The 141,281-nt window shown below is 41.5% G+C and overlaps 4 protein-coding genes, 2 long non-coding RNA genes, 1 other non-coding gene and 1 pseudogene across 17 annotated transcripts; 4 read left to right on the forward strand and 4 right to left on the reverse strand.

Annotated features, from left to right (window-relative positions):
- Nucleotides 1–10,417: 10,417 nt before the first annotated feature.
- LOC114502051 lies at nt 10,418–11,680 on the forward strand (annotated as a pseudogene).
- Nucleotides 11,681–19,791: 8,111 nt separating this feature from the next.
- Nucleotides 19,792–19,898, reverse strand: LOC114513877. The gene has a single exon (XR_003685884.1). It is a non-coding gene; the product is annotated as a U6 spliceosomal RNA (small nuclear RNA).
- Nucleotides 19,899–29,352: 9,454 nt separating this feature from the next.
- LOC118499244 lies at nt 29,353–36,346 on the reverse strand. The gene is made up of 2 exons (XR_004901770.1): nt 36,130–36,346; nt 29,353–30,302 (listed from the first exon to the last, which is right to left on the reverse strand). It is a non-coding gene; the product is annotated as an uncharacterized LOC118499244 (long non-coding RNA).
- A 25-nt stretch (nt 36,347–36,371) lies between these two features.
- ZNF655 (zinc finger protein 655) lies at nt 36,372–50,502 on the forward strand. 7 transcript variants are annotated; one of them, XM_036019873.1, is made up of 7 exons: nt 36,372–36,513; nt 37,430–37,592; nt 38,635–38,720; nt 39,116–39,242; nt 45,159–45,263; nt 45,769–47,164; nt 47,232–50,502. In XM_036019873.1, exons 2-6 carry the CDS (start codon nt 37,457–37,459, stop codon nt 47,157–47,159), a joined length of 1,845 nt encoding a protein of 614 aa, XP_035875766.1. In that variant the 5' UTR covers nt 36,372–36,513; nt 37,430–37,456; the 3' UTR covers nt 47,160–47,164; nt 47,232–50,502. The 7 variants fall into 7 exon arrangements, with proteins under 7 accessions (XP_035875766.1, XP_028362298.1, XP_028362281.1 ...); XM_036019872.1 differs by lacking the exon at nt 36,372–36,513 and adding an exon at nt 36,590–36,736 and having other exon boundaries at nt 45,769–50,502; XM_036019871.1 differs by lacking the exon at nt 36,372–36,513 and adding an exon at nt 36,590–36,727 and having other exon boundaries at nt 45,769–50,502.
- A 1,682-nt stretch (nt 50,503–52,184) lies between these two features.
- On the forward strand, nt 52,185–90,781 carry TMEM225B (transmembrane protein 225B). 2 transcript variants are annotated; one of them, XM_028506678.2, is made up of 9 exons: nt 52,185–52,434; nt 52,769–52,930; nt 70,810–71,004; nt 72,629–72,710; nt 75,026–75,236; nt 76,698–76,844; nt 77,667–77,804; nt 90,156–90,365; nt 90,576–90,781. In XM_028506678.2, exons 4-8 carry the CDS (start codon nt 72,699–72,701, stop codon nt 90,326–90,328), a joined length of 681 nt encoding a protein of 226 aa, XP_028362479.1. In that variant the 5' UTR covers nt 52,185–52,434; nt 52,769–52,930; nt 70,810–71,004; nt 72,629–72,698; the 3' UTR covers nt 90,329–90,365; nt 90,576–90,781. The 2 variants fall into 2 exon arrangements, with proteins under 2 accessions (XP_028362479.1, XP_028362471.1); XM_028506670.2 differs by lacking the exons at nt 52,185–52,434; nt 52,769–52,930; nt 70,810–71,004 and having other exon boundaries at nt 77,598–77,804.
- Nucleotides 63,430–76,257, reverse strand: LOC118499245. Its single transcript, XR_004901771.1, has 3 exons — nt 76,246–76,257; nt 75,980–75,982; nt 63,430–63,792 (listed from the first exon to the last, which is right to left on the reverse strand). It is a non-coding gene; the product is annotated as an uncharacterized LOC118499245 (long non-coding RNA).
- An 8,694-nt stretch (nt 90,782–99,475) lies between the features above and the next one.
- On the forward strand, nt 99,476–116,710 carry ZSCAN25 (zinc finger and SCAN domain containing 25). Of its 4 annotated transcripts, XM_036019876.1 has the most exons (7): nt 100,351–101,252; nt 101,348–101,469; nt 102,371–102,793; nt 103,685–103,886; nt 105,082–105,173; nt 108,529–108,655; nt 112,980–116,710. In XM_036019876.1, the coding sequence occupies exons 3-7, from the start codon at nt 102,401–102,403 to the stop codon at nt 113,810–113,812; spliced, it is 1,647 nt and encodes a 548-aa protein (XP_035875769.1). In that variant the 5' UTR covers nt 100,351–101,252; nt 101,348–101,469; nt 102,371–102,400; the 3' UTR covers nt 113,813–116,710. The 4 variants fall into 4 exon arrangements, with proteins under 4 accessions (XP_035875771.1, XP_035875768.1, XP_035875769.1 ...); XM_036019875.1 differs by lacking the exons at nt 100,351–101,252; nt 101,348–101,469 and adding an exon at nt 99,480–100,344; XM_036019877.1 differs by lacking the exon at nt 101,348–101,469.
- Nucleotides 116,711–134,494: 17,784 nt separating this feature from the next.
- On the reverse strand, nt 134,495–135,625 carry LOC118499240 (olfactory receptor 1F12-like). Its single transcript, XM_036019896.1, is given in 4 exon segments — nt 134,495–135,027; nt 135,029–135,276; nt 135,279–135,419; nt 135,422–135,625. Coding segments are annotated over 4 exon segments (930 nt in total). The 5' UTR covers nt 135,558–135,625; the 3' UTR covers nt 134,495–134,622.
- Nucleotides 135,626–141,281: the final 5,656 nt, after the last annotated feature.

Raw genomic sequence — 141,281 nt, forward strand, 5'->3', positions numbered from 1 at the left:
CTCTTCCCAGCCCAGCTTTGTGTCTGTTTATTTATTTTCAGTGAAAAGCAAAGGGAAGGAGAAAGTGAGATAGAAAAACATCAGTGTGAGAGAGAAACATCCATTGGTTGCCTCTCCTGAGTGATCAAAGATGGAACCTGCAGCCCAGGCATGCGCTCTGACTGGGAATTTAACCAGCAACCTCCAGCAACCTTCAGCAACCTTTTGCCCTAACAACTGAGTCATGTGGGTCAAGCTGTGCTTTGACTTTACCTAAATGATGGCCTCCATGAGGAAAGGCATTGAAGACAAAACATGACACTAGCATTTTCTCCCCTGTGCAATATCATAGGATGACTTCACCATAAATTGCAGCTCTGGTTGTTTGTACCTAAGGAGAAAGAACAAAACTTAGCTGAATTCCAGAAAAAGGAAACTACATAATTTAGGGTGATCACAGAGTTGAACCTGCTAAGTCACAGGTAGTGGAACTAAGAGACACTCCTTGAAATCAGATAAGAAAAATTGACAGTATGCTTGCTGCATGGGTAGTAAACTAATGGTGAGCCTACAGAAATACAGAAAATACAGCAGGTGAAAAAATTAGGGAAATTCTAGGGTGAATACCAAAATAGAGGAACTGGTGTGTTTTGGAATTGATGTCAATGACAATTTTACCTTTTCATAACATATATGTCACTTGGCACCTCTCACAGAGGCCAAATGATGAGCATGACAAATCATGCACTATGGCAACTGCTTTGTTTTAACCTTGGCTGGGGATATTACAAATATCACTAATCATGAGAACAACCTGGAGAGAATATGACTGGATTAGCACCAACCCATCACTAGGTCTAGATAAATAACCTTAACCAACCATTGGGACAATAGTAAAATCTTGTTTCTGAGAGAAAAAAAAAGTTATATATGTTGTATACATGACAATGTGGTTATTTTTGTGCTAAGTACCTTACATGATGTGTTAGTCTATTCTGGCCACCATAATGAAATGCCACAGACTAAGTGGCTTGAACAATATTATTTTCTTACCATTCTGGAGGCTGAAAATCAGAAATCAAGGTATCCACAGGTTTGGTTTCTATTGAGCTTCTCTCCTTGGCTTGCCAGTCAGCTGCCTTCTCTCTGTATCCCCACATGGCCTCTCTTCTGTGTGTGTGCATTCCTGATGTGTCTCTTGCTCTTCTTCTAAGGTTACTAGTCCCATCAATGAGGGCCCTACTGTTATGGCCTCATTTATCTTTAATTACCTCCTTAAAGGCCCTACCTCCAAATACAGTCACACAGGGTATTAGGACTTCCATGTATGAATTAGGGTGGGGGGCACAATTTAGTCCATAACACATGGCTTACAAGATATTTACAATAACTACTTGGGACTGCACCACAGTTTTACAGTTGAGCAATCTGAGCCTTGGAAAGATAGTAAATTGTCTATAGTCAGAAGGATAGTGAGAATTGGAGTCAGGACTGAAACCCTGATATGCCCAGCTGTGATGCCTGAGTTCTTTCACACTAGCATGTGGAGTATCTTTTTTTGTTATGCATTTCTATTCTGTGTTTCTATAGTGCTTTAAATTTCCAAAGCATTGTCACATGATCTTCAAAAGCTCTGCAGGGAAAGCAAAAAGTGTAGTCCCATTTTAGAGGAAAAATTAAACCACCACAATGATACCATTGACTTGGTATAATGGTATCAAGTTATACCATTATAACTTGCCTGTAACTCTGAAGTGAATCCCGGAGCCTCAGGTCTCCAAAATCCTAACCTAATAGTGCTTTACATTACTGTGAGAGAAAAGAAGAAGAGTGAGTAGAGGCTACAGTAACCTCTTCCTAGGATCAATCTGGAATTATAACTAAACTGTGGAGAAATCACCCTGAATAAACAACTAAACAATAGAAGGAGAGAAGCCTTATAACCACAGGCAGACAGAAGAAATAGCTTGCCTCAATGTGACAGGTACGGAGTATGGAGGAGATGTGAGAGGGCTTCTCAGCTCCCACAAGCAGCAGCTGAAATGCCAGAGAAATATTTTAGTGACTGAGGGGGATCCTACTGGGAAGTGTGGGGTCTAAACCCCAAGCTTGGATGCCCAGCTTACAGCACCAGAGTCTGAAAAGTGTCCAGAAAATATCCAGCTGCAAAAAGTGGTAGGGTTTTTCTCTGCCAGGAACAAACAGCTGGAGACACAGAGAGTCTTTTAAAGGGCTAACACATAAATTTTCATTTGTAGCCACTTACCCTGGGTTCCAGCAAAGGGAGAGCAGAGAGGACTAGACACATTTGAGGAGAGACTGGGGCTGGTGACTTTGGGGAGAGAACTGAGAGAGAAGCCACCAGGATCCTGGTGCTGAGCCATCCCCCATACTGCAGGAGCTGTCTTACTTAATCAGACCATCCTCCTCCCAGTGATATCAGACTGAGAGGAAGCAATAGCCCTGCCCACAGGAATTACTCTGCCCCATCCTGTGGTGCTTAAGCCTGACTGCTGATTACAGACAGACTAGATTAACAACCAAAGGAATCAGTCACAGATGGTGGAACCCTCGTAGTCTTGAACAGACTGCTTAAGGCCAGACAGGGAATCTGCCTGACATCACCAGAGGCAGATCTAGAAAAAAAAAAAAACAGTGCACCTGCACAACAGTAAAGAAGACATGGTGGATGGAGTGACCCTCAGTCAGTGAGCTGGAGGGAAGGAACCACCAAAGATAAAACCAACAACAATCAAAACCCAGTTACAACCAGAGAGCCACCATAAATGGCATAAAGGGCATCCCAAGAGCATCAAGTTAAGGAGATCAAGGAGACTTCACCACTGAATCCCACAGATGTCCTACCATAGAAGTTCATACCATGAAGACAGGGAGTCAAAGCAGATCAATGTAACACAGAGAAACAAACAAAAAAGAGTCTCTCCCAAAACAGGTAGATAAAGAACACCCAATCAAAAGGAAGTGAGGAACCCCAGAAAGAGTGCTAAATGAAATAGACACAAGTCAACCATCAGATATTGAGTTGAAAACAATGGTTATAAGGAAGCTCAATGAGCTCAGTGAAAATTACCAAAAATTACAGGGAAGCTACAAGAAATACACTATGAATTATACTAGTATGTAAAAGGACACAGAGACTATCAACAAGAGCCAAGAGGAAATGAAGAATACAATTTCTGAATTGGAGAACACAGTAGAAGGAATTAAAAGCAGGCTAGATGAAGCAGAAGATTGAAACAGTGAGCTGGAGGATAAGGTAGAAAAAAATTCCAAGACAGAGAAATTATATGGAAAAAAAAAAAACCCAGAAAGAATGAAGAGGGCTTAAGGGAGCTGCAGGAAAAGATGAAATGTAATAATATCCATATCATAGGAATACCAGAAGGAGAAGAGGAACAAAGGATAGAAAACCTGTTTGAAAAAGTAATGATGGAAAATTTCCCTAACTTGATGAGAGAAAAAGTCACACAAGTTCGGGAAACACAGAGGGTCCCAATCAAGATGAACTCAAAGAGGCCCGCTCCAAGACACATCATAATTAAAATGGCAAAATTCAAAGACAAAGAGAATCTTAAAGGCAGTAAGGGAGAAAGAGGAAACAAATAATTCCCCAAAGCCATAAGTACCCCCAGTTAGAGAGGATCGTCTCTCCTAAGAAGAGAATTAATGTTGAAGATGAGAGACAAGATTAGGAAAGAAGAAGCTGTTCCATGACCCCAGAGGATAGGAAACATGCACTTTCCACAGCTGCTCATGCTCTGGTTTGCTCAGAGGGCCTCAGAGATAATTCTGGGAAGCCACACAAATAGTTTAAGGGCATGGCCCAGGCTTCTCATCCTGGATGAGGAATGAGAAGCCTGGACCCTGGGTAGGGTCCCAGAATGGAAAGCAATCTCTCAACATCTTGCTCTCTTAAGGGAGAGATATGGCTCCCATTTGTGATAAACACCTATGCCAACTAAAAGCCCACTGAAAGGCTGGGAGGCTGCAAGAAAACAGCCCATCTTCACACCCTTCTCCATATCACAGTCACCATTCCTTCTCTGAAAAGATGGTTTAGGGAGGGGAGCTTGAGCAATTTGCTCTCAGAATGAGAGAATTAGAAAGCTGTGAAAACATCAGATACAGATCTTCTTTTCTTTATTTTTTTTAAAAATGTTAAATTGTTCTATCACAGTTGTCTCAATTTTTGCCCCATTGCTCTCCCCTGTCCAGCCGCCCCCCACTCCCACATTCAGTCTCCACCCTGATGTCTATGTACACGGGTCATTTATAGTTGTTGTTTAACTAGGGTCTTCCCCTTCTTTCCTACTTTATTCCCTTTCCCTCTTTGCTCTGGTGTCATAAATGTGTTCCTTGTTTCCATACCTCTGGTTCTATTTTGCTCATTTGTTTGTTTTGTTCTTTAGGTTCCTCTTATAGGTGAGATCATATGGTATTTGTCTTTCATCATCTGGCTTATTTCACTTAGTATAATACTCTCTATTTCCATCATGCTATCGTGAAAGGTAGGAGTTCCTTCTTTCTTTTTGCTGCATAGTATTCCATTGTGTAAATGTACCACAGTTTTTTGATCCACTCATTTAGTGATGGTCACTTAGTCTGTTTCTAGCACTTGACCATTGTAAATAATGCTGTTATGGACATAGGGGTGCAAAGGTCTTTTGAATTGGTGTTTCAGGATTTTTAGGGTATAATCCCAGCAGGGAATTGCTCAGTCAAAAGAAAGTTCCACCTTTAGTTTTTTGATGAAATTCCATACTGTTTCCCACAGTGGCTGCACCAGTCTGCATTCCCACTAACTGTACTAGGGTTCCCTTTCTCCACATCCTTACCAGCACTTTTTGTTTCTTAATTTGTTAATGATCGGCATTCTGACTGGTATGAGATGGTATCACATTGTGGTTTTAATATGCATCTCTCTGATGGCTAGTGATATCGAGCATCATTTCATATGCCTATAGGCCCTCTGTATGTCCTCCTTGGAAAAGTGTTCAGATCCATTGACCATTTTTTTTCAATTGGGTTTGTCTTCCTGACATTGAGTTGTATTAATTCTTTATATATTGTGGAGATCAAACACTTGGCTGAGGTATCGTTGGCAAATATGTTATCCTATATGGCTGGTTGCATTTCCATTTTGATGATGTTTTCTTTAACCAGGCAGAAGGTTTTTAATTTGATGTACTCTCATTTGTTTATCCTTTCCTCTATTTCCCTTGCCTGAGAAGATATATCAGTAAAAATATTGCTATGTGGGATATTTGAAATTTTACTGCTTTCCTCTAGGACTTTTATGGTGTCATGGCTTATGTTTAACTCTTTTACCCATTTTAACTTTATTCTGGTGTATGGTGTAAGCTGGTAGTCTAGTTTAATTTTTTTGCATGTACTATTCCAGATCTCCCAGCACCATTTGTTGAAGAGGCTATTTTTACTCCATTTTATGATTCTACCCTTTGTCAAATATTAATTGATCATTGAGACATGGGTTTATTTCTGGGCTCTCTATTCTATTCCAATGATCTATGTGTCTGTTCTTATGCCAGTACCAGACTATTTTGATTACAGTAGCCTTGTAGTATAGTTTGATATCAGGTATTGTGATCCCTCCTACTTTGATCTTTCTCAAGAATGCTATAGCTAATTGGGGTAATTTTTAGTTCTATATAACTTTTTTTAAAGATTTTATTTATTGAGGGAAGGAAGGGAGATAGAGAGAGAGAAACATCAATGTGCGGTTGCTGGGGGTCATGGCCTGCAACCCAGGCATGTACCCTGACTGGGAATCGAACCTGGGACACTTTGGTTCGCAGCCTGCCCTCAATCCACTGAGCTATGCCAGCCAGGGCTCTATATAACTTTTTAATATGTTTTATTGATTATGCTATTACAGTTGTCCCACTTTTTTCTCCCCTTTACTCCCCTCTGCCCTGTATCCCCATTCCACCAGCATTCCCCCACCTTAGTTCATGTCCATGGGTCATACATATAAGTTCTTTGGCTTCTCCATTCCCATACTATTCTTAGCCACCCTGTCTATTTTGTACCTACCATTTATGCTTCTTATTCCCTGTACATTTTCTCCCAGTCTGTCCCCTTTCCATCTCTGCTGATAACCCTCCATGTGATCTCCATGTGATCTCCATTTAATCTCCATGGGATTTCCATTTTTGTGATTCTGCTTCTGTTCTAGTTGTTTGCTTAGTTTGTTTTTGTTTTTTATTTTGTTTAGGTGTAGTTATTGATAGTTGTGATTTTTTTTGTGAGTTTACTCTTTATAGTTTTGATCATCTTCTTTTTCTTAGATAAGTCCCTGTAACATTTCATATAATAAAGCCTTGGTGATGATGAACTCCTTTAACATGACCTTATCTGGGAAACACTTTATCTGCCCTTCCATTCTAAATGATAGCTTTGCTGGATAGAGTAATCTTGGATGTAGGTCCTTGCCTTTTATGACTTTGAATACTTCTTTATAGCTCCTTCTTGCCTGTATGGTTGCTTTTGAGAAATCAACTGGTAGTCTTGTGGGAATTCCTTTGTAGGTAACTGTGTCCTTTTCTCTGGCTGCTTTTAACATTCTCTCCTTATTTTTAATCTTAGGTAATATAATTATGATTCACCTTGGTGCATACTTCCTTGGGTCCAACCTCTTTGGGACTCTGAGCTTCCTGGACTTCCTTGGAAGTCTATTTCCTTTCCAGGTTAGGGAAGTTCTCCTTCATTATTTTTTCCAAATAAGTCTCCCAATTCTTGCTCTTCCTCTTCTCCTCCTGGCACCTCTATGATTCAGTTGTTGGAACGTTTAAAGTTGTCCTAGAGGTTCCTAAGCCTCTCCTCATTTGTTTTTGAATTCCATTGTTCTGAATTCTTGTTTCTTCATTCTGTTCTGGTTGAATGTTTATTTTTTCCTCCTGGTCCAAATCGTTGATTTGAGTCCTGGTTTTCTTCCTTTCACTGTTGGTTGTCTGTATATTTTTCTTTATTTCACTTTGCACAGACTTCACTTTTTCCTCTATTTTTGCGACCATACTCAACCATTTCTATGACTACCAGTGTTTTGAACTCTGCATCTGATAGATCCAAGATTACTCTATCCAGCAAAGCTATCATTTAGAATGGAAGGGCAGTTGGATATCTCTTCATCACTTAGTTCTATTTTTGGAGCTTTGATATGTTCTTTCATTTGGGCCATTTTTTTTTTGTCTTGGGGCAGCTGTTACATTGTAAGTGGCACAGCCTTAGGTATTCTCCAGGATGGGGCAACCCATGTGGCTGTGTTGTGGCCCTGTCTGTGGGGGAGGGGTTAGAGAGGGAATAATGCCACTTCCTTGGCTCTCAGCTGGATTTCAGTCACTTTCCTTCCCAACCCGCAAGCAAATTGGGTCTCTCTGGTGCTGATTCCCAGGTGGGTGAGTTTGTGTACATTCTAGCACTCTGTTGGTCTCTCCAATGAACTCTCCTGTGAGGTGGGGAGTTGCTCCCACTGCTGCAACCCTCACAGGTTTTTACTAGAGGTTTTGAAGCTTTCTTTTCCCATGCTGGAATCCTGGGTTGCACAGTCTGCCTTGCTCCCCAGTTGTTCTTCCTAGTTTATCTACAAGCAAATGTGAGAATGCCTGATCCACCAGTCACCATTTTGCTTGCCCTGGTTTGCCAGCTGCTGCCTTGCTACAGGTCCTTTCTGTCCTGGGTGCCCTTCTCCGCCCCTCCTACTAGTCTGAATGAATGTTTCTTCTTTAACTCCTCGGTTATTAGACTTTCATATAGTTTTCTGAAAGTTCTGATTATTTTTTGTTTTTAAATTTGTTGTCCTGTTTTTGGATGTGTTTGGAGGCAAAGTGTATCTTACCTATGCCTCCATCTATGCCTCCATTGTGGTTGGAAGTCCCTTTGGTTATGTTTTTAAAGATTTTTTTACTTACTTTTAGAGAGAGGGGAAGGGAAGAGAAAGAGAGAGAGAGAGAGAAACATCAGTATGTGGTTGCCCCTTGTACGCCCCCTTCTGGGGACCTGGCCAGCAACCCAGGCATGTGCCCTGACTGGGAATCGAACCAGTGACTCTTTGGTTCACAGGTCAGTGCTCAATCCACTGAGCCACACCAGCCAGGGCTATGTTTTAAGAATATTGGTGGTTTAAATGGTTCTAATAATTCTAAACTGCTTTACAATCCACTATCTCACTTTCAAAATGCAGTGTCCTGTAAGCAAGATTAAACAGGTATTATAAAATAGACCTAGAAAAGTTCAGTAATTTATCCCAGATTACACAAATTGTTAGCAGAGCTGGAACTAAAAAACTAATCCTAACACCACAGTGTTGATCTGAAACAGAAAAAGTAGACACCCCTAAGTAGGAAGAGTAAAGAAACTCAGCCTGCCCCAGTATCTGTATTATTAGGCTTTGTGATAAGGAGGACTGTGAACTAGGGGTTGGTTTCTAGCTCTGGTTCTCCTATTATTAACTGTGACCCTGAGCCAGTCACTACTTTCTCTTGGGCTTTATTTTTCTCATGTAAAAGGTGAGGCCGTTAGATTAAATAGCCTCTAAGGGCCCTTCCACCTCTGACACTACAATTCTGTGACCTTTCAAAGTCAGATAGGAATGGGAAAAAGAGACCATGATCTATATTCATTCATTTATCACTTCATTCAACAAATATCTGTTGAGGACCTTCTATGTGTGATATTATTTAAGAGCATAGATTACAAATAATAATCGGCAACATCCGATCCTTGACACAGTCAGGACAGACGAGACACATCTGCACAGCAGAGGTGACTGTGGCCAAATCTCCTGTCTATCTCTTCCTGTATGCCTGTCCTTGCTAGCAGTAGCTGGTGGGATTTTTGGACACCTGTGCTTTATAACAAAAAATCTGCATGATGCCTCTGATTCTCCGTGAAATGACTTGCTGACTACAGAACAGAAATCCCTAACAACCCTAATGCTGCCTACTTTCCCCACCTGGGAAGTTAAGGACAAAATGAAACTATGGGCAGACCAGCTGCCAGAACACTGGAGGAAGCTGCTGCTAGGAATGCTCCCTAAGAGTCACCACTTAAAAGCTCAAGATTTATTAGAGCCACTACCCCTCCCATACCCTGGACAGGAATGTTTATTAATGGGACCAGGTGGGTAAAGAAGCAAGGAGTTCTAGTTGAATATAATAATCTCAACACACAGAAATGAATACAAAATATGTCCCTCCCCAAGATGTATAAATTAAAAGACCTAGGCAGAAAACCAGTTACTTAACCTAGACAAATCTAACCTCAATGGACAATAGCTAATTTCTATATAACCTATAAATCACCCCTTGCACCCTTTTAATTTAGACCAATCCCTAGAATCTTAATAGACACTTAGTTACTAACTGGCACCTGAAAGTTTGTGCCCATATAGCTTCATTGGCTAGCTAATTGATAACTCTCTTGGTCGAAATAAACTTTGTTTAACGTGGTTGATCTGTGGGACCTCCTGTACTTTGCAGTTATTTCTTTGTTTAACATGATTGATCTGTAAAACCTTCTGTACTTTTCAAAGTTATTTCTATGGTAACTGTTTCTGTTTTAATAATCACACTATGCACCTGCTCCATTGAATGTTGTATAACCTCCCCTATAAAAATAAAGATTAATTCTTCTCAGTGAGTCAGTCAGGCCTAGAGAGCCTGGCTGTCCTCCAGCACCCCACCTGGTGTCTCGCTCCATTCACTTCACCTGAGCCATTCCTCCTTCGGGGACCCTGAGACCGGCCAAGGCTGGACCCCGGCAATAATTAATTTGGGGAAATATTACAAAGGGAAAGGACAGGGAATAATGAAATTAAAAGCAAAAGCACCTACTTTAAATTGATGGGCAAGGAAGGCCTCTAAAGAAGTAAAATTGAAACTGATACCAGAGCCCTGGCTGGGTGGCTCATTTGGTTGGAGTGGCATCACATGCACCAAAAGGTTGCAGCTTCAATTCCTGTTTGGAGCACATACATAGGTTGTGGGTTTGGTCCCTAGTCAGGGTGCATATGGGAGACAACCAGTTAATGTTTCTCTCTCACATTAATGTTTCTCTCTTTCTCCCTTCCCCCCTCTCTGAAGTCAATAAACATATTAATAAAAAAATTTTTAAGCAAGTAAATAAATAAATAAACAAACAAACTGATACCAGATAGAAGGTGTGGGGTAACTCAGGACACGGCTCCTCGATGACTTCAGAGAACAGGTGGCTGCCTGGCCAGCAGCCATAAGGAACGAGGAAAACAGCCCTTTCAAGGCCCCTGTTTCTCAAGGCTTCTCTGTCCTCTGTTTATTACAGAAGTATAGAATTTTCACACACTACTCCTTCCCCAACCCTATAGGCTGGAGGTGGGGTACACTCCCCTGTAATGTGAGTAATAAACAGCATGACCATAGCACGTCCACATCTGCTGGTCCTCTGGGTGGTTTTTTCAGAATATCATGAACACAAGTACAGCTCCCTGGTTTGGACCTCCTGCGTGTCACAGAAGGTATAGAGCTGAGAGACAATATAAAGACAGTAGCCAGACATACATAAAAGTAGAACCTGACCAATGGCTGTGCAGAGCTGCCATGGAGTGTCAGCACTGGCTGCCACTGGAGGCCTATCCTGAGGTCAACAACCAGTTTCTCAAACAATCAGGTCTACATCCAAACTGGCATTTTTTATGTATATGAAATCCTGAACTCCTTAGCATGATACCAAGACCAGTGTGCGTAATGTTACTTCTCCTCATCACAGAAAAGTATGAAGTATGCAGAACAGAAGAGGAGGAAAAACATAAAATCTCAGGGACATGATGTTACATCACCAGTATGTTTCATGAAGCAAATAGTCAGAAATGCCTGTGGAACAATTGGACTGATCCATGCTCATGCCAACAACAAACACAAGATGCACTTTGAATCTGGATCGACCTTGAACAAACTCCTGGAGGAGTCTGTGTCAGTGAGCCCTGAAGAAAGAGCCTGATGTGATATCTGGAGAAGTATGGTGCTATTCGAGTAACTCATAAGACCAGTGCCCCCAAAGGTCAGACTGAGGCACCAAGTAGAGGTGAAAAAGTGGGTCTTCATTTTATTGCATTAGTTCATGTAAATGGGCATCTCTATGAATTAGATGCACGGAAACCATTTCCAATGAACCATGCTGAAAGTAGTGATGAAATGTTAGAGGGTGCCATAGAAGTTTGCAAGAACTTTATGGAATATGAGCTTGATAAATTGAGATTTGATGCAATTACTCTTTCTGCAGCATCGTTTGTCAATAACGAAAACACCAAATACCATATTATTTGCAACAAAAATTCAATTTCTACTGTCATACACTAACCCCCAAATTTTGGTATTTTCACTTACTTGACTGATTTAACTTCATGTGAATTGAAATTTGACTTAAAAAAAAAATAGAACCTGACCTACAACCTGCAACACCAGCCCAGGAAACCAAGCCATTATCTACAGTAACTGGCACAGGACGCCAACCTACTATCCTCAGGTCAAACTTGTCGGAAGTTAGACTGTTGTAGCAACAAGTCCAGGAAGCCAAACAATGACCCCTTTAACAAAATTTCCCAAAATAACCAGGACTGGATTAGTAACTGACAGCTTCCCTAATATTTGCCCTCTCTCCCAACTGGAGAAATACAAATATATACTCTTTTTTTCAAATATGTACTCTTTTTAAAAAAGATTTTATTTATAGGAGAAGGGAAGGAGAAAGAGAAGGAGAGAAACATCAATGTGTGGTTGCCTCTCATGTGTCTCTCACTGGGGACCTGGCCTGCAACCCAGGCATGCGCCCTGACTGGGAATCGAACCAGCAATCCCTTAGTTTGCAGCCCATGCTCAATCCACTGAGCTACACCAGCCAGGCTCAAATATGTACTCTTAATCAGTCATATAGGATGCCTCACTTCTAGTGAGTTTGTCTAAAATTCCCCCAGGCCAACAGCCTCCAATCAGGTCATATCCCAAACCTTCTTCCTTCCCTACTCTTTTGCCTGCATTTGAGTCTCTGCCAAAACACAAGTGATTGTGGCTGACTACCTTGCTATAGGAGGTTCTGAATAAATAACCTTCTCATTTGGGTGATTTCTGTTTGATTCCACAGAGCCAGTCTGGTGAATAAAGGGAAACTGTTCTAGGCTGAGGGAACTGAAAGGAGTTTGGAGTGGCTGCAGCATGTTGAACTACACAGGGAGAGTGGTGCATGGTGGAGTGGAAGAGGTAGATGAGGGCTGATTATTCAGGGTCTTGTAGCAAAGAATTAGACTTTATTCCAAATGCAATGGGGAATTATTAAAAGTTTTAACAGAGGAGAGACACAAACCTATTTATATTTTTAAAAATCACCGCTGATTGAAAAAGGGGAGAACTGAGAGCAGAAAAAAAGCAGGATCACTTAGGTTTCACTCCTCAGTGAGGTTAGCTATGGAGAAAATAAAATGATAAAGGAGGACCTTGGACTGAGTCTATAGAGTCCGATGTTCAGCAGCTAAGTAGAGAAGGAGGAGCCAGTAAAGGGAATAAAAACAATAGATTACAGCTAAGAGATGAAAGTGTTTTGAAGAGGAAAGAACAGCCAACTTCTGAAAGGCTACTAAGAGCTCAGGTAAAATGAAGATAGAAAAAAAATCATCATTGTATTTGGTTGCATAAAGCCCATGGTAATTCTGGCAATAGCAGTTTTGGTGGTGTGGTGGGAGGAGAATCTAGACTGGAGTGGACTGAAGAGTGGCAAGGAAACAAAGAATGGTCCATGTCACTTGTACTGACAGCACTGAGAAACATGAGGTAAGGCAGGTGAAAGGATACTAAGGGACAATGAGGAGGTTTCTTAAGATGGGAGGTGTAAGGACAGGTTTGTATGCTCATAGGAATAAACCAGGAGAGAGTGAGAGGTGAGAAGCCAGGAAAGAGAACAATAGAAGTGAAGTCCTTGAGAAGAAAGGAGGGTATGGGACGAGGAGCACAAGTGGAGGTGCTTACCTTTTATAAAAGGACCACCATCTCCATTATATAGGAGGGGAAGTGGAACCCATGGATGGAGACACAAAGACTGTAGATTTGGTGGTAGGAAGATCAAGTTAACAATTACTATACTTCTCAATTAAGAAATGAAACACAAGGTGAGATACATCATCTATGGAAAGGTGACAGAGGGTGGAAGAAGGGGAGTCTTGGGGTGTTAAGAACTAGTCTAGATACAATGACTGTTATTACTGTACTGGTCTTACACATTTGCCAAAACAGCAAGTGAAACACCCCATTGAAGAATCCTCTGCCCAGCCAACACCCTCAAGTAAAGTTTACTACCTACATTTTTTGTTTCATTTCTGTAGTAGATACTCAGTGGAAGAATTATTCTGTTTTTCTTAACTTAGTAGAAATATTTTTACTTATCTAATAGCATATTCTTCTGTATTTTTCTATTACATTTGACATTTAATATTTTATATTAGTTTCAAGTGTACAGCATAGTGGTTAGATAATTATATAGTTTAAAAAGGGATCCTCCCTCTTAAGAAGAGTATCCACCAGGCACCATACATAGTTATTACAATACTATTAACTGTATCCCCTATGCTGTACTTTACATCCCCATGACTATTTTGTAACTACCAATTTGTACTTCTTAATACCTTCATCTTTTTCACTCAGCCCCCCAACCCCCTCCCATCTGGCAACCCCAGTCTGTTTTCTGTATCTGTAAGTTGTTTTCTGTTTTCTTTGTTCATTTATTTTGTTCTTTAGATTCCACATATAAGTAAAATAATAAGGTATTTGCTTTCCCTGCCTGACTTATTTCACTTACCATAATACCCTCTAGGTCTATCCATGTTGTTGCAAATGGTTAGATTTCATCCCTTTTTTATGGTGGCATAATATTCCATTGTATATATGTACCACTTCTTTATCTGTCCAGAAGTTATTCTTAAAACTTGATAAGGAAGTTGCCTTTAAAAATGTGATACTAACTGTAAGTTAGAACGTTCAGAGAAGTCCATGTGTGTAGGTGAAGAGGTCAGAGTACTGAGCTACCTGACCCTGAATTGGCAGGCTGATGACCATCTGTCAAGGATCTTGCAAGAATGGCCTTGTATTGGATGAAGAATGGACCAAATGACCTTTCATGTCATGTGCCTGTATCCCAGCGAGCCTGTAAGTCTGAGCTAGTTATAGAAGACATTATGAAGGAGGCAGCCTTGAAGGGCAGACATGACTTGGGATGCCATGGAATGTTAATGTGCACTTCTGCTTTCCATATAAAACCTCCTGAAGATCCCTTTTCCCCTTCTTCTCTGGCCATTCCCTGAGTAAGGTAACAACTTCCTAATCATAATCTGATATGGACTCTGGCCTGTGAGGTACATGTGTTATGGCTGTGATGAACAAATTCTCATGGACTACAGAAGTCCTATGGAGAAAAAGGGACAGCATGGCTACTCTCTGAGAGAGAGAGAGGGCCCCGACCCCTGCCTGGACAGGCTTTTATTGCTTCTCTGAGCACATTACATTGAGGATGGTCCTCATTTACTATGCACAGGTTCACCGTAGATGATTACCTTTTACAGATAACAAAGGAAAGGATGTTGCTAATTACTTCAGAGAGAAGGATGTTGCAGATCAAGGGGAAAAGTGGTTGAACTGGTTATACTCCATACTTGGGAGGTTTAGCACAGACTTTAGGAAGTTACTTTTGTCAGGATGGGCGGGGTAGGACAATTGGGAACCTAGTTACAATTAGCATTTTGGACTACAAATATGGCCACCGTTTGGACTACAAGTAATATGGCAACTGAACTCTGACCCAGAAGAGATGACTGATGTCAGACCAGGAACCACCAATGATATGGTGCTTCTTTGTTAACCAAGAACCAATCCTTGGCTCCTGCGCGAAGTCAAGCCATATAAAACTCCCACCCTTTCCCTTCTCCCGTAGTGGTCTTTTCTTAGCCCTTTCTCCATGCAGAGAAAATGTCGCCCAGTAGCACAAACTTCCAAAATAAAACTTATCTGCCTGTTTCCATGCTAATTGGCTGTTTATTTCCTTGGCAGGGTCTAGGAAAACCTTACAACTTTAAAGATATACAGTAAACATTTGCTGCCTCAATCCAGGGTGAGGGAGTTTTAGCAAAAACAAGCCTCATAGCAGCCTAGGTACAATGTAGGCCTGATTCTCACGGAAAAGCTGATCCATGGATTTGGCTTCCTGTGTGCCGACTCTCACCTGTCAGTTTTCCAATAGGGCTGGGCTACATTTGCCATGCCAAGCGGATCCCTATAACAATTCGTCAAAGTAGGGTCCAAATTTGACTCTCCACCTTTATTTCCTGAATGACTTTACTGCTAGAAACTCAACAGAGCTAAGGAGGGAATTGGGCCAGATTCCCTCTGCTTAAGCTGCTTAGACTGCTTAAGCTTTTTGCAGAGGAGATTCCTCTCACCGTGGTGTGGGGGCAAATTATGGTAGCTGGAAACCAAGTAACAGTGGCAATGTGATGCGGGCCCCGGCTCATGGGGTCTGCATCATTATGGATGAAATTAGACATTCACATGGATTACTGTATCTGGTGGAGAAAAAGGGACGGCATGGCTTTTCTCTCAAGGGGAGCAAAATCCTTGGCCCTCACTCCAATGAGCTTTTATTGTATTACTGGACACATTACAAGAAAGTCCTCATTAACTATGCACAGGCTCGCTTTAGGTGGTTACCTATTACAGAAAACAAAGGAGCCAATGCTGCTAATCACATCACAGAAGAGGGATATTTGCAAATGAAAAGGCAAAAGTAGTTGGACAGGTTACATTCATCCTTGGAAAGTTTAGCATGGATTTTAAGAAGTTACTTTGTAGTAAATGTCCTCAATTCAGGGTGAGGGAGTTTTAGCAAAAAGCAAGACTCATTGTGGCCTAGGTACATTGCAGGCCTGATTCCCCATGGGAAAACCTATCTGTGGGTGTGGGTCCTGTGCATCTCCCAGTGGGAGTTGGGCACACGCCACGCAGAGCGACCTCCCACACAGTGGGTTTTGTTTCTGTGTGTGTACTTGAGAAATGTAATTGGAGGTGCCAGACTCTCTTCCATGGAGAGAGATATGACCAAAGGGAGAGAGCCACTCTGAAGTCACAGGAGGCTCTATTCTACCCCTGCCCATCTCCACCCTACTCCACCAATTTAACTTTCCAGTTTTTGCTTCAGTTCTGCTTTCACAAGTTGCAGAGTTTGTTGCAAGCCACCTCGTCTGACCAATGTCTCCATCAACACCGATGCAGAAGGCTCTGCAAAAGGATCAGGGCATAAATGGGGGCTGATAATGAAATGTTAATAAAGTACCTCTTTTTAAATATATTTTATTGATTATGCTATTACAGTTGTCCCATTTCCCCCCTTCACTCCCCTCCACCCTGTACACCCTCTCCCCCCTCTTCCCCCCCTTTAGTTCATGTCCGTGTGTCATAAGTTCTTTAGCTTCTACATTTCTCATACTATTCTTACCCTCCCCCTATCTATTTTCAACCTACAATCTATGCTACTTATTCTCTGTACCTTTTCCCCCCTCTCTCCTCCTCCCACTCCCCTGTTGCTAACCCTCCATGTGATCTCCATTTCTGTGGTTCTGTTCCTGTTCTAGTTGTTTACTTAGTTTCTTTTGGTTTTGCTTTAGGTGTGGTTGTTAATAATTGTGAGTTTGCTGTCCTTTTACTATACATGTTTTTTTTTATCTTCTTTTCTTAGATAAGTCCCTTTAACATTTCATAAAATAAGGGCTTGGTGATGATGAACTCCTTTAACTTGACCTTATCTGAGAAGCACTTTATCTGCCCTTCCATTCTAATGAAAGCTTTGCTGGATAGAGCAATCTGGGATATAGGCCCTTGTCTTTCATGACTTGGAATACTTCTTCCCAGCCCTTTGTTGCCTGCAAGGTCTCTTTTGAGAAATCAGCTGACAGTCTGATGGGAACTCCTTTGTAGGTGACTGTCCCCTTATCTCTTGCTGCTTCTAGGATTCTCTCCTTCATTTTTACCTTGGCTAATGTAATTACGATGTGCCTTGGTGTGTTTCTTCTTGGGTCCAACTTCTTTGGGACTCTGAGCTTCCTGGATTTCCTGGAAGTCTATTTCCTTTGCCAGAATGGGTAAGTTCTTCTTTATTATTTGTTCAAATACATTTTCAATCTGTTGCTCTACCTCTTCCCCTTCTGGTACCCCTATAATTCAGATTTTGGAACACTGAAAGATGTCCTGGAGGTTCCTAAGCTTCTCTTCATTTTTTTTGAATTCTTATTTCTCCATTCTTTCCTGTTTGGTTGTTTTTTCCTTCCTTCTGGTCCACTCTATTTTTTTTGAGTCCCAGTTTCCTTACCATCACTATTGGGTCCCTGTGCATTTTCCTTCATTTCTTTTATCGTAACCTGCATTTGTTCATCTAATTTGCGACCAGATAATCAACCAGTTCTGTGAGCTTCCTGATCACCAGTGTTTTGAATTGTGCATCTGATAGGTTGGCTATCTCTTGGTCGCTTGAAAGGATGAGTTCTGGGGCATTGATTTGTTCCTCTGTTTGAGCCACCTCTCTCTCTCTCTCTCTCTCTCTCTTTTTTTGGTCTAGTCGCTCCTGTTATGGTGAGGGATGGAGCCTTAGGTGTTCACCAGGGCTGGGCACCCCAGTCGCTAGATTGTGACATTGTATGAGGGGGCAGGGTCAAGAGGGAACAATGGTGGTTGCTCTGTTCTCCGTGGGACCTCAGTCCCTTCTCTGGTATCCTAGGTTGCATGCTCTGCCTTGCTCCACAATCGCTGACTCACTGGGTCTGCCAGCTGCCACTTGCACACTCAGGGTCCACCTGCTGCGATCTTGCACACCCCAGATGCCTTATGCGCCCAACTCTCTCTGCTGTTTGCGCAGTGACCCGCACCTGGCTGCTCGTCTCTGCCCCTCCTACCGGTCTGGATGAACGGGTCTACTTCAACTTCTTGGCTGTCCAACTTCCATTCAGATAAATTCTTTGTCAGTTCTGGATGTTATTCTGCCTCTAAGTTGTTGTTGTTTCAATCTTGGTTGTGCATGGAGGTATGGTTTCTCTACCTATGCCTCCATCTTGGCCAGAAGTTCCTAAAGTACCTCTTATAAGATAGTATTCTTCCATTACCCTGAATTGTTTCCACACATCTCCATAATTTGTGTTATAGCATAGCACTTATTGTACGTATATTGTCTCTTGTGAATCTCTTTTGCCCTGTGAGATGTGAATACATGTATGGTGTTCTTCCCTGAGGTTGAAAGCTAACTGACAGTGTTTTTTGCCTCTTTTCCCTCTCTTCAGAGCCTAAAACAGGTATGTCATGGGGGTAGCTGATGACTGATAGTGAAATGACACTGCTATTTCTGTTCTCCATTCTACCCTCTTCTTTCCCCTAGAAATATACTGTGTGATCCTTTTCTTTGGGTGTCTGATCTCAAGTGTTTGTTTTAGTGAGTAGAGACAGCAGCTAGCCCTCCAGTAGGGGAATGGGGTATGGGGGGGCACAAATGGCCCATATATGACCTGGTGGCTGTAGGCTGTATGCAGCCTTACATCTTCAGCCAGAGTCACCTCACCCTCCTAAACGTGAGTATAGACATTTCCTTTCTTGGCCTTACACTTCACCCCCAGTTGTGCCTCCCCTCACAGCCCATGGAAGCTGCTAACAGAATGTTAGTGTCCCCAGAGAAGATCTGGAGAAGGCATACTTGAAATACAACACGTTTTCAAGATAGCCAGTGGAACTGTGTGACTCTCTAAGACGATCAGTTGGAATATGAAAGTTATTTTTTAAATTGAGTTTTCCTACTTGTTAAAAGGCAGAAAGAATAAACTGCACTCTCTTTAAAAAGAAAAACTCATTTGAACATTAAAGAGTTCCTGAAGCAATGCTTATTAGCATTTGGGGGTCAAGTAACCCTCTTAGAATCTGTTGAAATCTGCCAATCTCTCCCCAGAAAAGTGTTCATTTACATGGAGTTTTACGAACAATGTTAGAGTGTCTGTGGACCTGCTGAAATCCTGAAAGAAAAGACTGAGAGGGATCACAGCAAGGGCGGGCTGGGATGGAAGCCCAATAATACCTAAAGTAAGAAAACACTGAGGTCCCTGGCATGAGATGGTTTGCTCTTTGGATGCTCCTCAGATGGCAGCTGGAGACTGGAGGAAAGGCCAGTTTATGGATACCGCATTGTGAGTGAGAAAGCAGCCAAAACTTTACAGCCCTGGCTGATGCGGCTCAGGTCGGGGCACATGTCTGGGTTGTGGGCCTGGTTCCTCTGTTGGGAGTATGTGAGAGGCAACCAGTGAATGTTTTTCTCTCTCCCCTCCCCTCCCCTGTCTCTCTAACATAAATAAATAAAATCTTTTAAAAATGTACCTTAGCAGCCCAGAGAGTAAAGAAAAACAGGAGAAAATTAGAGTTTATCTATTTTTGCTTTGTGGCTATACACTCTATACATACTAATCTTTTAATAGTATTGCACAACATATTTGTATTTCTTTTTTTTTTTTACCTTTTTATTGAATTTAGCGGGGTGACATTTGTTAATAAAAGTACATAAATTTCAGGTGTACAATTCTATAATACATCATCTGTATACTGTATTGTGTGTTTACTAATCCTTAGTAAAGTCTCCTTCCATTACCATTTATCCCCCCATAACTTCTTTTACCTACTCCTACCCTCCTTTCCCTCTGGTAATAAGTATACTGTTGTCTGTGTCAGTGAGTTGTTTTTTAAAAACATGGAATGCTTCATGAATCTGTGTGTCAGCCTTGAGCAGGGGTCATGCTGATAATGTCTGTATCATTTCAATTTTAGTATTTGTGCTGCCAAAGCAAGTACAAAATATTTGTATTTCTTAAAAGCTTTTGAGTGGTTGTTAACCTGAATAATATTTACCTGAAGGATCCAACATGCTTTAACCAAATGCAGCAAATTAAGCCAAAAATGGATGGGTGGAGAAGAAAAAAATTTTCACAATTCACCCTAAAAATCAGAGTTCATGACCAAGAGAACCCTATTACAAATTCCAAGGATTGTGTCCCTCCATACCAAAGAAATCTTGTCTTGGTCTCAACATCCCTGATCTCTGCTCAGTATTCTTTTCATTGGCTGAGTGAAGATAGGAAATGGAAATAGAGAAGACACAGTCTCATATGAGAATACCTGGGCTGTCTCTTCAATACCATGCAGTTAATCCTGGGAGTGTAGGGAAAAATAGATAGTTTTGTCCCTGTGGTATTTTATTCACGCGACAAATCACCTTTGGAGTAGTGGATTCTCTTCTTTGCCTCATGTAGTTGCTTATGACCAAGGAACTATAATGTTACAGAACTTTTCTCTGTCAAGCCGTTCCTGAACTGTGGGTTGTCTGGTATCTTAAAAGGTGAAAGCTGCCACCAAATCTCTTCTGTGCATGACACTGCTAAATATTCTTACCCAGGTAGGTTCTATAATGTAAAATTAAGCTGGTACCATGACCTGAACTTTCCCACATACAGGACTTGTAAGGCTTCTCTCCTGTGTATCACAAAATTTCTGCTGAGGCAGGAAACCGTCTCACATCCATTGCTCTGTAGGGTCTCTCTACAGCTAGATTCTCTGGGGTACAATGAGGCTTGAGCTTTATCTGAAACTTTTCCCACACTCACCACAAAGACAGGGGGTTTTCCCTTAGTCTGGCCACCCAGTGATGGGGCTGCTGAGCTGTGTCTCAAGCTTTTACCACTGACTACATTTTTCAGTTTTGTTTCAATTTGGATTCTGTGATGCACCCTCTGAAGGGTACACGTAAAGTTTTCTCACAGTCGAGGCAATGATATGGCTGGGTGTGGGGCACAGTGAGGCATGAGGCAGAGCTACAGCTATTTTTGCACTCACTGCACATTCAGGGCCACTCCTGAGTGTGGACTCCCAGCTCTGCTCTGGCTGAAACTTTCCCCACATTCCTCCTCACATGGTAGGCTTCACTGTGGTGTGTCTTCCGACGGCACACCATGTCAGAGTTCTGCCAAAGCTTTACGCATCCTCCCCTGTGTGGTTTATGAAGACAGAAAGATTGTGCTTTCACCAAAAAACTTGACTCTGGGGTTATTTTTCCAGGTGTCTCTGTGAGCATCTCCACATTGCTTGCTCTCTTGCCCAAGATTTCACAGCCTTGCCCATCATCATGGTCAGCTTATTATTTGGTTTTCCTCATAATGTCCTGGAAGTTTCACTTTTATCACCATTTTCTGCCTTCTTCTTATTTTTCTTCACTTTGCAATCAAAAGGAAAACATAAGAAGAAAAGGTGTTAGTCTTGGAATAGGCTTTGGAAGGGGGGGAGTAGCCAGAACAATTACATTAGACTAAGTTAAAGTATAAGTTCCTCTAAATAAGGGAATTTACGGAGTTCGAATTCAAAGAGAGTGGGAGGGAGGCTTAGGGGACTCTATACAAACAACCCCTGAGCAAGGTCTTTTCATAGGCCACATTCATATTGATGGTCCTGAATGTTCATTTTACAGTTTGTTTTGTATATACATCTTCTATGAAGACTTATTTGGTTAATTCCACCTCACTCTGCTCTATAGTCCCTCATTTAATTGAAATTACTCATTTGTAACTCTTTTTCCTTCCTTCCTTCCTTCCTTCCTTCCTTCCTTCCTTCCTTCCTTCCTTCCTTCCTTCCTTCCTCTCTTTCTTTCTCTCCCTTTCTTTCTCAGACATGTATAGTACTTACTATATAGCATGCATTCTTCCGGGTGCATTATATACACATTCCCATTTTATAGAGGAGAAAACTGGGCCACAAAGAGGGTATCTTGCTCACGAACAGGTTAATTGTGTTAGAGCCAGGATTCCATCCCAGGTAGCATGGCTTCAGTGTCTATGTTCTTCAAGCTTCCTGTGTGTACTTAATTTCTCAAGCTTAGAGAGCAACATTTGAAGACTAAGCATGCTGCCTCTGATTCTTTTGAGTGCATCACAGAATCCCAATGTATATTAGACGAAATCCCAGGAAAAAAAGCTGTATTTATGTGCTTAACAGGAAGGGTGCAGAATCTGCCAAATTGGTTGAAGAATATACATATGTTCTCCTGTTGGCTGAAATTGAAAACTCAGAAGTAAAGGAACAAAATTGGCTTTGGCAACCCAGCCTGGGACTCCTGCTTACTCTCCATTCCCCTCTCAGGAGAGAGGGAGAGAGAGACTGGTAGGCTCTCTCTTTATTATACTGAGAATGATCATAAAGCTATCCATTGGAAGACCTGGCACTGTGTATTGGCTATAGTGTCCTTTGTTCTGCTACACATCTGGGATCTTCAAACCTTCCCTCCCTTTTCTAACTACTCTCCACCTACTCTTCCACTGCTTTTCTCACTCCTTAAAGACCCATACCTTATCTTTTACCTTCCCACTAACTTTTATGTGTTTACTTATTTATGCCAATTTCTCTGTACATCTTTATAATGTACATCTGTGTGTGGGAGATACTTGCATACCTGGGGGGTATGGACATAAAACATGACTATAAGTTTGTTTATTTATTTATTTATCAAGTTATTTATAACTGTACTTTATTTTTTTCCATGCAGAAAAGAATGTCTAGGAAAAAACTGGACTTATGAATAAGTATAGTTGTATATGTCAGATATTCAGCTATTTATTTTTATTTTAATGATAAAACTAAACATAGCAATAAACCCAATTGCTTTTTCACTTATATACTAAGCAATATTTTCTTCAATAAAACTGCAACATGAGGAGAAAACTAGAGAAACTCCATGGTGTAGAAGATTGTTGTGATGTGATTCGACATGTACCATGCCGTATTCCCTGGGCTTTATTATGTTGTAATTTCCAGGTGCTTTCTTGCCATGCAACATAAACTTTTGTATCAGGTAGACTGTGGTCTGAATCCTATCTCTGCCATTTGGTAAATGTGACAATTATTCAGTTATTTCATTTTCTGAGCATTTTCCCATCTGTAAAGGTAGAAAAATAACACCATCCTGCAGTATCATGGTGCTAACAAACAAACGAGCACTCAGTGTAGAGCCAGACACATAGACACATAGCAGGCCCTAGATAAATGTAACTTTAGGATGGAGTGAAATGTAACTATTCATTCCACCTACCTCTTTCCCAGCCATTGCCTTCTTCAGCTTCTGATTTTGTTCCCAGATGGAAACAGTGGTACCAGTTATTCCTTTGTATCTGCCATCATCCTCCGCTGATTACGGAGTGAATCCTGTGCAGTGGGGAATCAATACTGAGATTGTTAGCCTGGAGACAGAGCTATGTGTCCCAGAAGGAAACATGTTAGAGAAATATCCTCTAGTTGATCCTCTCTTCAACCTCCCTTGGTGACCCAGTTTTCCCTCTCAGACCCAGAGGGTCATGACAAACCAGGGGGTACAGAAACCCCTGGGCTATGGCCTAGGCAAGCCGGAAGACTTACCTAGTGAGAACAATTGTTTTGGTGTTCATTGGCAATGGTGATATGATAAAATCCCTGTAAGGGATAAAGCTGAAGGTCCTGCCATGAAAACCTAGAAAAACTGACGATGAATCACTTAGCAAATGGCCTATTGAATTATAAGACTCTCATTTTCCAAAAGTAACAAGAAAGCGAACAGGAACTGGGAGCCAGAGCGGGATAGGGAAAAGGCTGTCAACATTGTCATCAGATTTCATCACTCTCACTTTCCCTCATTGTTAGAGTCTACTGGCCCCTACATCATTTTCTTTTATTTCTCCTTGATTTTAGTTCCTGGATCACCAGTGCTCTTTAAAACTACCTCTGCCTTAATTCTTGGTAATTTCTGTATAGACATAAATGGTTCTTCTAACACCCTGGTGTCTCAGTTCTCTTAATCCTCTCCCCCAGTGATCTTGTCCTCCACCCTACCGCAGTTACATGCTCCTGTAGTCATGCTTCAGAGCTTCTTATGACCTGAAACTCAACTTCATGCATCCCGCCCTGTGACCACTATCTTTCCAGCTTCCTTTCTCTAGTGTATAGACTCCAACAACCTTTCAATATTGTTAGTACCTCCAACCCATTGATGTTGTCATGTTTGCTGTCCTTCACTCATCGGTGTCCTTTCCCTCTTCCTTCCCCAACATGAAGTCCATGGTCAATCATTATGATCATTCAACTCTCCTGTCCCTCTTTGCTTTGCCATACTCACTTGACAAAAATTACAGTCGTGATTAAATTCAACCTCTGTCTTCCTGGTATTTGCACTCTAGTCATTGCAAGTGACTGAAAAAACATATCTGTTCTTGCCAGCTCATCTTTTTCTAAACTCCTGGCCATAAAACTCAAGTGAGATTATGGGTACTTCCACTTATGGGAAGTAGAGTACTTTCCCTTATTCCTCCCATTAAGCACAACTAATCCCCCGGGACACTGTGTGTAAAACAGATATAAGAAGGCTGAAGGTGGAAAGAAAACTGTCTTTAGGCCTTGGAATCCAAGGGGTGACATAGCAGTGAGTTCCCTGGTTTTTTTCCACCTCATACATACCAGACTGGGTGCTGGAGAACCAGGCAATCTAGAAAAACCAAAGCCACAAAAAAAAAATCTTTCAGAAAAGAGCAACCTAGCAAGACAGAAAGCTTTTATTTTTAAAATTTTTATTGATTGATTTGAGAGAGATTGACTTGTTTTTCCACTTATTTATGCATTAATTGGTTGCTTCTTATATGTGCCTGGACCAGGATTGAACCCACAACCTTGGCATATTGGGATGATGCTCCAACCAATTGAGCTGCCTGCTCAGGGAAAGACAGAAAACTTTTAGACAACAACCACTCTACTCCAGTTTGATACCACAGAAAAAACTATGGCCCCATTTTTATTCCTATCAGCAAAGGCTAAGTGGGCTCACTAGGCTGGTATCAGTGGAAACCATGTGGGTAACCTGCACTTCCACCCTCACCCAGTGGTAACAAGGCTCCCTGTCTTCTTCTCTACATACATGAGCACATTTATAAAGAGAGAGAATCAGTGGAAAGGAGAATATTTAAACGAGGAGATAATTTGGTCAAATCAGATCCCAGGGACAGAAGGGAATGGTATGGAGAACGTAGGCCGTGAAGTTCATCTCTGATGACAGTAGGGACACTAGTTTTTTAGACACAGAAGGGAAGGATATAACAAGAAGTCAAACCGTTGAAGTGAAGGGGATATACATTAAGGATGGTCTCCCCTGATGTCCTCCTGCTCTTTGAAGAAGGAAGAATGAGAGAGGCAGCAATGGACATGGATGCTCCTTTCCATTGAGTCCTTCTCTTTATAAACATACTCAGATTTTCCTTATACTTAAAAACAAAAAGAATTACTTTCCTGTAGACTTTTCTCCCTCAAACTCACATCTCCTTTCTCTTCTTGTTTCCAGGCAAACTTCTAAATCTTTGCAGTAGTCTTCTCATCCCTGGCCCCTATTTAAGTGTTCTTGCTAGTTACCAGTGACCTGAAGAGCACGCACCCTTGACTCCTAGCAGTCAAAGCCTTTCCCCATCAGTTCCCCACCATCTCCTTTTGAGAACTCCACGTCATTCCCACAGCACATTCCACCTTTGCCCATGTTGTTCTCTTTGGCTGGAAATGCCCTTCCACCTACACCCCTTCTTGGCCCAGTTGTTAAATAGGACTTCTTCTATAAAATCTTTTTCATCATTCAAGTCCTCTCTTATGAGGGCCCATAGAAACTTTTTCTCACCTGTACTTTAGCATTTCATTTGAAATTTCTCTTTACATTTTAGTTGGTTGTCATCTCCAAGTTTGTTTTCCTCAAAGAGTTTCCCTCTGGTAGGGGGCAAAGACCATGGTTTGGTCCCCTTTGATTGGCCCCTCAGCATCTAACACAGCTTGTCATTACCAGCTTCTAGGCATCTCAAATTGATGCTGGGAGTATTTGGGACTTTGGAGGTTCTCTGCTCTTCATCAACTGTCCCATGCCATCTCTACCTGCCCACCCAGTCCATGTCTAGGTTAGAAGGCAAGAGACAGGAAGGAACAGGAAGAATGGCAATAGGTGGCAGGTGAGAGAGGCCAGTGGAAGGTCAGAGGTGCCATGGCCTCCTAGGATGTGGAAATTATGCCTTTTCAAGTTAATTAGTGCTGTAGTTGACTTACAAAGAGCTATTGTCTCTACTCCCTGTCCTCTATTAGACAAAAGCCAGGCACCCCAAGGGCTATGCTTGGATGTGTGCCTTGAGAATAAAATGTACATCGAGCCAATTGATAGATGCAGCTGAAAAAAGCTATTGCTTCAATTATCCTAACAAAATGGATAAGCCAAAATCCATTTTCCTCTACTTTTTGGAATATACTTTTAACCATAGATTTTTTTCTTAATTATATTGCATTGAGTTTAATATTGAAATGGCACTACTGTAACATAGAGGAAAAAACATGGGAAGTATTCAAGACCAGGATTTCTAATCCTGGCTGGTGAGTCAGTTTTCTCACCTGTAAAATGGAGAAATTCAACATGGTCGTTTTAACACTCCATAAGGTCTTCTGGTTCCCTGGGCCCACAGTGAATGGAGTGGGGACAGCCAAGGAAGGGCACATGGGGCTAGAAACCTGTCTCCTAACTCTGGGATCTGGTGTTTGGGCTGTGCCCATCTCTGCATCACCCCTTTGCCACCAACCATAATGGCAAGAACTGTAAGCATTTGCACGTGTTAGTAGACCTACGCCCAGGATGGAGTGTCTGGTGTTAACAATAATCATTATACCTAATAACATGCAGGACCATTTGCAGAACATCCTTATATAAAAAAGGATAGCCTTCTAACAAACGCAAGCCAGTTTGCTTAGGGAGTGACAGGTCCACGACTGGTCTTGGTCTTGACTCCTGGCTGTGGGACCTTCTGCCATCATTTACCTTCCATCTCTCATGTCAAAAATCCTCAATTTCAGCATTTCCAGGCCAGGACCCATGTGCCTCACTGTCACTTTTGCATGAACCTAGTGTTGCTGACTTAATGCTGGCCCAGATGGCGTATAGGCAAGACAGCTTTGGCTGCACTGCAGGCTCCTTCTCTTCTGAAAGCCATCAGGCAGCACTCTCTGGCTCTTCGGCCTTGGGGGGTAAATGGGAGGGGTGGGGCACACTGGACTCACTGCCCCCATTTGCTTGGTTCAGACTTGTCTCAGAACTGAGGGGTCATGACATAAAATCTACAGACTGCTCCAGTGAGGTCCCCAGCATCAGGGTGGAGGGCCTGGCTGTTTTCTGGATTCTGGCTTGTCCTCAAAGACACAAAGTTAAGACTTGGTCTATCTTGTCTCTGTCTTGTTCAATTTAGATTCTATTCCTCAGGGCCCAAACTGTTCCCATACTTTACTACAAACCCCTAAAACTTCCCCTACAGTGAAGTGTGCAAACTCCTTTTAGTTTCAGTTGCTTTTCTCAGTACGGCTCACCAAAATTTTGCATGAGTTCCTGTTGATTATTTTGCAGTTCTCAGATCTTTCACATGCTTGTTGCTTCTCTTCTTCCTTTTACACAATGACCTGAGACTTACATTAGTTTTGTAACTGTAGGTGGTAAGTTGTCACCTGGTTTTGTTGTAGACACTGTCCACAGGTTTCAGTTTTGCTATCCTAGCTGCTGTGTTTTTAAGAAGGGATCTGGGGAGATTCATAAACTATGCCACAATCATCACTATCTTTTCTCTTGTGTCTCTTTCTGAGAGCAAGGGAAACCTTCCCAGAAATATGCTGATAGACAGCCCTACACACCTCACTAGCTAGAATGACAACATGTGCCCCTGCTCACAGAAACCCAGTCACAAGGACGATGGTGTTAAACTGTAACAGGCATCAAGATTCACTATCTGGAATTAGCACAGAAAGGAGCGATCACACAGGCACATGTGTGGTGAATAACAGAACCTGCATGAGGCTCTGACTCAAAGGGAGGACCAAGGCAGCAACAGTGGGCAGGTGAACCAGACCTGAGAACAAAATTGTCAAGAGCACTAATTTTCAAAACTGACTATATATATATAGGGTTTGGCACAAATAACACCCCTTTTAATTACTAAATCACAAGCATGTAATTCTGTAACATAACAATATCACACTTAAGTACACCATATGACATTTTAGGTGAAATGTTCAAATTAAAACTACAAATTATTACACCCATATTATTACCCTACCAACCACACTCAAGCAGGCATTTCTTCTGCTGGACCCTGTATTTTACAGTATTATTCTATATACTGACACAGGTTTCATGAAACAGTACTTACTGTTACTATTCATGAAAAGAAACCTAGTACACTCCAAGTATAATTTTTATTAATATTTGAGTTCCATATATAAAAATGCCAAAAAAATGTACAAAACCAAAGTTCTGTAAAGACCATTTTTTAACGTGATGGGTGTGTTGCCTGTCCATGAGTTCATCCCAGTCAGGGTCACAGGAAGATGAGGTTGCCTGTCCATGAGTTCATCCCAGTCAGGGTCACAGGAAGATGAGGTGTCAGGGGCACTACTGAGCCTATTTCTTTGTTTTTCATTGTGTCAAGATTGAAAATCCTAAGTTCACACAAATGGGTAGTTGTAAATGGCAGTAATAGCAATATACCCTTTCTACTTAGCAATGGAAGTTCACCTTTAAGCTTCATCCAAAATGCTGATAAACTTAATATTTTATAATAATTCCTCGGTGTGAATGATGAACTGAGCTGCAACAGTTCATTCTCTTCTTCAGGCACCAAGTTTAATGCAACGATTGATTCTGGGGTTTGAAAAGCAAATGGATCTTTCATCCAAATATCTTCCTTTAACAATTTAAATTTCTTTTCTGGAAAGTAGTGATTACAGATTTGAGACAAAGAAGTGAGATGCACCAATATCTCTAATTCTGTTTCTTTGAAGCAGTCTTCACTAAGAATGTTCTCTTCAGGGTATTGTAACAGTGTCGGGAACATGTAGAAGCCAGGGTGATTGTGTCTTGCTTGCCACAACAATAATGTCTTTTTGAATCACAGGATATGTTCAAGATATTGGAATATATCATTGTTTTTCCCCTGTAGTTTCAAATTTAATTCAGTAAGAATGCCAAAATATCATTTAAATATGCCAATTTTGTTACCCAAATGTCATCTTCAAAAACAGTTGCCAAATGAGTTTGCTTTTTGATAAGAAAAATGTAAATCTCATTTCTGAGTTCACATACTCAGCTCAATACTTTTCCTTGAGACAACCAACAAACCTCTGTTTGAAACAATGAGTGCGTATGGTTAACTCCAATCTCTGAACAAAATATTTCAAGGAGTTGGCTGTTCAATGAGCTTCCTTTAATGAAATTAACAATTTTCACTGCATTTCTCAATACATCCATTAGATTTGGTGGGATTTCTCTGTATACCAAAGCTTCTAGATGAATAAAACAGTAATTCCAAAGAGCATTGTTATGAATTGCTTCTAATATTTTTTCAACAACTCTGCTTTGTTTCCCAGTCACACATGCTGCTCCATCACTGGAAATTTCCCTACAATTTTTCCAGTTTAATTTGTACTGACGATCAATACACTTTTCTAATTCAGTAAATAAATCTAACCCAGCTATATGTGAATTTAAATTTAAACAACACAACAGATCCTCTATAAAATCATCATGCCACACATATTGGACATAAACCAAGAGTGTTTGTTGGACAACTTGCAGTGTCAGTGCTTTCATCAAGTTGGATAGCAAAATCTGCACCACACTGTAGCTGTGTGATAAGCATTGCTTCTCAATGTTTTTCCAATAGTACAGATTCGACGAGATACTGTATTATCACTAAGAGGAATAGTTCTTAATTTATCAGCTGGCTTATCATCAAAAATTGTACTTGCCACGTCCATACATGCCAGGAGAATAACTTTTTCAACAGCCATATGAGCCATATTCTCTTTTGCCACTCGATACACAATTAACTGTGATGATAATAAGGTTCTCTCATTCATAGTTGTGGAACGACTCAGAAATTGTGGTGATAACGCTATCTTATTTCATTCTTTTTGAAATGGTCTTCCCTATCCTCTTCATCTTCCTCCTCCACTTTCATAATTGCTGTGTCTTTATCTCCTGGGCAGCCTGGGGAGGCAGATCTGCAGTACCTACCCCCTCATTCAGCAGTCAGTACTCAGGTTCAAGAGACTGGCTCACTTGATCCAAATAGGGTACGTCTGCAGAACTGTCCTTTCTGTCCTAGATGTTTTATGAGATTGGGTTTTATAATCCTGCAAGGAAGAAAAATTTAATAAGAAGTATTTAAAAAGTCACATTGGATTTCTATCCTGCTAACAACTCATATAAGTACTCGTGAAGATAATTTACTAAATCCAACAGTGTGACATGGTTAACAACTGCCACTTATGCTAGCTGTGTGCCAGCTGTATTTGGTGCCTTACACTCTCAGCTCATTTAATACCTGCGGAAACCTAATAAAGTACACATGATTGTTATTCCTATTTTATAGATGAAAAAGAGAAGAGGAGAAAGACTAAATAACACACAGGCACTGCAGTACTCAAATCCAAGTCTGAAGTCCAAGGCCCTAACAATGCTGTTATGCTGCCATCCAGTCACTCCAAAAGCAGTGGGCTGGTCACTCCAAGGTGACCACCAAAGCAGGGTCTACAGGATGATCCACTGGGGCACAGGGCAAAAAGTTAGAGCGTGTATTTATATATATTTTTAAAGATTTTATTTTTATTTATTTTTAGAGAGGGAGGGGAGGGAAATAGAGAGAGAGAGAGAAACATCAATGTGCGGTTGCTGGGGTTCATGGCCTGCAACCCAGGCATGTGCCCTGACTGGGAATCGAACCTGTGACACTTTGGTTCGCAGCCTGCACTCAATCCACTGAGCTACGCCAGCCAAGTCATGTATTTATATTTTAAAAGTATTGAAACCCATTTAACCTTTCCCGATGAGCCCTTTTTTTGTCCCCATCTTACAGCATTAACATTCTCTGTCATCATTTGTTACCCATCTTATGTCCATCTGCCAACAATTGTATGTTCTGTGCTAATTTCCCTTAATTTTTAGTGATATATCTTCTGAAAATTCCATTTTGTATTAGGTATTTTAAGGAGATTGAGGAAAAGAAATCTTGGTTTTTGACATCTGGGTCTAAGTTTTAAAGGTGGGAAGCGGGGATGACACTTTCCCAGGGGCTTTCCCCCACAGTGGCAGTATGAATCAGAATGAAAGGACTCCAAGGACATGAAACTCAAAGACACAGGGCTGAGGTCAGGAGCCGTCACTCCTCTCTGACCTGGAAAGGCCCTCCTAGATGTTTTTCTGCTCATATTCTGAGCAAGTAGCAGTAGAAAGGTTGGGCTTTATTTTACATTTCTTGAGTGGTCCTAGCACCCAGTCATCTCTTGACTCTAGACTTAAGTTTGGTATGTAACATTTGTATAGCTTTTACCCTGAAACTTAATTTTTAATGCTTTCATGCCTTATCTCAATTAGATTACTCCACAAGAATAAAAACTGTCTTTTGCTTTCATTGTTGCCCTTAAGTCACTTACCATTGTTCCTTGCAACCCCACAGACATTTAAAAAACATTTGTTTGAATGAATATAATGCCAACGTTTTCTGCCCATTTGTGGAAAGTTCAGCAAATTCATTATAGTCCTGAAAGGCATGCCATTTATAAATTAACAGATTTTTTGCTACATTGCAACTATCTGGTTATTTACGAAACAGCTGAACAAGAATGGAAGAAATATTATAGTAGCAGGTTTAAAATATATAAATAATATGTCAATGGGTAAGTTACTTGTACATCTCCTATTATACTGTGTAACCAACCTATTTCTCCAGCAAATAGTAAGGTTTCAATGATCTGCTTTCAGTGTGTTCTCCACAATTCATTTATTGATTGCATATTATCTCTTTAGCATTGACTTGCCCCTTAACGTTCTCTCTCTGGACTATGAAAGTTTCTTTACCCTGGTGACACTGCAGGAAACAGAGATGGGGCCTTAGGTTTGGCCTAGTTGGATTTTTCACAGTGAAATCACTCTCAATTAATTTCCAAGTTGGAAAGTTCCTTTGAGATAATCCAGTTTATTTTACTTAGTACCAAACTGAGACTTGCTGGTATTCTGTCCAAGACCATCCTGTAAACCAGCGGCAGAGAGAGCACAGGTAATTAGTCTCATAACAGCCCAACGCACTTTCGCCACGCTGCCGCCAGCTCCCTTCACTACTCATCGCACCAAGTGAAGCTCAGTCACCACAACTGAAAAATCGAACTAATGTCCGAAATCATACACATAAAAAACATTCAGAAAGTCCGGAAATTAAAGGGTGAAATGTATGTCATTTTTCCCTACTGTATCCAGATCACGTTTTTCGCTAGACTTCAAACACTCTTTAATCATCATCATTAATGGTAATGGGTTTGGGGGTGAGCAAACACTTAAGAGGCTTGTTTGTCCTCTATTAAAAAAGAAAAGTCCGTGGTGGAGCTTGGTAGCCTCAAGGGTCTTCCTCGTTATACAACTTGGGGTCCCTAGAAACCTAGGGGTGGGGTGGGGGCGGGGAAGCTCTCACCCGAAGGACAGAATATGGAATGCTTCCGTGGGGAGCACAAGAATTAAACTGGAGTTATTTTTGTCTCCGACCCCTTGGGGTGAACACCCAGGACTAGGCTGCCTCTTCCCAGACCGGAACGGAAACATCGTCGTTCCCTCCCCGCTTGGATCCGGGGCTGTCCCTGCAGAGCGACGGCGCTTCCTACGGCCGAGGCTGGGGTGCAGGTTAGGGACGTGGAGCCACCTCTTTCCCTGCCCCCCGCCGCCCGGCCGCACCCACGATCTCACCGTGAACCCGGGAGAAGTCTGGGGTTCGCGGGGATATAAAAGGGCGGTGGCTCTGGGGAATCGAAGGACGGTCTGCTCGCCCAAACCCGGAGAGAAGGTGTGGGCGTGTGTCCGCCCCAGCGGGCGAAGCGCGTCAACCTCCGCTGGGCTTCGCCTCGGGGTCCTCTTAGGAACCGCAGAGGGTTTGCGTCCCTCCTCGCCCACCACTGGGTTTCGGCTTTGGGATGGGAATCACTCTCCTCAGAGCAGCTTTAACCCTCGGGAAAAACGGGGCTTAAGTTTCCCTGGATACGGTCCAGTTCACATAGGTACACGTTTCTTCTGCTTTTCTCATTGAGCCCTCAATACACTGTAGTGGTAAACACGCTGACTGGTGCAGCCGCTTTGGAAAACATTCTGGCATCTCCTCACCTTGTTAGAGTTAACTTGTGTCAACTCTAATGATTCCATTCTTAGATATATACCCAAGAGAAATGAAAACTTATATATGATTGTTTATAGCTGTATGATTCATAATAGTGACAAAGTAGAAACAACTCAAATATCCATCAAGTGATAGAGAAGCAAAATGCGGTGTGTCCGCAGGATGAAGTACTACTGGGCCGTACAAAGGAATGAAGCACAGATGCTGTAGCACCATGAGTGAACCTTGAAAATATGCTAGGTGAAAGAAACCAGTCACAAAAGATCATGTACTGTGTGATGACATTTATACGAAATGTCGAGAATAGGCAAATCCATAGACAGGTAGTAAATTAGTGGTTGCTTAGGGCTGGGGGAGGAATAGGAAGAGACTGCTCTCAGGTGTGGCTATTTTTGAGGGTGATGAAAATGTTCTGCAACTGGTTGTGAGGATGGTTGCACTGTTTGTAAGCATACTAAATAAATATCATTGACTTGTATAGTTTGCATGAATGGTATGGTATTTGAATGATATCTCAAAATGTTTTAAATAAAAATAATTGCTAAAAAAAAGGAATGAGTGGTTTCACAAAACCAAAGTGGTTGCTGTTCTGGGAACCCTAGTTACACATTGCCACTTGAATGGGCAGTATTTTCAAATACTTGCTTTATGGGCAACAGGTGTTCTTCCCAATACTAGAAGTTACAAGATTTTGAGCTTATCTAAGGCTTCCAGGAAGTTTTCAGAATAACAATAATGAAATTACTTTAGTAAGTCAAATTTGAGGCATTTTGCTATCAGAATGTTATCACAATAATTATGACTTTTTACCATTACTTCATAAGTAGATCAAGAAACTTCATCTTTATCAAAACAGTAACTGGGACCTCAAATGACTGTGACACCACTTTAAGTTCCAAGACAACTTGGAGTATGACAGTGGAAGCCCACAAAAGGAACAGCCACCTGCTACAGAGGCTGCCAGTGACTATGCAATATTGTGACTAACCTTCCAAGCCCTGAAAAACACTCCATTCCTTATGAGGTTTGACCTTGCTGTGATTGTCATCGTTTTCTCTACTTCCCCAGGACTCTTCAATTACCCACTTGAGTATGTCTTTGATCCTTAGCACTGGCTGGCTGGCTAACCTATGGTCTTCCTTGAAGACATCATGTTCCCAGAACTTTTTCCTCATATTTCCATCCAGTGTTCCAAGTCATCCCTAAGTGCCATTACACTATTATACATTGTACTTTTTTTCTTCGTATAAACCTGCCCTCTTCCCCCTACCTCCACCCCTATTTTTACATTAAAGTGGTTGAAGGTAGATTATTGAATGCAGCTGGCTGGGTATGTTTTTCCATTTACACAATGTATGTGGCAGGGACTGTGGGGGCATTTATAATAACTGTTTTTTGCCTACTTATCTATTGGCACAAGGGACCCAAAGTGGCCTGGTGCTATTCTCAGTTTCCAGTTAAGTAGAACACAAGGTATCTCCTAAATGCTCACTAGAAAATCTGGACCCGTAACCCAGCAGACTCTAGGTCTAGAAGTAGGAAGCACAAATTCCACAAACGGATTACTGGATGACAGTAATAGGGGCCACCACTATTCTGATACATTAGTTCCTGTAGTATTTATGTTGGAGACACAATACCATGTTTTTATGTTTATATTATTGGTTCAGTGTACATCAATGCATATACTGAATCCCCCGCCATACAAGGTGCTGTATTTTATATCAGCAATTTAGCTGAGTCTTCAATACATGCCTTTTCATAGTTCTGCCAGGCTAGCTGCTTCTGGATGATGAGTAAGCACATGAATTCGTTTACAACTCATTGTCATACCTTCTTGACTATAAAATGGGTTGCTTAGTTTAAGGTATGTCCAATGGATGAGGCATCCTGTAAGTTCTCAGATGATGGTGCTAGTGGAAGCAAAGCAGTTGGGAAGACAAACCCACATTTAGAGCATGTGTCAATTCTGGTGTGAAGGTTTTACTTCTTTTGTATTTATCCATGCCTAGTGCAATGGTGGGCATAAGGGAAAAATTAATGAAATGCTCAGTTGTTCATACATTTTCTTTAAAGCTATATAAACTAAAAATCACAAATTTTGAGTTGGTTAATTGTTCCCACCTGTGTCCTCTGAAAAACCATTGAAAGAAAATTTTGCTCAGGAGCCAAGTAGTAGCTACTATTTCTTACCACTCTTTGTTAGGAGTTGATGCCAGTGATACTCAAGAAGGAAATAAAGGGAATGCATATTAGTCTCTAAGACTGTAGCTTGAAAAAATGTACAGAATGCCACACTTCTGGTTTTTTAATATTTAATTTTATCTCAAATAGCATTAAAGGATAACATTTGATTTGAGCTTAAATAAAGAAGTAATACCTAAATCCCTTTCAAATCACTGTTTTTATTCTTTAAGAGACTTGCTAGTCCCTAGCAGATCTAGTTTCACAAAACCACATTCTTTAAGCATCCATGACATCATAATGCTCTAGGGGGGTCTGTTCTGGCACTCCGGGCTGACTGTCCAAGTTCTCCGTGCTTTACCTATCCAGGTTTCGGCATAGTCGTCTGTCCAGGAACGTGGCTCTCTTCTATTCTGTTTCTCTTCCACTGCAGTTTGCCTAATGCCCCTTCCTTCCCCCAAGAACCTTATTAGATTCCGATCCCCGACTTTTAGTGCGTACCTTCTATAACCAAAGAGCCTTCAATCTTCTCTTTAATCAGTGTACTCTGTACCCTTGTGCTAGTTTCCGACCGGCTGACTCGGGGAAATCTGACCTTTAGGCCTGTCATTCTTCCTCACCTCCCGATATAAATGTGTGCTGCCCACCACCCCGCAGGGAGTCTCAAGGGCTGGCTGAAGCAAGGAAGGGCCAGCAGGGCCGCCTTCCCAATTCCGAGGCTGTCAGTCATTTACAGGTATACTGGTTACAAAGGCAGCCCAGCAGGCTTGGCACGGTAGGAGGAGAAAAGCAGTGCCAGGAACACCGGTGCTTCCCAAACCTCATCCGGGGCCCTCATCCAGGACCCGCATCCGGGGGCCGGCCCTCCGGGCTCCGCCTCCGGAAGTGCCACTGAGAAGCGCCGCCTTCCCAGTGGTGTAGAGTGACCCCCCGAAAGGCCGGGGTGGCTCCGAGAGCAAGGGTGTCTGCGACAGGACGGCAGCCTGGGCCGCCGCTTCGCTTGGGTGAGTCTCTGGAAGCCATTCTGGGGTCGCGGTGGGGACGGCCCCTTGTTTTGGTTCACAGGGAGGAAGAGGAGGTGGAGGCGCCCGGTCCCGCCTACGGCGGTTTCCGTACTCTGGAGCGCGCGGGGCGGTGGAGCGAGGGCCTGTTTCTCGGTCCGGGTTTGCTCCACGGACTGAGGATCCCGCTGTCACGATCCAGTGACAGTGCCTTGGTGTGAACTGGGTATCTGTGGCCTTCCTCGCCCTTTTGGGACCGTGTTTTCACCTAAGGAAAGTGGGGGGAGGGCAGCGCTGGGAGAGGCCTTCGGAGAACCCGGCGCGAGGGTCCTTTTTGAGGGTTGGGGAAGAAGGGCAGACCCTGTCGCGTAAGAGGGTTGCGGAAGGGGGACAGAACCCTGTCGCGTCCTTGGGTTTGAAGGACACCAGTCAAACCTGTTTGAATCACAGCTCTTCTCTGGGTTACTGTCAGGATTGTGGTAAAAGGCCTGCCTACCTCGCCTAAGTTGGTGAAGGGTCTGATCCCAAAAGTGGAATTTTGTTCTTAGTCAAAACCATTTAGTAATTGAAAGTGGGCTGACAGAGTGTTACCAAGTAATTTCTAAGACGTCTGCGCTTAAAAAAAAAAATAACGAGTAATCATAACTAGCATATTTCTCTGCATACGAGCTTGAGCCCTGATAGAAGTTTGTAAATGTTAAATATTTTAAACTTCCCACAGAAACCTTTACTATATTAAATTGTACTTTCTTGACTGTTTAAAACAGTTCCACCAAATCCATTTAATTTGGATGGGTAATCATTATTGACTTTTTATTTAGTATTTACAGTGTCTAAGATACTTTGCTAAGTCCTGAGGATATGAAATTTTGGGTCATTTTAACTTATTACAATAATTTCTCCTAATCTCACCCCACAGTGATGGTCATTGGCCTCCAAAACAGGGATGGAGGAAATATCGGTCCAGGAGGCGGCAGGATCACCAAGGGTCCAATTTCAGTCCTTGGAGACCCAGTCTGAGGGTCTGTCCCCAGAGCCTCAGTTCGTGCAGGACACCGACATGGAACAGGGATTCACTGGGGGTAAGGCAGGGAGAGCACTTACATCCAGGAGAATGGGAGTGGAGAGGGACTTCTGGGCCTGGTATGAGAGAGGCCAGGAACTTCAATAAGAAGGTGGCCCCTAGAGGGAGGTCTGGAAGGGAGGGACAGATGTGACTCAGTTCAGTCGTAATCACTCACTCTGCTCCAGCTGTTTTTCGTTTATACTACCTTTGCTTCATCCCAATTACCATATCCACAATAATTTCTAAAATATGCTGTTTTTGCTGCATCTCACAATCCTTGCCTGGCTTTCATTTCTTATTAGGTTTAGGGTCTGTCCCTTCCCTTCACTTAATGTCTTCCCTCCTTGATGACCTTTTGTGCTTTGCCACCTGCCATTCTGTTGCAGCTGCAATATTTGTGACTAATTTAATTTTGGTTAAGGAAGTACCCATTTAATTGCTTGGTTGAGCACAATGCCTGTGTGAATGTATATATGTCACATATTGACTATACAATAACACTTTTATTGTATTGTACTTCCATTGTTTTGTAAGAATCTTATCTTAGAAAACTCATGGCCAACTGCAGCGAAATAACTTGTGTGTCAGCAACACTGGGTGCCACAGTACACGGAGTGCTGTGGGGCATTGTGGGAATGCGGAAAAGATTGTGAGGAAACAGATGGCCATTCCTTATTCTTAGGGCCTTACACACTGGTTGCAGAGACGGTGCTCAGTTACAAGAGAAAGGCTTAGTGATGTTTATATAACAGTGTTTAGGAAAGGGTCAGAAATCTAGTAAATAACCATGGCCCTGGACAAGTCACTGCAAATCCTTATGCTTTGCTTTGCCCATCTGCAAAACAGGTACAGTGCTTAAAGTCCTGAATCATGGGTCTAAACGTGTAAGCAGGGCTGGCAAGTGCTGAGAAGGAGCAGAGTAGACACATTCAGTACCTGATAAGCATTCATTGGTTTTACTAGAATGTTGATGTGAAGAAGGGTCCTACTGACTCTTTTCTGTAAGGGAGCCCTGGGGAAGGGCTACTCTTACTCTTGGCTCCTTTCTCCTCCCTTAGCTCCACCTGTTCCCCAGGTGCCTGCTCTTCCCCACGAGGGAAGCCCAGGAGACCAGGCAGCTGCACTCCTGACAGCCAGGTACCAGGTGAGCTGAGGAACCTTCTTTTCCTCAGGGACTGTTGCTGCTGATTGAGTGTGGCCCTTCCCTCACCCCATCTGTAAACCTTGCCTGGATTTTTTTTTTTCAGTAGCAGACCCCAGTTTTGGAACTGATCTCTTCAGAGACCTGGACTTGACACAAACCACCTTTCCATCTTTCCAAACACTGCCAGCAAACATTGTTTATTCTTTAGCCCTAGTGATGTGATGGGTGCTTATTAGATGTTGAAGGGTTATGGACCTTATTCCCTAGATTCTAATCTGTTCTCACTCCTCCCTGATATAAATACACACTGGAGACTCTATATCATCTCCATCATTCTCTGGCCATGATGCTGTAGTGGCCTCATTCCCGAGAGCAGCCAGGCTGTGTTATTTCAGGAGTTTGTGACATTCGAGGATGTGGCTGTGCACCTTACTCGAGAGGAATGGGGATGCCTGGACCCTGTTCAGAGGGATCTCTACAGAGAAGTGATGTTAGAGAATTATGGGAACGTGGTCTCACTGGGTAAGGACTGCCTTTTTATTCAGTTGATCTATTGGGGTTTCTTGACTGAGTAGCTGTGAGGTCTCCGAGAAAGTAGAGTTTGGCTTAGATTCCAGGTCTTAGAACCTCTGAATCCTCTGTCTTTAAGGTCATCTCTGGGAGTGGTTTTCCTTTGGGGGTTTCAAGACCAGACATTCTACTCCTTATCCTGAGTTAATGGTTCCTGCTTTTGTGGGGTATCTCTTCCCTTTTAGAAACAGGAGAGTTGCTTGTGCTTTGCCTAAGTTTTCACCTTTCCTATCATTTTTTTTTTCTTTTTCTTTTCTTCTTTTTTTAATGAGAGACTCTAGGGCCTCCCAACCCACAACCAGATACTTTCCTTGCTGATACTCCAGTGCCCCTGTATCTGACTTTCCCATTTTCTTTGGAAGAAGAAATGCCTTTTAAAAAGATAGGGTTAAATGTTTCTTGTTGAGTAATCCCTCACCTTTTACGATCCCTAAATTCATCTCCAAACTGGTAGAATTTGAGAGACTTCATTTAAAGGCATGAGTCACTGTGAGTACATTTCAGTGAGTCACCCAGATGATAATCCTAAGTAACCTCATTCCAAGCAGCAGAAGTCGCAGACTTAAACCAAGTCTCTCCTCTGTCATTTGGATGGTACAGTAGGCAGCCAAGATTAGGCAACCTGTGGTGGTGTGGAGAAGCATCAGTGGGCTTTGTTGGTAGCTCCCTTGATGTGAGCATTGCTCCTTTTCCTCTTTTTTTTTTTTTTTTTTTTTGCCTGTCTCTGCTTTTGTTCTTTTTATTTACGTATGTATTTAATCACAGTTTTCCTTTTCTTTCTGTCTCTCTTTTTTTGTTTTTTGCTTTGCCTATGCTAGTGGCACCCAGGGTGTTGCTTTGTCTTCCTTGATTACACTGAGGATTAAAAAGGTCTTCTTGTCTGTGGGGAGGCAGCCTGCCCACGGGGAAGGTTTTAGCCTGTTTTCCATTCCTGGCTCTTTGATCTTTGTAGGCATACTTCTCCGTCTTCCCACCACCCGGATTCATAGTGTGAATTCCTGCCCGGCCCTGAGTCATACCCAGGCAAGTGCTTTCTCTGGAGAAACACTTGCAGTCCTTTCAGCAGGAATCTCCAAGAGATGGCCCAAGTATCGGCTTCCCATCGATATTGCTCGTCCCCGCTCGGAAACTCCTTTTCCACGATTATAAGATATTACACTTGATTGATGGAATAGATGCTCCCAGGATGCCACCACAATGTAAAATTGCAGCTCCTCAAATGACCTTTGTTAAATTTGTAAAGGGCCAAGGAAGTCCTCCGTTGCAACCAGATGCATTTTGTATCCTGAATTTTGAGTTCATGCAGAAGCCATGTTTGGTGGTCATCTACTTGTGTTCTGAGGAACCACAAAGTTCAACTCCAGCTCTTCAGTTACGATCTTTTCATGTTATTTTAGAATGTGGAACGTATTCTGTACTCCCCTCCTTCTGTAGTGAACAGGACCTGCCCCTTCTGATGCCTAACTGTCCTGTGACCCCTGGGCTTTCCTCATATTTAACATTCTAGTCTTCTTCCTTTAAGTCCCTGTGGTCACCTCCAAGGTCCTGCCTTTGTCCCCTTTCTGCATTAATCTGTTCTGCATTTATATGACCTTTCCTGATCAAGTGTTCGTGACCTCTGTCCTTGATGGAGGGGAAATGGGAGGGCAAAAGTATTTCAGGGTATCAAATTGAATGTACATTTAATAAGCTTGTATACTGTAAAGTGATATGTAATTGTAAGATACTGTAAATTTTATCTAATAATTATATAATTTCCAACAGTTAACCTGTCTACTTTTTGGAGTAAAGAGACTTCTTAGCTTAATCAACCTAATAGCACAGTATGCTATTAAACTGAATTTCATCCCATTTCCTCTCATCTCTTCACACACAGAGGACACGCATGCACACTTACCGGATACAAATGCATTCAAGAAATTCTACTCAATTTGCTTTTGTGACCAAGTCAGCGGCATCTTCTTAGTAATTATTTTTTTATAGTCTTTGGGAAGACCTTTCATATTTGTGGGTTCAGCAAACTCCATGTGAAATGTGAAGTTCTACACTTAATTAATTTAGTTTAATGTTGGTGTTATAAAATAAAGACTTATATAACTTAGTCCCTGACTTAGCAGCCCTACCTTCCCAGTTCACATCTTTTTCCCATGGCAGTAGCTCTGAGTTACTCATGTCTCAGACATTAGAACTCATGTAACCTTTGGTTACATGCTTTGCCTATATTGTAGTAAATATACAGAATATGAACAGCTGAATAAAAGAGTGAAAAAGTAGGTAGAAAGTCATAATTTTCATCACCAAGTCTAAAAAGTATGTTCTGTTAATAGTGTATGCATTACTGACTTGAGGATCATACCCAAAGGGAAGTTATCTGTGACTTCATGCTTAAAATTAAGAATAAGTGCTGGAGATTAAGAATGGGAAAGAGGCCTAGATTGCATTTCACATGGGGCAGTATGGCAGGTATCTAATTAGATGACAGCATTAGAAACACGTTTATCACAATTCTATTTGATAATAAGTGAGTTGATAAATTAGGGATGTTAGGCACCTACCCCCTAACTTTTTGAAGTTGATGTCCTGAGGACAAAAGTGATTTATAGAGAATGTCTTTTACTGCCACAGCTATTTACTCTTTCTTTAGTAACCAATATGTTACTAGGTACTATATATATCTTGTTTAATCCTTACTGTTGCCTGAGCAGGTATTCTATTTTATACCTGAGGAAACTGAGGCTCAGAGAAAGTTAAGTGATTCATGCAGGGTCAGAGCTAGGCTTGGGACTCAAATCTGACTCTGAAACCAATGCTCTTTTCACTATTTTGTGCCTTAGAACAATTAGTCAAACCACATATGGTGGTTTTATATTTTCATGGCTCCGTACTTTGGTGACATTTAGAAATGACTATGATAAATTGAACAGGAAGGCATAGGGTTGTACAGTTTGGGAGCAGAGAAGGCATACATTCAAGAAGAAGTAAAATTGTCTAGGATATATTTCATTAGGATAGGTATGTACACAAGAACAATATTGCTGAGGAGAGATTTTATTTTTGTATTTGTTAAGGACCAGGAAGAAAGGCATGAATTGTAACACAGCTCTAGAACTAGTATATTTTAAATGTTACTTTTAAAGACCAGCTTAAATAAAAATAAATTTAATTAGAAAATGGTCAAGGTTTAAATTTAAAAATTAAAAGGTTTTAATAAAAATTTAAGTAATTTTAGATGAGAGGCTTGAATGAGGAAAAACTTTAAAGAACATGCTTATTTTGAAAGCAGAGTTTTTATTTAAATTTAGAAAAAGACATTTAGACTACTGGCAGAAAAATCTGTCTTAATGCTTTTGTGACCCTTAGTGTGGTAGCTTAGAAAGACTATAGACAGGGACTACATTGAGTTCCAGTTACCAGCTGTGATATGTTGAGCAAATATTTAAACTGACACTCATTTTTTCATTTATAAAACATGAAACATAATGTCTACCTTTCTGTGCCAAGTAAATTAGATTATATTTGTAAGTATCTGGCTGATAGTAGTTACTCAAACATTTGTTTGGAAAGGACAACAGCAAGTGGTAGGAGCTACAGACCAGATTTTTTAATACGAACAAAAATTTTAGGAGAGTGTTCAAATTATTTCTTTATAGTGGAATCTCTCCAAATAGAATATTGCTCTGACTATGCCTAGGAGTTTGGATTTTTATTACAAAGAGATTTTCATCTCTTAAACACCAATGGTCTCTTAGATCCCTTTTCAGTAAAACATCTGTGACTCCAAATCTGTTGGGTACTGGCTCTCCAATCATGATTTTTCCATTCTTTTTATTATGTTTACCTTTTATTCTATTATCAATATATTGGTGTTCTGTTTTCTTTCTATACATATTTTGGAAGAAAGGATGGATTTCACTCACAATCATTATCTTTTTTACCTGTAGATTATTTAAAAGTAAGGTTCTACAATAAGACTGTCTGGGTTTGTGCCCTAGCTTGACCACTTACAATCTTGGGGAAGTTAATTACAGGTAACCCCTTTGAATGTTAGTTTTCTCATTTGTAAAAGGGTGTGGTATAGTAACTACCTCATAAAGGTATGGTGAATATTAAGTGAGTGAAAACTTGTACAGCTCTTGGCATGGTACTTTGTACCTACCAACTGCTTAGTAAACCAGGGCTTAAAATTTTGATGATATAGGTGGCTTTAAGTCTATATCTCAAACTCTACTGTCTTCTGAACTGCAGTCCCATATTCCTGTCTGCTAAGCATTTTCTCTTATACCTTTCTACATTATAGTAAACACTAAAATCAGACCCTTCATTCCACATCAAGATGATCTTTTCTGTTGTACATATGTGACTTAAGTGTCAATATAGAGTAAATAAACTTAGTTTTAGTTATCAAATACTTAGAAACACCTTAATAAATATCTCAAAATTAAAAGTTTCAAAAAATAAAAATAAAAGTTGCAAATTATTGCAACTGCTTCAAGCCACACTTTTTTTTAAATATACAAAACTACTTTATTTGTTACGGAGGACCTTAACTAAATACATGTCCAAAAGGATTCTATTAATGCCGAGCAGGAATTCAGAAACATAGTAAATAAATGTCTTTCTTACATCTGTTCTGATCTCTCTGCTCATAGGCCCTCACATTGAATCCCAAGAGGGCAGCTGTTGGTTTATCATATTTTCCAGGCCCAATACCCTTTTAAAAACACTAGTTATTTCTTGTATATTGACCCTTGGGCACAAAATTGGCACTCAATGAGTAGCTCTTAAGTAAATGAATTAAAAGAAGTGCACGATACAAGACATATGGTCCCTGCCATCCAAGAGTTTATAAATCAGGTAGAGATGATATCTGAAACTAATTTAAAAAATCTATAAATTCCATTATATAGTGACATGTCAGGATAAGAGAAACAAGTAATAATTTTTGTAGACATTCAATGAGGGAAGAGAAAGGCTTTTGGAGATGAGAGGCTTGAGCTAGACCTTGTATATGTGCTACTGGAAGCTTTCTGGGCTGAACATTTATTAAAAAAAGCCCTTTTCATACTATAGTTCTGCCCTTCAGAAGCAGACTGCCTTTTTCCCTTTAAAAGAGATTGGATCTTTGCAGTCCATTATGCAAGCCAGAAAGAGACAATTTTATGTGAACATGAACTTTTATTGCACTTTCCTCACTATCATGTTATAGTTAGTTGTTTATATCTGTCTCTGCAGTTAAGAGTGTGTAAGGTCCTTGAGGGAACTGACCTTACCTGCTTGGGCCCTCCATCCCCATACATACTTTGCATACTCCATAAATGTGTTTAAGCTCCTAATGGATGAGATGGGTCATGTTATTCTTTGTTTAGTTGTGTGAATTGAAATGAATTGTTTCTTAGATTGATACTAGGAATATTTATTGTCATCAACGATTCTCTTGCTACCATTCATCTCACCATACAACAGGTACTTGAATATTCACCTTTCTCCAGGCCAGCAAAGTTATATTTTGATGACCTCAATTTTGACAGCTCTAATATTGTAGACTAGGTCTAATACAAGATTGCTATATAGGCAACAGGTGAAGAATGATAAGTTTTGTGAAATTACCCCATGCACATATTCTTTTCCTGAGTAATATTTAAATGAATGTGCTCCCAAAAGTCATATACTTGCCCCTAAACACACCTCATTATAGAGCACAAATAGGAGCTCCTTGTAGAGCATATTTGCCACTCTCACTCTCCAGACCTTCCTAATATCTTCTAAGAATTTACTTTCTCTCTCCATTAACCACTAGTTAAGAGAAAAAGTGGCTGGTATGGTGTCTGGGGATAAATTGCCACATCCCATTTCCTTCTCTATGAGCAGGATTTCCAATTTTCAAGCCTGATGGGATCTCTCAACTGGAACAAGATCTACAGGTCTTTGATCTGGATGCAAAGAATAGAGAAGCCCTAAGGGATGACTGCTCAGGTGAGTAAGGCAGAATCAATCCGATGGAATTAGTCCAGTTGTTGAGCCAAGCTGTAGCTCTTTTGGAAATCAGAATGAAGAGCTCTAGCTGTATCCCAAAATGGAGAACTCTTTCTTTTTGCCTTCAGTTTTGATGAACTCTTTGCATTTATTTTGTCCCTTATCATCCACAGGTTGAACTAGGTCTCTGTTCAAGTTGCTTATTTATAATTCTTTTGAACTATTTTCCTATTTTCTCCTTTGAAACACCTTAATTGGTTATCTTCTTACTCTGATGAAAGTACCCTCTGTTTCTACCACACCCTGAACCATTTGGATCCTACCTCACTGTTTCTATTCATGCTCTTATATCTGCTATTGAGGTTTTGTGCCCGTATTTTAGAGCAAATAAACTTCTCTTATCCTGATAGTAACTAGATTATTTCGTTTTCTCCTCTCTGACTTTGTTTTTTCTAAGCACAGTGTACAGATTACATTTGCATTTTCTATTTATATATTGAATCAGATGCAGAAACCAGAGAAGAGAACAAGCTGTTGATTCCTAAGCAGAAAATTGCAGAAGTACATTCATGCAAAGCAAGAGTAGGAAGACTCAAAAAGGATATCACCCAAGTTCCTGAGACTAGAGAAGTGTATAAATCTGAGGACAGATTAGAAAGGCTTCAGGAAATCCTAAGGAAATTTCTATTCCTGGAGAGAGAGTTTAGGCAAATAACCATCAGCAAGAAAACTTTCACCAGTGAGAACAATGAATGTAATGAACCTGATAAAAGCTTCAGTCTGGAATCTACCCTTAATACAGACCAGAGAGATCTTAGAATACAGAACATTGATGACATTGATAAGTATGACATGAGTCTCAGCCAGAATTCAGCTGCTGAGAACCACAAACAAGTAAATCTAACACAGGATTTTCAGAGTAGTGAATATAAGGAAAGCTTAATGGAGCTCTCCCACCTTACTAAATGTGAGAGTATGCCCACCACTGAGAAATCCTATAAATGTGATGCATGTGAGAAAATCTTCCATCAGAGTTCAGCCCTTTCTAGACATCAGAGAATTCATACTAGAGAGAAACCCTACAAATGTAAAGAATGTGAAAAATCCTTCAGTCAGAGCTCAAGTCTTAGTCGACATAAAAGAATACATACTAGAGAAAAACCCTATAAATATGATGCGTCTGATAAGTCCTGTGAGTCATCTGATAAATCTTCTAGTCAGAGCTCAGGCATAATTCAGCATAAGAGGATTCACACTAGAGCGAAATCTTACAAATGTGGCAATTGTGAAAGAGTCTTCAGTCGTAGTGTTCACCTTATTCAACATCAGAGAATTCACAGAGAGATGCCCTGTAAGTGTACTGTATGCGGCAGTGACTTCTACCATACCTCATACCTAGTTGAACATCAGAAGCTTCACTGTGAAGAGAAAGCCTATGAATACAATGAATGTGGGATGACCTTTATTAAACCCCAAGGAATTCGTCTCAGAGAAAAACCTTATACATGTAATGAATGTGGAAAAGACTTCAGATTGAATTCCCATCTTATTCAGCATCAAAGAATTCACACAAGAGAGAAAACACATGAATGTAATGAATGTGGAAAAGCTTTCAGTCAACCCTTATGCCTTACTCAGCATCACAAAATTCACAGGAAAGAGAAATCCTCTGAGTGTAGTGATTATGAGGAAAGTTTTAATCATAGCTCAGATCTTGTCCTGCAACAAGAAGTCCTTACTGGAGAAAAAGCCTTTGATTGTGATGCATGGGAAAAGAACCTTAGTCAGAGAGCACAACTTGTTCAACATCAAAGAATTAATACCAAAGAGAAACCTTATGAATGTATTGAACATGGGGAGACGTTTAGTCAAGTTCAGGCCTCATTCCACATCTGAGAGTTCACAACAGAGAAAGAATGTGGTAATACCTTCAGTCAGAGCTCAGCCTTTATTCAGCATCAGAGAATGCACACCAGAGAGAAACCTTGTGAATGTGATGGATGTAGGAGAGCTATTAGTGTTAAACTCTGCAAACCCATACCAATGAGAAAACCTATGAATATATTGAAGGTAAATGCTTCATGCTATGTTTATACCTTAGTTATCATTGGAGGATTCATACAGGAGTAAAATTCCATCACTAATAAATGTGAAAAAGCCTTCTTCAGTCAAAGAAACTACCTTGTTCAGCATCAAATTCATTCCATGCAGAAAGCCTATGAATGTAATAAATGTGTGTGTGAAGATCAGTCATATTTCAATCTGCATTCAACATCAAAGAATCCATACCCAAGAGAAGCCATTGAGTATAGGAGTTCCAAGTCTTTTTCATCATCAGAATATCTATAACAGACCAGAATCTGATATAATTCAAATGGAAAAATTTACTGCCATTTTTCTGGCTTTACTCAACATCAAAATACTGGAGAGAAAATTGTTGATTATTTGTATATGAAATCGTTAATATATACTCCCAATCTTTCATTGCAGAAGAATCTAGTCTAAGGAGTGACATGGTGAATGCAGTGCTGTTTTCTCATGGCATTCTTTAATATAATAAGTGTTGTAAGTAACTATGTATACTTTATTTATGAAATTCATTTAAGCTATTTTTATTTTAATATGGCCTATAAACACTTTTATTTTTCCTGAAATTGGTATGTATTATTCACAGCCTCCTGAAGATACTGTATTACACCAATGTTAAAACATGTCAGTGTCTGGAAAGTGGCTCATGTAGCTTTTTTTGCTGTTCTCAGCCCAAGTTCTCTCAAAAACAGATTGTCAGGCCTGCTCTTTACTGGGGACCATACGTCCTATTTGTTTCCAGCTGCAACACTTGGATTTCTGTTGATTTCTCCATTTTCTTAAGCGCCTTCAAATGACAGTTTCCTGGTTTTAAGCTTTTCACCAGCAAGTATGCCACCCCTACTAGATGCTGCTGTTCTGGTGTCTTTCCCAAAGGAAAGCATCTTCTTTTAAAAGAATTGGATTTCCACATCCTGTTCACTCATGTATGAAGGAGTCTGGTTCCCCTGAGTTTATGGTAGGCAGCTAAACATTTTCAAGCAATGCTCAAGTTCTTAGCTGACCTGTTTGCATCCACAGCCCACTAAAAGAGGAGGAGGACATCAGGGAGCCAGCAAGACTCCTGGTGATATAGCTACATTCATTCATTCAGCATCCACTCTGCATGTCTGAGTTTAGAATTACTTTATATACTTCCACTGAAGGCCAGCAAAATGCTTGGGTCTGCTTTTGATATGGCAAAACATAAAGAACATATACTCAAAGGTCAGAGAGCTTCATAAAGCAGAGAGCTCAGCCTTCCAACAAAGATACTGCTGTTTTTATATAGTATTTCAAGACAGTGGCAGTTATATTCCTGGTATTATAAAATTTTAACTGTTAAGATTGCTTCTTTGTCTATTTGGATTTTCATGCCCAGTCAACCCTCATCAGTCCAGGACAGTATTTGAAGTGTGGGGGCTTTGTGTATAATTACTTACTAATTATCACATTGTTTTTTTGTATTTTACTAGAGTCTACAGGCCATATAAAAGAACATGATTTTCTTGACCGATAAAAGTGATCACAGATGATTGGCTTCAGATTTCAAGGTTACCATTATAATACCTAGCAACAGTTCATAATTCTTAGATGATGTCAAAGCATTTTACTATATTTTTCCATCTTAAGCTTCTTAATATTTTGTGAATAAGTGTTATTTAAAATTCTAGTTGTCATCCCAGCAATTGAGGCCTTCATAGTTCAGGTCTTGTAATATTCTGAGGGATTCTTAACAAATATATACAAATTTATTGCTTGCTTTATAAGCATTTTATGGCTAAACTATAGGATAGTTCTACCACTATATTTTACCTCTTAGCCATCAGCAAGCATAGGATCTAATCAGGGCAAGGTAGAGATTTAAATCAATTGATCTAAATGTAAAAGCAAATGAAAATGCATGTTTTTTTCCTGTCAATGACTGTATAATCTTATGTTTAGAGAATAATAGTCAACTCCAATGATTATGAAACAGGACTAAGTAATCTCTAAATAGCAGAATATATAAAAATCACATGTATGCATTTGGTTTAGCAATGTGCTTTTGTACCTCCACTTGAATAAAGGTGTGTTTGATACTCTGAGAATCTGTTTCAAATAAAACCTGAAGGCCTTAGCCAAAGCATGTGGAATTCTTGAAATCACCATCCTGGCTGCGACTCAGTTCCTTCCAGAAATCTGCTTCACAAGAGTAGATCACTCTCCTGTGTACTGATACTTGCTCTTCCACAGAACTCTTGAGGAATAAAGTCTGAATGTTTAGGATTTAAAGGGTTATTCAGTTGGATGCTGTCAGTACATAAAATAAGAGTAAGTCATTTGAGGTTTCTGTAGAACTAAGCAGAGTGTGTTTTTTAAAAAATAAACACATTTTACAAAATTAGAAACCAAATATCTTCAAGGCTACTTTAAGCTTGATGGTAATTATTGGTACAGTATGATATTAGTTTGTGTTCTTAGTCATTTTAGTCTTGATGTTTGGTGAGGGAAGAGAAGAAATCTAATAGTTGAGAGACACCTAATTTTATCTACTATCTCTCTGTCCATGTACACGTACATGTATGTATGTACACATTCAAATTTAATCCTCACAACTCTGCAAGGGAACTAGCTTCATTTCACAGAGGAACTGAGGTATAGAGAGATTAAAGAACTTGTTAGGGTCACATAGCAAGTTCAAAATCAGGTCTGTTTGGCTCCAAAACTTTCCATCATTTTGAAGTTGGTATTAGACACCAACCAGAGAAGTTTTCTTTGATGGCTCTTCATTTTGTCACACCCCAATGGTTCACTGTTACCAGTCTGCAACTGGTCCTAAAAGCTCTCTGAGAAAATACTAGGAGAAAATATCCCAGTATCTTTTGGGAGCTAGTCAGAGACTCCCCTATTTGAAACAGGCTTAGACAATTTTGACAATGTCAGGCACAGATCAAAGCTCCCAAATTCCTATCTCCTGCCAAGCCACCCCACTCCCATGACTAGATTTACATATCCATTTTTCAATGCCCAAATGTGCTCTTAATTTTAGCTGCTAACTAGAACTTGCTGATGGACATGTATTTTTACGAAGATTTACTGTCACCTCTGGTTATAGCAGTGGAACAAAGCAGGTATTGGGGAAATCAAGTTTGATTCCTAGGTTCTGGCTTGAGCAAGAGTATCTAGAGACTGGAGAAATATGGGGTATGTTGGAAGAGGAGCAAGGAGAGTATTTCAGGCAAGAGCATGTCGGCAGGCCTACAGATGAAAGTATGGCATTCTCAGGGTAATAAATGAACCCTCTGGAGAAATGCCTCGCCCTAGGAATAGTATGGGGAAAACTGATGAAGTTTAAGAGCAAAGTTCAAAAGAGACTCCTGTAGTGTCATCTCAGTAAAGTGTGGTATTCTCACATCTAGAAATGTAACCTCATCCATCCCTTCATTCATTCAGTAATACAATTGCCAAGTTCTATGATACTCAGTGGTAGCCAAAAGGTATAGTTAACCTAATCGAATGAATGAAGCCATCCACTGAGTAAGACTAACAGATTAGTTGTCAAAGCAATAGCTTTGAACTTGGCTGTTTACTAGCTGTGTGACTTTGGAAATTTTACTTAAACTTTTCTAAGCCTTTTTGTCTATACAATATGTTTAATAACAGCATGGAAATTAATGTAAAAAGTGCTGGTCATATAGTAAGTGCCAAAAAGTTATTACTATAAATACTAATATAAAACCAATAAAAATAGAAGACAGATGTTTAGATAGAAGTAAAATCTAAAGAGGGAATTAAGCAAACATTTAACAGTGCAGAACTAGCATTGTCCAGGGTGGGATGCCCTGGGTTTGGAGCATTTGCCAGTGAATATGATTAGAGAAATCATCAGGCATCCTGGGCTGTGGTAGAAACTGCCTCCTGACGGGCACTCCCTGTTGGAGTCAGCAACTGATAGCTGTCTCTTCTAAAATTTCTATCATATGACATCACATTTTCAAAATAGTGCAAGAAGAAACCATTGTTTAAACCAAGACTGTAAGAGTGATTTCAATAAGAAATCAGATGGTGCCCTGTACAAATTAACAAGAAGATAATGCTGGAGTTTTTTATTTTGCTGATGCATCTTATTCACTCTTCACTTTTAGAAAATGGTTAATCTCTTGTATTTCATTCATGTTTATAAATATATAACTTGGGCAAAATTATAAGTGTCTGTCTTTTTTCCTTTTCTGTGGTTGCACATAACTACAAATTTCTACCCAGTCTTTCTCATTGTTCCTCCTGGGTGCAATAGACACCGGGCTCTGATTTGTATACAGCAGGATTCAAATGCCGCCACTAGTTGCTTACTAACCAGCTTCTGGCGTGTGAGATAGTAAAGTACCACATTCACGGGATAGTTGTAAGGATTAATGAGATAGTGGCAGTTCAAATGCTCTACAAATGGTAGCTGCTATTTAAACAACTCATTTGCTTAACCCCTTTTCAAGCTTCAACATATCAAATTTGCCTCTGGCAAATCTGTACTGCAGGTGTGCCTACAGCACAGGGTCTTTGGATCTTGACCTCTAAGGTTTTTTCTCTTCATATCGGTGTAGGTACCAGTGTGTTCCTCCTGCTTATTTATATACTCCAGGCAAAACTGGGAGGGGCAGCGTTGAAGAGACAAAGTGAGAGAAGGACAGGGTGGACCGAGGACCTAGATAACGTGAATTTGGACCCCACGGGTCAAACCGACCTGTGATTTTGAAGAACGGAGCGGGGAGGTGGGTGGTAACACAGGGCTGGAGTCAGGCGGAGGAGGCAAATGGGGTGCACATGGATAGAGAGGATGAGAAAAGGAAACAACCGATTTAGATCCTCCATCCACTTAGGCGATAATGGGTATGTAGAGAAATCTGCCCCATCCTGCTACAATCCTTCCGGGGGTAAGTACAGTGAAGTAGGTCCCCACCCCCACGCCGTTCTGGAGTCAGCAGCCCCTGGAGCACCAGTGATCGAGATTAGACCTCCAACCGCCTAGATGGGACCCGGAAGTGCACACCAAGGAACCGACTTTCCAGACTTCCCACAGGAGGGCGAAGTCGCCAGCACTGTGGAGCGCATGGATCGGGCTGAGCTAGTGAGTATAGGGGTTCAGCGACCCCAGCCTCTGGGAGGAGAGTGGGGTGGCCAACGTCACTGCAGGTGGCAAGCTCCTACTATGGCAGTGGGCTCAGACTGGGAGGTGGGGGACTCCCGTGGAGGTGGGGTGGGGCTGCAGGAACCTGCTGGGTCCTGCCTGCCTGGGCGCAGCCTCCCAATGCTGTGGGCCTGGTGACCTCACGGCAGGACCCAGCTGACCTGAAGAGAGAAGGAAGCTTCTCAGACCTTCACCTGGCCTGGGAGTCTCTCCTGGGAAGGCTTCACCTACTGTTTTCCCTGTATCTGACCCGTTCTCCCACCCTTTCCTGAAGTGACTGCCCATCCTTTGTGTCGTGTTCTGAAGAATTTTTAGAGAAGATTTTAGCCTTGGAGCAGCACCGGGGATTGGATTCAGCCCATGGAGAAGCTTCCTGAGCAGATGTCTCTGGAGTCCCCGTTTCCATCCCCTGAGCAGAAGCCTCGAAAGAGCAAGGGTGAGAAGCTGACTTAACTAGCTTTCTTTGTCCAAACTGTCCTCTTAACCGCGGCCTTTGATTAGATAGACACAATTAATGTTACACTTAGGCTAGCCCTGGTGCAAGACAACCAATTTTTTTTTTTATTACCTAAAACTCTACTGCATGTAAGTGAAGCCTATAACTAATGTTTCCTCTCTGACTGTGTTGAGCAAACCTGCAGGAGCACTATCGTAGTACTAAGTCTTGAGGAGCTGTCATTCCAGCACCTGCTAACTTGCTTGGTCTTTGGAGAAGCTCAGATCCAATGCCGTGTGGATAAATAAGTGAATGAACCCAGCAAAGTTTATCCCATACCCCAAGCACCAGGAAAAGAGTGGAATCTTCCCAAGCTCTCTTTCACCATTAGGGAAGATACATTTTCCACTCAAGGTATAAACTGCAAGAAGGTGCTTGCCTATGGAATACAGCAGACAAGCCAGCCACCTGCTGATGGAAAATGAGATTAAACTATAAATATTCACAGTTTAATATCAGTCTTTCATCTCACCTTTTTTTCTGGTGTATATGTCTGGCCATTAAAAAAAAAGTGGACTTGATGATTTAATTGAGACACAAAGGTTTACATAAAGTACATCATAGACTTGGAGATGGCTTATGTTTGGAGAGGTTTTCTTTCACATATGTAGTCTTCTAATGATATTTTCAGGCTAATATTTCATTTAACAAGTATTTATTCAGTTACTATTATGAGGTGTTGAGACTAACTTGGAAGAAAATGTAACTCCTAACGACCCATGAGCTCAGAGTTGAGTTGGAATAGTTAACTACTGAGAGGCCGTAGGACAATAAACAGTGTAGAAGTCCACAAGAAGAGATCCCTGTGAACTGGGTAGTAGCCCCAGAACCCTTAGAAAGCTATGAGTTTGGCCTTTGGAAGGGTTTAGAGTAAGAAAGGAATCAGTTTTTGATGAGAGAGGATAGAACAGATTCTTACCATGGATTCCTTGCTATTAGTCTTTATAAGAAACCAAGTGCCCATATTCACCTTCTTAAATACTCATTATTCATATTTTGAGTTCTCTACAGTAGTCTCAACCCAGCTTTAAAGTCTTACCTCAGCATCCCCCAAGACAAACTCAGCAAGAGTGGTGTGTCTGCACAGGGTAATGCAGAAGGCACTTTGCACTACCCACTGTTGTGCATTTGTGTCCTCTTAGTCACATGCATTGCTGTTTCCTACATTCTCTGCCTGCCCAAACCCCATGCATCTCAAGATCCCATGCGTGAAGACTCAGTGCAGGATAGCCTCTTTCATGAAGCTTCTGAAACAGGCTGGAGCTGTGAAGAAGGGAACAATCAGATGCAAGAGACATTTACACCTGAACTTGTGAGACTTGGTGGCTGACTGAACAGCAGAGGGCAATTGGCTACAGTCACCTTTGTTCCTTTCACTGTTTCACCTCTTTAAAAAAACTTTTGCCAGTTGCTAATATCTTTGTAATTGCCATTCACTTTTCAACATAGTGCTTTGCTTCTGTTTCATCAAAATTGGTTATATCCAGGCTGCCAGTGGCTTACCTAATGAACCCACTGAACACATTTTTTTCAGCCCTAATTTTTTGACCCCTTACTATTTTTTTGTTGTGATCTCTCTTCCTTGTAACTAGCATCATTTTCTCCTGGTCTGCCTCTTCTCAGGGCCTTTATCATTCCTATTTCTCCTGTTCCTTAAACATTGATTTTCCCCAACACTGTTCTCAGCCCTCTCCTCTTTTCACTCTTATAGGTGATCCTATCTCCTTCCATGGCTTCAGTTACCTCTGTGAGCTGCTCTTGCTTCCAGCTGATGCCTGAGTACTACATGTTCATAGGTTCCCTTCTGAGCTTCTGAGCTCCTGAGCTCATCCTTTTCTGCCGTAGCCTATATCACCCTACCTTCCTCTGACTACCTTGGTTAATTTTAGTAACTAGTTTTCCCAAGCCAGAAAACCTGTAGTCATCCACTACTGTTCTCCTTCCCTTCATATTCGGTTACTAAATCCTACCAATTTTTCTTCAGAAAGACCTAATTCTGTTGCCTGTCACTGCTACTTCCTCATTTAGACCCAGTGTATTTTTTCTAGGTTGTTGAAACATTCCTATGCTATTGGTCATTTCCCCCACTCCAGACTCCCTCTACAGTTGCCAGAATAAACTTCCCTGGAAACAAGTCTGATCATATTCTCTGCCTATAGGATAAAGTCCAAAATCCTGAGTGTGGCTTATATGTCTCTTCATTATCTGGCTCTTATTCTATTTTTCTGCTATGTCTTCTGCTTACATTTCAGTCACATGGAAATTTTTTTCACTACACCTTAAATTTAGTATTCCCTTTTAGGTTTCTGAGCCTTAACATATACTGTTATGTTTGCCTGGAATGCACTTTACCTTGTTGATCCTGGTCATACTTCAAAACCTAGCTCAATGTCATTCTTTGAGGGTGCTATGCCCAACTTACCTAGGTAGAGGTTGTCACTCCTAATTTTGTGCTTTGAAGCGCTTTGGTCATATATATCTTTTTTAATACCTATATTGGTATCTTGTACATAGGTGCTTCATATGTTTGTTGATTGGTGAAAATCAAACAGGAAGCACTTTAGTTTGCTAGCACTGCTGTAACAAATTATTACAACTTATGACTTAAAACAACCAAACTGTATTCTGTCACAGTCATGGAGGCTAGAAGTCCATGAGGGCCAAGATCCCTCTGAAGGCTCTCGGGAAGAATCTTTCCATGACTGTTAGCTTCTGGTGGCTCCTAGCAATCCTTGGTGTTCCTTCACTTGTAGTCACATCATTCTAATCCCTATCTCCCAGCCTTCTCCCCTGTGCATTTCTGTGTCTCAATCTGCCTCTCCTTTATCTTGTACAGATACCTATCATAGAATTTAGGACCCACCCACATCCATTATGACCTCATCTTAACTAATTACTTCTGCAAAGACCCTGTTTCCAAATAAAGTCATATTTTGAGGTTCCAGGTGGACATGGGTTTTGGGGGGGCATTTAAAAAGCATTGCTCATTTCTTCTGCTGTTAGAAGTAAATGTATCTGGGATCATACATGTTATTAAAAGGAATTTTATTTATTTATTTTTAGAGAGAAGGAGAGAGCGAAACCTGAAAAGACACCGGCGTTCGGGCTGCCTGTCACTACCAAATCCAATTAAGCAATGACAGTGATTGAATCTTTTATAGGTGCTTTATTCAGATGGCCGGCGATCTGAGAAGATGGAGGGTTCATACCTTAACAAACCATCTTACTCTTTCTTTCCCAGCCAGATCTTTTATAAGGGGGTTGGGGGAGGGCAAACAAGGTGTCAGCAAAAGCCTTTGAAATTCAACAGTTGCCTCCAAGGGGTGAAGGGTAGTCACTTGCTTCTTCCTGTTACAGATGTCTCCAAGATGTCAGCTGCTTATTCTCAGGCGCTGGGAGGGGCCTTATCTGTAGTTACTGAAACAAAAATTTAACATACACATTACTTGCTAGATTTATGACTATTTACCTTAAGCTAAATTTTCCAAAGTCTTAAGCCCCTATGAAGAGGGAGAGAAACATCATTGTGAGAGAAAAATATTGATCAGTTGCCTCGCTCATGCACCCCAACTGGGGTACGAACCCGCAACCCAGGCATGTGCCCTGAACTGGAATTGAACTGGTAACCTTTTGCTTTGTGAGATGATGCACAACCAGCTGAACCACACCAGTCAGGGCTGGGATCATACAGTTCTGTGGCTCACCTACTTGAGAATGCCATAGATTTGCTTCTCCCTTTATTTGCCTGTTATTCCAGGGAGCAGCTGCTCTTGGGTTTCTCTATCTCTTGTCTCAGACTCGTCCCTGTCTGCTGAGGGGGCCATGCCATGAGGGGACATGCCTGTCTGAATTCTACTTGTGTCTCAGTCCTGAAGAGTTTTTTTATAAATAATGTATTTGGGACCCTCAGTGATTTATAGATTCTTCTGTAGATGGAGTAGAACATCCTTTTAATGGATTGCTGGGAAATAATCAGAAGCACTTTTAAGCACCTAATACATGAAGAGGTCTTTACCTAGTCCTGAGGTTGGAGAAAAAGAAGTGGAAGACATCTTTTACTGTGATCCTTTCATTATAAATTTAGGGGAACACACAAAACTAAAGCTATTTCTAAGGTCCAAAGACAATGAGGTTAATTAAATGCTCTGAGGGATATAGGAACTATATTCCTTAGAAATTCCAAGGAAAGAAACCACTTCCAGCTAGGGGCTGGAGTAGGATAAATTTCACAAAGGAGCTGCATTTGAGCTGGGCCTTGAAGGATGAATAGGATTTTGATGGGTCGGAAGAGAAGAGAAGGAAATGCCTGGGGATAAATGTTGGGGAGGCGTTAGTTCAGATTAACTGCTGCAAAGAGAAGACGTGATGGGGATGAGGTTGTAAAGGTAGAGTGGAGTGAGATGGTGTAAAATGAATTCCAGGCCAGAGTTTAGGTTTTGTAGGCAGAGATACTGAGGTATGCTAGCTTTGAACAACTGAGTGTTGTCTATCAAGATAGAGAATCTGATTTGTTTAGGGAGATGGGGAGTGGTTAGGATCTGACTTTAGGACATTAACAGTGATAACAGGAAGAAGCAATAGTGTAACCGGAAAAGACCGGCATTTGGGCTGCCTGTCACTACCAAATCCAATAAGCAATAACAATGATTGAACCTTTATGGGCACTTTATTCAGATGGTCAGCGATCTGAGAAGATGGTGGGTTCATACCCTAACAAGCCATCTTGTCTTTTCTTTCCAGGCCAGACCTTTTATAAGGTGGGGGAGGGTGGATAAACAAGATGCAGTGAGGGCTTTGAAATTCAGGGGGGATTAGGTGAGCAAGACTGAAGCATTCCTGTTCTGGGTGGTTAGCTGTTCTCAGGAATGGTGGTCATCTGTATCTTCCTGGAGCACAAAAAGGTCCAGATTGCCCCAGAAGGCTGGCTGTTTTCCCAGGAGCCAGGATGGGCCTTATCTGTAGTTTCTGAAACAAAAGCTTTAACACACACATTGCTTGCTAGACTTACAACTTTTTACCTTAATCTAAAATTTTCCAAGTCTTGAGTTCCCTATCAATAGTACTGTTTACCGAATGGATGTGGAGCAGCGAAAGGAGTCTTTGTTGCCCTTTCCTTTTTTAAATATATATATTTTAATTTTTCTTGATATTAGAGAAAAACAATTTATTGTTCCACTTATTTATGCAGTTGTTGCTTCTTGTATGTGCCCTGACCAGAGATTGAACCTGCAACCTTGGTGTATCAGGACGATGCTCTAACCAACTGAGCAACCCAGTTAGGGTTCCCCCTCCCCTTTTTTATTTTGAAAGGTGTTAAAGCCATGAAACTTACAAGAGACTCGCAAGAATATTATACCAAATACTCATACACCAGAGGGAGTGGTGGATTTGGGACTGGTATGAGAATCACATGGAAATGTCTTTTTAGAGTATTGGAGATGTGCTATAGCTGGCTTAGAAATACTCCCATCTCGGTAGATGGGAAGGTCACCCCTCTAGCACCTCAACCCAGAGGGAAACCTTTGTTTCTTTCATATCCATATCCATTAATCAGTAATCCTGTTGATGAGACCATCAACATTTTTTCATAATCCAAGTACTTCTCTGCCACCATATCCAGCTAAATTACCATCATCTCTCTCACATGGATAATTGAAATAACCTCCTGGCTCGTTGTCCTGCCTCTGCTGTTACCTCCCTGTAGCCTGTGTTCAACACAGCTGCCAGCATAATCCTGCTGAAATGCCAGATCTTGTCTTCCTTTGGTCAGAACCCTCCAGTGTCCTCTAGTTTCACTCAGTGAATGCAGATCTCTTACTCTGACCTGCAGGGTCCTGTGCTCGCGGATCCCCTTTTTATGTGTCTGACCTCATTTCTCACTACTGTCCCCTTGCTCAGTCCACTCCAGTCACACTTGGCCTCCTTGAACATCAAGGGCCTTTGCCTTGCTATTCTGTGTATAATACTTCTTCCTAGATACCCTTATCTACTTCAAATCTTTGCTTAAATGTCATTTTCTTAGTTCTTCTTTGGCAATGTTATGTAAAATTGCAATTCTTCCACCCACTCACTCCACCTGGCACTCTAATCCTTGTTCCTTGCTTTTTTCCTCTATAGCACTTCTATCACCTTCTAATAGTATATAATTGATATTATTATCCACCTCCTTCACTAAAATGAAAGATCTTAGAGGGCAGGATTTTTGTCTGTTTTGCTCATTGATATATCTGAGAGCCCAGAATGGTATGTGGCATGTTGTGGCACATACACTGAATGAATGTGAATGAGTGAAGTGTCATATGACTTGAAAAGATGAGAAGTATTTCAGGAGTGATAGGAGGAGGATCACCTTCAGCTTCTTGGAGAAGATGATATTGAACAGGGCCCAAAAGCAGTAAGAGTTACATATTTGAATATGTCCAGCAGGCTGTCAAATTTCTAACAGTAGGCACATCCTCTAGAATGTCTAAGCCTTCACGTGTTGTGATAGAGAATGAATAGAGGGGTTCAGCAGACAGTAGAAGAGTGTGTAGGTGAGACGGTCAGGATGAGACTGGAAGGACAGGTAGGGGCCAGGCCAGGAAGACATAGCAGAAGCTTTCATTTTCATATTTGCCTAAGCCAAGTACAGAAGGCAATTATGAAGTATTCCAAGTCCGAGTGGTGGAATGTCCAAGTTATTACCCTTTCACTTGTCAGTGAACTGATGGAGGCTCCATTCATTCTCTTTTCTTATGTTTCATACTAATTAATGAATCCAGTTTTGAAGGGCTTCTAAGTTTAGGTGCCCCAAGCCCTGCGGGACAGATTTGGCAGATTTAGAAAGTTCTAGAATTATGCTGTCCAGTAGGGTAGCCACTAACCATAAATGGCTAACTAAACTTAATTACAATTAAATACAATGAAAAATTCGGCTCCTTGGTTGCACTAGCCACCTTCTGAGTGCTCATTAGGCACTATTGGGTACAGTATTGGACAGCACAAAAGTGGGAAGTTTCCATAACCACAGAAAGTTCTGTTGGATTGTGCTACTCTAGGCATTAGTGAGTGACTTGCGTTCATTATGGTACTTTGCTAACAAGAATTGTCCTGCTAGTATTTAGACCTGATTGATGTCGTTATCAGTCTTTAGACACCTAACTTGTCAGATGTAGTCCTTGCTCCCCGGGAGCTTGCAGTCTGTCTGACACATAAGGCAAACATCTGTGCAAGGGATGTAAAAATATTAAACCACTATCACCTATTAGAATGGCTGTCATCCAAAAGACAAAAGATAACAATTATTGAGGATATGGAGAAAAAGGGACCCTGTGCACTCCTGGTAAATTGGTATAGTCATTATAGAAAATAGAATGAAAGTTCCTCAGAAAATTAGAAATGCAACTACCATATGATCCATTTTTGGGTATTTATCTGAAGGAAAGAAAATCATTGTCTTAAAAAGCTCTCTGCATCACCATGTTTGTTGCAGCATTATTTTCAGTAGCCAGACATAAAAACAACCTAAGTAGGTTAAAGAAACTGGTGTAAGTATACAATGGAATGTCCCTCAGCCATTAAAAAAGAAAATCCTTCCATTTGTGACAGCATGGATGGACCTTGAGGGCATTATGCTAATTGAGAAAGACAAAGAAAGACAAATACTGTGTGATCTCACTTGTGGAATCTAAAAAATCTAAAGTCAAAGATACGTGAACAATGAATAGAACAGATTAGATTGGTCATTGCTGGAGGTGAGGTGTGGTAGTTGGGGGAATTGGATGAGGATGGTCAGAAGGTACAGACTTCAGTTATAAGGTAAATAAATAAGTCCTGGTGGTGCGATGTGCAACATGGTGATCATAGCTAACAATGCCATTGAATATTTGAAAGTTGCTAAGAGAGTAGATCTTACAAGTTCTCATCACAGGAAGGAAATTGTAACGGCCCCCACACCCCCCCGGGATCCAAATTGAACACGCAGAAGATGAGGGCAGATCTGGAGGTGGAATAAATGTAAATATGGTTCTGTGATGATATCACAAATAACTATTATGTTCCTTAAAGGCAGTGACCGTTATCTAATAAAATCAGGGCTGCATGCGTTTTAGGCTTTCACTGCTAATGGAAATGCTGCATTGGAATTCCTCAGCACCGCCTTCCAGAAAGATCCCTCTAAGCAGAGGACCTGCTTTTTCCAGTATCACTGCAAAACAACTTCACTTGCTTCAGTAAGCCCCCCATTTAATAAGTAAAACTTACTGTATTAAAGTAAACGCGAGATGTTTTCTATCACGTCTCCCTTAGATACAACTAGGGTAGTACAGAATTTATTTTTATATATTCTCTTAGAGTTGAAGTAGATTTGGAAATGTTTCTCTGTACTATGCTTCATATTTTAAACAACTTTTTCTTCTATTCTTCCCCCTACCTACCTTCATCAAATCCTCCCAATTCACACTATTTCTAAAAGGTGCATATACGATCTGAGTGTGTCTATGTTTGTGAGTGAGCATGTGAGCATCTGTGTCTAGAGAGAGACTCTCAACAGGAGTGAAGAAGGTGTTGGGGTATGATTAGGTGAGGGGAATCTTCTCTGTTCCAGCACAGACAATCCCTGTGGCTGGGGCACCATGTGGACAGAACCTCTGAGATGAGGCTCTCCTGCTCTATTTATCTGTGCAGTCAGCCCTTGCCCCTCCTCACACATATTCCCAACATCACCTGTCCTAATGATCTGACACATCACACTTCCCTCAAACTCTGCCTTTCTCTTGTTAATCCCACTGTTTCTGTCTGGTTGGCTACCTCATAGATAAATTCTAATTTTCTCCAAATCTGCTCAACTTGTATCAGTCTTTCTCCTACATTGCAAGGTCATTTTTTTTTTTTAACTTTTTTTGGAATCAGATACTTCTGGTATACTTTGATTATCCTGTTTCCCACCAGAAGTTTTTCTTGTTACATTTACCTTTTTTATATTTTCTGTCAGATGGTGAGACCTGGACTGAGGATCATTAATTATAAAGCAGAAAATACTTGCAGTAGGGATACGACTACATGAAGGAGATGAATGTGAACAAAACAAACACAAGGGAACCTTTGAATATGGACAGAACTTCGGAAATATTACAGACTTTATCCAACAGCCACAAATTCTTACTGAAGAGAAATCTCTGTAATATATGTGGAAAAATTTTCAGGCAGAGCTCATACCTTATTCAGCATGAAAAAAATCCACATTCAAGAGAAATCTTATGAGGGTCACGAATGTGAAAAAGCCTTTGGCCATAGTTCAAACCTTATGCACCATCACAGAATACATACTGAAGAGAAACTCTATGAATGTAGTGAGTGTGGGAAAACCTTCCGGCGCAGCTCACACCTTATCCAGCATCAGATAACCCACACAGGAGGGGTGTCTTACATGGGCATGTGGGAAAGCTTTTGGTTGGAGTTCAAGTCTTACTCGACATCAGAGAATCCACACGAGGGAGAAACCCAATGAATGTACTGTATATGGAAAGGCCTTTAGTCAGAGCTCAAATCTAATAGAACATCAGTGAGTTCACACCGAAGAGAGACCATAGGAATTCAATAACTGTGGGAAAACTTAGAGTCATAATTCGCACCTTATTGAACATCAGAGAGTCCATACAGGGGAGGCTCCTTATGATTGTAATGAGGGTGGGAAATCTTTTAGTAGGAGTTCACTCCTTATTAAGCATCACAGAATTCACACTGGAGAGAGACCCTGTGAATGTAGTGAATGCGGGAAGACCTATAGTCAGAACTCCCACCTTGTTCAGCACCAGAAAACTCACAATGGAGTCAGATTCTCTGAATCTAAAGAACGTGGGAAAACCTTCAAGTGTAATTCATACTTTATTGATCATCTGGGAATTCATGCAAGGGAGAAACTGGATGAAAAGAAGGTGGTATTACCTTTGGTTGGAGTTCAGCTCCAGTTGAACCTCAGAGAAATCACACTGGGGTGTAGTGAGTGTGCATGGCCTTTACACCTACTTCAGCTCTTATTTGTATTAAGACCAAAAAATCCACATAGTAGACAGATCTCATAGGTGTGTTCAGTGTATGAAAACCTTTAGATTGAGTTCCTGCCTTATTCAGTTCAGCAGGTTCACTTTGGAGGAATGATGGATGTGGGAAAAACCCAGCGGTGTATAGAGAAGGGCACAGAAGCGGCATAATGCAGCACTACAAAGCTGATGAGTAAAGTGGAACCTTAGTACTAGTTTCCTTTGTTATTGAGGATCTCCATCAGATGGAGATTCTGTGGTTTGCTTTTCAAATCACCATAGTCGTCTTCTGAAAATGGAATGAGTTAGTCTATTTCAGGGAAGAAAGAATTGAGTTTCGGATTCAGATGCACAGGTCAGGAAAACAGTAGGTGACCTTTGAACCCAATCACTTTTCTTCTCGCTCATCTGCCCTGTTTGTTTTAACTGTAGATAGAAACGGCTCTTGGGTCTTCTTGGGACTATATTTTACTCCCCAGTGTCCTGCAGACTGCTGAGTCCCTTCGTTTAATGAGACATAAATGCACAGATTTTTTAAGCCAAATACTTTCTCAGTATGACATGTCATGGCTTTGTTAGGTATCCTTGGGTAGCCTGACCTGTGTTGCCAGAATTCCTTTCCTTGTATGTTTCAGTTCATGCGGCTATAGGAGATTGTTGGGAGGTTGGGAGGGCAGAAGAAAAGCAGCAGTTATTTCGTAGTTCACATTCTTTGTTGTTGACCTGTTGACTGACCTCTGCAGCTGGGCTAGGTGTGCGTGTGCGTCTCCCGGCTCTGCTTCTCTGACTGAGACCTAGTGACACATGCTTACTGCCCTTATGAGAAAAACATATTTGGTTCATACCTGGATGGAAAAAATAATGAACTTCTGGCTGCTTTTTAAAAAGACAGTAATTTTCAAGATTTCCTATCAGAAAAAGCTGCTGTTCAAACTCCTTTATAACAAAAATTCCATTATATCTGGAGGCAGAGTTTCACCATCACATAATTGTTGAGGAAAATTTGCAAAGCAGTTGAGTAGTGTGATACCTAATTGATAAAACTAAAAAAATTAAAAAAAAGTGAGCACCCATTTACCATGAATAATTTAATCATTAAAAGAAGTTCCAAATGTACCTCTACTTAGGTAGTACATTATTAAATTTATTCTAGGTAACTGAGAGAAATAAGTGCTTCGTTGTAAATGCTTATTTTTCATCTAAAATAACCAGATTATTTTTCCTCCAGTTAGTCTGGATTAGTGATTATCTAAAAACAAAACCAGTGAAAATTAAAGTTACGTTGTGGACTCTTGAAATTGAAGGTTGCCTTTCTCCTAGAGCTTCCCTGCCTGGTCTGGTGTTGTGCACCCAGTAGGTGCTCAGTGGATGGCTGGGGAATGAATCTGTTTACTGGAAATCAAGGTTTTCTTGTTTGTCTTAAGTCTCTTCATTGCGCTCCTCCACCTTCTGTCCTTTGCCATACTTACAGGTGATTACTGACATTAAATAAGGGTCTCCTGGCTCTAAGGACCCTCTTGCTATCTGGATGTCCCGAGTATGAACTTACACCCTAATAGGCCAGATCTCAGCTCTGAGCTACTGTATCCACATATTTAACTTGGCATGAGTCCCTCCCCACCCCCTTATGCCATAGAAAGGGCTCTTTCCTCCTGTGGAGTCTGAGAAGCTTCAGGATGAGACAGGGCTTAAAGAGCTGGGTGTGAAGCCTGGGCAGGATTCTGATGGGCAGGGAAGCACAGGAGGGAATGACACTAGGACAAGGTGAATGTGCAGGGTCATGTACCAGGCTTCAAGGGCAGAGATGCCTGTGGAGGCCAGGAAAGGAAAGAAAAGACTGTCTAGCAGAGGGGCTATGGTTCTTTGGGTACAAGTATCACTAGTGAATGGACTAGTTCACTAAGATTTTATTGCTCAGTCAGGTGAATGTGAGGGCAACCAACCCATTCTAGTTTGCCAGAACTTTCTCAATCTTAGAACTGAATGTCTGACCTGAAAGTGCTCAGTCCTGCGCAAACCAGGACATTTGGTCACGTGAATGCATAGTGATACCATCTCCTGCCCCTCAGGGCTCCGAGCTGCAACAAGACAATACAAGACATAACAGACCAGTACTAGTTGACTTAGGTTGCATACTGGAATCACTCGGTCCCAATTGCAGAGATTCTATGTATTTGCTGTGGGGTATAGCCTGGATATTGGGATTTTGTAAGTTCCCAGGTAATTTTAATGTACAACCAAGGTTGAGGATCTATACAATAGAGGATATCAGTGCTTCACAGGTGGTGAGAAAGACACAGAGACCACATAGGGTCTGGTGGCTTAGTCACTGAGGGCTTCAAGAGGGCTGGGACAGGAGTATAGAGAGCATCAGGGGCCTATATGAAAGGAGAGAGGGTGTTCTAGGCTAGAAGGAAGGAGCAGTGGGAGGGGCCCTTTGTGTTGGGGGTGAAGCCAGCTATTGGGTTGTTTCCCTCACAAGGGCAGGGACCTGCTCATTTTCCACTAAAACTCCAGTTTGGGCAGCTCTGGGCTCTAGAACCAATGGCAAATTTGGAGCTCTGGACCAGGAAAGCACTGAGCCTGGGGGAAGTCAGAACCCTAGAGACTCCAGCCCCAACTCATGGGTACTCCAACCACTTTTCCAGCAGGCAATTCCTTCTTCCCTTGCCTGGAAAAATATGAAAATGCTTCCAGAGGAGGCTATAACCTAAACTTATGCACGCATTCTAAAGTTTCCAGTCCTAGGCGGTGCTGGCTTGGCAATCCCTAGCCATACCTTGCATCCACATGGGTGAGAGGTGTCTCCTTTGCTCTGGCTAAAGAGGTGTAGGAGTCTTTGGGCAAAGGGGAATAGGAGACGTGACGGGATTTGAGCACTAGCACCCAAATGTGATTGCCCAAATCCCATCAAAGGCCTCTTATGGTCCTCAGGATGAAATCCTACAAGACTTTTCACATCCTAGTTCTGTCCATCGACTTCTCCAGCCCTTTTGTGGCCACTCCTCCCAGTCATTTTGAAATTCCTTGGGTCCTTAAACACAATATTTTTCAACTGTAGGTCAAAAGCCAATAGTGGGTTATAAAATTAATTTATTGCAATGAGTTGCAACCAGCACTAAGGGTAAAAGGAAAAAGAAGGAGGGCTAGAATGGAATAAAAAACATCCACGTGCATTGCGTGTAACAGAGGTAAGTGAGACTTTTGTCCGGAGTGCGAGCTTGCAATGTACAGTTCTTGCAGTAGAGTAGGTGAAAGCCTCTGCACAATGCAGGCCCTTTTAGGAATAAGATTCTGTCTAAATCTCACCTTCTTGACAGTCCTTGGACTGAATTTTTGTTGTTCTGCAATTCCTATAGCATGCTATAGTTCCTTTATGCACTGATCACACTTAAAAAAAAAATGATGTATTCATTTGCTGTCTTCTGTGCTAGATTGCAGGCTCCGGAAAGGCAGGGACTGTATCCACCTAACACTGTATCTGTTATTAAAGAAAGCACTCATATCAAGCTGCTGAATGATAAACCTGAGTTTAGGTTCTAGCTGTGTGTGGGTATGTTCTCAGATAAGTTCTTTTTGTTTTTTTTCCAAAGTTTTATGTGAAGGATTTCAATATACAGAAAAGTTGAAAGAATAGTATAGTGAACATCCTATATATCCTCTACTTAAATGAACAACTATTAATTCTTCTATAGTTGATTTTTATCTATATACTTGTTTTTCTGAATCTTGAGAAAGTAAGCTTGGATATAACCTTTACCTCTAGATATTGTGTCATGGTTCTCCTAAGATTATGGTCATTCTCTTACATATCATGATACTATCAGCATACCTAAGAAAATGATTGTAATTCCATGATACCATCTAAAGTGTAGTCCATCTTCAGATTTTTCCCAGCAGCCCCAAGAATGTGTTTTATGCCTCTTTCATTTCAAATCAAAATAAAATCAAAGGTCACATATTGCATTTGGTATTGTCTTTTTAGTTTCTTTTTAATCTAGAACAGTTCCTCCACACTTTTTTTTTTAATGACAATGACTTTTGGAGGAGTCAAGAACAGTTATCCTTCAGAATTTTTCAGAAAACTGACTTCTGTTTTCCTCTGGTGCTTAACTCCCTCCTTAACACTCTATAGCTCCTCTAAACTGGAGCAGGTTTTAGAGCAGGGGTGTCAAACTCATTTTCACCAGGAGCCACGTTGGCCTTGCTGTTGCCTTCAAAGGGCCAAATGTAATTTCAACTCCTTAACAGTTAAGGAGTAGTTACATTTATACATTTCTAAAATTATTTCAGCCCTTTGAAGGCAACCACGAGACTGATGAGGCCCCCCATGAAAATGAGTTTGACACCCCTGGTTTAGACGATTGATTAAAGATTTTTGGCAAGAATATGTCTTCATTCTCTTTCTCTTTTGGAGGCACATGATGTCAGATTATTCCACCCTAAGTAGTGCTGTTTGTTCACTTGTTTAAGATCTATCCTATGTAAAGATATGTTTTCTTTTCGCCATAGGTAAGTAATTTGCGAAGATGATAAGCTCCAGCACAGATTTCCAGTGTGAAAATCTATTCCTCTGCAGCCTAATGTTTTTAGCAATCATCCATGACCTTTTAGTGACCTCCATGATGATTTGGGCAAGATCTTAACCTGAGCCTCAGTTTCTTGATCTGTGGTACAGGAATAATAATGCCTGTCATTTTTTTACCCCTCCCTCTCTCCTGCTGATAACCCTCCATGTGATCTCCATTTCTGTGATTCTGTTCCTGTTCTAGTTGTTTGCTTAGTTTGGTTTTTTTTTTTGTTTTTGTTTTAGGTGTGGTTGTTAATAATTGAGTTTGCTGTCATTTTACTATACATGTTTTTTATCTTCTTTTTCTTAAATAAGTCCCTTTAACATTTCATACAACAAGGACTTGGTGATGATGAACTCCTTTAACTTGACCTTATCTGAGAAGCACTTTATCTGCCCTTCCATTCTAAATGAGAGCTTTGCTGGATAGAGTAATCTTGGGTGTAGGTCTTTGCCTGTCATGAGTTGGAATACTTCTTTCCAGCCCCTTCTTGCCTGCAAGGTTTCTGTTGAGAAATCAGCTGACAGACTTCTGGGCACTCCTTTGTAGGTAACTCTCCTTTTCTCTTGCTGCTTTTAAGATTCTCTTCTTATCTTTAATCTTGGGTAATGTAATTATGATGTGCCTTGGTGTGTTCCTCCTTGGGTCCAACTTCTTTGGGACTCTCTGAGCTTCCTGGACTTCCTGGAAGTCTATTTCCTTTGCCATATTGGGGAAGTTCTCCCTCATTATTTTTTCAAGTAAGTTTTCAATTTCTTGCTCTTCCTCTTTTCCTTCTGGCACCCCTATGATTTGGATGTTGGAACATTTAATGTCCCGGAGGTTCCTAAGCTTCACCTCATTTTTTTGAATTCTCATTTCTTCATTCTGTTCTTGTTGAATGTTTCTTTCTTCCTTCTGCTCCAAACCACTGATTTGAGTCCTAGTTTCCTTCCTTCACTGTTGGTTCCCTATACATTTTCCTTTATTTCACTTTTTATAGCCTTCATTTTTTCATCTAATTTGTGACCAAATTCAACCAGTTCTGTGAGAATCCTGATAACCAGTGTTTTGAACTGTACATCTGATAGGTTGGCTATCTCTCTGTTGCTTAGTTGTATTTTTTCTGGAGCTTTGATCTGCTCCTTCATTTGGGATATATATATATATATATATATATATATATATATATATTTTTTTTTTTTTTTTTTTTTTTTTTTTTTTTTTGTCTCGGCATGCTTGTTACATAGTAAGGGGCAGATCCTTAGGTGTTCACCAGGGCAGGGTAACACATGTCACTGGGTTGTGACACTGAATGTGGGGGAGAGTTCCAAGAGGGAACACTGTTGCCTGCTCCGCTCTCTGCCAGTTTTCAGTCACTTCCCCCACTACACAAAAGCAAATTGGCCCCTTCTGGTGCTGATTCCCATGTGGGTGGGTTTGTGCACATTCTAGCACCCTGTGGGTCTGTCCAGTGAACTCTTCTGTGGGGCTGGGAGTTTCTCCCACTGCCGCCTCGACCCCCACAGGTGTTTTCAGTCTGAGGTTTGAGACTTTATTTCCCTGCACTGGAACCCTGGGTTGTGCGGTCTATCTTACCCCCCAGTTATTCCTCCCTGTGTCTCTGCAAATGGATGTGGGACCACCCACTCTGTAAGCTGATGCCTTGCCTGGTCACCAGCCACCTTGCCTGTCCTGGGACTCCAGTCAGCTGCCTTGCCGCCAGTCCTCTCAGCCCTCTCTGCCCGACTGCCCATTTCTGCCCCTCCTACCAGTCTGGATGAATGTTTCTTCTTTAACTCTTTGGTTGTCAGGCTTCCATACAGTTAGATTTTCTGTCAGTTATGATTGTTTTTGTTTTTAAATTTGTTGTCCTTCTTTTGGTTGTGTGAGGAGGCACATTGAATCTACCTGTGCCTCCATCTTGGCTGGAAGTCTAGTGCCTGCCATTTTGTATTTGATGTGTGATGGCATTGAAAAGTAATGTATAAAAGTGCGTATGAAAATGCTGTCATGGTCTGCCACCATTTCTCCCTCTTTCTGAGAACGCTATCCTCTTTCCTTTAACAATGATCTACCTAGTCTGCTCCAAGTATGTGGTCCAAATTGCTGGCTTCCTAGATGACCCTACTACCTGGCCACTGTGGGGCACAGCTGATTCATCTTACGTCAGAATACGTAATCCAAGATAATATGAATGATTCCCTAGGAAATTTTGAACCAAGGAGGGGTGGGAATAGGGTGAGGAAAACATTCTTTTTCCCTAGGGTGGCTAAACATGAGGGTGTGGCTCTGGAAGTTGACTATTTTCCCTTATACCTAGAGAAACCCTATCAGATGAGGAGATCAAAGCTACCTTTCTGAGATCAGGGCAGAAAGTTGTCCAGGAGTGTTCCTGGCCTGGCTCCAGTCCTCGCCAGCTGTTCTCCTCTGACCCAGCTAAGCCAATGAAGGCCCTCTCTTGCCTGAACATATACAAATTGGGTTCTAAACCTTGTGACAGGTAGAATCTGAATAGCATAAAGCCTGCATGTGCCTATCACATAATAGACGACTCATATTAGTGTGGTCCATGCCCCTTGTCCCTTCCTGTTGTCTTTCAATATGTACTATATACCTAGTGGAGAGCTGTGAAGGGGCGCTAGACATGGTCCAGGTCCTGGAGTCCAAAAATCTTACGAGTTGTAAATGCATTTTCTTGGTGAGCACAGACTCAGAGCAAGGGGAGCTAGTGGCTTATACAGCTCCTAGTATAGCTGTTTTGGTTACTAGAACCAACCCCTGCCCCCCCTCCCACCCCCTCCCCAGGCTGGAAGCCAGTCCTACCTCCATTGAGTGCCCTCTCCTTGAAAAGTTTAAAACCAGCTCGGGTGTTGAGAAGTTCAAACACGGTATTCTAAGAGGGCAACAAAGGGAAATGAACATCAGGGCTAGGAAGGCCTGAGGGAGATCAGAGCGCATGCGCAGTGTGAAGGCTGGGGCGGTTTGGGAGCCAGGGTCTTGGGGAAGAGGAGTGAATTGGCAGGGCCCTGGGGGTTCTGGAAACCCAGGGCTTCTTCCAGGTTCCCAGTCGAGGCTGCTGTTTGTGCAGCACTATCCCTGTGTGCGCAGGGGTGGGGCAGAGTGTGTGGGGGGGGGGGGGGGACGGGGAGGGGTGGTCAATCGTGAGGACGTGTTTTCCAGCCACTTCTCATTGGATGCTTTCTGCGGTCCGACGGTCGGAGTTACTATTATTAACCCCCTTTCACAGATGAGAAAACTGACAACCAGAAGAGAGAAGTAACTTACCCAAGGTCACTCTGCTGGTAATGGCCGAGTTGGAATTCAAATTGAGAGCCGGCGGACTTCAGCTTGCTGCTCTAACCCCCACCCTCTTCTGCAGGCTGGCGAGCGAGGCCTGACTGAGAACAACCCCTGAAGCCAGATTCCCCTATTGGAGGGCCAGGTGAGTGGCGACTGGACAACCTTCCCAAGGGGTGAGAGCCTGTCTTCCTCCCTAGGGCCCCAGGGCTTGGGGGACTCTGCTTGAAGACCAAGCATACCAGTGCCTGGCCTCTGGGGCCAACGGCAGCCTAGACCGCGAGCTGAAGGGGCAGACGAGGGGTGGCGCTGGCGGCTCGCGCCACTGCAGTGGGGTCACCTGGATGGGAGCCTTGCCGGGAGACCCGGAGATACCGACGGTGCCCCTGAAGAGGGAGGGGCGACCAGTGGAGGGTGAGTGGAGGTAGCTTCATAGGTCCAGACGGGGAGGGCATGGAGCAGACAACCCCCCTCCCCAGGGCTAAACATAACCCATTGAGCTGTTGGGACCCACAGGGTAGTGTCTGGGGGCGGATGGCCAGATTGGGGCCCATCTTTGGATCTGGAAAATGTCACTGTGACTTTGGAGCCATGGAAGTTCTGGGCAGAGGAAGGTTGCACGGGAACAATGGCCTTCCTTCCCGAGGCCAAGACAGTTCCCTTCTGGTCTCTTCCTGTTCCAACCCAGGTGTACTTTATGTCACCCACCTCTTTACCCCCTGTAGTTTCCAGGTTTCCCCCGGGGGTGCACAGGGCCTAGGGAGGTGACAGGGCTGCACTCAGGCTGTTGCGGGGTGGTTCAGGGAGACTGTCCCAGAGCCAACCCTAGGTGAGGACCCTCCACTCAAGTGGGTAGTTCTCAGATGCGCCTCCTGGCCCCAGGGAGGAGACGCAGGTCTTCTGCTTTCCAGTGTCTGAGGTCCTTTTTAAATAATAATTAAAACAGTCCATGATAATAGATGACAAGATTTTTTTTTAAAGATTTTATTTATTTATTTTTAGAGAGGGAAGGGAGGGAGATGAGAGAGAGAGAGGGAGAGAGAGAAAGAGAGAGAGAGAGGAACATTAATGTGCGGTTGCTGGGGGCCATGGCCTGCAACCCAGGAATGTACCCTGGCTGGGAATTGAACCTGCGACACTTTGGTTCGCAAGCCCTCGCTCAATCCACTGAGGTACGCCAGCCAGGGCTTTTTGTTTTGTTTGAATGCCCTTGGCAAATTAAAAAGTTGGCAATCCTACCTTCCTCCATTTTCTCTTCCATTCTCGCACATGAATATTAACGTACCTGTTGGGAAAAAGTTGCAGGTTCCAATAAATTTCACATTTGGAAATCACTGAACTGAACTGCTGGCCAGTAGCAACTGGTGAGGTGGGAGGGGCAGCCGTGTGGCTTTCTGGTCCATGGCCACCTCTGACTGACTGGGATCCTGGAGCCTTCTCTCCTGCTCCGTTTCTTCAGAACAAAGGGATCTACAAATCCCCTTTTATATTAAAATGTTGGTGGTCCTTTGAGTCTGGCCTATATCCGTTCATTCCTCAAATTGCATATTCGCGCAGTCCCAGCAGTAACAGCTGTTCCACACAGGATCCTGGCCTATTTTCAGAGAAAGGCCGACAAAGTCCTCCTCACTGGGATGGGGGTGGAAGGTGGGTACAGGTGGGGTGGGGGATGCAGACGGGGTGGTACACTGGGTGGCCCCATGGTAACCCCAGGCTGGGGAGAGGAAAGCACTGTATCATGGAATTTGTTTGTCTGTCTCTCTCTACAGCAGTTACCAAGAGCCTGCAAATTCCTGTCTCTTTTTGTCCCTGAATTGTTTGCATTGGCCTAACCTGGGCATGGGGCGTCCAGTAAGTCCACAGTTAACTTTTGTAGGGGGGATGTATAATGGTTGGTGGCTGGGAGGTCTATGTGGAGTGTACAGGTCCAAGCTGAGCTTTGCAGAAGTGGAATTTAAAAGGTCTGGAGGAGCAGAGAAGGTACCCCCAGGGAAGGACCCCAGACATGGAAGCTACAGATGCTTTGGGTGGACTGTGTTCCAGGACTTGAGGGAGACATGCTGGTTGGGGGGCAGGAAGGGTGGGTACTTGGAAAATTTTGTGAAAACTGGGAGGCTAATGATTCGGAAGCATGGGAGACGGGGAGAAGCTAGCATGAGCTCCTGGCTAGCGTGTGGGTGACGGAGAGAATGACTGAAACGGTCAGCTTTAAACAAGTTTAGTTTGCAGGGAGTACATAAGAAGGGGTATAGACCATCGATGAAATTGTCCAGGGTACCCCAATCCCATCCAGAGCATGGGGATCAATATGTAGCCATGACTTCTACCTGGAGAGTTTTAGAGCTGGGACTCACACTCTGGTCCCACCAACTTCATCATTTTAGAGCAAAGGAAACAGAGGCTCTGGAGTTCAGGTGACTTATCAGTCTGCCGAGAGGGTGGAGGGGAGATTGAAAGGGGAGCCTTGCAGAGACAGAAGGATCCATTTTTTCGGGTGAGGAGAAGAGAAAACTGGTGAGTGACAGAAAGGAAGAGCACATTAGATCGTTTCCAAAGCACTCTGGCAGCATTCAAAGAGGAGCAATAAACAGTATAGCTGGGAGGGTGCCCGCACCGTTGCCCTCTGCCTTTATGCTTGTTCTGCTTTAGTCCTCAAAGCTTCAGAGACACTCCTTGTCCCCAGCTGGAGTGAGGGGCGTCTGCATCGGGGACCGTGGAGGGGCCTTAATGCCTGGGTGTGAGCAAGGGTATTTGCACAGAGTGCAGAGAGCTAAGAGCAGTGCCTCTATTCTGAGTCCCTGAGGACTCTGTCTCCTGCAGTCTCCATGCACAGCTTGAGTCCCTGGTGCTGCCAAGCACAGCTCTTGGAAAGAAGGAATATTGTCTTAAAGTGCTTCTCACCTCCCTTGTCATGTGTGTCCCTCACCTCCTGATGCCTCCCTTCGGCACCACCAGGTGGCCAGGTCATCACTGTGCCATTTGGATGCATTACAACCAGGCCTGCCCTCCCTGCAGTGCCCAGGCTCCCACTCAGTTCCTCTCCTTCCTCTACTTGTTCCTCTCCACCTTGGGGAAAACTCATTCCTCAGGGCTGCCATGCTTGGCAGGGGCCAGAGAGGAAAGCAGACTAGTTGAACAAATTTGCCCTTAGATTATGAATGGCCACTAGTCCCTTTTCCGACAGAAATATTTGAATTTTAGGAGAAGTCCATCCTTTCACCCTCTCAGCTTTAACCAAGCTCTTGAGTCCCAGCACTGTGCTTGACCCTTCGGTGTACAGTTTTTCATCTGGTCCTCCCAGTGACCCTCTGGGCAAGGGTCGTATCTTCCCTTTCCAAGTGGGGACCCAAACTCCTGAGCGTTTTAACTAGTCTCCCATGATTATACAACTGGCAAGTGATGAAGCTGGGATGATAATTGAGAGCTTCTCAGGCCAAGTCCGGCCAGCTCTTATCTTCTACATCTCAGGTACTCCTTCAAAAGAAGGCATCTGTAATGACAGTGGTGAAGGAGAAGATATGAGGGATCCTTAACCGAGGGCCTTGACCTCCAGGCCTGGAGGGTACCTACGGCTCTATGAAGGACTATGGAACTAGTTGTGAAACTTCTTTTGTGCATATGATCTGCTCACTTTTCAGCAGAGGGCTTCTCCTGGCCAGTTGGACCCCTTCCCATCTAAACTGGGGTCCTGAGGCAAGAAGGCCAGGTACTGAGTAAGGGCACTTCAGACCCTGGTCTTATTATCTCCCCCTGGTCCCCATTCTGAAATCTCAGGAGGCAAAGAGCTGACTGAAAGAGAGCAGTGGAGAGGCTCTTCTGTGGCCAGGGGTTGGATGTTAACAGAATTGAATGGTTAGAACTTCAGAGCTGGAAGATGTTGGGGAGAGCCTAGTCCAACCTCTTCATTTTGCAGAGGTGGAAATTGGGGCTTATGGAGGGGACCCCGCATTCCCAAGATCACCCAGTGAGTTAGTTGCAGAAAATGTCTTGTGTTTTTTAGGTCTGCTGAAGAGGTGTATAAGGCTGTCAAGGTCATCAAGGCAAAGAAGTGAGCACTTGCTGGGCCTCACATACGTGCTAACGTTTCCACAGGCATTATCTCCTTGTGCCACATGAGAATTGGGACTAGGTGCCCCATCTCTCACCCTCACTTTTCTCTTACACAGGTGATGCTGACTTTAGAGGACAAGGACATAAAGGGCTTCACATGGGCCATAGCCCCGGCCTTGACCTCACTGGGTTACCTGCTCATACTGTTGGTTGCCATCTTCCCCTTCTGGGTTCGCCTTGTGAATGAAGAGTCCCGTGAAGTGTTTTTCAGTGGCCTGTTTGAGAACTGCTTTCATATCAAGTGCTGGAGGCCTCGACCCTTATCCAGTAAGGAGGGACGGAAGCAGGGATTGGGAAGAGATGGGGTTGGTGCAGGGGCTGGGGGGTGGCAGAGGACAGGATTTAATAAACCCATGAGGGCTTTTTCTCTAAGTCTCCACTCTGAGGGGTAGAACAAAGTAGGTGATTGGGAGGGGTTAATGATGAGAGGCTGACACTGGAGTCAGGAGCCAGTGTGTCAGCAACAAAGTCTATTTCTGGGGAAAGAGTGGCTCTACCTGAGATGGGGTAGGGGACCCTGCCCTGCTCTGGGAGGCTCCCCCACCTTTCAGAGCTGCAGTTAGCCCATCCAGACAGCACCCTTTAGGAGCTTCTAGCCGGGGAAGCAGCCTGGTTAGCAAAGTGCAGGCTCGATTTTAGCCTCCATTTGTCCCTTTGGCCACACACCTGTCCAACTCTGGGTGGCAGCTCTGCAGGTAGTGTGCTCAGACCTGTGTACCACATTGCCAATGAGACACTCGAAACCATGTTTTACAAGGAACTTGGAAAGGCCATGATAGTGTCTACTTGGAAAAGAGGTGACCTTGGGAGACCTAGGGGTTACCTCCTGATAGTAGAAGAGACACTTTGGGGGAAGATGGGTCAGACTGTGTGAGATCTCTGGTCCAGGGTTCCTCAGCCCTGGCACTACTGACATTCTGGGTTGGACAATCTTTGTTGGGAGCTCCCTTGTTTCCTACAGGTTCGTAGCACCCCAGCCTTCCTCTACCCTCTAGGTACCAGTAGAACACCCTCTCCCTTAGTTGTGACAAACAAGATTACTTCTTGGCATTGCCAGCTATCCCCCATGGGAGTCAACCTTGTCTCTGGTTGAGACTGAGAAGCATTGTTTTAACTCAAGGGTAGATTCTAGAACTCTGGGTCCTCAACAATACCTTTGTCACTTTGTCTGATCCCCAGGTGTCCATTTCTGCCATTCCAGAGGGCATACAAACTCATTTTAACACGGGTCTGAATCATGTAAGGGCAGGAGAATGTATCGCCCTGTCCTTAAGACCCTGGCTGTGCTACTTTGGGTCTGTTTCACGACTCCTGTTAACCAGGATGATTACAGCGGTTCCCCACAGAGGTCAGAACATCTTGATCTCACAAAGTTCTGATTTTCCACCAGTGACTTCTTTCAGTGTGACCAATATAGATGCAATTCCTGATGTTTCCTCGTGTAATAAATTTTCACATGAGGGTTTTTTATTTTATGTTATTTTTAAAACCACTATTCATCCATCTGATTTTTTTGGTTTGTTCACTTCGATGTGATGGGAAACGAAATGGAGCCAGAGCATTCTTGGGGCCAAAGTGGCAGGGTCAGAACCTTGGTGCCAGGCCACACGTTGGGACCCGAAGTGGTGGAGCCCCAGGGGTCATCCCCACCCAGAATCCGTGGGCTCTGTGGGCTCTGCCCTTTGGGGTCAGGGTGCCCAGCGCCAGCCTGCTCTCCCTCCCCTGCAGTTTACATCATCCTTGGCCGAGTTTTCCTGCTGTCTGCCGTCGTCTTGTCTTTCCTCACCACCCTCATCATGGTGTCCTTTGCATCTCAGCTCTTTCCAAGGACCCGGAAGCACAATTTGGTGTCAGCCTTCTTCAGCTTCCTCACAGGTGTGGAGCAGGCAGAAAGACCATGGGGAGGGCCTAGGGAGGGGTCCAAAGGTGGGTAGCGGGGGGTGAGGAGAAGGGGGGTGGTCTCTGATGTCAGGAGAGAGAATTTTAAGACCTCTTCTCTTGGCTTCTCTATGAAGTAGCCCACCACCACATCCACCCCCTCAGTATTTATGACCCCTCTTCTTAGGGGCTTTTCCGCACTCCACACTTCCAGTTAGCACAGTCCTTCCCACACTGGCTGGGGTCATTTGTCTGGCGATCATCTTATCATAATCTCTATTCCAGCGACTACCATAGAGTCTGGAATAGAATTCTAATACAATTGAATTCAATATACAGTTGAATTAAATATTCTAATACAATATAAATGTTTCTTAGATGGATGAATGGAAAGACTCTCTTAGTCTTTGGAACCTTTGCTTTTAAAGGTTGACCAAGGCCCTCCCCTGCCATGAAATGGAGGAGCTGGAAGTTTCACATGGGAAAATCAGGTTAAGTTCAGTCCAAAGCATCACACCCGAAGGGCCCAGGCTGGAGTCAGCTTGTCATGAGCACAAAGGGTACTCAGGAAAGGGATTTCTGATTAGGGGTCCCCTGGGGGATAAGGCACATGGGCTTTGAGATGAGTGGAAAGAGGGTAAGGCAGGCATGTGGGGTGGAAGTTACTGACCAAGAGGACAAGGTGTGCCAGCAGAAGAAAGGGGCCTCCAGGCAGGAGACACATAGCCTACATGGCTCTGTCTGATTAAGTCAGAGGAAGGCTGGAGCAAAGGCAGAACCACAGGAGGAGAGCAAGGGTGCCTCTCTGTGACCCTGCAGGGGCTTGTGCTCTCCTGGCCTTGTTGCTGCATGCCCTGGAGATCCAGAGTCTGACGATGAAACCCAGCCCTCCCCAGTTCTCCGTGCAGTGGCCTTACTACGTCCTGGGCTTTGGCATCTTTCTATTCATAGTGGCTGGTGAGTGTCCTGGGGCTGGTGCCCCTCTCCCTGTCCTCTGTCTAGATTCAGGAGCCATGGACCCTCTAGAGCTGTGCTGTTCAAAACTGCAGTCACTAGCTACATGTACTGTTCAATTAATTAAAATGAAATAAAGTTAGAAATTCAATACCTGAGCCACACTAGACACACTCCAAATGTTTAATAACCACATTATTATGTGTCTAGTGGCTATCATATTAGATGGTACAGATGCAGAAATTTCACTGCTGCAGAAAGTTCTGCTGGACAGCACTGTTCTAGAGCTTCAACCCTACCCCCACTGTCCCTCCTGGTTCTTAATCCTGCTCCACTTCAGAACCAAACTCTTCCAAATTTTCATACTCTTCCTCACACTGTCCTGTTTCCTATGGCTTTCTGTTCCTGTCTCTATCCTTATCCTGAAATCTAAGACTTATTCCTCCGCCTCCCCCTTTATCTCTATAGAACATCACCATCTAAGTTCATGGTCCTGTCAAATTTTGTCTCTACTCCTAATCCTCTCCTTGCTCTGTTAACTGGACCCATGATTATTAACTGTTTTAATTTGACCTTATTATACATTGAGTATATAATAAAGAATATTCAAATATATCTGTAAGATATAAGTAATTAAAAATAAACTGTTTTTACAGATGTTAAAATGTAAAAAAAATTGGCTGTCAAAATTAATGAAACATGGTAGTGCATGAAGTATCTTTGAGGTCTCCCCAGGCTTGACCACCTGGCTCTTTCTGATCCCTTCATCTTTTCTCCCTAACCAGAATCATTTATTCTGAAACTTATGCTAATTATTTTTACTACAAACATATATTCTTAAACAATATTATTTAGTTTGCATGCTTTAAAGATTTATATAAATGTAATCATATTGTGCATATTCTTCTGGAACTTGCCATTTTGACCAGCAGTATAACCTTGAGATTTCTCCATGTTAATACAAGGAACTGAAGTTCACTTATTTTTACCACTGTAAATATTTACTTGTATGGCTGATCCACAATTTATCCATTTTCCTGCCAATGGGTATTTGATGGTTTCCTGTTTATTTTTTTACTACCAGTAACACCGCTGTGAACTTTCTTATGTGTGTCTCCTGCTGCACATGTAACAGGGTCATGTGCAGGTGCCAAGTACTAGAATTTCTAGATCCAGATTATGCATATATTCAGGTTTTCTAGACAGTGTTCAATAGGTTTCCCAAGAGATGGAAATAATTTGCACTCTTACTGGCAGAACAGAAGAATTCCTGTTGCTTTACCTCCTTGTCAACATTCGAAATTGTCAGACTTTTAAAGCTTTGCCAGTTTAATTGGTGTAAGACTGTATTTCATGCTATTAAAATGCATTTCCATAATTACTAAACAGGTTGAACATGTTACATATATTTATTGGCCATTTGTGTTTTCTCTTTTAAGGAATTCTTATTTAGTAATTTGCCTATCTTTGCCTTTTCAAACTGATTTGTAGGTGTACCATATATAATTTAGATACTAATCCTTTATTAGTATAGATATTATAAATATCTTCTAGTTTAGGACCTGACTTTTTACTTCTTATACTGGATTCTTTGAGGAACGGGAATTAATTTTACTGTAAATTTGTTGATATTTTCCTTTAAATCATTTTTTCCCTTTGTGTATTATTTAAGAAATCTTTCCATGTTGAGGTCTTTTTTTAAATTTTTAAAAAATATTTTAGTGTACCCTGGCTGGTGTGGCTCAGTGGATTGAGTGCTGGCCTATGAACCAAAGGGTTGCAGGTTCAATTCCCAGTGAGGACACATGGTGTTGTGGGCCAGGTCCCCAGTGGGGGGTCACGCGAGAGGCAACCGCACATTGACATTTCCTTTTCTCTCTTCCTCCCTTCCCCTCTCTCTAAAAATATATAAATAAAATCTTTAAAATAAATAAATAAAATATTTTATTGTTACTCAATTACAGTTATCTCCATTTTTCCCTCTTTGCTCTCCTCTGCCTAGATCACCCCCGACTCCCACAGTCAGTCCCCACCCTGTTGTCCATGCCAGTGAGTCATTTATACCTGTTCCTTGGCTAGTCTCTTCCCCATCTTTTCACCCTTAATGCCCTGCCCATTCCTCTCTTGTCGCTGTTAGCCTGTTCCTTGTTTCCATACCTCTGGTTCTATTTTGCTCATTTGTTTGTTTTGTTTGTTAGGTTCCTCTTATAGGTGAGATCACATGGTATTTGTCTTTCATTGCCTGGCTTATTTCACTTAGCGTAATGCTCGCCAGTTCCATCCATGTTGTCACAAAGGGTAGGAGTTCCTTCTTTCTTTCTCCTGTGTAGTGTTCCATTGTGTAAATGCACCAAAGTTTTTTGATCCACTCATTTACTGATGGGAGCTTAGGCTGCTTCTAGCACTTGGCTATTGTAAATAATGCTGCTATGAACATCCAGGTGCATATGTTCTTTTGATTTGGTGTCATGCTGAAAGTGAAGGGATGGAAGAAATATTATAAGCACACAGACATGAAAAAAGAAGCTGGTGTAGCAATACTTATATCAGACAAAATAGACTTCAAAACAAAGGCTATGAAAAGAGATAAAGAATGTCACTATATAATACTTAAGGAAATAGTCCATCAAGAAGATATAACCCTTATAAATATATATGCGCCCAACATAAGAGCACCTAAATATATAAGGAAAATCTTGGAGGACTTCAAGAAAGATATCAACAGCAACACATTCATTGTAGGGGATTTTAACACCCCACTGTCAATAATGGATAGATCTTCCAAACAAAGGATCAACAAGGATGTTGTGACATTGAACAACACTCTAGAGCACAGGTGGCAAACACAAGGCCCATGGGCCGAATCTGGCCCTCCATCTTGTTTTATCCGGCCCAGCACCTTGTTTCTACCCAGCAGCAGTGCTGAGCTCCTTGCCTTTAGTTAAGGAGTAGTTACATTTATACAGTCCTAAAATAACATTCGGCCCTTTGAAGGCAACCGCGAGGCTGATGTGGCCCCTGGTGAAAATGAGTTTGACACCCTAGCTCTAGAGCAAATTGACTTAATTGATACATACAGAACCTTTTACCCCAAAGAAGCAAAATATACATTCTGTTCAAATGCACATGGGACATTTTCAAAGATAGACCACATGGTAGGACACAAAACAAGCCTTAACAAATTCAAGAAAATTGAAATCATATCAAGTATCTTTTCGGAACATGATGGCTTGAAGCTAGAAGCCAACGTCAAGTAAAAAAACTCCTTGTTGAGGTCTTAAAGATATACTCTTATATCATCTTCTAAACTTTTATAGTTTTGCTTTCTATATTTAACTCTTTAATCAATTTTGACTAAGTTTATGGTGTGAAGTAGGAATCATTTCATTATGTTTTTCAGTGAATATTAAGTTTGTTATAATGGCAGTTATTGACTAATCTGCACTGATCTGTAGTGCCATTTCTGTTATTAATCATATTTCCATATTCTGTTAATTTGTCTCTTATAGTGCCCAAACCATACTTTCATAGTTTCTGTAGCTTTATGCTAACTTGATATTATATATTATGATATCTTGTAGGAAAAATTCTTCTACTTGTTCTTTTTCAGAGGTACCTTAGATATTTTGGCCATTTTAAAAATATGTTTTTATTGATTATGCTGTTACAGTTGTCCCAGTTTTGCCCACCTCTGCCTGCTACTCTGCTTCCCTCCAGCAGTCCCCCACCTTATTTCATATCCATGGATCATGCATGTAAGTTCTTTGGCTTCTCCATTTCCTATCCTATTTTTAACAGCCCCGTGTCTATTTTGTTTCTTCTAACTATGCTTCTTATTCCCTGCACGTTTTCCTCCATTATCCCCCTTCCCCCTCCCAGCTGATGACCCTCAAATTACCTCCATATCTATGATTCTGTTCCTTTTCTGGTTGTTTGCTTAGGTTTTTGTTTGTTTTTTGTTTTTTGGGGTTTTTTTTTTTTAGATTCAGTTGTTAATAGTTGTGAATTTGTTGCCATTTTAATGTTCATAGTTTTGATCCTTTTCTTAAATAAGTCCCTCGAACATTTCATGTAATGATGGCTTGGTGATGATGAACTCCTTTAGCTTTTTCTTGGCTGGGAAGCTCTTTATCTGCCCTTCTATTCTAAATGATAGCTTTGCTGGATAGAGTAGTCTAGGTTTTAAGTTGTTGCTTTTCATCACTTAGAATACATCTTGCCAGTCCCTTCTTGCCTGCAAGGTTTCTTTTGAGAAATCAGCTGACAGTCTTATGGGAACACCTTTGTAGATAATTGTCTGCTTTTCTCTTGCTGCTTTTAGATTCTTTCTTTATCTTTAAACTTTGGCATTTTAATTGTGATGTGTCTTGGTATGTTCCTCTTTGGATCTGACTTGTTTGGGTCTCTCTGAGCTCCCTAGACTTGTATGTTTATTTCCTTCACCAAATTAGAGAAGTTTTCTTTCATTATTTTTTCAAGTAAGTTTTCAATTTCTTGTTCTTCCTCTTCTTCTGGCACTTCTAAGATTTGGATGTTGGTACGTTTGGGAATATCCCAGAGGCTTCTTATCCTGTCCTCGATTTTTTGAATTCTTGTTTCTTCTTGCTGTTCTGGTTGAATGCTTAATTCTCCCTTATGTTCCAAATTGTTGATTTAAATCCTGCCTTCCTCACCTTCACTGTTGGTTCCCTGCAGGTGTTTCTTTATTGCTCTTAATGTACCTTTCATTTCTTCCTTTATGTTGTTGTTATACTCAATGAGTTCTTTGAGCATCCTGATCACCAGTGTTTTAACTCTGCATCTGATTGGTTGGTTATCTCCATTTCATTCAGTTCTCGTTCTGAGGTTTTGTTCTGTTCTTTCAAGTGGGCCATATTTCTTTGTCTCCTCAATTTGGCAGCTTCCCTGAATTTGTTTCTGTGTACTAGGTAGAGCTGCTTTGACTCTGTGTCTTAGTAGCATGACCTTTTGTAGAAAAGGCACCTCTAAATTGTGTGGGGCAGAGCCTTAGGTAATTACCAGGGTAGGGCTGTGTTGTGTAACACCACTGGTGATTACACATCACTGTGTTGTGCTGCTCTATGTGTAGGAGGGGTCAGAGAGGGAACAATGCCATTTGCTCAGCTCTTGGCCAGCTTTAAGTCACTTCTCCTGCAACTCACAAACACATTGGGTCCTTCTGGTGCTGGTTTCCAGGTGGGTGGGCTGGTGTATGCTCTAGGACCCTGTGGGCCTCTCCAACAAACTCTCCTGTGAGACTGGGAGTTTTCTCCCACTGCCACAAACCCCATAGGTTTTTACATCCAGAAGTTTTGAGGTTTTATTTCCCCGTGCTGGAACCCTGGGTTGCTCTCTCTGTCTCGCTCCCCAGTTGTTCCTCCCAGTTAATCTGCATGCAAATGTGGGACCACCAGCTGCCACCTCACTCTCCCAGTCCTCCAGCTGCTGCCTTCTGCTCATCCTCTTCACCCCTCCTACCAGTCTGGAATGAATGTTTCTTCTTATAACTCCTTGGTGGTCAGACATCCATACAGTTCAGTTTTCTGGGAGTTCTGGTTGTTTTTTGTTCATAAATTTGTTGTTGTCCTTCTTTTGGTTGTGCAATGAGGCAAAGTGTATCTACCTACACCTCCATCCTGGCTGGAAGTTCCTCTAGGTATTATTTGTTTTGAGGTTTAGTTGTTATTCTCTCTGTGGTTGTGCAAGGAGACAAAGCATGCCTACCTATGCCTCCCTCTTGACTGGAAGATGGCTTTTATTCTTATGTATAAGAAAATATTTTTTACATGTATATATATATTTTTTTACATATAAGAAATCTTTCGTTACATTTCCCAGGAAAAGTTCTATTGAAATTTGTTTGGAATTACACTAATTATATGGTTAACTTAGGGAGAGCTGATTTATAAAAATAATAATATTGGATCTTCCTATCCATGAACAAGGTATTTTTCTTTGCTTTTCCTTAAGTCTTCTTTAATGGTTATTTAACAGTTTTATAATTTTGTCATTTTGTTTTATTTTTTCCCCTAGATATATGTACCTCCAGTATGATGATAATTAGATAGTAAAGGGATGTTTTATTATGAAGTGTTACATATATTTGTACATATTTGAGGTAGATAATATTTGTCATTATTAAGGAAGTTACTTTCTAGTTCCAGTTTACAAAGATTTGTGTTTTCTTTTTAATCATGAATGTATGTTAAGTTTTATTGGATGCTTTTTTTTTGCATGTATTGAAATCATTACATTTTCTCCTTTAGCCCATTAATGTGGCAGATAACATTGGACATTTGTCCATTATGTAATATCTTTTTTGTTGTTGTTCAGCTTTTTCTGTAACATTTTCTTTAGGATTTTGCAATCATGAGTGAGATTGTTTTTAAATTTTTTTTTCCTTGTATTGCCCTTTTCTGATTTTGATATTATGGTTTTACAAGCTTTATAAAGTGAGTGAGGTTGTTCTTTTTCTTTCTAATTTCTGAGATCATGTTTAGAATGATTAGTTTTTCCTGTATAAGCTGACCTGTAAAAGGAGTATGGTATTTCTCTATGGAAAGATTTTAAGTTCATGACTCAGCTTTTTCTTAAGGATTATAGGACTCTTCAGGTATTTTATTTATTCTTGAGTCAATTTTGGGAATTTATATATTTTTATAAATTTATACATTTTATCCAAGTTTTAAAATAAATTGACATAAAATTATTCAAAATATTTTCTTTCTTAATTTTTGCTGCATCTGTAGTTATGTGCTTCTTTTTCATTCCTTATTTTTTCTTTTTTCATCACCAATTTTGTCAGAGGCTTACCATGTTTTCGTCTTCAATGAACTAGTGTTTCACTTTATTGAACCTTCATGTTTTGTGTTTGTTTTCTATTTAATTAATTTTTACTTCAGATTTTTAACTTCCCTCAATTTTTCTGCATTATTCTATTCCTTTTCCAACTTCTAAATCAGGATCTCAGACCATTGATTATTTTTTTATTTTCTAAGTAGACATTTAAAGCTTTAATTCCCCTCTAAGAATTGCTTTATTTGCAGCTCCCATTTTGATGTGTAGTATTTTTGTTATTGTTATATTTCAAATATTTGCTACTTGTCCTTATGTTTTCTTTTTTGATTCATGAATTATTTTAAAGTTATACTTTTAAATTTCCAAATGTAGAATTTTTTATTGTACCTCTGTGTTTATGGTTTTTTAGAAGACTTTATTATTTATCTTTAGAGAGGAGAAGGGAGGGACAAAGAGAGGGAAAGAAACACCAATGCATTGCTGCCTCTCACGCACCTCACACAGGGGACCCAGCCCACACCCCAGGTATGTGCCCTAGATTGGGAATCAAACCAGCCACCCCCTGGTTCATAGGCTGGCACGCAGTCCATTGAGTCATGGCATCTGTGTTTATGATTTTAACTTCATTTCAATTTGACAAGAGGTCATGGTCTATATAATCCTAACATGTTCAGATTCACTGAGAATTCCCTTATAGCCTAGTTTGAGGTCTGTTTTCCTGTTTCATGTTGAGTGCAATCTTATCTATAAAGATTAGATCAAGCTTGTTTATTATGTTGTTTAAATCTTGATTTAGAATTATTATATTTTACTAGGGAATTAAACTTTTATCATTATCCTTTTTATTTCTAGCAATGCTTTTGTGCTAAAGTCTGTTAGCAAAAAACAAAATATTAGATATAGTAATATCTAATATTACTATAGGTACTTCCATATTCTTTTTAAAAAGTATATTTTATTGATTATGCTATTACAGTTGTCCCATTTCCCCCCTTCATTCCCCTCTACCCTGCACACGCTCTCCCCCCCGACATTCCCCCCTTTAGTTGATGTCCATGTGTCATACTTACAAGTTCTTTGGCTTCTACATTTCCCATACTATTCTTACCCTCCCCCTGTCTATTTTCTACCTACCATCTATGCTACTTATTCTCTGTGCCTTTTCCCCCTCTCTCCTCCTCCCACTCCCCTGTTGCTAATACTCCATGTGATCTCCATTTCTGTGGTTCTGTTCCTGTTCTAGTTTGCTTAGTTTGTTTTTGTTTTGTTTTAGGTGTGACTGTTAATAATTGTGAGTTTCCTGTCATTTTACTGTACATGTTTTTAATCTTCTTTTTCTTAGATAAGTCCCTTTAACATTTCATACAACAAGGGCTTAGTGATGATGAACTCCTTTAACTTGACCTTATCTGAGAAGCACTTTATCTGCCATTCCATTCTCCATGAAAGCTTTGCTGGATAGAGTAATCTTGGGTGTATGTCCTTGCCTTCATAAGTTAGAATACTTCTTTCCAGCCCCTTCTTGCCTGTAAGGCCTCTTTTGAGAAATCAGCTGATAGACTTCTGGGCACTCCTTTGTAGGTAACTGTCTTCTTTTCTCTTTCTGCTTTTAAGATTCTCTCCTTATCTTTAACCTTGGCTAATGCAATTATGATGTGCCTTGGTGTGTTCCTCCTTGGGTCCAAATTCTTTGGGACTCTCTGAGCTTCCTGGACTTCCTGGAAGTCTATTTCCTTCGCCAGATTAGGGAAGTTCTCCTTTATTATTTGTTCAAATAACTTTTCCACTTGTTGCTCTTCCTCTTCTCCTTCTGGTGCCCCTATAATTCAGATGTTGGAACATTTAAAGATGTCCTGGAGGTTCCTAAGCCTCTCTGCATTTATTTTGAATTCTTTTTTCTTCATTCTTTTCTGATTGTATGTTTTTTTTTCTTCCTTCTGGTCCACTCCATTGATTTGAGTCCCAGTTTCCTTCCCGTCACTTTTAGCTCCCTGTACATTTTCCTTTATTTCACTTACCGTAGCCTTCATTTTTTCATCTAATTTGCGACCAAATTCAACCAATTCTTTGAGCATCCTGATAACCAGTGTTTTGAACTGTGCATCTGATAGTTTGGCTACCTCTTTGTTGCTTAGTTGTATTTTTTCTGGAGTTTTTATCTGTTCTTTCGTTTGGGCCATATTTTTATCTTGAAACTACTGTTATGTATGAGGGGCAGAGCCTTAGGTGTTCACCAGGGCAGGGTAACACATGTCACTTGGTTGCGACACTATATGTGGAGGAGGGGTCTGAGAGGGCACAATGGCACTTGCTCCACCCTCTGCCAGATTTCAGTTAGTTCCCCTGCTTCCCACAAGCAAATTGGGTCCTTCTGGTACTGATTACTGTGTGGGTGGAGTTGTGTACGTTCTGGGACCCTGTAAGTCTCTCCAACAAACTCTCCTGTGAGGCTGGGAGTCTCTCCCAGCACCTGAAGCCCTACAGGTGTTTTCAGTTGGTGGTTTGAGGCTTTATTTCCTCGTTCTGGGACCCTGGGTTGCATGGTCTGTCTTGCTTCCCATTTTTGCCTGGTTTATCTGTGCATGAATGTGCAACTGCTCAGTTCGCAGCCGCCTTGCATACCATGCCTCTCCACAATCCGCCGCCTCGCTGGGTCTGCCAGCTGCCGCTTTGCTGAGAGCCATGAGTCCTCTTGGTTCCAGCTGCCTGGCAGGGCCCGACTCTGCCCCTCCTACCGGTCTGGATGAATGTGTCTACTTTAACTCCTTGGTTGTCGGACTTCCATTCAGTTCAATTTTCTGAAAGTACTGGTTGTTTTTTGTTTTTAAATTGTTGTTGTCCTTATTTTTGTTGTGCGTGAAGGCACAGTGTGTCTACCTACACCTCCATCTTGGCCCTACTTCTATATTCTTTCTTTCTTTCTTTCTTTCTTTCTTTCTTTCTTTCTTTCTTTCTTTCTTTCTTTCTTTCTTTCTTTCTTTCTTCTTTCTTTCTTTCTTTCTTTCTTTCTTTATTTTTAGAGAGGGAAGGGAGGGAGAAAGAGAGAGAGAGAGAGAGAAAGAAACATCAATGTGCGGTTGCTGGGGGTTATGGCCTGCAACCCAGGCATGTACCCTGGCTGGGAATCCAACCTGGGACACTTTGGTTCCCAGCCCACGCTCAATCCACTGAGCTACGCCAGCCAGGGCTTACTTCTATATTCTTTAGGTTACTATTTACCTGTTATAATTTTTAAATCTTTTACTTAAAAACTTTCTGTCTTCATGTTTTGGATATCTCTTATAAATAGCTTATAACTGAATTTTTTAATCTGGTCTTATAATCTTTTTCTTTTAACTGGAGAATTTAGTGATTTACATTTATTGTGATGACTGATATATATATATATTTTTTTTCTATCACTTTAATTTGTACTTTCAGTTCTTTTCTACTCACCTCCTACCCCAACTCTCTTGTTTTGCTTTGGACTGATTGAATTTTATGTATGCAGTTCTCATTACATTTCTTCCCTCTTTAGTTTGGAAGCTATATGGTCTATTATTCATGTAGTAGTTACTCTTGACATTTTAAAATGCTTATACAACAAAGGTGAAAAATAATCAACATATTTATTCTCTTCATAAATAATACAAGGACCCCCCCCACTCTCAATTTATATGCCATTTTGTCCAATGTTTTAATTTCTTTTTTAATCTATACATTTTGCATTATTTTATGTATTTAATGTTTGTTTAAATTAATCCACATATTTACTAATTTTATGCACATACAACCTTCTTAGATCTTCTAAGATCATTATTCTTCTGCTTGAAATGTATTCTTTATAGTGCTTTTAAATGATAGTCAATTAGCAATACACTCATATTTTGTTTGTATGGAATTTGTTCATTAAAGTTAATTTTGCCAAACAAACATTTTTGAGTTGACAGTTATTCTCTGAGCATTCAAGATATTATTTTCCCATTTCCGTTGTTGAGAAGTTTGGTCTCTATAAAAATATTCTTTTTTAAGGCACTCTTAGACTTTGGTATTTTTCAGGATATGGGTATTTATATTAGTATTTGTAAGTGAACTAAATCTGAGGAGTAGTAGCTTTCAGTATTTCTAGAACATTTTAATCTTCTCTTTTTTTTTTTACTTTGTGGAACTCTAGGAAGACTTCTGTTAGACCTTGTTACTCTATTGTGCATGTCTTTTTATTTCTTTTTCATGTTTTCCTTCTCTTTGTGTTTCTGGGCTGCATTCTGAATAACATATATAGAGATATCTTCAGTTTCACTCATTTACTTTTTAGCTGCTATTTAACCTATTCATTAAATTTTTATTTCAATTAATCTATTTTCATAACCAGAAGTTGTATTCCCCCTAAGTGTTGTATTTTTGTAGTCTCTTGTCCTTAATATTTTAAAGTTATTCTTGAAATATATTTTCATTATACATGCTAAATGGACTTACTTTACATTTTGTGTCTTATAAGTTTAGTATTAAATTATTTGCAGGTCTGAGTCTATTGGCTGCTGTTCATGCAGGCTCTTGGTTGTGATGTCTTATTTCTTGGTATGTTTTTGACAGTGAATTGGTTTTCCTTGGAATTTTTTATTTTTGGTAGAAATTCTTTGAGGCCTGTGTTTAAACTGTTTACTCAAAAAAGGATTTGCATTTGCTTCTGCCTGGTGCATGGGTACACAGCCTAGCATGACAAACAAAATACATAGGTATTATGAATTTAGATGCAGACGCACTAATAGCTAGCTTATGTTTATGAATTCTTAGTGAACACAAGTAACTTTGAAGTTCCAGTTTTATATGGAAGACTTTTATTAGGTTTTCCTCTGGAGCATGTCATGGGCTTTTTCTGCTGTTTTTTTGTGCCCCAAATGGCCAAGAGGATGGAAAATCAGAGTCACCTGGGTTGCCTGTGCCTCTCTAAGGTAAAAGCTAATTGTGTGCTTGCTTAACTCTGACTCCTGTTTTCATTGTGGTTTTGGCTTCTAGGAATATTTTACTCTGATGCCAGCCTGATGGTGCATTTACAAATACATTGTTGAAAGAATATTTATTTAGAAATTCTAGTGGGAGAGTTGTTTTTTAGTGGGAGAGTACCTAGTCTGCTACAATGCTGAAAATAGAAGTTGTCCTTTATCTTAGTGTTAACAGTAATACAGTATTTACCAGTCTCTTAAGGTATCTTCATTTATTCTCATGAACGTCAGTTCTCTTTTTTCTTTGTTTTCTAAGGGTCTTGAGTTGGGCTTCAAAAGGCCTGAGTTTTGTGTTTGACCTTCCTCTCTTAAACCTTGTTTTTTCACTTGTTAATAGTTAGACAATTGCTAATTCCAGCACTGGCTGTGGTTTTATGAGTGTATCCATCTGTTTGTATACCTTGTCTTCTGGTGCGTTGTTTCCCCTCTGTCTCTATAGAAACCTTTGTTGGAGGGGAGTGTAAGGGAGGGCAGGTACAGACCAGGAGTTGTATTAGTGGAGGGAGTTCCTGACCTCTAGGACATGAAGCATGACACTCTCTCTAACCTGAGTCAAACTTTTGCTGTTACCTAGGTGCCATCTGCCTCTTTCAAGAAACAGCCTGCCTTAGGTGCCATTTATTACCCATTTCCCAGAATATTGAGGAGACTGAAGAGATCCCGCACCTAGAGAATCTGGAGAGCTTGGGAGGAGGACTGAGCTCAGTACAAAAGGAGACCCTGCTGAAGGAAGAGACAGTTATCTAGTCCAGGAGAGTCTGTCCTCTACTCTTCATCAAGCTGTGTGAGTGGCTCCCCGTCCTCTGCCAATCTTCACTACTTTTAATAAGCTTCTCGAGTGTCAGATTAATGCTCCACTTCCTTATATAGTGATCTATTTTGTTCACATTTGAATTTTTTCATATTTGAAATTAGTTTATATTTTTTGAATTCTGAACTTCCTGAGTGATTTCCCTTTCTCTTTTTTCCCTCCCTCCCATCTCTTTTTTTGCAGGTGTTTTCAATAAAAGAAGGACTACTCCCTGTTAATCCATTCCTCAAAAACCTGGCTGGAGGGCAGGAGGGGAGGGAGGAATATTAAAAAATGATCAAGTGAAGTGAACCTTCATAAGACGAAAACTGAACAGAATGTAACCACAACAGAAGGTGTTGTGTTAGTAATATTAAAAGAAAAAACGATATCCCTATACAAAAGTGTGACTTGGTACTGAAAACCTATTTATTTATTTATTTGTTTATTTATTTAAACTATTTTATTGTTGTTCAGCTATAGTTGTCTGCATTTTCCCCCCACCATTTCCCCCACCCCAGCCAAAATGGAAACTTTTCTTGAGTGTGTATTGAGAGGAAGGGGTAGGAGTGGTTAAAGGTGAAAACATCTACAAGATTGAGTTCCCAGGTCTGGAAGCCTGAGCCTAATGAGTCTTTGCTCTGTGGAAAGCATAAGGCAAGTTAGCCATCAATGTATTGGCATTCCATCCTTCCACTAGAATCAAAAGTCTCCTGCACCTCCAGTGTGCCCTGTTCGCACTCCTGATGATGCTTGAAGACTGGGGAGCACTCAGCCTCCCAGCTAGGATGAGGGTCACTGGGAAGTACAAATGCTCTGGGGCAATGGGGAGGCTGGAAGAGTGAACCAAGCCCCTTCATGTCAACAACACCAAGTAACAATGCCTCCCCATGTCTCTCTCCTAAAGAAGACATAACTGGAAAAAGCTCCTAGAACTTAAGTAGTGTAAATTCAAAAACAAGTCCAGGGAGTCCTGTCTGTCCTTCTGGAGAGGAAATGTGATGAGCATGGGTAGAGTCAAGTGGGTTCTGTTGGGACTGTTAAGGAGTGTTCAGGGCAGGTTGACCTTGTGCAGTGCACCGTGGCGGTACACAGAGGTATCAGAGCCGGTTCCTGTTCTCCAGAGGCTTCATCAAGCAGAAGAGCTAAGACATACCTGAAAAACAGCCACTAAGTATTTTAATTGTATATTTTTTTTAGTTTCTTACATTTCTCTCCAAAAGGTATCTTGGGAATTTCTCATAGGGATATGGTGACAGTTTAGTTCCAGTTGTCTCACTTTTCCTCCTAAAAAAATCTGTATGGGAATTATTATTATCACTGAAACTAGGATTGGAGAAAATCTACAAACTAAGATATATAACTGTGGCCCAAACCAACCTAAACCAGCAGAACCAATATGGGAAGCCACAACTGGAAGAGTGGTATGGTGGGCACATTGGAGTGGGTCCATAAATATATAAGCATTGTAGTGGTGGCATTTTCCAAAAGTTATTAGCCAATATTAACCTTCAGATGTTTGAGAAGGACTCACTTTGAGAGGGAATGACTATGAATAGGATAGAGGAGAAATATGGGGCATGTGTGTTGAGGAGACAGAAGGCATGGAAGGAGCATGGGAGTCCATAAAGGGACAGATTTAAAAAGCACCACTTGCAAAAGAGAGACCACCTTGGAAGGCAGGTGACAGTATCTTTTTTTTTTTTTAATTTTTTAAAGATTTTATTTATTTATTTTTAGAGAGGGAAGGGAGGGAGATAGAGAGAGAGAGAGAAATATCAATGTGCGGTTGCTGGGGGTTATGGCCTGCAACCCAGGCATGTACCCTGGCTGGGAATTGAACCTGGGACACTTTGGTTCCCAGCCCGCACTCAATCCACTGAGCTACGCCAGCCAGGGCTGACAGTATCTTTTCATAGCAATGACAGATGAAGAATAGAAGGAAGGAAGTGAATGGTAGTATAAGCTCTTTTGAGCTGTTATAAGAATCAGGGGAATCCTGGCTACATGGGCACTATTATATTAAAGAAAGTATCCCTCAATGTAGCAATAGAAGAAAAAGCCCTTGCACTGAGACTGGGAATGTTATGCTTACCTAACTCCCTTTTCACAGCATCCATCTGCAAATAGCTGGTCCAGAAAAAATCAAACTCATTTCAATAAAAGAATAAAACACCAGTATCAATATAAAGATATTATAGGAAAACGCAGATAGAGAAGCAAAAGTCTAAACATGGAAGAACTTCAACTGAAAAGCTTTGTCACAAAACAGAGGAAAATTAAATTCAACATTCCAAGACAAATTAAACACTCAGTGAAGCAGTTGCAGCTAGGGGAAAAAAGCCTGCAATTCATAATTATAGGAACTTAGAGAACTGTTCCCACAACAGAAGGTGAGAGCCATATAACAAGGATATGAAATAGAAACTGATAGAATTCAAGAAAGAACTGGAGCCCCAGTCAGGTGGCTCAGTTGGTTGGAGTGTTGTTCCATACACCAAAAAGTTGTGGGTTCAATCCCTGGTCTGGACACATACCTAGTTTATGGGTTTGATCCCCAGTTGGGGCACGCACAGGAGGCAACCTATCAGTATTTCTCTCTCACAATGATGTTTCTCTCTCTCACACACTCTCTCTCTTCCTCTCTCAAACCAATATGCATGTCCTCTGATGAGTATTAAGAAAAACATTTTTAAAAAAGAGAAAGGATTGGAAAGAGTCAGAAGTGAAGACCACATTGCAATTGTCACGAAGGAGAATTAGATACCAGAACAGTAAGAGACGTAAAGTATTAAGAATAGTAAAAGTGAAGAAAATAAAATAAAGGATTTGAGAGAAAGAGAAAGATATAATAGGTAAAGAAGATCCAACATACGTAAAATTGGAGTCCCTGAGGAAAAAAACTGAAAGGGACAGAATCAATATTTAAAACTAAAATTTAAAAAAAAACTGAAATAAAGCTCCTTTCTATTTAAAAGGAGTAATGTTTACTTGGGAAAATTGATACAAAATGGTCAACCCTTTCCATGATGGGCAGAGCTTTTTTTTTTTAATGGAATAGATACTCTGGAACAAAGCACTGCCCCCATCATGGGAGGCCTGGAGCCTCTTCCATTATGCACAAACACTGGCATACAATGCAAAATTAATAGACATGCAAAAATGTGACCAACAAGAGAAAAAATAACCAATAGAAGCAGATGCAGTGATCCCAGTATTGGGGTTAGCAAACACAAACTTTAAAATGTTAAATAATATGTTAAAAAGAAAAGAAATGCAGAATTTTCCAAAAATGGAGACAACTACACTGAAAAGCTATTTCTATGAGATTTGCAAAAGGCAAAAGCTTAATGCAACACATTCGGTTGGCTGAGCTGTGGGGAAACAGGCACTGTTACATGTGGGTGGAAGTGCAAAATGGTATACAACCTGTATTGCAAATCTGGCAATGTCTACAACACTGTTAGCACTGATGCTCTAACATTCTCTATTTAAGAATTTATCCAACCAATATGCCTGTATACAAATTTTAATGTGACATAGGTACAAGTTATTAATTGCTGCAGCAATTTGTAATAACAAGTGATTAGAAGCAACTCAAATGTCCATCAGTAGGGGGATATTTTAAATACTTATGTCTACATCAGCTTTAAGAAAAAGGAGAAAGGTCTCTGCACTGATGTGGAATATTTTCTAGGACATATTACATGGTAAGAAGCATGGTATCTAGTGTACGTCCTTTTTGTGTGAGAGAAGGAGAGAAGATAGGGAAAATGTATGAATATTAGTATTTGCAAATAAATAAATACTTGAAGGCCATACAAAAAAACTAATCAGTCTTCAGAAATGGGGGTAGATTATGGAATAGCATGCATGGAGTGGGTAGAGGTATGAGCAATACTGTGTGTGTAACTTTTTATATGGTTTTGATTCTTGAATCATGTAAATATACCTATTCAAAACTTTATTTTAAATCCTAAAGGCTAAGTTGGGTAATATAAGTCAAATATCCAAAACTGTCCATATCAGCATTTTGAACTCCTATAACCTTTATTTCTGTAATTAATGCTAAAACAACTTTCACATCTGCCATTTTACTTTGTCCTGTTAAAGACAGGCCAGATATAATTCTACCCTTATTGTTAATAAAGAACCAATGAGGTGAAGTATTTACTCCAATGCCAAGCCTGACACCCCGGGCCTGCTGATGTTCAGAACAGGTGTTTGAAAGTTTTAAGTAAACTCTGCTGCCTCTTCTATTTCATCTCCATGGTAATGACAGCCTCTCTCCTCCCCTCTCCTTTCCTGTGTTTCACCCAATACCCTCATCTCATTTCTTTTGTTCAGATTTTTTTTCTCTCTGTCTACCCCTCTGTCCCCTCTGTCCCTTTCTCTTTTCCTTCTTCCCTTCCCCCTTCTTTCTTCTCAGTCCCTCACAATGCTCTCAGTACATTCAGTACCTTGTTCTTTGCTAGAAAAAAAGCTTTCATATGCTTACCTTTCCTGAAATGTTTTCTTTCGGACAATGCCATTTCCCTTGGTTATAGTCTGATCTCTCCAGGCCGGGAGCATGAGGTTGGAATGTGTCTGGTTTCCTTTGCAGTTTTCAGGCAAGTATTTTTAAATTTTCTTCAAAAATCTCTTTAAACCATGGGAAAGAAGAACCAGTGATATAGAAAAGCTCTTCCAAATATAAATGATATTATACAACTGCAGAAATTAAAACAATTTGTCAGGTCTTGACACGGGATACAGATAGATTACAGAATAGAATGAGTCCAAACATAAAGGCAACTTTACACAGAAATATAATGGTTGATAAAATTGGCCTTTTAAATTAATAAGGAAAAATAGATCCTGCAGCAGTGTTGAGAAAAGCTTGCTAGCCATTTGAAAAAAGGGGCCCAGGGGAGGCTGGATTTCTATTGTTTTTCTTTGACTAGATGCATTTCAGAAAGAAATAAGATAAAACCATAAGTATATTGGAAGGGCATATGGGGGATTTTAAAAATCATTTTGGAGTACAGAAGGTACAAAACAAAATATTTTTTAAGAAAGGTAAGATGAATTTGAATGCATAAAACAATCTTGCAGTGCATGAAATTTTGTTAAGAAAGGCAAAAGACAAATAGCAAAATACAATCATCCCTTGCTATATTGAGGTTCACTTATTGCAGCTTCACTGTATCACAGGTTTTTAAAAAAATATAATTCTGTATCACGGAGTTTTCACTATATCACAAGATTTTGCAGTATATAGGTATTTATATAATATTTATGATTTTAATTATTTTTGCCTAAAAATTTTAAAACAATATAAAAATGTTAATTCAAACATATTAAAAGAATACTAAATCGAAATAAAATACAGTATGTATTTCATCAGCGGATGAATACTGTACTGTACACAATGGAAATGTAGTATGCCACTACCACTTGCGCAAGTTTGCCAATGTGAGATTGTACACGGCACACTATTGGCTGATGGAATGGAAGGCAACCAACCACAGCACTGTGTTCTGTATCCTGGGTGCTGATTGGCTCAGTGACCTAGCATTGGTCTGTTTGCCCTCCTACACTGTGCCCCTATGTTCAGCATCTCTCCTTGTCCACTTCACATCAATGTCTGATCGCTGTGTGTAGTGTTGCTCTGCATTATTGTGTTTTTGTGAAATTTTCATAAAAGTTTGAATTTATTTCAAGCCCTATGATGCTACCTAAATGTTCTGCGCCTTCTAAGGCTTCTGGCAATGAACCCAAGCGCCAGAGGAATATGCTTACCATCAAAGAAAAGGTGGAACTTCTGGACATGTTAAAGGAAGGCAAAAGCTATGCTGCTGTAGGCCGTCATTATGGGATCAACGAATCTACTGTTCGCTACATAAAGAAAGATGAGAAGAATATTAGGTCTACGGCAACAGTGACTTTTAACAAGACTGCAAAGAGGGCATTCACTTCCCACAATAAGGGCATTGTGAGGATGAAGTCTGCATTGGCCCTGTGGGTAAATGACTGCAGGAAGAAGAATATCTCACTGGATACCAACACCATCCGGATGAAGGCCAAGAATCTTTATTATAGTTTTACGGAAAGCACGGATGTTTATGACGATGATGATGCAGAAGCAGGACCATTGAGTGCTCTTCCCACCAGACCAACCCCAGTCAGTGCCAGCAAGGGCTGGTTTGACAAATTTCGGAGATGCTTTGGACTCAAGAGCATTTCTCTGCATGGAGAAGCTGCCTCTGCAGACAAAGAGCAGCGCCAGCAACTCCCCATAACTATGTTCATCGCTCGGACGAAGAGATCAGTTATGCCTACGCCTTTAGTGGAAATAGAAGTTACAGCCCAGGGTGAAGATACTGCACCACCTGATGAAGCTCCTGATGAAGTGGTGCCTTCAGAAGAGCTGTACTGCTCTTCTTGGCTTTGCAGTACATTCATCTCATCGTCATCTCCTTCATCACCATCAGTACTGCACAGCTACATAATTCATGATCTTCATCATTCAGGTTATAGTATACTTCGCTGATGAGTACCCATATAGAACTTTATATGTTGTTAAAATTACATAGGTTTAAGAGTGTAGAAAGTGTTTAAGAGCATATGAAGTGTTTATAAGAGTGTGGGACAGGTTAATAAGAGAGTGGGAAAGGTTTATAGGAATGTGGGAGGGGCTTATAAAGCCTTAAAATATATATAAATAATATAACACTGCTACTTCGTGGATTTTCACCTATCTCGGGTGTCTCTGGAATGTAACTTCCACAATAGGTGAGGGATCACTGTATTTTCAAAACATTTGAAAAAGGGCTAATTCCTTTAATGTACAAAAACCCTTCATATCAATAAGAGATACATAATCCAACAAAAACAGAGGAAAGGATAAAAATAACCAGTTCAAGCAAAAGAATTACAAGTAACTAACGAAGCTAGGAATAATGATTGACTTCACTCATAAATAAGAAATATAAATTAAAAAATACAACTAAAAATTGTGGTACATTTCACTTATCAGATTGGCAAAGATGGAAAGTTTGGTAACACCCAACGTTGATGAGATTGTGGGGAAATGAACATTATCCCCAAGTGTTTTGGGGAGTGGAAATCTGAACTCTGCAGGATAATTTGGCAACAATAGCTGACAAAATTCAAAATGCACATAACTTTTAGACTCAGCAATTCCATGTACAGGAATTCATCCTTTAGATTTATTTACAAAAAGTGCACAAGGAATTATATATAATAATGTTTATCCCAGATATGTGGCAAATCCTAAAGTTGGAAACAACCCAAATGTCCACCAATAAGCTTCATAAGTCATGGGGAATACATGCAACAAAATATTAATGAGGTAGATCAATATGTGTAGATTTGGAAAGATACGTTTACTGAGTAAAAAGCAAAGTGCAGACAGAATATAGCAAAACTTCTGCTTGTGGAAAACAGGAAAGATGCATTTTACAGTTAGTTTGCCTATAACATTTCTTGAAAAATTAATGAAACCTGCGTCATGGCCTCATCCTAACCTCTGACTCCTCAGCTTCTCTTTGTCTTTCTTACTGGTTTCCAACACTCCTCTCTGTTTAGCTTGGATTCCACAGTCACTCCCTACAACCTACCTTCAGAGCCCTCCTTTCCTTCCATTTGGCATTTTTGTAGTCATTGTGACAAATCCCAATATTGGATTAATCTGTTTGTTTCCTGAAGATCTGCCCCCAGATTGCACAAGCAATTGTGTAGATTGATTCTATCACTTGTTTTGTTTTGAATTTCACTTGGGTGTTTAGTATTGTTTCACAATCTTTCTATTCACCCTACATTTTTTCCTACATCATTCCTCACAACAGATATTTCAACTATTGCTCCATTATTTAAGCTCCAAGCTTACCATTGTCCTTTGCACTCTCAGCAGATAACATCACTGAGAAAAGAGGCCAAGAATGAACTCCTTACATATCTCTAGAACAATTTAAAAATAATCTATTTCAAGAGTCAACAAACTATCCATCGTGTCAAATCCAGCCCTGGCTGTGAGCTAAAAATGTTTTTACATCTTTGAAGGACTGTGGAAATGAAGAATATTCAACAGACTATGTCTCACAAAACCTGGAATAGTTATTACCTGACCCTTCATAGAAAAAGTTGCTGAGCCCTGACCTTGATCATCACCCACCTTGGATTCTTTTCTCTTTGATTCAGAGGAGCCCCCTTCTCCTCTCCACAGCTGACCTGGACACCTGTGATCTAATTCAATCCCCTGCCTCTCAGAATGTCCTTTTTGCTGTCTCTTCTCCATAGCGAACTGAAGAATGTTTTTTATATCGCTAGGTATAGTTCATTTTCCCCAGATTGCCTGAGCCAATCAGGAAATTTCTCTTGGGCCTTGGATATATTCCAGTCTCATCCCTTTTGGAGGCTGATACTACTTCCACATAGGATTGTTGTTGTGGTTTATAATGCAAAAGAGTCTGATACCCTGTGAGGCCAGCTGGACTTGACTCTGACACATGGTATAAGGTAGGGACCCAGTGTTATCTTTTTCCAGATGAACAATCAGTTGTCTGCTTTTAATTTTTTTAATGATTTTATTTATTTATATACTTTTAAAGATTTTGTTCATCGGGGGAAGGGAGGGAGAAAAAGATGGAGAGAAACATTGATGTCCGAGAGAAACTTTGGTCACCTCTCGCACACCCCCTACTGGGGACCTGGCCCGCAACCCAGGCATGTGCCTTAACCGGGAATTGAGCAAGCAACCCTTCAGTTTACAGGCTGGTGCTCATCCACTGAGCCACACCAACCAGGGTAAAAGATTTTATTCATTTATTTTTAGAGAGAGGGGAAGGGAGGGAGGAAGAGAAAGAGACACATTGACGTGTGAGAGAAACATAGATCAGTTGCCTATCGTGCGCGCACCCCAACAGGGGACTGCTACAACCCAGGAATGTGCCCTGACCGTTATCTAATTGGCAACCTTTTGCTTTGCCAGATGATATTCAGTCCAGTCAAGCTGATCACGGTGTTGTGAGAGAAACCTGGTTCTTCTTGCTGACACAGTAAAGAATTATGCAAGCAGTTTATTGGTGATACGTTTTCTTGGAAGAGAATGGACATTGCTCAGATGGGAGAGAAAGGCATAGGTTTAGGGCAAAGCAAGATAAGGTCAGGGAAAAAAAAAGCAAGGGCAGCCCCAAAGCCCCAGGCCCTTTGTTCTGAGGGCTTTGGACCTCTATCTCCTCTGTTCCGTCTTTCGTAGTTTCTCCGCAGCATCTTTCTAAACTTGGTTCCTTTCCACGGCTTCCTAGTGCCTTCAGGTTATCTTCCGAAATAGTTATTTTAACTGTCTGCTCCAGTAGCTCTGATGTTTCAGGAATGCCGTTAATTCCTCCCCACTTGGTGGGCTCATGGTGCTACTACCCCTGCTGGGGACACTCTTACCTCATTTTTTGGTCCACTTTTGAAATCCCAGCGCAGGTGCCGACTCCTCCAGTAAGACTTCCCTGATTACCCTCCCCCAACTACTGCAGTCGAGCCTCTTTTATGTAAACGTATATTAAGTTCCTTCCTCCGACATTCTGAGTCCCTACGCATGGCAATAAGCAGCGGGGCACAAGGAATAAATATGTGTTGACCTACTGGATTGAAACCCCCTAAAAGGGAGGCGCTGTGTCCCGTGTATGTCTGGAGAGTCCATACCACAGAGGGAAAGCAGGTGCAAAAGCATGGAGGCGCAAAGGGACCCGCGACCGAGAGCTTCGAGGAGTGCAGTTAGCTCGGGACAGAGCCCCTTGCGCACTTGGAACGGCCTAAGAGGATGAGCAGCCATCGAGATGCTCCGACCTCCGAGAGTCCTAGAGAGGAAACGGAAGGGGCCCTTTCCTCACGCACCTGTCTGACAGCATCCGTGGCCCACTTCCGGTCTACAGAGGGCACTGGGGAGGCTGGCGTGGGCACGGGTGCGGGGACTTGGGTGAGACCCGGGTTGGGCCCATAAGAATGGCGGTGGTCGGGGCTCCGGGCTGGGCTATGGTGCAGTTTCGGGCTGCTGCGGAGGCCGCACTGACTCTGGGGAAGGCGCGTCTCTGGGAGCTGCCTTCCGTGGTGCCAAGGCCTGGCGGGCAGGGACCCAGGGCTGGGGGGGGTGGGGGGCGGGGGACGCCCGTGGGTGGTTCAGGTAGTAGCGTTGCAGATCCCGCCCGGCCAGAGTCGGCTTAATGCTGGGTTCTTGTCTACAAAACCGAGACCTTGAACTAAAGCAGAACTCTGAAAAGTGAACGTAGTTATTACAGTAGGATACTGTTTTAATGAATAGCTATGGGATGCCTTCTATTTGTCAGGTATGAGGAATAAAAGATGAGTGAGGACATTTCTTGTCTTCAGGGAATCTGGTAGGCAGACACACATTGGTAAACATTTGCGCTAGGATAAATGTAACAGCTAGAAAATCATGAAAGAACAATCGATGCAGGAGAGAAGATGAATACACTTAAAGTGTAAAGTAGTTTTAAGAAGAGCAGATAAATACATAAACACCTAATAGAATATTGAGCAGAAACCAGATTTGCTTCCTGCCAGTCGTTCATTCTTTGCTCCATTTAGAGTGATCTCTTCCCCTGAAAGCTGAGCCCTTTACTCGCTTTGGACTTCCAGATCTGTCTGCCCAGCCTACGTCACCCACTTTGCCCGCATTCTCCAGTCTAGAAGCCTCTTCTTTCTCAGGAGTACTTGAACCTACAATTATCTTTCTCTTTTTGGCTTCCCATATTTCTCATCTAAATTATATATTTTGGAACGTTGACCTTGGCCAGCCATCTCACCTTGACCTCTTCAGTTTTTCCATCTGAAAACTAGGAGAAGTAGTACTCACCATACAGAATTGTAAGTATTAAATGAGAGTATGTGTTCACATGCTTTGTAAATGGTAAAGCCTACACAAGTTAGAAATGGTATATATGTTGCTCTGTTGTCTGTAGGTTGAGCACACACCCAAGCTACCAGCAAATCTATTTGGTTTATCTCCACAATATGTCTTAACTTTGTCTGCTTCTTTGCCACCATCCTGATATAAGTCCTATCATCTCCTGCTTGGGCCACAGTAAGTGCTGCTTCCCTCCTTTCCCCCACTAATTCTTGTCACACTGCAGGTAAAGCGGCCTTTGTAAAATATGTAGTTCTCTACTAAAACAAGAAATAAGAGTAAAGCCCGTAATTCTTACTATGGCCCAGGCCCTGGCTAATTCGGTGTCTTCCTGCTTCTGCTACTGCTTCTTGTATAGCTGTGCCCCTAGTGCACTCTGCTGAAGCCACACTGCACTTTGGCTTGTTACTCAACATGCAGAGTAATTTCCAGCCTCAAAGCTTTTGCCTGGAATGCTCTTTGAGGGACTGGCTCATTCTCATTCTTCAGGTATCAGCCTAAGCATCATCTCTTCAGAAAAGTGTTCTTGAAGTTATTTGTCCCCCATTAGCAGAGAACTCTACTTATTTCCTTTCTAGAACTTACCTTCATTTATCATTTTAATTTATTTGCTTACATTTGTTCTTTTCTCTCTGCTGCACTAATATATGAGTTTCAGGGGATAAGCACCTGGTTTGTCTTATTCTCTACTGTATTTCTACTTTCTGTGGGTCTGGCATATGTATGTATTGAATGTTTATTTCCTTTAGTTTTGGAAGAGTAGGCCCAGGTGACTGAACTAATTATTACCCATCTTATACCCTCTGATTGTAGTTTTATTTCCTTAATGGGATCCTGAGATATTTGTGGGTATGCTAAACTTTATACATTTTAAATTTACTCTCAGCTCATACTAAGTGGTTAGCAAATACTGAATTGAACTGACGTGAGTTTCAGGATGTGTGTTTAGTCTTTTGAAAATGTCTCATAGAAGGTAATTCATATGTTCTCCAGCAGACTATTCATTGATGTAGAGACAACTGGGATGGACTGATCTGTGTCTCACTTATGGTCATTGTCTGTCTGGTCTTCCCAACAGACCCTCAGTCTTCTGGGTGGGACTGCGAAGATGCTTAAAGAGCGTCCAGTGATGGCAGAAGATCCTCAGCAGCAGCAGCAGATGGGTGTTCCTGTGGTAAAATTGGAGAAAGAGTTGCCATGGGGCAGGGGAAGGGAGGACCCTAGTCCTGAGACTTTCCGGCTGAGGTTTCGGCAGTTCCGCTACCAGGAGGCAGCTGGTCCCCAGGAAGCCCTCAGGGAACTCCAGGAGCTCTGTCGCCAGTGGCTACGGCCTGAATTGCACACCAAGGAGCAGATCCTGGAGCTGCTGGTGCTGGAGCAGTTCCTGACCATCCTGCCCCGGGAGTTCTACACCTGGATTCGGGAGCATGGCCCAGAGAGTGGCAAGGCCCTGGTGGCCATGGTGGAGGACTTCACAGAGAGAGCACTGGAGGCCAAGGCGGTGGGTGAGAAGGGGGTCTCAGGTCTTGTTTTAAAGAATTGAAAGGTTTGAGGAACCGTGAGGATGGTTAGATGCAGAATCTCTGCGTCTATACTCCCAGAGGTACTTTTTGGAGAGCAGTGGGGTTTTCAGCAAGAAAAGCCGTTCCCAGGGCTTCTCTTTTGGTCATCAGGGTAGAAGCCTGCGCATATGTGAGTCTCAGGCTCAAAGAAGGCAGATGCGATAGATTCCAGGGTTCCTCCTAGACCCATTCGTTTTTGGACAGAACTGCATGTGGGAGTGCAGGGAGTCCATTTTGTGAATATTCTCACTAAGAAGAGTTGTCTGTAATGGTGCTGTTTCCACATCTGGGACCTCGGCTCACATGGCTCACATTGTGCTTCTGTGGCGGCATTCTGGTGATGCCAAGCAACTGCACCGCTGGTGCTTCCTTGGGACTCTGGCCATTCTCTGTGCCTCTCTGATATAGTCACATGATCGTTGGCTGGGAAGGAAGAGAGCAACTTTTTCTCACCAGCTAATTTATGGCAGAGTTTAGGCTTTGTAGTTTTTATTTTCAGCATCTGTAACTGGGGAGGTTTTTTTTCTAGTAGTGAGACCATATTTAGGCTGTTTGTGGTGTTATTCATGGTGGGCTTTGATCTGTATTTGAGGCAGACAGGAGGGATCCTTGTAAAATGGTATGGACACATAAACATTGCCCAGAGCCTGAGCAGGGCAGTTTAGCTTCCTCTTCACCTTCTTACTGATGTCCTGGTGAAGAGCTGAGCCAGCTCGTCCTTCCTCTCCCCTGCAGCTGGAATGGTTCTTCCTGGCTCTCTTTTTAGGTTTTAGTTCAACTCCCTTCATAACCAGGCCTCATTTGAAATAGGTTTTTGGGCCTGTTCTTAGGTTCCATGCCACGTGCAGGGAGAGCAGGAGGAGACAGCACTTTGCGGAAGCACTTGGGAACCTGGTGTCCACCTGGGGCCAGTGGAAGTCAAGCCTGAGTGGGGGATGCCCCGTGGGGAAGGAGTTCAAGGCCTAGAACAAGGCACTGATGAGCACCTCAATCAGGACCCTGGTGCTGGGACACAGGCCTTCCAGGAGCAGGGTAAGATGCAAACAGGAAGTAAGGTCACAGGAAATGGTGCTTTGTGTCCTCTCCCTCCCTCTTTCCCTTACAAACCTAACAGTTGATAAACTAAGTTACCTGCAAGGTGTGTGTGTGTGTGTGTGAGGTGGGGGCGGGGGCGGTTAGAAGGAGGGGGAATCCCCAGAATTTATTTATAAAAAGTTATTTATTCTTACATGTTTAAACTTTAGTCACCTTCACAGTACTCTTCACTTGATGCAATACACCTATTAAGCCATTTTTCCATGGCTCAGAACAGTTTTTGAACTTGTCGATTCTGTTGCCTTTTAGTGCTTCTGCCATTTTTTCTTTCACCTCTCTCGCATCAGCAAAATGTTATGTTTAACAACTTTTTTCACCCAGGGAAACAAAGTTGCTTGGGGCAAGGTCAAGTGAATAGGGAGGGTGGGGCATGGGGGTGATACCATTTTTGCTCAAAAACTATTGAATACACAGTGGTGTGGGCAGGTGAGCTCATAAATCACCCATCATGAAATGGACAAACACATTGAAACACATTGAAAATCTTCAAAAAAGTTCACTGAAGCCGAATGCAGCTTCTCCCAACAATGCCAGCTGGTACTCTGATAGAGATGGGTTCCTGGAACACTCACACGTAGCTGGGGTGGCCTGCATTTCAAGGGGCCCACCCTCCAGAGATAATTCTGGTTTTTGGAGGAGTTCTGTGTCATAATTCTGAGTTTTTCTGGCTGCCTCCTTGACTTTAATAGGAAACCAATGAAGTGAAATTGTTTTCTACACCTTGACTCTTTAATTTCTTCAGGGTATATGTGAGATCATGCTCTCTTGTCATTTGTCTCCTTTCCCCTCACATTACTTCTTGAAACCATCAGGAAATATTTAGCCAACATGTAGAGATATTTTTAAGTAGGCAGATCAACCATATCCCTAAAAGTAATGTGTTCCTTTATTCTGTTACTAAATCTCAAAGGGAATTATTTCCAGAGTAGGGATCATGCATAGCTCTGAAGAGACAGGTGTATTGGGTTGAGACCATATTCCCAGCTGAGAACAGGGTAGGATACACACAAATGCCTGTCTGTCTGGAGTTTTCTTTTGGTTCCTGGGTTTCTGTGTCAGACATTGGACACCTTTGAATAAGCTAACTGTAAGATAGCACTGATTCTGCTCATGCTTTTTTCCCCCTGCTCAGGTCTGCCGATTCTTCAGGCTGGTCCTGGCTTCCCCCCAGTGAACACCAGAGACCAAGAAATGGCAGTTGGTTTCCTTACGGCTGGGTCCCAGGTGAGCTGTGCCTCTGCCCTTTTGGTGCTCATGACATTGCTTTGAATGAGGTTCACTTTCCCCAAGATTTCTATGTACAACAGAGGTCCATCCACAAAGTTGAATTATTCTCCCTTTCTTGTTCTGATGGGATTTGTTCTCTCCATTTCACTATCCTCAGTTGTTCATTTGAATTGAGTCTATGCCTTAGAGTCTGGACATAAGGCTCAATTCACTTGTTTGTATTACTCTGAGTTTTTTTTATTGACCCAGTATTACTATTTTAATAGTGGGGAGGAGGACATTGTTGATAGAAACCCCGGTGACCTGATCTAGGCTGTGGCTGTTGGCCAGGAGATCAGTAACCCTTTGTGGCTGGCCTTTATGGATACTTCTGCTGCTGCTCTTCCTCTGGACCTCCCCTTCCCCCACATTAGCAGGAGTGTAGCTGACTTGGGGTTGGGGGCTCTCAGGAGTGCTGAGCAGAGTGGTCTGTCTGGACCCTACACTGGCCCCACAAGGAGTTCTGGCCTTGCTTGCACTTCTTAGCCTGCTACAAGCCTAGGGTAACTAGAGCAAAGATGGGCATTCTTGCCACACTGTAAGTCTCTTCCATGAGATTACCAGGGTGGTGAGGGATTTCCAGTGTGGCACCTTTCCAAAAGGGACGAGTCTTAAAGTGAACATTTCATTGTAGAAAGTTCATGGCAGAAAAAAAGAAGTGAGTCAAGTCTGATCTAATTAAAGCTAGTATTGAACAAGGTTTGATGCTGGCAACATTCCCTGTTTTTGTTTTCTATGGATGGGGTTTGGAGAAAATGCAGAACAGCAGTGTGTTTTAATTTGATCAGACCCTCCTCATCTGTCGTAATAGTTCTTTATGGTGTCGTGAATGACAGTGCATTTATTTTAACATGGCATTTAAGACAGGCTTGCCCAAATGTTGACTTATCTCTGATAGAAAACTAATTTGAGATAAGGGGTAAATAGCAGCTTTCAGGCTCAACCAAGGTTAAGGATTAAGTAGAGGTGATTAGAAAGTGGAAATTGGATGCTGTGTTTATTAGGTGCAGGCTAAGCATCTACAGCAGAGACTGAAAAATAAAGTGGCTCAAACCAGTTCATTACTCTTTGTCGAGAGGCAGGTGCTTCTGCTCTTAAGGGAACCAGGGTCCCGTCTGCTAGGGACCCTGGTTCCTTCCATCTTCTTGCTTTGTTCTCTACAGTGTTGTCCCCTCTGGTCACTCTGCTTTTAGATTGCTCCTACTTTGGGATTATTTCTTTTCTTTTTTTGTTTGTATTAACATAGATTTATTTGATTTTCATTTTGTCTGTGTAATGACTTACTCAAGTCTATGGTAGATTATATTTTTGTTTGAGACTATCACCCAACTTCCTTCATTTTTTTAATGGTAAGCATATGTTTAATTTTGTAAGAAACTGCCACACTATATTCTAAAGTGGCTGTACCATTTTGCGTTCCCATCAGCAATAAATGACAGTTCCTACTGTTCGTTTATTTTTTATTTTTTTAAATATATTTTATTGATTATGCTATTACAGTTGTCCCATTTTCCCCCTTCACTCCCCTCCACCCTGTACCCCCTCTCCCACCCATATCCCCCCCTTTAGTTCATCTCCATGTGTCATACTTATAAGTTCTTTAGCTTCTACATTTCTCATACTATTCTTACCCTCCCCCTGTCTATTTTTAACCTACCATCTATGCTACTTATTCTCTGTACCTTTTCCCCCTCTCTCCTCCTTCCACTCCCCTGTTGCTGACCCTCCATGTGACCTCCATTTCTGTGGTTCTGTTCCTGTTCTAATTGTTTACTTAGTTTCTTTTGGTTTTGCTTTAGGTGTGGTTGTTAATATTTGTGAGTTTGCTGTCCTTTTACTATACATGTCTTTTCTTTATCTTCTTTTCTTAGATAAGTCTCTTTAGCATTTCATAAAATAAGGGCTTGGTGATGATGAACTCCTTTAACTTGACCTTATCTGAGAAGCACTTTATCTGCCCTTCCATTCTAAATGAAAGCTTTGCTGGATAGAGTAATCTGGGATATAGGTCCTTGTCTTTCATGACTTGGAATACTTCTTTCCAGCCCCTTCTTGCCTGTAAGGTCTCTTTTGAGAAATCAGCTGACAGTCTGATGGGAACCCCTTTGTAGGTTACTATCCCCTTATCTCTTGCTGCTTCTAGGATTCTCTCCTTCGTTTTTACCTTGGCTAATGTAATTATGATGTGCCTTGGTGTGTTTCTTCTTGGGTCCAACTTCTTTGGGGCTCTCTGAGCTTCCTGGACTTCCTGGAAGTCTATTTCCTTTGCCAGAATGGGGAAGTTCTTCTTTATTATTTGTTCTAATACGTGTTCAATCTGTTGCTTTTCCTCTTCCCCTTCTGGTACCCCTATAATTCGGATGTTGGAGTGTTTAAAGATGTCCTGGAGGTTCCTAAGCTTCTCCTCATTTTTTTGAATTCTTATTTCTCCATTCTTTTCTGTTTGGTTGTCTTTTTCTTCCTTCTGGTCCACTTTATTGTTTTGAGTCTCAGTTTCCTTACCATCACTATTGGTTCTCTGTATATCTTCCTTCATCTCTTTTATGGTAACCTGCATTTTTTTCATCTAATTTGCGCCCAAAATCAACCAATTCTGTGAGCTTCCTGATCACCAGTGTTTTGAACTGTGCATCTGATAGATTGGCTATCTCTTGGTTGCTCAAAAGGATGAGTCCTGGGGCATTGATCTGTTCTTCTGTTTGAGACATATCTCTCTCTCTCTCTCTTTTTTTTTGGTCTGGTTGCTCCTGTTATGGTGAGGGGCGGAGCCTTAGGTGTTCACCAGGGCTGGGCACCCCAGTTGCTAGATTGTGATGTTGTACGTGGGGGTGGGGGGGGGAAATGGCGGTGACTCTGTTCTCCTGGGACCTCAGTCCCTTCTCTGGGATCCTGGGTTGCGCACTCTGCCCTGGTCCACAATCGCTGCCTCACTGGGTCCACCAGCTGCTGCTTGGTACTCAGGGTCCACCTGCTGTGATCTTACGCGCCCCAGATGCATTACGTGCTCCTGGTTGCCTTATGTGCCCAATTCTCCCTGTTCTCCGCGCACCGTGACCCGCACCTGGCTCCTTGTCTCCGCCCTTCCTACTGGTCTGGATGAACGGGTCTACTTCAACTTCTTGGCTGTCCGACTTCCATTCAGATAAATTCTCTGTCAGTTCTGGGTGTTATTCTGCCTCTAAATTGTTATTGTTCTAATCTTGGTTGTGCATGGAGATATGGTTTCTCCACCTATGCCTCCATCTTGGCCGGAAGTCAGTCCTACTGTTCTCAGGATTATTTCTTTATCCATAGCAGTCTCCTGTTTTTCCAGGGGTTGGGACCATTTAAAGATATGACTCTAGCCTTCCCAGAAGAGGTGTGGAGGCATGTGACCCCAGCCCAGATAGACTGCTTTGGGGAATACGTGGAACCACAGGCCTGTGGAGTCTCACCTCCAGGTAAGACCATTTGCAGGTAAGAAACAGGCATTTTGGAAGCTACAACTGTGTCCCAGATTTCAGAAACTGGTGCTGCTGTCAAAGGAAGGGGATTTCATGGCAGATGAATAAATGGGATCAAAGAGTGTGGGCCAAGGGTGTGAGAACTGGCTAGGCGCATTGCTGTGTCAGACAAGAAGGCAAGGGGCAAGAAAACATGAAGTAGTTATTCTGGCTGTGATGGGACAGGTTGGTCATTAGGATTCCTGAGCACCTGATCTGTGTACATGATTGAAGGGTACCAAGGGCTTGAGAGCAAGAGAAAAGCAGCAAAAGCTGGAACCTCTGATCTCATTCATCGTGCACGTGTTTATTGAATGCCCTCTGCATGTAGGCCCCAGCTTAGCTTTGGTTTGGGGAGAACTAATCTACATGAAACCTTTGGAACATGTAGAGTAGATGTCTAGAGGAGGGCATGAGAATTCACGGCAGGGTTTTAGAGACAGGAAGGGTCAGTGTGGGCCTGTGTCATGGAGCAAGCAGAGCCTGGTTTGGCCTGTCTCACGTGATGGCTAGGTTTTACCTGAGATGAGAGCTGGGAGGACTTGGCCATCATGCACATGTAAAGAGCTCGTGTGCAGGAAACATGAGCAGGAAAAGAGTCAGGAAGGGTTACCAGGGTGAAGGCCCTACTGGGAAAGCTAGCAGGGGGCACTGCGGGGGCTGGGGGATTTCCAGAGTGAAGAATAATGTGGAAAGTCTATGTGGGCTGAATGGGGAACACAGTGGAGACAGGAAAAGAACTGAGGTTGGCCCTGTCCTTTGTTTTCTCTAATTCTCTTTCTCCCCCTCTTTAATAACTTCTTGGTAAGTTGTATACTGACCACTCATACGTCCTAACCTCACCTGGCCTTTTTTCATCTTGACATATGTTGAGGGCTGAGTACGAGCATTATTGTACTTCCTTCAGGACCTGAGAGAATGCATGCTGGCTTCACTACTTACTGTGTCCTTGGGCTTCTCCCTTGATCTTTTCAGGTCTCAGTTTTCTTAGTTGTAAAATGGGGATATTCATATAACACTGTTTCTTGGTGCTGTGAGGATTTAATGAGATAATAAATCTGAACATTTGGCAAGCATGGTAGTGTTAGATATTTTCATTAGTTGTATAAGTATTATTAAATGATTTCTTTATGAGTCAGTGAGCATTCATTCACCCCCCAAAATTTATTTGGCATTTGCTATGTGGCCAACAGTCCACATAGTAGTCACTATGAAAAGTTAAAAATAAAGGTGCCTGCCTCTATGATTTTAACAGTCAGATGAAGACCCCAAGTGCCTATAATAATGCTGACTATGGACATTATGCTCAGTGATACAAGCCAGGCACAAAAGGACAAATATTGTATGATTACACCTATATGTGATATCTATAATAGAATAGTCAAATTCGTAGAAACAGAAGGTAGATTCATGGTTACCTGGGACTTGGGGCAAGGGAGAATGGGGAGTTGCTTAATGGAGACAAAATTTCAGTTTTGCAAGATGAATTAGAATTCTAGAGATTAGTTGTATAACAGTGTGAATGTACTTAAAACTACTGAGCTGTACACTTAAAATGGTTTAAATTATTTAAAAAATCCTGTGATATTTGTAGAGAAAAAAAGTTGACAAAATAAAAGCAACTCATGATATTAAAAATAATGATAATGCTTATTATGGAGCAGTGTAAGGAGCACTAGAGGAAGGGGCTCGGGAGACCTGGGTCCAGTACAAGGTTGTCACACCATGAGAGAGAGATGTGAAATTACCTGATGGCAGAGGATGTAGAAACCCTCAGAGGTAACTGTACAGTGCAGGGTCTCATGCAGCATGTCCCAAATAGAGGTCCCATCATTCCAGTGTCTTCTTTTTTTTTTTTAAGATTTTATTTATTTACTTTTAGAGAGGGAAGGGAAGGGGGGCAGGGAGAGAGAGAAAGAGAGAGAGAAAGAAAGAAAGAAACATCAATGGGCAGTTGCTGGGGGCCATGGCCTGTAACCCAGGCATGTGCCCTAACTGGGAATCGAACCTGCGATGCCTGGTTGGCAGCCCACGCTCAATCCACTGAGGCACGCCAGCCAGGGCCATTCCAGTGTCTTAATCCCCATCAGTGATGTACCTCTGCCAGTGATGCCACTATGTGGGGAAGGATTCTGCCCTCTTGTTCCTAGGGGGTTTACACTATCCTGGCCTTTTTTTGACTCTTCTAGAGACTCTGGCTGTATGTTTGTCCTGTTAGCCACTCATTGCTTCAGAACAACCCTAGTACTTCCCTAAGCGCTTATGTTGAGTCTAGGTGAGGTGAAGGTCTACTTCTCAGACACACCATCTGCTAGCTGCTTCAACCTTCAGGTCTTCCTGACATTCATTCCCCAGTAGTTGCAGTTCTGGCATTGATGGCTGTGTAGGATAAGGCCTGAGAAAATAAATATTTTCAGGCCTCAGTTCGATAGTATTTAATACTTATTTGCCTTTCCTTAGGGTCCAGGCAAGGTTCACACATTGCATTTAGATTTAATTTTACTATTCATAACACCTCAAAACTGGAAACTACCCAAGTGAACATCAGTGAAAACACTAAATAGGTTGGAATATATTCTTACATTGTAATAGTTACACCAGTGAAAAAGAATGTAGTGTAACTACAGCTACTCACCACAATATGTGTGAATCTCACAAGAATAGCAATATTGAGCAGAAGCCAGAAACAATGTGGATCAATTATATAAAGTTCAAGAACAGGCAAATGTGCTTTATGGTGATAAAAGCCTGGATAGTATGTTACTCTGAGGGCAGGATATAGTCGCTGGAGGGGATAGGAGAAGAATTTGTGGGTACTGGTAATGTTTCTTAAACTGGATACTGTTTATAGGGGCGTGTTCATTGTGAAAATTCTTTGAACTCTCCATTTATTTTTTGTACACTTTCACTTTCACGGAAAGTTCATGAAACAAGAATACCTCAGGGTTGATAGCTGTGTCCTTCATATTTTAATCAAATCAGGAAGCATGTAATGTCTCTTTTCTTTTTATCTTTTAATGATCTTGCCTGAAAGGACTCTTTTTTCAGTTTAAGTACCACTTGCCATTTCTCTCTTGCCTTCCTTGCTTCCTATTACCTTTTCTCTTCCCTTTCCTCTTGTCCTCCTATAAACAATTGTTCTGTTAATTTAGAGAGAGTATAAGAGAGATCAGAGGAGGACTTCTAGAAGGGGCAAGGCATTTCAGTAGCATTCACAGGCATTTTGGTCTTAATAAAGATGCTGTAGTAGAGGTGGTCTGGTGTAAGAATGTCAGTGACAAACTGGGTTCATTTGTTCATCCAGCAGTCATTAAGCACCTTTTGTGAGTCAGGCACTCTGCTGGGCTCTCAGAAGACCCAGATTAGTAAAACGAGGCTGGGTGTAAGGAGCAGTGTGAGTAGGGACAGTGGCCTGAGCAGGCAAATGTACGAGATGGAAAACTGCAAGAGCTCACTATTGCTGGAATAGGTTTATGGTCACTGAGGAAGGCAAAATATTTGGATGGATGTTAAGTAGCAGTTACAAAAAGGTCATAGATAAATAAGTACAGAATAAATAAAGTGCTAATTAAATATGTTTGTAGTGAAGAGATCTATAGTAAGAGAATAATCAAGGTGTGTTTCTAAGAAGTCATTGAGTTAGATTTTGAAGGAAATAAAAGAGTCTGAATTAGAAAGTTAAGTGGGAAAACATTAAAATTTGGTAGACTATTCTCTAAAAAGGCATAGAATTTGTCTTAGCTTGGGCTTCTACAATAGATTACTAAAGATTGGGTGATTTAAACAATAGACATTTATTTCTCATGGTTCTGGAGGCTGGGAAGTCCAAGGTGCCAGCAGATTCTGTGTCTGATGTGGGCCTTCTTCCTGGTTTGCAGACAACACCTTCTTGACTTGACCTGATGTGGCAGAGAGAGGGGGTGGGCAGTGGGGAGAGACAGATCTGTGTCTCTTTTTCATAAGAGCACCAATCCCGTCATGAGGGATCATGGCCACATGACCTCTTTGTGTTTGTCCAGAGAGCGAGTTCAGATTTCTCCCCACCTTCTGATAGCATCCCACTGGGGCTTGGAGCTTCAACCAATGAATTTGGAGACGGGGCACAGATACTCAGTCCATGACAGAGATGGAAAGAAGTAAAGGAAAGTTTGGCTTTAGGGCCAAAGAAAGTAAAATGTATTGGGGTTGTTGGTTGAAGGAAAAAGGAAGGAATTAGTTCTAACATAAATTTACTTCCTAGCTATTACAGAATCAGTCTGTGTCTCCTTTGTCTGTCCTGTAGGTACTGGGAGCAAGGAAAAGGAGGCCAAAATCCAGCAGGCAGAACTCAAAGGGGTGCTTGCTCAGGGGACATCAGAGAGGTTTGGGGGAGCTGCTCTCCAGAGCCCTGAGTTTGGAAGAACCTGTGAGCAGGAGCCTGGTGACTCTGTGGGAAACATGCCAGGGCCGCCTCCTCCCCAGCATGGCATCCTACCCATGCCCACTGACCTCAAGACTCACAGCTCCTTCTGGAAGCCTTTTCAGTGCCCCGAGTGTGGTAAAGGCTTCAGTCGGAGCTCAAATCTTGTCAGACACCAGCGAACCCATGAAGAAGAAAAATCCTATGGCTGTGTTGAGTGTGGGAAAGGGTTTACTCTGAGAGAATACCTCATGAAGCACCAGAGAACCCACCTGGGAAAGAGACCCTATGTGTGTAGCGAGTGCTGGAAAACCTTCAGTCAGAGACACCACCTGGAGGTCCACCAGCGGAGTCACACAGGGGAAAAGCCCTATAAGTGTGGGGACTGTTGGAAAAGCTTCAGCCGGAGACAGCATCTCCAGGTGCATCGGAGAACTCACACTGGGGAAAAGCCCTACACCTGTGAGTGTGGCAAGAGTTTTAGCAGGAATGCTAACCTGGCTGTGCACCGGCGAGCCCACACGGGGGAGAAGCCATACGGGTGCCAGGTGTGTGGGAAACGGTTCAGTAAAGGGGAGCGGCTGGTCAGACACCAGAGGATCCACACTGGGGAGAAGCCCTACCACTGCCCTGCCTGTGGGAGGAGCTTCAACCAGAGGTCCATTCTCAACCGGCACCAGAAAACTCAGCATCGCCAGGAGATTCCTGTGCAGTAAGGGTGCCCTGTGGAAATGCATCTCTTTTGCTAACGGAACATGCTGGACAAGGTGGGACCTTGCAAGACCACCAAGTAGAGGGAGACCTCCCTGGAGGATGTAATTCATCTTTACTTACTGCGGGGTTATGGGTTGTAGAAAGACACTTTGACCCATTTGCTTTCCATTTGTTCAAAAGGAAAAAGGGCAAGGCCTGGTTCATTTTGAGTTCCTAGAGATCACAGCCTCTCCCATCTCTTACGTAGGTGGTGCTAACAGTTTTTCTTACCGTTTTTTGGGGAAAAGATATCCTGAGTTTTGGTTCACATTGAGGTTTTTCTCCTTCAGTTGGATGTTCATATCCATCTCCTGAGCAAGGCTGGTGGTCAAGCCAAAATTTTGTCCAGTGTTGGCAGCTTGAACCTAATTTTTCTGAGGTTTGTATCTTGCCTGTCAGGATACATACTCTGTCTCCCTTCTTCACCCTGATTCGTCAATTTAATAAGTATTTATTGAACACCTACTATACACCCGGCACTGGGAATACAGTGGTTAATGAGACAGATGAGACCTTGCTCTCCTGGAGCTTGTGATTTGGCACTGGAAGCACCCACACAAAACCATTAAATATTGTGTTCTTAGTTATGTTTGTGGCGAGTGGTGTATGAGAAGGTATTCTTGTGCTCACTCATTCTGCCCAGTCTGCTTGGGTGCCGGATCTTTCCCTCCACAGTTGGGATCACTCAAGCAGCCTCATTTATTTTATTTTATTTGTAGCCCCCTTTGTAACATTCTGCCTTCATCTGTAAAGTTTCCCCATTCCATTCCTTGTACTATAGCAGCTGTCCACATATCTATTAGGAAATTAATATTTTGCTATTGATCACTGAATAAAGATGTATTTTAAAACAGCATTCAGTTCTGTATAAAGATCTAATTAGTTTGAAAGATGAACTAGTATTAATATTCTATATTTGATGGCACTGTACAGTATATAAAATGCTTTTCTTTGTTTTCTCACTTGATTAATTCCATACATATTTATTCATGTCTCTAGCAGTGTGCAGGAACTCTTTTAGGTGCTCGAGATATTATCAGTGGATAAAATGGGAAAATCCTTGACCTTGTGAAGCTTATACTTTAGTGAATGTATTTGGTCTTCAGAACCACCCAACATGGAACCCGTGGATGTTCCCAGGAAACTTCCGAACCTGGGATCTGAGCCTGTGTCTTGGTCCTGTCAGCTTCTTGCCCTGAAATGCATTTGCCACCTACCTCTTGTTACTGAGTAATCTCTGTCCTTGATGCATCTAGATCCTTGTCTTCTGAGGTGCTTGGGGTCCTGAGTGCCAACTGGAAATGATGAGATGGTAGCAGTCTGTTTTGCATGAGAGTGCCAATTTAGAGAAAATAAAGATGTTTATAGGCATTTTAAAAAATGCATTTCTTTAAAAATGAGAAGATGCAGTATTTGTAACTTCTTAAAATTTCTTTTATTATTTTGCCATCACTAAAGGGTTTCCTTCCTGTCTGAAATTCTGGAGACTGAAATTTGCATGGACTGCACTGCAGTGTTGTAATTCTGTGCCTCTGAATGCTGGCTGCTGAGAAAGTTAGTCTTTTGATGTGATGTGTCTCATGATGTCTCTTAATACTCTTTTACTGAGATTCTTTTCCCATTTTCTGTTGTAAAAAAGATAAACAATGATTTCAACACAAAGAGTTGCATTACTTAGTCTGTTTTGAAACACATTATTTTATCCATTTATTTGGAGATAGCCATGCTGTTTAATTTTGATTTAGCTAATGACCTTCTGGACCATCAGCCGTCCCCACAGGGCTGTACCAAGCAGGATGTATCTGAGACATCTACTGTCTGAGATATTGGACATTTCAGCAACATTGAGGTCCAGATGCAAAATCAGCTTATTTTTCCCCACTTCCCATACAAGCCAGGCAAAGCTTAATGCTAGCCACCTTGCAACCAAACCCAGTGGAAGGCTTTTCCTAAACCTCTGGCCTCAGGTCTATAGGACATGGGGGCTGACCTGGCCTGAGTTTGGCCTTCTCTGAGAGGTCCACATTCCAAAGCTGGATGGGAGCATGGGGCCACCAGGGGTGGTGAGTTGCTCATCAATGCTCTTTTCTGTTTACCTGAATTAAATTGTAGGTTCTCTTTGATCATACACTTAGCCAGATAGGTCTCTGGGTTTTTAGCCAGTTGAAATCTCTTGAGGTAGGCTTCAATAAAGTCAGGCCTTGCTGTCTTTCCCACTTGGGCCCTCCTGTGGGCTTAGAGGCCAAAGCTTATGGACAATGCTTCAAAAATGCCTCAAAAGGGAATTTTCCCATGTAATGGTAGTAACCTTGTTTTTATACCTATTCAAGTGTCATATATTTTCTGTATTTTTCTATTTAGAGATTTTTAGAATAGAAAATTTCAAACATGTATCAGTAAATCCTCATGTATTCACCATCCTACTTTAACCATTATAAACTCATAGTCAATATTGCTTTATCTCTACCCCCTCCCAATTCTCCTCCCCTACTAAAGAACTTTGAAGTAAATCCCAAATGTTTATAAATATTTTAGTGTGTACCTCTAGAGGATAAGGTCTTTAAAAGAATAACCACAATACTATTATACCTAAAAGTTAACAATTCCTTAATTCCTGATTATTGTTTTTAAAAAACCCACATACTCTTTTAGAAGGTTTGAGTTAAGACCCAAGATTCATAATTTTAATTCAAGTCTTTGTCTTCTAAGTCTAATAATCTATAGTTTCTATTCTCCACCCTCCCCTTGAAATTCATTCACTGAAACAACTGGATTATCCTGTAGAGTTTCTTACATTCTGAATTTTGTTGTTTGCATACCCATAGCATTGTTTAATGCAGTTCTCTGACCTCTGTATCAACCAAAAACTTAAGGTTTAATGATGTAATCAAATTCATATTCCACACTTTGCAAGAACATGGAGATGATGGCATGTCTGGTGGTTTCTTGTTACATAATATCAGGAGCTTAGATCCACTTATTTCACTAACTCTAGAAATGATTCTTCCTTTATTAGCTAGAAATGCTTCTGTAAGAAACTTCCCCTCATTAATTTAGGTTACTCTTAGATTCAGTTCATAGAGAAAAGGAAACACTTGAATCTTTCTTCCCTTAACCTGTTTTCACAATAATGATCTGGCTGCTTTGCTTCCTGTAAGAGTGATCAATTACTTTTTAAAAATCAAAATGAGTTTATGGATATAAATCAATTCACTGCAGTTATTCTTTATGATGCTGAAATCATTTCCCCTTTGGCCAGTGGGAGCCTCTTTTAACTTGGCTCCAGATTCTTTTTGACACAACCCTAATAATTTTTGACAGTTTGTTTTCTGGTGGGACAAGATGTTGCAAGATCATCTTGTACATTTCCTGCCCCTTTGAGAGTGAAGGGAAGTGATACTTATGTCAGGACAATGGTGTAATGTGGGATTCCAGGGTCACCTTATTTACAGCCCTTGATTGGGTGTCCGCAGCTCCTCACTTGAGAGGGGTGCTGTGTGCAGGGCCTGGCTGTGTATGCCTTGCTACTGCAAGGGCGAGGAAGGGTATTACTTCCAGGGTATGATCTTTGTAGAGAGACCCTGTAGGGTAAGTGGAGGCGGTCTGGTTTTCTCACCCAGGTGTCTGGGTAACTAAGGGAAGCATAGCCTTGGAGGGGCCTGATTAGTAGTAGTGTTCTCACAGCCTTGAGACTGGGCCCAATAAACGGTTTCCATAATGTGAAGTGGGCATGCATATGCAGAATTATGTAATTTTTCTGGCATTTTTCCGGTTTTGTTCACCTCTAGCACTTAGACAAGTGGAGGCTTCTCACTAGACAGAGTCTTTATTCATGCCCACCCATGAATAAAAGCATGTCAGACATCCCGATGGCTCCATGAATATTTTTCTGTCTGCACGAATACCATGAACCTGCCCGGCCTTGAACAGTTGCAACACAGACTCCTTTTCACCTCCTGGGTGGTGGCAGAGCCAGGTAACTTTCTGCCCAAGGTTTGTCCTGGGGAGCTATTGCATTCAAATTGAATGAATGCTATCTTCAGGCTGATTAACTATGCTTAAATACTTTCAGTTCTTGTTTTATCCCAGCCTAGGGGCAAGTAGGAAAACCTTTGTTTCTTAAAAAATAAGCTGGTTTCAAGTTGATCCTTCTCTACCCTGTAACCCAAGCTGACTTTCTCCACCTCTGTGGTAGGGAAAATAATGGGCAGAACATGCTTCTTTAGAGCCTATTTGCTCTTTTAAACTCTACCAGAGTTTCTCAGCCTCGGCACTATTAACATTCTGTGCCAGATAATTCTTCTTTTTTTTTTTTTTTTTTTTTTTGAGGCAGTCCTGGCTGTTTGTGCATCTTTGTTTAGTAGCATCTCTGGCCTCAACCCACTAGATGCCAGTAGCATCCCTTATTTGTCACAACTAAAGAGGTTTCCAGACATTGCCAAGTGTCCCAGGAGGGGCAAAATTGACCCTACTGAGAAGTACTGCTCTTAGACTTCAGGATAATAGCTAAAGCAAATTAGATGGTTTAACTGTTGAAAGAAATGACTATCCTACCAAGGATGAGAGATTTCCTGCTAAGCCTAAAATCCCAACCTAACTTTCTAGAAAACAAAGGAGTTTTATTAGAAATCACTTGGGTTAAATGTAGTATTGCCAAGCAGAGCCAAGAGCTATTGAAGTAGAGTCTCAGGGTAGGGGCTTTGTAACAAGCACCCCAAATGGTTCCTTTGCAGGCAGCCTGGCTTGTTGCTTTAGGTTTGCACCTGCCCTGGAAGCTGTACATCACAAAGAGCTTTTGTTTGGGTCTAGATTCACCTTTTTCAGTAAATGCAAGTTTGTAGTAGGGACAATTGAAGCTCAGTGCAGCCAGTTTTAATCTTCTTTTACTCCATTATACGGTCTTCAAGGTACACAGTAGACAGTAAATATTAGAATAAATGAATGCCTGGATTTCTATTATTTTAGCCAGAAAGCTTTCAAGCAGGTGCCTTAGGAGGAAGGAGCACAGCATCGAGTTACCTCCTAGTGGCTCTCCCAGTCTGGCAGTTACCTTAAGCTATTGTGCCACCAATTACTGTTGCTCAAGTTCACTTAGAAAGTTGTATCAGTTCTTTATACATTCTGGATATTAACCCCTTATCATGTATCATTGGCGAATATGTTCTCCCATCCAGTGGGTTGTCTTTTCATTTTGTTGATGATTTCCTTTGCTGTGCAAAACCTTCTTAGTTTGATGCAGTCTTACTTGTTCATTTTTTCTTTTGTTTCCTTTGTCTGAAGAGATAATATCAGAAAAATATTGCTGTGAGTAATATCTGAGATTTTACTGTCTATGTTTTCCTATAGGATTTGAATGATTTCACATCTTACATTTAAGTCTAATACATTTTGAGTTTATTCTTGTGTATAATGTAAGAAAATGGCCTAGTTTTATTTTTTACATGTATCTGTTCAATTTTCCCAGCACCATTTATTGAATAGACTGTCCTCTCCCATTATATGTTTTTGCCTCTTTGTCAAATATTAATTGACCGTAAAGCCATGGGTTTATTTCTGAGTTCTCTGTTCTGTTCCAGTGATCTATATGTCTATTTTTAGTCCAGTACCATGTGGTTTTGATATTAGGTAGCATGATATCTCCATGTTTGTTCTTCTTTGTCAGGATTGCTGAGGCTATTCAAATTCTTTTGTGGATCCATATAAATTTTTGGATTTTCTAGTTCTATGCAATATGCCATTGGAATCTTGATAGGAATTGCATTGAACCTATAGATTGCTTTGGGCAGTATGGACATTTTAATGATGTTAGTTCTTCCTATCCATAAACATGGTATATGTTTCTACTTATTATATACCATAAATATGATACATGTTTCCACTTATTCGTATCTTTCTTAATTTCTTTCTTTGGTATATTATAATTTTTCAAGTACAGGTCTTTTTCCTTCTTGGTTAAATTTATTTCTAGGTACTTTTTTTTTGCAATTGTAAATGAGATTGTTTTCTTAGTTTCTCTTTTCTTATGTTTATTACTGGTGTATAAAAATGAAACTGATTTCTGGGTATTTATTTCATATCTGCTACTTTACTGAATTCATTTATCAGATCCAGTAGATTTTTGGTGGAGACTTAGGGTTTTCTGTATACGATATCATTCCATCTGCAAATAATGACAATTTTACTTCTTCCTTGCCAATTTGGATATCTTTTATTATTTCCTCTTCTCTGATAACTGTGGCTAGAGCTTCCAGTACTATGTTGAATAAGAGTGGTGAATGTGGACATCCTATTTTTTATCTGATCTTAAGAGAAACACTTTTAGATTTTTCTTGTTGAGTATGATGTTGGCTGTGAGTTTGTCATACATAGCCTTTGCTATGTTGAGGTATGTTCCCTCTATTTCCACTTTGCTGAGAGTTTTTATTATAAATGGGTGCTGGATTTTATCAAATGCATTTTTAGCATCTATTGATATGATCATGTGATTTTTATCCTCCATTTTGTTTATGTGGTGTATCATATTTATTGATTTGCAAATATTGTACCAACTTTGCATCCAAGGAATAAAACCCCTTGATCATGACATATGATCTTTTTGCTGTATTATTGTAGTCAGTTTGCTAATGTTTTCTTGAAGAGTTTTGCATCTATGTTCATCAGGAATATTGGCCTATAATTTTCCTTCTTTTTAGAGTCTGTAGATGGTTTTGGCATTAGGATACTGAGGGCCCCAATAAATGAGCTTGGGAGTCTTCCCTTCTCTTGAGTTTTTTGTAAAAGTTAAAGAAGGATAAGTGTTGATTCTTTGAATGGTTGGTAAAATTCTCCTGTGAAGCCATTCAGTCCAAGACTTTTGTTTGCTGGAGTTCTTTTTTATTATTGCTTCAGTTTCATTATTGTAATCAGTATATTTAGATTTTCTGATTCCTCCTGATTCAGTTTTAGAAGATTATATGTTTCTAGGTATTTATTTGTTTCATCCAGGTTCTACAATTTTTTGCCATATAGTTGTTTGTAATATTTTTAAATAATCCTTTGTATTTCTTTGGTGTCACCTGTTACTTCTCTTTCATTTCTCTTTTTTCTTGATGAGTCTGGTTAAAGGCTTGTCAATCTTGTTTATCTTTTCAGAGAACCAGCTCTTAGTTTCATTGATTTTCTGTATTTTTTTAGTCTCTTTGTCATTTACTTCTGCTTTAATCTTTATATTTTTTCCTTTCTAATGACTCTGGTCTTTGTCATTATATTTCTAGTTCTTTTATCCAATTTATTTTTAATTTGCAAGTTCATATGTAATGAAGCCCATTTGCAAGTTAATTTTTTCCATACTGGCCAAGAAACCTTAGTTTTATTTTTTTAATTAAATTATTGGTGTGACATTGGTTAATACGATTAAGTGTGAGTGTACAATTCTATGATATGTCATCTGTATATTGTATTGTGTACCTATGACCTAAAGTCAAATCATCTTCTGTCTTCATATATTTGACCCTCTTTACCCTTCACTATCGTCCCCCTTCCCACTGGTCAGAGGAAGACTTTTAAACTATGACTGAAAATACAACTATAATTTTAAAAAGATTGATTAATTCATACATAAAATGTTTAAAAAACTTATGAATAGCAAAAATAATTAACAGAGAACCCAAGATGGTTGAAGAGTAAGTGGAAGGTACACTAACCTCCTCACAGGACCAAACTGGAATTACAATTAATTATAAAGATTTTTCATTAATTATAAGGTTGGAAAGAAGCCTTATAATCAAGGACAAATGGAAAAAAGGCACTTCACCACAACAAGACTGGTAGGGAGTGTTGGGGCACAAGAGGGCTGGCTCTGTTCCTACAGGCAGCAGCTAAAGTTCTGGGAAGATATTTCAGTGGGGCTTGGGTGGGGGGTCCACCCTGAGAAGGTGACCCCATAGGGTCTAAACCCCAAGCTGGCCTCTACAGCCTAGAGCACCAGAACCAGGGAAGAAACCTAAATAACATCTGGTTGTGAAAAGCAGTGGGGTTCCTGTCCACTGGGATGTAGAAAGCCTCTTAGAATACCAACACACAAAATTTTGTTTGCAGCTATTTACCCTGGCCTCTGGCAGAGCAAGAACAGAGTGGACTTGAGACACATGAAGAGAATCTGGTGTTGGTGGCTTTAGGGAGAGAGCTGAAGGAACAGGCTGCCAGGATCTCTATGCTGAGTCATTTCCTCATACTTCAGAAGCCATCTTTCTCAGGCAGAAGACTTCCCTCCAAGCAGAATCAGCCTACGGGCAAGCAGTAGCCTCACCCACAGGAATTTCTTACATTCCATCCAGTGGAGCTTAAGCCAGGCTACCAAGTATAGCTGGAAGCTATACTTTTTTGGAGAGTCCCAAAAAAGTTGGACCCAAAGAGGATCACATTAAGATACATCATAATTAAAATACCAAAGGTTAAAGATAGAGAATCTTAAAAGCAGCAAGAGAAAAACACTCCTTTACCTACAAAGGAGTTCCCATAAGACTTTCAGCTGATTTCTCAAAAGAACTTTGCAGGCAAGAAGTATTCAAAGTGATGAAAAGCCAGGACCTACAACCTAGATTACTCTATCCAGCAAAGCTATTATTTAGAATGGAAGGGCAGATAAAGTGCTTCCCAGACAAGGTAAAGCTAAAAGAGTTTATCATCGCCAAATCATTACTATATGAAATGTTTAAAGAAGAAGATTAAAACTATGAACACTAAAATGGCAACAAATTCACAACTATCAACAACCTAATCTAAAAAAACAAACTAAGCAAACAACCAGAACAGGAACAGAATCATAGATATGGAGATCATTAGGAGGGCTATAAGCTGGGAGGAGGAAGGGGGAGGTTGGGGAGAAAGGTACTGGGGATAAGAAGCGTAATTGGTAGTCACAAAATAGACAGGAGGATGTTAAGAATAGTATAGGGAATGGAGAAGCTAAAGAACTTATATGCACAACCCATGGACATGAGCTAAGGTGGGCATTGCTGGAGGGAATGGGGTTGGTGGGGGAGGCAAAGAGGGAAAATCAGGACAACTCTAATAGCAAATCAATAAAATATATTTTAAAAAAGGGAAAAAAAACAGGAAAATAGTTATAAAATAAAATAGCAATAAATATGTGCCTAACAATAATCACCTTAAATGTAAATGGCTTAAATGCTCCAACCAAAAGACATAGGGGTAACTGAATGGGTAAAAAAACAAGACCCATATCTATGCTGTCTCCAAGAGATTCCCCTCAAATTGGAAGATACACACAAGCTAAAAGGGATAGAAAATGATATTTCATGCAAATGGAAAGGACGAAAGCCAGTGTAGCAATACTTACATCTGACAAAATAGACTTTAAAACCAAGGCTATAGTAAGAGACAAAGAAGGACACTACATAATGATAAAGGGAAAAATCCAACAAGAAAATATAAACTTACTAAACATTTATGTACCCAACAGAGGAGCACCTAAACATGTAAAGCAAATCTTGATGGGTGTATAGGGAGAGATCGACAGAAATACAGTCATGATAAGGGGTTTTAACACCCCATTGACTTCAATGGATAGATCTTTCAGACAGAAAATCAATAAGGACAAAGTGGCCTTAAATGACACACTAGAGCAAATGAATTTATTCTTCTTTTTTCTTAATTTTTTTTTTTTTACAAACCCTTGTGTCAAGGGCTAACTTTCAATAGATCACAGCGAGGGAGCTGTTCTGCTACGTACATATGAAACCCCAACCATCTACGAATGGTTTAGCCCCCGGTTCCCCATGAATGTGTAGTGCATGATGGGTGAAGGGGCAGTCTCCTTTCCGGCTGGGCCCCGTTTCCCATGATCAAATGAATTTAATTGGTGTTTTCAGACCATTTCACCCCAAAGCAGCAGAATATACATACTTTTCAAGTACATATGGAATGCTTTCTAGGATAGACCACATGGTAGGACACAAAACAAGTCTCAATAAATTTAAGACTAAAATCACATCAGGCACCTTCTCTGACCACAATGCTATGAAACTAGAAATCAATCACAAGAAGAAAACTGAAAAACACACAAAGACATGGAAGCTAAATAACATGTTATTAAACAATGAATGGGTCAACAGTTAGGAAGAAATCTCATTGGAAGGAGGAAAGGAAGAAATCAAAAGATACTTTGAAACAAATGAAAATGAGAACACAATAATCCCAAATCTGTGGGACACAGGGAAAGCAATCCTAACAGAGAAATTCATATCATATAGGCCTATCTCAAAAAACAAGAAAAAGCTCAAATAAACAATTTAACTTTACACTTAAATGAACTTGAAAAAGAACAACAAACAAAACCCAAACTGAGTAGAAGGAAGGAAATAATAAATATCAGAGCAGAAATAAACAAAATAATGTCTGAAATATGACAGAAAAGATCAATGAATCCAAGATCTGGTTTTTGAAAAGATAAACAATATTGATAAATCTTTAGAAGACTCATTAACAAAGAAAAAGAGAACTCAATAAATAAAATCAGAAATGAAAGAGGAGAAATAACAGACACCAAAGAAATACAAATAATTGTTTTCTTTCATTATTTTTTATATGGATTTCCAATTTCTTGCTCTTTCTCTACTCTTTCTTGGCACCCCTATGATGTGACTGTTGGAACATGTAAGTTGTCCCAGAGGTGGCTTACACTATCCTTGTCTTTTTTTTCTTGTTCTGATTGGTTGTTTTTTGCTTTCTTATGTTCCAAACCATTGATTTGATTCTCAGCTTTATCCACTCTATTGTTGTTTCCCTGTAAATTATTCTTTATTTCAATTAGTGAATCCTTCATTTCTGACTGGATCTTTTTTATACTGTGGTCCTCACTAAGTTTCTTGAGCATCCTTATAACCAGTGTTTTGAACTCTGCATCTGATAGATTGCTTATCTCTATTTTGTTTAGTTCTTTTTCTGGAGTTTTGATCTGTTCTTTCATTTGGGCAATATTTCTTTATGTCCTCATTTTTGCAGCCTCCCTGTGTTTGTTTCTATATATTAGGTAGAGCTGCTATGACTCCCTGTTTTGGTGGTGTGGACTAATGTAATAAGTATCATGTAGGGTCCAGTGGCACAGCCTCCCCTATCACCCAAGCTGGATACTTGAGGTGCACCCTACATGTGAACAGAGTACACCCTCTTCTTATAGTTGAGCCTTAATTGCTGTTGGCAGGTCAGTGGCAGGGATTTACCCAGGTCAGTCAGTGGCAAGGATTGGCTGTGAACACTGACCTCCAACCTCCACTCTTTGTGGAGGATCAGCTGTGCAGGGGTAAGGTGGTGGTGCTTCCACATGGTCTGTAGCTGTCCACAGCGTGTATCAGTTCTGAGGTATCCCAGGTGTGCAGACAAAGGTCACCTCCCACCTGTGTTCTGCCCAGGGCCACCCTGCATGAGCTATTAGGCAATCTGAGATGGCTGCTGCTTGTGCTGGGTGGAGGTTCTCAGAAAAAGCCAAGCTGTGCTCTAGGCTGGCTGCTGCTAGTACCAGGCATGGGTTTACTTAGCAAGAGGTATGAGGACTGGGGGACCACTGAGGGTGGCTGTTGCTTGTTTGAGATGATTGAGGAAGTTGATGCATGAGCTAAGAGCAGCCATTCATATGGAAAAGTTACTGTTAACAGCTCGGGTGGGCCCATAAGCTGGATGGCATGGAGTCTCAGGGCATCTCTAAGGTGGGGCAAACTGTCTTAGCCAGGTTGATGGAGTCTCAGATGTGGCATCCTCCTGGTGGCTCTGTGGTTCTCTGAGGTGGGGGGGGTTGTGGTTTGGAAATGGGACAATGGCTTCGGCCTGCCTTTCCATATGGGAGAAAGCTGTCCTCCAGCTCTGGCCTTCATGCCATACACTTCAGTTCTCCCTGTATTCCACTGGTGCCTTTCAAGCTGCTACCTTGGTGCTGGAACTCAGAGGGAGTGAATCTGAATAAGTCTTTGTGTGTGGGTTATTTAAGTGGAACTGCTTGGGACTCCAAAAGTTTCTTCCATTGATTCTATCAATACTGGTTTTTGGAGCCAAAAGTTGTGAGGAATTATTTTTTTTTTTATTTTTTTTTTTTGGCATTGACATAGAACATTTTTTTGTTGTTGTTGTTTTTTGTTTTTTGTTTTTAATATATTTTATTGATTATGCTATTACAGTTGTCCCATTTCCCCCCTTCTCTCCCCTCCACCCTGTACCCCCCTCCCACCCACATTTCCCCCTTTAGTTCATGTCCATGTGTCATACTTATGAGTTCTTTAGTTTCTACATTTCCCATACTATTCTTGCCCTCCCCCTATCTATTTTCAACCTACATTCGATGCTACTTATTCTCTATACCTTTTCCCCCTCTACCCTCCTCCCACCCCCCTGCTGCTAACCCTCCATGTGCCCTCCATTTCTGTGGTTCTGTTCCTGTTCTAATTGTTTACTTAGTTTCTTTTGGTTTTGCTTTAGGTGTGGTTGTTAATATTTGTGAGTTTGCTGTCCTTTTACTATACATGTTTTTTCTTTATCTTCTTTTCTTAGATAAGTCCCTTTAGCATTTCATAAAATAAGGGCTTGGTGATGATGAACTCCTTTAACTTGACCTTATCTGAGAAGCACTTTATCTGCCCTTCCATTCTAAATGAAAGCTTTGCTGGATAGAGCAATCTGGGTTGTAGGTCCTTGTCTTTCATGACTTGGAGTATTTCTTTCCAGCCCCTTCTTGCCTGTAAGGTCTCTTTGGAGAAATCAGCTGACAGTCTGATGGGAACTCCTTTGTAGGTGACTGTCCCCTTACCTCTTGCTGCTTCTAGGATTCTCTCCTTCGTTTTTACCTTGGCTAATGTAATGATGATGTGCCTTGGTGTGTTTCTTCTTGGGTCCAACTTCTTTGGGGCTCTCTGAGCTTCTTGGATTTCTTGGAAGACTGTTCCCTTTGCCAGATTGGGGAAGTTCTCCTTTATTATTTGTTCAAATATGTGCTCAATCTGTTGCTTTTCCCCTTCCGATTCTGGTACCCCTATAATTCGGATATTGGAACGTTTAAAGGTGTCTTGGATGCTCTTAATCTTTTCCTCAATTTTTTGAATTCTTATTTCATCATGCTTTCCTGCTTGGTTGATTCTATCTTCCTTCTGGTCCACTGTATTGTTTTGAGACTCATATTCCTTCCTTTCACTATTGGCTCTCCTCCGCGTGTCTTCCTGCATCTGTTTTATGGTAATCTGCATTCTTTCATCTAAATTTCGTCCAAAATCAACCAGTTCCGTGAGCTTTCTGATCACCAGTGTTTTGAACTGCGCATCTGATAGATTGGCTAGTTCTTGGTCACTCAAAAGGATGAGTCCTGGGGGACTGATCTGCTCTGTTGAAAACATAGTTTTTTGTTTTTTGTTTTTTGTTTTTTCCCCCTGTCTCTCCTTTTTTTTTTTTCCGGTCTGGTTGCTCTTGTTACGGTGGGGGGCAGAGCCTTAGGTGCTCACCGGGGCTGGGCACCCCAGTCGCTAGATTGTGACGTTATATGTGGGGGCGGGGCGGGGCGGGAGAAAACAATGGCGGTAGTTCCGTTCCCCTGGACTCAGACCCTTGTCTGGGCTTCTGGGCCGCGAGTTCTGCCCTGGTCCACAATCGCCACCCCTCTGGGTCCGCCAGCCGCAGCTTGCGTACTCAGGGATCACCGCTGCCTTCTTGCGCGCTGGATGGCTTTTGCGCCGATTTCGCGCCAAACCTTCCCCCGACCTCTGCGCGCCGCCGACCCGAGCCAGCCCCACGCCCGCCGACTCATCTTCTCCTACCAGTCCGGATGAACGCGTCTACTTCAACTTCTTGGCTGCCCGACTTCCATTCAGATAAATCCTCTGCCGGATCTGGGTGTTATTCTGATAGTAAATTATTGTTGTAAATTATTGGTTTTCTAATCTTGGTTGTGCGAGGAGGCACGGTGCGTCCACCTATTCCTCCATCTTGCCGGAAGTCGTGAGGAATTATTTTGTGACAGTGGAACCCTAGGCTGGGGCTCTGGTGTGGGGCTGGGACTCCTCACTCCTGAGATATTCCTCCTGAATTTTTATCCACCATATGTGGGTGTGGGACCATCCCATTCCTACCAGTCTGGATGGATGTTGTTTCTTTAATTCTGTAGTTGTCAGACTTTCATTCTACTTGATTTCTGATGGTTCTGAATGATGAGTGTTCTGTAGTTTAGTTGTAATTTTGATGTGGATGTGTGAAGAGGTGAGCTGTGTTTACCTGTACTGCCATCTTGGTCAGAAGTATTTGTAAGGAGATATTATGAACAACTACCATATTTTTGAACTGTAAGCCCCCCCCCCCCCCCATTTGGGAGGAATAATGGTTGTTAATGCTGCTGTTGAGTTCTGTTTACATTTATATTGGTGAAATATTATGTTATTTATGCTATTGAATATTTTACCACATTTTTTGCTCCAATTTTTTTTCCTATTTTCCTCCTCTAAAACCTAGGTGTGTCTTATGGTCTGAAAAATACAATATATGCCAACAAACTGGACAACCTGGATAAAATAGATACATATATAGAAACATGCTGTCTTCCAAAGCTAAATCAAGAAGAATCATAGAATCTGAATAGGCAGATTACACCTAGTAAAATTGAAACAGTAATCAACAAACAGAAATCCTGGACCAGATGGCTTCACAGGTGAATTTTGCCAAATATTCTAAACAGAACTAACATCTATTCTTTTCAAAAAATTCAAGAGGAGGGAAGACTCCCAAGTTCATTTTGCAAGGCCAGTATTATCCTAATACCAAAACTAGATAAAAACATAGAAAGAAAATTATAAGCCAATATTCCTCATAAATATATGCTAAAATCCTCAATAAAACATTAGCAAACCAAATACAACAATATATCAAAAAGATCATACACCATGGTCAACTGGGATTTATTCTGGGAATGTAAGGGAACAACATTTGCAAATCAATAAATGTGATTCACTACATGAACAAAATGAAGGATAAAAACCATATAATCATACCAATAGATGATGAAAAAAAGCATTTGATAAAATCCAGCACCCATTTATGATTAAAATTCAGCAATGTGGGGATAGAGGGAACATACCTCAATATAATAAAGGCCATATAGCACAAACCCACTGCTAGCATCATACTCAATGGCAAAAACTACAAGCATTCCCCTTAAAATCAGGAACAAGACAGGGAGGTCTGCTTCCACCTCTCTTATTCAATGTATACTGGAAGTCCTAGCCATAGCAATCAGACAAAAAGAAGTAAAAGGCATCCAAATTGGAAGAGAATTAAAATGGTCTTTAACTGCAGTTGACATGATACCATACATAGAGAACCCCAAAGTCTCTACCCAGAAACTACTAGAATTGATAAATTAATTCAGCAAAGTAGCAGGATACAAAATTAAGATCCAGAAATCCATTACATTTTATATGCCAATAATGAACTAACAGAAAGGGAAATTAAAATGATCCCATTCTCAGTTGCTTCAAAAAGAATAAAATACCTAGGAATAAATCTAACCAAGGATGTAAAAGACCTACACTCAGAAAATTATAAGACACTGAAGAAAGAATTTGAAGAAGATACAAGTGGAAGCATATACTATATTCATAGACAGAAAGAATTAACATCATTAAAATGTCCATGCTACCCAAAACAGTCTATAGATTCAATGCAATTATTAAGATTTCAATGACCTATTTCACAGAACTCAGACAAATATTTCAAAAATTTATATGCAACTACAAAATGCCCCACATAGCAACAGCGATCCTAAAAACAAGAACAAAATTGGAGGAATCAGGCTACCTAATATAAAACTATAATATAAGGCCATAGTAATAAAAACAACATGGTTCTGGAATAAAAACAGACACAGGGATCAATGGAATGCAATAGAGAGCCCAGAAAGAAACCCATGCCTTTATAGACAATTAATATTCAACAAAATATTCCTATGTCATTTTTACCATGTGCAAGTATCTGTGAGAGTATTTCACAGAATACTTTCAACTCATCAGCCTTTAGGCTGATCATTTGCCTTTGGGGCCTCTACAGGAGCTTTCAACCACGTCACACCTCTTGCCCCAAATTAGACACCATTTTTTCCAAAATCTGCTGGTTTTAGGGCATTGCTTTTGTGAGCATCTTTGGTAATTAATGTATGTTCTGGTTAATGCATACAGCAGATATCCCTGTGGGCATTTAATCTCACAATGTTCTAAAATGATTTATGTCACAATTTGTGATTTACTTGGTACTTGGACCTCTTCAACTGGGCAAAACTGATGGTCAAATAAATCAAATATGGAGGGGTAATGAGGTAAAAGGGAAAACTTAGTCTAATATTAAAATTGTTGTAGATGAAACAACAGAAGTGTTGTTAGATGTTGGGACTTGGTCTTCACAAGACAGATGAGGCAAGGTTGAAAGCCCAGGTGTTGTGTGTGTGTGTGTGTGTTTTATTTAGCTGATACGCTGGGAATTAGGCACCCAGAAAGCATCAGTTCAATACCCCTAGTATGCGATACAGCCTGTGTACCACCCAGGCACCGTGGGTGTACATCGGGAAGCTCCCCCAACACCAGGCCCTAAGAACTCTTGTAAGAGATCCAATATTCCCACATCCAATATTTCATGTACTGTTAGGTCAGCAGCAGCTGTGTTACCTAGAGATCCACAACATTTCAATGCACTCACCATTCCTAGCTTCTCTGCCCTCCCCCACTCCAAATGTATCCCAATACCTCTCAGGTAAATCTCACCTGGCTCTGATCACAGCTCTGCTTTGAAGTACTTCATACTTCAGGAGACTCAAAGGAGCAGTAAGGCAGGTAACTAGATCATGGGGTTTGACCCTAGAAGATCATTCTCATAGGATAGTGGCATCTGACTCAAAAGATTCAATATAGTGAATTTAGATGGGATCCAGTTCTGTTGTCTTATAACTTTTCTCTTCTCTTCATGATACTGCAGAGGATATTGCGGCCTCTGAGTGGCACTCAAAACTCAGTAAAATCAGCTCTACCAGCTTGCTGACGTTTTTACAGCTTTGCTAGTGGTGGAGTTGGCAAGTTTCTGTCATAATGCTCAAGTGAAAACTACCCTTAGGATATTTTAGATCAAGATTTTTGTCCTTCATGATATTAAATTAATTAAACAAGGAGGTCATTAGACTGAAGTGGTTCTAATTTCAAGAATGATTGCTCTGTTGTATGGAACACTGTGGTTTCATCAGAACTTTCACTAAAACATTTGAACAGTTTTCCCTCACCAGCCCAAAGCACATATGAGATGGCCCTACATGTGAACAGCAAGGCATGGTCTTCACAGCAAAGTGCTGTTTTGTCACTTTAAGGTGGGAACCCTAACACATGAATGTCTTCGACAATACAGGATAATTACATCCTGATCTCTCACTAGAAAAAGACTGATTTTGAAGTGGTTTTTTTTATTATTATTATAAATTCATTCACTGCTATGATTCAGTACTCAGCACAATGTCCAGCTTAATAAGTGTGCTTAGTAGAGATTTCTTTAATGAATCAGCACCTTTTACAGTAGTTACCTAGTATCACCTCCTCTGCCTGGGATTCCTTCCCTAGTTTTCCTGGCTGCCATTGCTCTACTCCATTTTCATATCCCCACATTGGGGAGGCAGATGAAGCACTTTCCTTTTGGCATCCCAAGAGTGCAGTTTTATGGAAAATGCTTGAATTCTGACTTGAGGTTGCACTTACCTGAGCTGGGAGTGTTGACTGTTGCAGAGGGTTTAATAGCTCTTTAACAGAACCATATCTGTAAATTGTTCTGAAAGGTGACATTAAATTTATCTTTAACAGTATCCTTTAACAATGATCTAATAGCTCTTTGTTCTGTATGCTGTAGAGGAGGACTCAGAGGGTGCTGAGAGCCTTGATGGGGAGAGCACTGAAATAATGGAGGAGAGTTTGGGAAAGAGCACAACCTCTGTGACTGAGAATCAGTCCCAATCCCGAAGCTGGGTTCAACAGAAGACTGGATTGGATTCTAGATAGTTTGTAATCTCTATTCAAGACAAACAAACACATTTCCCTTTTGCTTTCTTTTGAATTAGGAATTGTTTTCTCTTATTTTATCATGGCTTTTTAGTAAAATATCTTAAGTTGTCCTGGCTGGTGTAGCTCAGTGGATTGAGCGCGGGCTGCGAACCAAAGTGTCGCAGGTTCGATTCCTAGTCAGGGCACATGCCTGGGTTGCAGGCCATGGCCCCCAGCAACCTCACATTGATGTTTCTCTCTCTCTCTCTTTCTCCCTCCCTTCCCTCTCTAAAAATAAATAAATAAAATCGTTAAAAAATTATTTAAAAATATCTTAAGTTGTAATTGTTTTGTGCTCGATAAAGAAAAGGAATGTTCTAATTTGTTGAAGGAAAAGAAGGGTTATTCTGCCAAGTTTGTAAGGGTGGCTGAGCTTCTGAACTTTTTACAGTTGAACGGCGATATGCACGAAAAGGAAGAGAACTTCCTGTTCGTTTACCTGTCAGCAAGCAGCTTCTGGGCCAGGATGAGAGTCAGTCTGAAAGGTATTTGCTGTAACAGAAACATTTCTTTATTCTATGCCCTTCCTTAGAAGAGAGTCTCTAGAGCCAGAAAGCCTTCTCAAAATCTACCAATGAACAAGGTCAGTTGAAGGTGTTTCATATTTATTTATTGCAGCTACTCTTCTTTCTCTCATTCATTTTTTTTTTTCTGTTGGAGCCCAAACATTGTATTATTCACCATTTTAGCAAATGTACATTAAAGGAAGACCTCCATGTTTACGCCAACTTTTCTTCACATAAATTTTTCATGTTTGAGGTGAAGATTTTGTTGCTTTTATTGTCAGAGATCCAGAGAAGCCTAAATTCTGCCCTGACAATCATCCCAACTCCTGAGAGCTCCCAAGGAAACAATGTGCATAAAGAACAATAGCAAACTTTGAGCCAAAGTACCACTTTGTTAGTAACTGAGCTACACCCAATAACTAACCTCCATCATGGGCTCATCAGTGAAAAGTGAACTGGAAAATACGCTAGGCCTACCTTGCTTCCCTCTCTCAGCCCCAGGTCTGAATCAAGGACCTGCATGTGCAGGCATTGTGTGGAGAGGGCGGCGCTTGTCCCCAAGTGAAGGTTCCAACCAGACATGAATAGAAGAGGAGTAACCAGGGCCAGGCTGGAAGTAAGGGAGGCTCATATCTGGGTGCTAACCCTTCAGGGCATACTGCCCTTCACAAGGTATGAGCCAGTAAGCTCCTTGGGGATGACCAACCAGATTGGTAACTCTTCTTCCTTGGAGGGGCATGGGGAGATATAAAAGGTATTGGTTAAGGCAAAATCATGGGGAGAAAGGCCTTAAGTATTCTTTCTCCAGTGTTTGCCATCAATGTCATTATAATTTTCATCATAATCTATAGCAGCATACTTTTATCGAGTCATAATTTTAAACCAAGCTCTATGATGGAGTCTCCTGGGATGGGTTCATTAAGATGAACAGGACCTTTTCTAAATTTAGAAGCAACCCAACAATCCTGTTTGGAGTAGACATACAAATCATGCAAAGCAGAGTATGAAAAGGGTTGTAATGGAATTTGAATTATATGGAATTCCAGAGGACAAAAATTCTTTTGCCTGGGAAGACTTGAGGTAGCTTCATGAAGGCCATCCTATTTTATTGAACCCAACTAGAAATTTGACAGAAATGAGCTAAATAGGCCTGCTGGAACAGCATGAGTAGGGACTGAAAAAGTGTGGTATATTTGGTAGACTGGTGGATTTCAAATGGACTAAAGTCAAATGGCTAGTAATTGGAGGGGCCAGAGTAGAAGCTAGTTGTTGCAGCTTTCTGTGTAAAGCTCTTTCCAGCTCTACTATACTTTGTGCAACATAGGACATTATTCTGTTGGACAGAAAGCCAAATACAACTTCTCTAGCCATAAACTTGTTTATGAGGCTTTTCCTCTTTGTCTCCTTCTCCAGGTCAACTTATAGAGAAAAACAGATTCATTAAGATTATCATGGCCCATTCTCTTCCTGTTTTTCATTCCCAGAGAATCAACTCTAAGTCTAGCCTCTTTTCTCTTGTTATCATGTGAATGGAAGACCTTTCTTTCCTAAGGAAAAAGGGAAAACAATGGAGACAGTGTGGGGTCTGCTTGGGTGCTCAGATGAGACTGTCACTACAGGCATTCCTGATATAAGTGTCTATAGCTATGGAACTCCATCTAGCAGGGTCCATGGCCAAGAGTGGGGCAGTTTCGGGGAGAATGATCAATCTGTGCCCAGAGCTGGGTTCAACCCAGAATGTGGGGATGTTGTCTAAGAAGTGGAGGTGGAGTGGAGGAGTTTGGAAATTAGGATGCATAAGAGTTAAGGATTTGAGGAATGTGAGGGTGAACAGGGGCTTTCAGGGGGCATCCCTTTGGCAAAGGCATCAGCACAGGTCACAGACTTCTATGAATTGAACTTTTTCATATGGAGTGTATGGCCTTTTCAGCCCTCTCCAGAAGGTCTGTGGATAAAGCTAATTTGCATATGTTTATGTGGTTCTGTCTTTAGAGGAGAATTTATCCATGCAGGGGCCAAGGAATTTTGGACTTGCAAATTACTTAGGGAGCCATGACCATGGTGACAACCCAGGATAATGAGGTCTGTGTTCCTCCTGCTCTCTGTGTGTGCAGCCTGTCCCTGGGATTCGTCCTCCTCTTCCCAGCACAGAGACTCTGAAGGGGAAATCTGCTGTTACAGCCCACAGGATAAAGTCTTCACACTGAACAGTTTCCTTAGAGCTCTCTTCATGTCCTTGTTTCTCAGGCAGTAGATAAAGGGGTTCAGCATGGGGGTGATCACTATACACATCACTGAAGCCAGCGAATCCTTGTCAGCTGAATGGGAAGATGAGGGATTCATGTAGGCCCCTGTGATGGTCCCATAGAAGAGAATAGCTACAGTGAGATAGGAGCCACAGATGGAAAAGATCTTTTGTTTGCCCCAGGCAGATGGGACCTTGAACACAGCAGATACAATGTGGATGTAGGAGACAAGAATTCCAGGGAAGGGGATAAGGATGATCAAGCCCCCCACTAGCAGAATCATGAGCTGGTTGAGTTGGGTGTTGGAACAGGAGAGCTGGAGCAGGGGAGGGAGGGTCACAAAAGAAGCTGTTGCTGGCGCAGAACCCCAGCCAAGCCATGAGGAGGGTATGTAGTTGGAAGTGGAAGTTGGAAATGAGCCAGGACCTTCCTAGCATCAGGGTACAGATTTGCAGACTCATCACAATGGAGTAGTGCAGGGGGTGGCAGATGACCACAAAGCGGTCATAAGCCATTGCCGTCAAGAGGAAGTTGTCCATGTTGGCAAGCAAAATGCAAAAGCAGATCTGTGTTAGACAACCGCACAGGAAACAGACTGAGTCCACATCTGGGTGTTCACAAGCATCTTGGGTACTATGGCAGAGATGAAGCAGAAATCCACCAGGAAGAGGTTGCTAAGGAAGAAGTACATGGGCATGTGGAGGCAGGATTCTGAGCCAATGGCAGGATGATGAGCAAGTTCCCTGCTTCCTCAATGAAGTACATGACCAGGAAGGGCCTGGAGATCAGCTTCTGGCTCTTGGGCCGGCTGGTGAGCTGTAGGAGGATGAACTCAGAGGCACTTGTGCGGTTTCCTCTCTCCATGGTCAATTGGTCCTGCTGGGAGATCCAGACCAGGCACAGGCTATAGAGAGGGTAGAGATATCCATGCCTCCTTCCCTCAAACAGTCCTTCAACTTACAATTGGCCACATGTTTATGTTCATTGGTACAAACCCCAAAGAAGGCTCTCCATCTATCAAAGGAAAGTCCTATAGGTACAACAGACCTCAAAGTCAGGGTTTTTAAAAATTATTTTACCACCAAAATGCTACTGATCCTGAACCCCACAAAACCTCATCTCTGTCCCTCCAAGGAGAATCCTTGTGACATGGGGTCGGTCAGGTACTTGTTATTGGTAACAATGAAGGGGCTACTGAGGGTGTTTTAGCTCCTTGAATTTCAATTATACTCTCATTCTTTGATATGAGCAACTAATGTTGCCTCAATATTAAGTAAAAAGCTATGGAAATATAGTTTCTTCCTAATCCTGATAAGATTGCCTCCTGAAGGGCATTTCTCTACAGAATTCTGGAACCACAGTGACACATATATACAACCATAGGGGATTATTTGTATATACCCTTCCTTCCCTTGAGCATTTTGCTTCCTCACCCACAAAGAGCCAAAGGCTCAGGGTGCTCCAGCTGCCACTTGTCACTGACTCTGGGCCATCCTGGTCCTGGTGATGATGCTGTGGGATGGAGCAAGTCAGGGTAAATCTGGTCAGAAGAGCCTGCTGACTGAGACAGCTCAGCTAGCCCTTCTGTCTGGGCGTACTCGGGAAAGGACTTGCCTCTGGAGGGTAAGAGTTACCCCTGCATATAACAAAGAGAACTCACAGGTATAACATTTCCCAAGGTCAATAGTTGGCAGCAGGTAAACATAGGGACCCCACTAAACTGGAGTTTAAAATATTTCAGTGCAAGCTCAGATACAATTTCATTAGATATAATTATTTTTCACTGGTTCGTAAGACATAGTTGGGATTTGGGTCCTAAGAGAATATATAAATCAATAGTGGCATAGGTAAACACATTGCTTGACTCCTCCCACAATCACATCAAAATTACAACTAAACTACAGAATAACCTTCATTCAGAAACCACTGAAGCTGGTCTGAATGGAAGTCCTACAATTAGGGAATTAAAGAAGAAGCCGCATTGAGACTGGTGGGGAAGTGGAGATGTAGATCAGGCTGGTCTCACACTCACACATGGTGGATAAAGATAAGGAAAAATATCTCAACTGTGGGTTTCCCCCCTGAGGAGTGAGGGGTCCCAGCCCTACACTAGGCCCCTCAGCCCAGGGTTCCAGTGCTGGGAAGAGAAGCCCCATTACTTCTGGATGTAAAAATAAGTGGGAATTAAGGCTGAGGGAGACAGAAGGCTTCTGGAGTCTCAGGCAGTGTCTCTTAAAGGGCTCACACATGGACTAATTCATACTCCCTCTGAGCTCCAGCATAGAGGTAGAAGCTTGAGAGGTACCAGAGACATACAGGGAGGAACTGAATTGTCCAGCATCTTGGAGAGAGCTGTGGGATGGGCAACTTTCTCCCAGACAGAAGTGCTGGCAGAGGACATTGTTCCTTTGATAGCCTTCTGCTATAGAGCCTGTAGGCAGGTGCCATATCTGAGACTCCATCATTGCGGCTCACACTGTTTGCCCCACCCTGGTGATTCTCTGAGGCCTCACCCCACTCAGCACTTTGGGCACACCCAAGCTGTTTCCAGTGGCTTTCTCCTATGAATGGCCTGTCTTGGCTCATGTTTTTGATTTTCCTAAAATCTCTCAATAAGCAGTACCTTGGCCTCAGCGAGCCTTGTACCTTTCACTAAGTGGCTAAAGCCCATGCACTAAGCAGTAGCCAGCCATGGTTTAGAGCTTGGCCTTGCCTGGGCACCTCCAAGCCTAGTGCATGTAGCAGCCACCTGCAGATTGCTTTGTAGCTCATGCCAAGTGGCCCTAGGAAGAACACAGATAGAGGCTGACTTTGGCCTGTACCTCCTGGGAGGCCTTAGGGTTAGCACACCCAGTGGACAGCTTCAGACCACATTGAAGCACAACCACCCAACCACCTCCACAAGTGACACATTCAAGGGGAAGACTCAGTGAACACCAGAGCCCAGCTGGAGTAAGTTCTGCTCTGTGGGGTGGGTCCCAGCACACCTGACACTCTACAGTGGTCAGAGGTCAGTGATAAAGGTTGTAGCCACTCCTTGCACCTGATTGGCCTGGGGGAAAATCTCTCCCATTTATGGGCCAACAGCAATCAAGTCTCAACTACAACAGGAAGGATACACAGCCAACATGGGTGTGGGGGGAGATTAAATCTGGAATGCCCAGCTCAGATGAATGGGGAGATTGTACCACTGAACCCTGCAGGACAGCTACTACATTAGTCCACTCTACCAAGCCTGAGAGATATAGAAACTCTACTTAATACATTGGAACAAACACAGGGAGGCTGACAAAATGAGAAGACAAAGAAACATGCCCCAAATGAAAGAATAGATCAAAACTCCAGAAAAGGAACTAAACAAAATGGAGACAAGAAATCTACTAGATGAAGAGTTCAAAACACTGGTTATAAAAATGCTCAATAAACTTAGTGAGAACCTCAACAGCACAAAAAAGATCCAGTCAGAAATGAAGGCTACACGAGCTGAAATAAAGAAAAATTGACAGGGAATCAACAGTAGAGTGGACAAAACTGAGAATAAAATCAGTGACTGGAATATAAGGAAGCAAAAACACCATCAGACCAGGAAAAAGAAAAAGGTATAAAAAAATGAGGATATCATGAGGGTGCCAGCAGGTTACAAAAGAAAGCAAGAAATTGAAAACCTATTAAAAAATAATGACAGAAAACTTCTCTAACTTGGTGAAAGAAATAGACATACAAGCCAGGGAAATACAGAGTATCCCAAACAAGAGGAACCCAAAGAGGTACACATCAAAACATATCATAATTAAAATGCAAAATGTTAAAGACAAAGAGAGAATCTTAAAAGCAGCAAGAGAAAAGCAGTTAGTTACCTACAAGGGAGCTTCCATAAGACTGAGCTGATTTCTCAATAGCTCAGAAGGGACTGGCAAAAAATATTCAAAGTGATAAAAAGCTATGGTACAAAAGCTAACCTACAACCAAAATTATTCTACCCAACAAAACTATCATTTAGAGTCAAGGGACAGATGTAGAGCTTTCCAGACCAGAAAAAGCTAAAGGAATTCATCACCACCATACCAGTATTATATGAAATGTTAATGGGTCATCTTTAAGAAGAAGAAAAAAAAGGAAAATATGAACAATGAAATGGCAATAAATGCATACCTATCAAGAATTGAATCTAGAAAACAAAATAAATGAACAAGCAGAACAGAAACAGACTCATAGATGTAGAGAACGTTTTTGATGGTTACCAAATGGGAGGGGGATTGAGAGGATGGGTGAAAAAGGTAAAGTTACTAAGAATTACAAATTGATATATTATAAAATAGTCACGGGGATGTAATGTATAGCACAGGGAATATAGTTAATAATATTCTGATTACTATATATGGTGTCAGATGGGTGTGAGATTAATCAGTATGATCACTTAGTTGGTTATGTAATGTCCAGTATCTGGGGAGTACTCCTGAAATTAATATAAAAACGTATGTCAGCTGTAATTGAAAATAAAAATGATATATAAACAAAAATAAAGTGCAAGCTTATAGTTTAAAAAAGAGATAGTATTAATCAGAAAGAGAAGGGGGTGAAAGAAAACTGGAGTTAGTGTGCTGACAGGGACTGGGGGACAGCTGATGGAGCAAATCAGTCTGGAAAAGCTGTGGCAGTAGAGTGGGAACTGGCCAGCCTGGGAACTGGGCAGACTCTGATAAGGGGGAAACTGTCGTAAGAGGCTGACTTTGCTCACAGTCATTTTGCTGAGGTAGAGCCTGCTTGGAGCAAAGGAACTTAGCAGTGCAGTTGGGGGTGGAATGAGGGGATGGAGATTTCGGCTATGCAGCAAGTTCCAACTGAGGTCTTTGCCTGTGTTGAGAGCTATTCCTTAGCATGGAAGATAAATGGCTCATTTTGAATTAATGCTTTGCTGATTTGAGTTTTTTAAGGATTCAAGTGTTTGATGTTACAGAGTCAGAAATCTTTGGGTAAAGGACAAGTGTCAGGTAGAAACACTGGAGCCTAAGAGGAGGGAAATCTATTTGGTGGAAAGTAAATATAAAGGAAACCACTTAAAATGGTTGAGATCTTCATTTGATTAGTTCTAACTAAAGAACTCGTTATTGGGTGATGTAAGAGAAAAGAGAACAATAAAGGACATTGTTCTCATTCCTAAGAAGCTTCTAGTAAAATGTAAAACTTTCACAAAGGAAACAGCCCTTAGAATAGGGAGCTGACATTTAGTGAGCACTTACTGTGTGTCACATACAGGACTAGGCAAGTGCATATATTTAATTTAATCCTCCACAACCTATATAAGATAGGCATTATTATTCTTATTTTACAGGTGAATAAACTGAGGCAGGAAGGGTTTAAATAATTCCCCCAAAGATATCAGGATTTGATTCCAGGCCAGTCTGATTTCAGAGCAGTGCTCCTTTAATTTCTCTGCTCTAACCAAAGTGCGACTGGGTAAACTTAAACTTGGGGCATCTGAGTAAATGGATCAGCGATTTCTGGAGCAGCCAGTGCTGGGACAGGAGAAAGGAACCGTAGAGCAGGGACATGGTGTAAGAGAATTATCTGTACTGGGGAGAGAGGACTTGTTTGTGTGGCTGCATGTAGGTTCCAAGACTGACCAAAGCTTGTGAACAAGAGCTGCAGTGTGTGTAGTCCAAAAGCTCTGTCTTTGTCTTGATTATATTCCTTTGAAAGTGGGGCGACGCCATCCTTTCTTTTCCTTCCAACCCTCCCACTTCCTCAGAGATATGGGAGAAGAAAATTTTCTTGTTACTGTTTCCCACTTGCGAGGAAAGTACTCTTCCCAAATACTCCTTTCCAAAAAGACCAAAGCTAAGAGAGTCTAACTTAAAACCAAAAAGACTTTCCCCTTAGCTTCTGGATCTTTTCTGTCAGCAGGCAGACATCTCCCAGTTTAAAAAATCTACCCTTCACCCACATTGCTCTCTAGCTGTTAGCTCCTTTCTCTGTTCCCTCTTTCCACAAAAGTCCTCCAAATGTGGTCAGGACTCATTCTCCAGTTCCCCTCTTCCCACTTTCTCCTGAAGCCCCTTTGCAGGCTTCTCCATCAAGCCGTGACGCTTTCTTTGTCAAGGCTGCCTTTGCTGTGTCTGAGATTAGTTCTGAGGCTTCATTTTACTGAAACTGACAAGCCAGAGTTGGCATTGTTGGGCACTTCCTCTGTCCTCAAATACATCCTTCACTTGGTTTTGAGCAGTGTTGTCTTGGCACCTCTCCTACCTTACTGGTTACTTGCTTGTCCTCTGTGCATCCTCACTCTTCTGACCTCCAGGTGTTGAGATGCCCTTGATTTGCATGCATTTTTTAAGTGGTTTTGTTACTCCCAAAGCTTAAAATACCATCTAAAATTCTATCTCCAATTTGGGACTTTTCCCTTGAACTTCTAACTGCCTACTCCCTCTATGCCCTTTGAGATGTCTAACAGGTATCTCAAACTTGTCCAAAACTGTCCTGCTGATCTTCCTGTCCTCAAACCTGCTGCTTCCTCAGTCATCCCCATCTTATACTAATTGCTCAGCAAAAACCTCCTCTTTTTAAAGATTTTATTTATTTATTTATTTA

Source organism: Phyllostomus discolor, chromosome 3 (genome assembly GCF_004126475.2).
Source record: "Phyllostomus discolor isolate MPI-MPIP mPhyDis1 chromosome 3, mPhyDis1.pri.v3, whole genome shotgun sequence".
NCBI lineage: Eukaryota > Metazoa > Chordata > Mammalia > Chiroptera > Phyllostomidae > Phyllostomus > Phyllostomus discolor.

Excerpts from the sequence above, each read along its gene's own strand:
- ZNF655 (XM_036019873.1), top strand. The coding sequence starts at position 37,457 with ATGGAGGAAATATCGGTCCAGGAGGCGGCAGGATCACCAAGGGTCCAA. Across the intron at positions 37,593-38,634 it reads GGAACAGGGATTCACTGGGG|CTCCACCTGTTCCCCAGGTG; the intron begins GTAAGGCAGGGA and ends CTCCTCCCTTAG. Across the intron at positions 45,264-45,768 it reads CCTAAGGGATGACTGCTCAG|ATGCAGAAACCAGAGAAGAG; the intron begins GTGAGTAAGGCA and ends ATATTGAATCAG.
- TMEM225B (XM_028506670.2), top strand. Across the intron at positions 75,237-76,697 it reads GAGGCCTCGACCCTTATCCA|TTTACATCATCCTTGGCCGA; the intron begins GTAAGGAGGGAC and ends CCTCCCCTGCAG. Across the intron at positions 77,805-90,155 it reads CTTTCTATTCATAGTGGCTG|GTGCCATCTGCCTCTTTCAA; the intron begins GTGAGTGTCCTG and ends GCTGTTACCTAG.
- ZSCAN25 (XM_036019875.1), top strand. The coding sequence starts at position 100,189 with ATGAGCAGCCATCGAGATGCTCCGACCTCCGAGAGTCCTAGAGAGGAA. Across the intron at positions 100,345-102,370 it reads GCACGGGTGCGGGGACTTGG|ACCCTCAGTCTTCTGGGTGG; the intron begins GTGAGACCCGGG and ends TCTTCCCAACAG. Across the intron at positions 102,794-103,684 it reads GAGCACTGGAGGCCAAGGCG|GTTCCATGCCACGTGCAGGG; the intron begins GTGGGTGAGAAG and ends GCCTGTTCTTAG.